The sequence below is a fragment of the Salvia splendens genome, chromosome 14, assembly GCF_004379255.2.
Source record: "Salvia splendens isolate huo1 chromosome 14, SspV2, whole genome shotgun sequence".
Classification (NCBI taxonomy): Eukaryota; Viridiplantae; Streptophyta; class Magnoliopsida; order Lamiales; family Lamiaceae; genus Salvia; species Salvia splendens.
Window position 1 is genome coordinate 6349643 of NC_056045.1, and position 143352 is coordinate 6492994.

Consider the following 143352-nt stretch of genomic DNA (forward strand, 5'->3'; position numbering starts at 1 on the left):
ACCCCTTCGGGTAGCTTGCCTTTCACCCACGTGCTGTTCTTCATCAGAGCTTTCATTTCAGTAATCATGGCCTCTTTCCAGTGTTTATGTTTCATTGCCTCTTCGGCTGACCGCGGAATTTCTTCCTCCTCATACAGTGCAGCCGCAAACGCTCTAGCCATTTTTGTCAGATTCCCTTGCACGAAGTTCGCCACCCCATACCGGCTTTTCTTTCCTATTTTCTCCGGCGAGTATCTCTTTGGCGGTATTCCCCTTGTACTCCGAGGTGGAAGTACATATTGTCCAGTATCTTCGTCGATCCCATTTTCCTCCTCGAGAGGTCCTGTCTTAATTCTGTCACTGGGAATAGGTAGAGATAAAGTAGGTTCTGAGTCGGAAATTACCTCGGATATCGTCGGAGGGGAGACTTGAGTTAGTGGTTGATATGACTCTTGTGGTGAGACTTGCTCGGCGGTAGTGACACCTGGTTCTGTTAGATCCTCAATCGAAGAGCTTGGCAATGACACAACCCAACTTAGATAGTCGATGGTACTACCTGGATCACTCTCCCCCTGACTACTAAGGTGGGTTTGGTAAAAGAACTCAGTTTCCAGAAAGTTACAGTTCATAGTGGTGACAATCTTTTTGGTGTGAGGATCGAAACAACGATATCCCTTTTGATTTTGCCCATACCCGACAAATACACATATGGTAGCGCACGGTGAAAATTTGGTCCTTTCATGTTTCGGGATATGTATATAAACGGTACAGCCAAAGACTTTTGGTGGGAGGTTTAGGTGCTCGGGGATTTTTGCTAACTTAGATAAGGTGTCGAGAGGGGTTTTCATGCGAATGATTTTTGTAGGGAGTCGGTTCAGGAGGATGATAGAAGTGGCAACTGCTTCGGGCCAAAAGAATTTTGGGACTTCGGATTCAATCATTAAGGCTCGGGTCATTTCTAGGATGGTTCTGTTTTTTCGTTCGGCTACCCCATTTTGTTCGGGAGTATAGGGACAAGAGGTCTGGTGGATAACACCCTTTTCCTTGCATAATTGGGTCATGGCTGTGTTCACAAATTCCCTCCCATTATCGGATCTAAGGATTTTAATAGTGGTGTGGTATTGTGTTTGGATAAGTTTCAGAAAGGAGACAAATCTATCAAATACTTCAGATTTATGTTTCAAGAAATAAACCCACGTCATTCTAGTGCAATCATCGACAAATATCACAAAATATCTAAAACCATTTCCACCCAAAAACGGAGCAGGACCCCACACATCAGAATGGACTAAAGAAAACATGGAATTCATTCGAGTATTTGAAGGTTTAAAAGAATGTCTATGGCTCTTGGCTAAAACACAAGTTGCACAAGAGAAATCAACAGGAATGGTAAGGTTTGGATAAAGAAGTTTGAAGTAACTAGGAGAAGGATGTCCTAGTCTTCGGTGCCAAAGCCAAGTTTCTTGTTTCGTGGATCCGTGAGCCAGCATCGCACTACCAAGTTGAGCTATCTCATCCACGTAATAGAGCCCTTGCTTCTCAGTGCCACGCCCAAGAATCCTCCTCGTCTGAATATCCTGCAGAATACAAAAATCAGGGTGCATGAGGAGTGTGCAGTTTAATTCCTTGGTGACATGACTAATAGACATTAGTCTTTGAGACAAGGTAGGAACATATAGACAGTTAGTGAGACGAAGAGTGGGGGATATCTCAATAGTTCCGGATCCTGCAACTGTAATTAGTTCCCCATTGGCAGTTCTAATATAGGACTTATCGACTTCCCAACTTAGATTAATAAAATCATTTTTTTCTGGAGTCATCGTGTCAGTTGCCCCACAATCAAAAATCCAACTCTTAGTACGTGTATCAGTCCTATTATCAACATGAAATGCAGCGGAAATATCATGTAAGGGTGCAAAGGGGTTTTTTGATACATAATCACATGTAATAGGGTTCTTTCGAATTTTCAGGGAGTAAGTGGGGTCAACTTTGTATTTCGGAAAGTCTGGGGGGCGGTGTTTAATAGGATGGGGTCCCATTTCTAATTTTGTAAACTTGTGGGGATATGTACATAAAAAAAGAGAGTCATTAGGGTTTGGCTTAAAGCCAAACCCTTTACCTCCTTTCGTCGTCGCGCCGCTCCCCGCCCATTCAGCGAGATTCCCGGTGCCTCGCACGCCGCCGCCGCCGGTCTGGCCCTCTTGGCGATTTCCTGTGCCGCCACCGTTTGTTTCCCTCTGATTTCCGACCTCCATCGGTCGGTGTTGTCCCTCACCGCTTACTCCAGCGGCGAATTTCGCCTGTGGCGGCAGCGCTTTTTGCCGTTCCTCCCACCACTCCGGATATCCTAGCCGCTTGAAACAGGTTTCCCATGTGTGTTTTTGTTTTCCACAGTGGGAACACCATAACTTGGAGGTGTCGGGGCAGAAATTCCCTTGTCGGCCGGTGGCTGTGGTGGCTGCGGGTCGCTGTGGTGGTCCGTTCCATTCCGTGCGGTGTGATGGCCCACTCCGGTGCGGTGGTCGGCTGCTCTGTGTGGCCAATCCGTGGCCAATTTCCCCAAATGACGAATCGGTTTTCTCGCCGTCGGCATCTACGGTGGGTATGCCGGATTTTGGTGGCATGATCCGGCGTCGAGCCGCCTCCGTCTTTACCCACCCGTAGGCTGCCTCTACTGATGGGTATGGCTCTTCTTTAAGGATCTCTCGCCTTATTGGATCGTATTCTTGATTCAACCCCATCAACCGCTTCTCGTTTAAGTGTATTCTGTACTGGTCGATTCCCTTGTCACAGCATGTCACTGGCTGTTTCTGGCAGCGGTCAATGTTAATCCACAATCCGTGGATCCTCCGGTAATGGGTCTCTAAATCCAAGTCTCCTTGTTTGATTGCAATTACTTTTTCTTCCAAATCGTAAATAAGATACTTATTTGCCTTACTTTCGTATGTCACGGCGAGGTTCTCCCACAACGCCTTTGATGTTTGGTGGTGCGCAAAATCGGAGATGATGTCGTTTTCGATGTTATCTACGATCCACGAGAACACGATGAGATCGTTTTCTTCCCAATCCTCAAACCCCATACTCCCGGGGCTTGGAGGTTCGTTCCGGATGTAAGGATAGGCTCCCCTGCCGCCTATCTTTACCTTCATCAACCGTGACCACAACGGGTAGTTTTTCCCATTGAGTTTAAACGCTACGGTGATACTCTTACTATTTCTCAAGCTCTTGACTTCATCTGGGTTGATTTTTTCGTCCTCTGTATCTGACATCTTGGACTGTAGGGTTTGATTTCTGGATTTGATCTTGGTTGAAAAGGGTCGGGATTTGGTATTTGGCTATGATGAAAAAAAAATTTCTGAGCCTAGGATCGATTTTTCTGCTCTGGTGCCATGTAGAAATCAATATGATCGTTTATTCAATATGTTCTGTTAATGTACAAGGACAATATGCCTTTATATAGGCTACATAATCATAATACAAGGTAACCCTAATTTACATTCATTGCATACTGTATCTATGGTAACTTATGATTGTGTATCAATTATATAATGATTTCCTTGATTCCCTTATTTCTTTCCTACAGTCTTGTATGTCTAGTTTAATATATTCATGAAACTCGCAGTTTCTATAACTAATTAAATTCATTCCATAGCACTAGAACCAGTGACGCCAAAAGAAGAATTAAATCTCCCTAAACTTAAATTTCAGAAAGAAAAAAAAAAGACTGCGGTATATTCATATTTAACAATATTCTATACTCTTAAGGACTACTAATTTATAACCCTAAATGGGATAACATAATTTTATACAACGGGGTTCTCTCTTATCATCTTATCAAAAACAATTATTTGAGCTGCCCAAGTTAGGATCGAAGAAAATTAATATTTTAAAGAGTGTGTTAATTTATGGACTACTATAACTCCATCGAATTGACTAAACATTTCCCTTTCATGCTTCTATCTAGAAGCAATTACTATTATTGTGTTTGATTGTGTAATTTAATCCCTGCTAAACCCGACAACTTCTTATTTATTTTCTTTGTAAATATACAAGTATCTAGTTTAGTAAATATTGCACCCGATATAATTGGCATAGTGTGTGTCATGTTGTCTAGAAAATCAACATAGCATGGATTGAAAACGAAATCACATGTCAACGGAATATTTTCATTGGAAATAATTGGCGTAACACCACCTTATCTATAAATTAAAACAACCATGATTTAGTATAAATAGTTGGAAAAATAAAAATGAAATCACATGCAAGGGAGACATGGGCACATGCCAATAGTTTGCTTTAGCATTGGCAACTTTGCCCCACTTTTCACTTCTCTCTCTTTGCTAATAATTTCACATGTCTTCACGAGAGAGAGAAAGAGACCGTTCACTATTTATCAACTATTATCTCGGTTTATACGTCCGGGTTTAATGCGTATAGGATTCCTTATTCACCAAGGTATTTATATACTACTATTAGAATTTAAAGAATAATGATATACATATCTAAGTAGAAAATACTACCACCGTCTTAATGGATAATAAGTACTCCCTCTGTTCCAGTGGAGACGTTTTTTTCGACGCGCGATTAAGAAAATTTGTGTTAAGTGAGTTAAGTAAAAGAAGAATAAAATAAAAAATGAAAAAGGTAGAGAGATAAAGAGAGAATAAAGTAAGAGAAAGTAAAGTAAGAAAAAAGAAATGTATAGACTTTTGTTAGAAAAAAAAATGACTCCATTATAATGGAACATACCAAAATGGCAAAATGACCTACTACTGTGAAATAGAGGGAGTAGTACCTAATATAGATGTTTGGATCTAAAGAATGAGCACGAATATCAACTCGTTTCATAAAAATATCAATCAGGGTTAAATGGGACATTGTGTTGACAATATCATCTTTGACATAAAAGTCTGAAATTTTAATGGTCTAAAAATGATAATAGTAGTTATTATTGGATTATATTTTTTTAAGTATTAGTTAAAATAAAATCTGGTTATTGTCCAAGTTACAACCCAAGTTTGCTTTAAATTTCTGTGACATTCGCTATACAATAGATGTAACAATGCGTTTTCTATAAAAAGGCATCCTTATTATAAGTATTATGAACCAATATATATAGTCCATCAATCTTGATTAAAGAATTCGTGCGCAATAATGCTTCGTGTAAGATACTACTATTAGTTTTTCGTTACATGCTATTTTATGCTAGTTTTAAGATAATATTTAGTCATATAATACAATGATCGTAGATCATAGAAGGATGAAATAGTGCATATTAGTTTGTAGCCACTATAGTAGGACAAGTCTTAATTTGGACCGTCTTATATAATTATTGGGGATTGAATTAAGTGAATTGACTATTAATCAATATAATCATTTTATTTTTTATCTCGTATATATGTATGAAATTAATTACACGGGAAAATGTAATATTCACCAACGGGTTTAACTAGAGGAACAAGAGCAATATAAAATTTAATTCATTCGTTCGATGTATTATTGACCAAATTATTTTATATGTTAAGTGACTTGCATAAGCAATTATAATGTAGATGCATTCCAACGGTAACCTGCATGCACAGCTAATATACCCAACAATTGGCACATTAATCTCCCAAACAATTAACTTCTCATCACACTCTCATTTTTTTTCATTCAATCATTAAAGATAGAAATGGTAGATTTATTCACTTTCTTGACATACAATTTTTATAAATTACTAACTTTTAGGTTTCTCTATATTACAAACAAAACACCTCGAAATTTGGAAATGATTATTGGTGAGGGTTTAGTGGAAGAAACGACCTTCTCAATGAGCCAGATAACCATGAACCAAGAAGCCACCTACAACATCTTGTACTCACACTTTCCTTCACTTACCATACAGATGATGGTGTTCACAGGCTTTGGTTGTTTTGGTTTTCGATACATTTTGAGTCACTCATCAGGGTACTCTTTTTCCCCTTGGGGAGTTTTATACCATGGGGTTTTAACGAGGCCCGCCCACTCTGGGTTTCGATGGGTGATTTGAACTGTGTTCGATCTTGTTGGGCCCCTGCCTTTTGCTTCTTGCTTCTTGGTTTTTTACCATGTTACTTTGTACTAGCCGACTTGTGGCTTTTCACTTGTACTTTCCTAGGGTATGCCCGAGTGTATGCTGAAAACGTTTGGTTCAGTTATATTTAATTTATTTATTCATTAAAAAAATACAAAACAAAACAAAACCTAAGTGTTGGCTAAATTTGTCCAAAATTTGATGGCATCATATTTATTAAAATGTTGATGGCTCATTTATTTTTCAATATGCATATAGGCAGACGGACAGCTAAACAAAGGTTCAATTTAATGTATAAAATGCTAGTAATAATTTGGAACAGGGTGGTGCAACCACTCAAGTCTCAAGAAAGAATGATCGCTTTTACATTTTAGGGTTTAGACACGAGTTTAGGGTTTAGAATAATATACTCCCTCCTCCGTCCCTAAAGAAGATGAACTTTGGGTTTGACACGGGTTTTAATGCATTATTGATAAAGTAATAGAGAGATATAAGTGAAAGTTTTTTTTAAGTATTGTTAGTGGAGAATGGGTCCCACCTCATTAGAGAGAAGAGAGTTTTCAAAATTGAAAGTTCATACTCTTTGGGACGGACGAAAAAAAATAGTGCATACTATTTAGAGCATGCGCAGCGGTGGCGTCCGTCGCCACCGCCGTCCGCGCTGCTGGCACGGACGCCATCCGCCGCCGCTGCGCTCGCGCCGCTGGCACGGCGCTGCTCGATGTATCGAGCACGTCCGTGCCAGCGGACGCACACGTGGCGCGCTCCCATTCGTCAACGGCATAGCCGTTGTGTTTAAACATTTTTTTATTTTTTTTAAAAATCGGTATTTAATTATAAATAATGCTAAAAAATAAAAAAATATATTTTCCAAATCCCAAAAATATGGCCGTTTTTTTCCCGTTTTTTCTGAATTTTTTTTATTTTTTTATTTTTTTTCCCAAAATCATCTATAAATACACACATTCATCACTCATTTATCACATCAATTCATCTCTCATTCATCTCTCATTCATAATTCTTATACAAACTATCAACACATTCAACCTTCACTCAAAACATCAAATGGATTTCACTCATCTCATGGCGGAAGCGGAGCGCGAAGAACAAGAATACTACGAACAACATCGTGCCGCTTACGAACGTGCTCTATTCTTCACCACTCTTCAATGATGTGATGAATGGTGTAGCACCGGCGATCGACTTCACCATCAACGGAAATACATACCGCATGGGTTACTATCTCGCCGATGGTATCTACCCAAGGTGGTCGACGTTCGTGAAGACGCTCCACAACCCGCACGACCCGAGACGGGTTCTTTTTGCGCAGGGTCAAGAGTCAGCGCAGAAGGACGTCGAAAGAGCCTTCGGGGTCCTTCAAGCTCGATTCAACATTGTGAAGGCCCCGGCTCGGCTGTGGTACGTGAATAATATCGCTGACATCATGTTCACGTGTATTATATTACACAACATGATTATAGCCGACGAAGGGCCGAGGGCGGCTAGCTTCTACGACGAGGACGAAGCCGGAAGCTCAACAGCGAGGTCTCCCCTACGCCGAGGCGAGCATACGACGGTTGGCCAGAGGATCGAGACAAGACACACAATGCGCGATACTCGAATCCACAATCAACTACAAGAAGACCTAATCAACCACATGTGGGCGAAATTCGGCAACGAGTAGTGGTTTTTTTAATTTTTAGGATTTTAATTATGTAATTTTTAATTTTTAGGATTTTAATTATGTAATGTTTAATTTTATTTGTCATTTGTAATATTTATTGTGGTTTTTAAATGAATTTTAATATTATGGAAATGTTATTGTTTAATTGAATTTTAAATTAATTGTGCTCGTCCTTGCGGAAGAGCACAGTTGTGGGTGTTGTGCTCTTGCCAGAGAGCAGGCATGAATAGTACCGCCCGGGCCCACAACCGTGCCGCTGGCAAGAGCACGGTTGTGGATGCTCTTAAAAAATATATAGTAATAATTATAATAATAATAATAATAATAATAATAATAATAATAATAATAATAATAATAATAATAATAATAATAATAATAATAATAAAATGTTTCCATAATTACTACTCCATATCTAGGTATCGACCTGTTTAGAAAATGTTTGATTCATCAGACATTCTAACAGTATATAATTTCTAAAATGATAGTACTATTATTATATTTAGAAATAGGAGGATAAAAAGAATCATATGTGATCGAGGTGTCAAGGAAATGGAATTTGAGTAGTACTTTATTTGGTGGAGAATCTAATTATAGTGGTATCATATGGGGCTCCATATATTTCTCTCAATGATTAATGCCATTTTTGCATCTTAGCAATCACATGCAGATTGCAGAATGGAGCAATATCTGACCCGCTTAATGATTTGGCTACTCCAATCTTTTAAATAATAAAATTAAACTGTTTAAGTGGTATTTTCGGCTATTATGTAAAATAAAAAATCTTTTTTATCTTAATAAATTTTTAAATCCAAAAGCCATTTAACTTTTGTATATATTGGTAGGGCTAATCTTAACAAAAACAATTAATAGTAGCTCTTAAAAACAAAAACTATGAATCAATAATTGATAGTACTAATTAATTAGAGATCACCAAAAACCACTCTCCCTTCCTAAAAAATACTCCTAAAAACTTCCATCACTAATGAATTAAGCAAATGAATAACGACGACGTGTTTATTTGAGTTTGATACTAAAAACTACTCCTACAAATCATTATGGAGTATATACATAAATGATGAAAAGAAGAATAATATTGAGATAATGTTGTGTTATTGTTGCTTAAACTCCAATATAAAAAGCCTGCCACTATATAATTTATTATGTTTTCATTTTCGAGGAATACTGCCACAGCAGTTTAAGGATGTTATGTAAATGTAAATAAAATAAATCAGAAAACATGAATTGACCGTAAATGTTCTTGTACTTATCTAATTTCTTAATTAATTGTAGCTGGCTTAGCCAAAAAAGTAATAACACCGGAGACTTATACCTATATTTGCCTAATGATGAGTGATTAATTGTTTTCTTATAAGGAAGAAAATGTATCATTGAAGTGATAATTTCTTAAACGAGATAAAATGGACCATTAGGCAGATAAGTGCATTACACCACGTAACACTGATTAAATATTGACCAATATTAAGAAACTTTTAATGCCAAATATGTAGTTGATTTCGTGGTTAATAATGATTGAGCAAAAATTAGTGATCCTCAAATAATTTTAAATTGAGCATAACTTTTGATGCCAGATTTAATATCAAGATCATAGGATGTTCCTTGACGCGGAACATATAGGAATTCACTTGTCACGGCCCTATTCCAAAATAATATAATCATTTAATTTTGTTTTTAGGATTTCCAAACTAAAATCAAATGGTTGCAACACCAAATTACAAGGGAGAAATAATTGTACTCGTTCTGTATCTCATCATCGGTACTACTATAATTCAGCATGAGTTTTAAGAAATATAAAGGTAAATAAGTAAAAAAAAAAAGGTAAATTTGTTAAATTATAGTACATGATAAATTTGTTACTCTATTTTACAAGATAAATTTCGGTAACCATAATTGTGATGGTTATGGACGATTCCGAAAATTATTTTGAAAAGTAGTGAGATAAATAGACTGAAAAAAAGAGCGAAGAAAAATAGGATGAATGACATTATATAGTCTATTCAAATCTAATTTAATTATGTTTGAGCTTTTAGAAGGTGTTGCTAACTATTACCTCTATCTATTTAAATGAGATAACCTATAAATTGCGTCGAATTATCAAGTGAAAAATTTAAAGTAATTATTCTAAAAATAATTTCACTCATAGGGATGATTTTCATGTTGAAGTCATAATTATAGACATCGAGTCCGGATATTTTTTCATTAAAAATAGTTTCAACTTTAATTTCCAAATCAACAATTTTCATTTAATTTCCATATTATAAATTGCATTTTTCATACAATGATTATTGATTAACAGTCACCAAAATTCATCCAATCATATTAAATAAATTGAGAAAAAGATTGTTCAACTTTGGAGAAAGAAAACAAAACTCCATAAAATTCTTTTTTCAAGTGAGAAGGGCTGTTGCAGGGAGCACGTCCTTCTAAAATATTGTTATTCCAATTTTGCCCCTGTATATTTAATGAAATTCCCATATCACCCTTGATTTTCTGTATTAGTAATTGCAGTTTGTTCAGAATCTGGTGCTGTCTTTAATTTCTTCACTATTTTCCTTTACTCTCTCTGCGGTGCGCACAGCCTGCTCTTGATTTAATGCATCTGTTATCCACCACACTATAATTGCTCACAAAAAAATTTAATTTGGGAAACTGAGTTGTCTGGATAACAATTTAAATTTCGACATACTACTATACTTTTTAACTCGATGAACAAATATTAGTTTCACCACGACAGTAATAAACAATTGTTATATATCTACTCTTTAAATTTATACTCCATAGGATAACTACTCCTTCAATTTCAAACTATTTCCACACAAAAAAAAAACTACTCCATGAATTATCATATTTATGAATAGATCAAATATTTAGATATATCCAAAACTATCAATCATTTTTATCAATTCTATATTGAACTATCGATCTCGAGCAATTGATGCTCACACAATGAGAAATGTTATTTTGAACCCTATTTTTAAGTGAGACAAATTTTGCGGGACTGACAAAAATGGTAAAATAGAAACTTTGTGGGATAGAGCGAGTAACTAACTGAAATTCATAACTTTTTTTACATTGTTACCTATATAAAAAAATATACGAAATTCATAACTTTTTTTTTGACATTGTTACCTGTATAAAAAATATACTAACTACTACTACTTAAAAGCGACTTCTGCTTAAAATTTAAATAAAAGGGCATCCACCTTCACCAATTCGCAACCTTAACAAGAAATATAATAATTGTGATGACATTACTACAAACTTCACAAGCAACAGTTAGGGGGAAATGATTGTAGTCGCGATCAAGTGGTCAATCTATGTAATAAATATTCAATTTATGTATTACCTACCTATAACAATTTGATGAAAACAGGGCAGTTGATGACTTGATACTATAAAACATTACATTTATTTAGGATAGGAAACATGGTAATGAAAGCTTATTGGTGAATGGCTGGTCCTTACTCGTAAGTAGCGTTTACTAAAGAAGGTGAATCAAGTTGTTGAGTTGCATTACTTAATTAAGTCTTTAATGACAAGAGACTAACAAAACAGCTGCACTTCGTTATGATCGATGGAATGCTATGAACAAGCGCAGGGTGTTTCCGTCATTTTGACGAGTTGGAAATCCGATGTCTATTCTATTTCTGTCCAACCTCTCGAATGCATCACCTCTAATCCTCTATTATGTGATTCTTCTAAAAAATACGATTATAGAAAAGATAAATGTTCCATTAAGACATCTCCAAATAAATAGAGAGGTAAAGAGAAATAACTACCATATTTACCTTTTCTGTATAAAATTTTATTCTTCAAGAGTAGGGGTATTTGAGAAGGTATTATACCTTATTTCATTTTGAGAAAGTATCTTTACCTCTTGTTGGAACAAAAGGTAAAAAATTAGTTATTTTTATATGTCTTTTTCATTTACCTTCTTCTCTTGGAATCCATTACTTTTTTAAAATGTATAATCACCTTTTTAAGAAGGTAAATGAGAAATATACCTTCTTAAAGAGCATCTCCGACAAGGAAAGGTAAATGAAAGAGGTATATCATCTATTTATCTTCTCAAAAGTGAATTATACAATTCCAAAAAGTAACACATTCTAAAGGAAAAAAATATATAGAAAGGTAAATCATTTAAAAAAAATTAAAATAATAGTACAAAATGCATTAAAAAACATAAAGTGTAATACCTTCTCAAATACCTTCTCCCTTGGAGAATGGTTTTGCATGAAAAAAAGGTAAATATAGTAGTTATAAGATTTTACCTCTTCATTGATGGAGAGGTAAAGATACATCTTTAAAATGGGAAAATGTATAATACCTTCTCAAATACATCTCCCATTGGAGAATGATTTTTTCATGAATAAAAGGTAAATGTGATAGTTATATGTATTTATCTCTCCCATTGGAGATGCTCTTAGTAGTACTATACATCTTACTCCCTCAATCTCTCAAATTTTGTCAAATTTTGACCGAACACAAATTTTAAGAAAGATAATAAAAAATTAGTAAAAAAAGTTAGTGGTGAGTGAATATTATTTTTATATATTATTTTTATAATAGAATGTGAGTTGTAATGAATTAGTGGAATATGAGGTCCACTAACAAAAATGATAAAAAGTTAAATGTGACAAATTTTATGGACGGATGGAAATAGAAAAATGTAACAAAATCTAAGGATGGAGGGAGTATGATTTTTACAAAAAAAATTACATCTATTACTCCCTCTATCCACTAATATGAGTCTCGTTTTTCTATTTTGGTATGTCTATTAATAGTAGTCTTAGTTCATTTTATTTAAAACTAACATATGCAAGTAAGACTCATATACCACAAACTTTTTTCATCCACTCCTATTAAAATCTATGACAAAAAGAAATGAGACTATTATTCGCGGATAGTTCGTCACATTCTAATATACTATATAGTTTTAGAAATCAGCTGAAAATACGATAAAGATTGAATTTTTCCATAATTATCTCAAGATAGAAATTTTTAGTAAAATTATACTACTACTAGCCAAAAACATTTCATTCATTGAATAAAATGATGCTGTCTAATAATAATAATAAAAAAAATCATATTTTCGTTGGATTAATCATTAGGCCATCCACAACGCTGTTCCTATACCGTCTCTTAAACCGTCTCTTAACTACTATTTGAGCACTATTTGAGGGCCCCACTGTCCTTTTTTCCTCCATCTCTTAACTAAGAGACGGAGGCTGCAACGCTCCGTCTCTTAACCGTCTCTATACCGTCTCTTAATTACTATTCATTCAATTTAATTTATAATTTTTTTTAAAACCCAATTCAATTTAAACAAACACACTTTATTAAAATTAAAACAAAATTAAAAAACACACAAAATAAAAAAACACACAAAATAAAAAAACACACAAAATAAAAAAACACACAAAATAAAAAAAAATTAATCGGAAGGGCTAATCATCCTCCGGAGGCGGTCGAGGTTGAGGGGGAGTCGGAAGGCCAAGTTGTGCTGCCATATGCACAATTCCGTTCCACCAGGCCGCGTATTGGGAGTGCGAGAAGCGGGAAGTGTCCGCCATTGTGGCGGTCATGTACGCCACCATAAGTGTGTCTGAGCCTCCTCGCGAGCCCGATCCTGAGGCCGGCTGGCTTGATTCGCCTCGGCCCTTCCTTGCTCTAGCCGCTTTCGCCGCCTTCGTCCCTTGCGGCCGACGGCGCCTACTCGCGGATCCTCCTGCATCGCCGACCGTACCCGCAAACTCCTGGGATTCAGCATCATGTTGGCTGATGCCTTCAGCAGCGTCACCACCAGACGCACCAGCACTAGACGAGTATTGACCACTCGCCGTATGCTTCGTGCGCTTCGAGTTTGAGCCCGAGCTGGAGCGGAAACCGCCGGCCCATCGTTCCTCGTCCTTGACGGCGCGCCAAACATCAACAAATCTGAATTGATGTCCCTCGTCCTGGTAGTAGGCGCGCAAAGCGGACGTCAAAATGTCGGTGGCCGTGGCGCCGCTTTGGTAGCGCGCCTCTTCCGCCGAGTAGATGCCGCAGAATTTTTTGACCTGTCGGTCGACTCGGTCAAAGTGACAGCGGATCATTTTAACTGTGCGCTTGCGGGAGCGGTTCGGCTTTATTTGGTGGTAGACCTCGACAACCTTTTCCCAGAAACACTTCCGGGTTTGTTGATTCCCGACGATGGGATCGTACGAGACCGTGATCCAGGCGTTGTACACCGCCATCGTTTCGAGGTTGTTGTACGGATGTCGGCCAAGATCCTCTTCCTCTTCTTCCTCCTCGTCCTCGCCCGTCTGGGGTTGTACACTGCCTCGGCCACCTCCACCGCCTCGGCCACCTCCACCGCCTCGGCCTACTCCCGGCGTGGGATCAACTGGAAAATCCTCCCGGATCTGGGATAATCCCTGCGAAAACCGCGGGACGTTGGGACGAACATATGCATCAAGGTCAAAATTGGGTGGTTGGTACCCCCCCGGCGTCGCCGAACCCTGGGTCCCCGGCGTTGACGAACCTCCACCGCCCAATGTGTTGATCATGTTCTCCCAATCGCCGAATGAGTTGAGATCCCACCCGCCGGAGCCGGAGCCGCCATAGTTGCCCTCGCCGTCGCCGGACATCTTGAGTTGGGTTATGAAAATTTCAGCGAAAATTTGAGAGAAAATTTAGATGATATGAAGAATAGATGTGTAGTTGTGTGTAAATGAGGATGGGTTTAGGAGTATTTATAGAGTAAAAAATTTAATAAAAAACAAAAAAAATATAAAAAAAAAACAAAAAAACGGTAATAATACCGTTACAAAATTTTTTTTATTTATTTAAATTCGATTTTTTAAAAAAAAAAAATATTTATTGCGTCAGCACGTGACGACGCCCACTCGCGGGCCGGCGAGTGGGCGTCACGCACGACGCCGGGCTGCGCCACGTCGCCGAGGCGCGTGGCGAGCCAGCTCGTCTCCTGGCTCGGCGAGACGAGTCGCGCGACGAGACGCGCGACGAGACGGGACGAGATGGAGGCTGCAACGCGTCTCGCCGGGGTCTCGTCTCGCTGAGACGAGACGCGAGACGCCGGCGAGTCCCGTTGTGGATGGTCTTACTATTTAGTTGAATTAATATATTCTGTTCAGACTACTAGTACATTATTTGGCCCGAATAAAAATTGCTAAATCCATAATTATTCAGCCTTGATTAAAAAAAAAAAACGAATTCCCAGCAAATCCTTCCAAGTTCCACCCATCATTCATCCCGTTTTCTCACTTCATCTCAAGACCAAATACAGAAACCCCCATTTCTCAATCTCTCTCTCTCTCCAGAGAGGTTTAAGAGAGAGGAAAACTGATGAGACTGCACCCCGCAGCTGTAAACCAATCGACACAGCAAGAAGAAGAGAAACAAAGCGTAGTAGTTCCATGCTAAAATGAAACTTCTGCACAGTGCCAGAAACAGCAATCCATACAAAAAATCCTGCTACATGTTGTTCAAATATGCCATCTGGCTCTCCATCTCCCTCTACTTCCTCTCCTCCTTCCTCATCACCCGCCACACCACCACCATTTCCACCACCACCATCTCCCGTTCCAAACCCTCCCGCGCTCTCATGGCCGAAAACCCCCATCTCGATTCCTCCGCCCGCGCCAAATTCAATGGGATGAAAATCTATGTCTACGATTTGCCGCCGCAATTCAACAGCGACTGGCTGAAGAACGAGCGATGCAGCCGGCATCTCTTCGCCTCGGAGGTAGCCATTCACCGGGCTGTGTTGAGCAGCGAGGTGAGGACGTTCGACCCCTGGCAGGCGGACTTATTCTTCGTCCCTGTTTACGTCTCATGCAATTTCAGCGAGGTCAACGGCTTCCCCGCCATCGGCCATGCCCGCGCTCTCATCGCCTCTGCAATTCAACACCTCTCCTCCGACCTCCCCTTCTGGAACCACTCGCGAGGCTCCGACCACGTCTTCGTCGCCTCTCATGATTTCGGCTCCTGCTTCCACTCTATGGTACTTACCTATTACCATTTACACCTTCCTAATTCTGTATATTTATCTCGATTGTTACTGATTTTGATTGATTTCATTTGTAGGAGGATATGGCGGTTTCGGAGGGCATACCGGAGGTTCTGAGAAATTCGATTATTTTACAAACGTTTGGCGTCAAAGGTAAGCATCCATGCCAAGAGGTCGAGAACGTGGTGGTTCCGCCCTACATCTCGCCGGAGAGCGTGGCCAACACTCTAGAAGCGTCGCCGGTGACCGGCCGCCGCGACATTTTCGCGTTTTTCAGGGGTAAAATGGAGGTCCACCCCAAAAATGTCAGCGGTCGCTACTACAGCAAGTAAAATCCTTCACTCAATTAAATTATTTTTTTCATTTTTTTGCTTGGTGTTTGCCTCCGAAATGACGTAAATCCCCCTTCTCCGGCAGGCGCGTGCGTACCACGATTCTGCGTAAGTACGGCAACGACCGTAGATTCTACCTCCGGCGGCATAGGTTCGCTGGATATCAATCGGAGATCGCGCGGTCGAAGTTTTGCCTGTGCCCGCTCGGGTGGGCCCCGTGGAGCCCGAGGCTGGTGGAGTCCGTCGCGCTTGGCTGTGTGCCGGTGATCATAGCGGACGGGATCCGGCTGCCGTTCCCTTCCGCCGTGCCGTGGGCGGAGATCAGCCTCACGGTGGCGGAGGCTGACGTGGGCAAGCTCGGTGGCATCCTCGCGCACGTGGCGGCGACCAACCTTACTGCTATACAGCGGAACCTGTGGGACCCGCGGGCGAGGAAGGCGTTGCTGTTTGATGACACTGTATCGGAAGGCGACGCCACGTGGCAGGTACTGATTGCGTTATCCGGAAAGCTGGATAGGTCCCACAGGAGGTCGAGGGTTAGCACCGAATGAGGAGCTGCCGCGTGGCGGTTCTCTAGGGAACAACTTCTCACTTTTTTTTTGGTGATGCGTTGGCGGGAATTTTTTTCCGTACCGGGTGGGCCCCGGTGTGCGCTGGGCGATGGTTGTACATCTGAGGTCGTTTTTCTTCGGAATGGTGGTACTTCGCGCTGAGAGTGGTGTACATTTGATAATATGTGCTCAATTATTTGATAGAGGGGTGGGTTGATTATGGAGGGAGATGGGATCACATGGTCCGGTTTGGTGTACAAAATATGGTGACTTAATTTAGAGTCCTTATTCGTTTGTTCTTTTTGGAATGTGGGAGAATTGAATTATTTATAGTGCAATTTTCGTGTGCTTTCATTTATTGGGTCGTAAATGTAGGGTATATAGTGAAATGTAGTATTTCAAATTAGCAGCATAATCATTTCAGTTATATTTTGAATTAGACAAGGGATAGAATTGGTTGTCATTTATGGCTTGTGATAGTTCAAAGTGTGAATTGGAATGAGTTGGATAAATTTGGAATTAAATGGGGATGTGGGTTTGGGGTAAGTAAGTTAAATAGGTGGAAAGTTTTGGAATAGAGTGGGAACATGATTTGGAGAAATGAAGCGAGTTGGTGATGGGAGTAAATAGTCATGAATAACATTGAGAGGTGTCAGAGGTGTTTGTATAGAAAAAGTAGAGTCACGGGGAGGATAATACAGTAATACATAAACGACAGTGCTCAGAGTGCCCTATGCTATGCTATGCATTTTCAAGATGCTTTTCAATATAATAACTATTCACGTCTGTCCATACGAGAAAATCAACCGTTGGAATCTGAGTTTTTTATTTAAAAATCTATACTAGTTGTCTATTTAACTAAGAGTAAACTACACCTAATGGCCCTAACTTTTTACTATGTAACGGCAGAGGCCCCTAACTTTTAAAAATCCCATTAGAGGATCTAACAAAATATGTAATCACAAAACGTGTATATTTTGCCATTTTTCGGACGAAAATGCCCAAATGGGCTGAAGACCAGTTTAGAACTTTTACGTACTACACCTGCTCCCTATGCCTGCACATAGTCTGCATGTGCAGGGGCGGTCTTGTCAAACAGTATAGTCGTCATAATTCCATTCTCCTATTTTCTTTCTCCTTTCCCTCCCTATCCGTTTCATTTTCGTCTTTCATATTTCCCTCTCTAACATAATAGGCGATTATATTTTGTTCGGCATCTGGTTCGGCATCTGGAAATTACGGGTTTTCATCTGGATTTCGCTGAATTTAAGGTATCCACAAGGGTTTAAGCGATTTCAGCTGGAATTTTATTTTGCAATTGGTGGTTGATTTTTTTGTTGTAGGGTTAACATCTGAAAAACTAATTTGCAATTCTTGGTCGAATTTAATGGTTGTAGGGTTACAGTCGGGGCATGTGGAAAATTTTGCTGTTCTTGGTTGAAGTTTACAGTTGGGCGGAAATTTTAGTTTTTGTGCTATGTGCCATCTTTTCGACGAAATTGAATTCTGGCCGTGTTGAATTCTTGCATTGCTGATTTGAATTTTATATTGTCAAATTGAATTCAGGTCGTGTTGCAATGTCTTCTTCTTCTTCTTCTTCTTCTTCTTCTTCTCAATCTTTCGTCTCAAGCTTCAATTGGAATTGGCCTCGTCCCGAAATTGTGAAATGTAATCACGATCTTGAGGCTGAGCTTGTGACATCTAGGACGGCTGCTAACCCGGGTAGACGTTACTATCGCTGCCCAATATGGAAGGTTAAAACCATGTATTTTGGTCCTTTTTCCATTAATTTTCTTGGCATAAAGATTAATGAGGAAGTATTATGCAGGAAGATGATTGCAAGTTTTTTCGATGGGTTGATGCGAGTCTATCCACAAGTCAAGACAGTTACTTTCAGAGAGTGAAACTTGAGCGAGACCAATTCGAATTTGAAGTTCGAGCCAAATCGGTACTTGAAGGTGTTCTGCAGGAGAAATTGTGCATGAAAACTGAGGAGGTTGAAACCTTGAAGTTACAACTGGGCATGAAAACTGAAGAGTGTGACGATTTGGCGCTAACAATTGGTAAAACGGCAAAAACTCTCCGACGGTTAAATATCACTATCTTGTTCTTATGTATTGTAATTTTTCTACTGTTATAACATAGCTATGTCGTGTTCACTCCGTCGTTATCTTCTGCTGTGGATTGATTACGCTTTGCAAAGCTTTGTTTTAATCTGTGCTTGAAATTACGAATGAGGTTACTCAACTATGACTGAAATCACGACTGAGGTTAGTAAAATATGACCGAAATCACAAATGTCTGATGATGATTGTTTTCTTTATGCCTGAAATCACGAATGAAGTTACCCAACTATGATTGAAATCACAATCACATTCTATGTAAAAAATGGATACAAACCGACAAAGTACTCTTATCAAATACCACCAAAATATGTCATGATATCATTTCTACCAAAATACTAGAGTAATTTGTTACAAACTAGTCTGTAACATACATAACATACATATCATATCATGACTGCCACCAAAATATACAAACTCGTAGTTACCATACACATCATATCAACACTGCCACTGTAAATTGTTCACCCATCCCAAACAAACACAAAGTTTTAAGATTAAGTAAAGCCCGTCAATCCTGAGAGCATGTGTGCGCGTGATCGCGTTGCATATTCATCACAACGTAATCATGACCGTTGTGTATTTCGTGCTTCCTCAAGTATACATACCACTCACACCCTTGCCCTTTACAAATGGCTCAAAGCTTGTCGCCGTCATTTCTTTTCACGTGCACCCGCCTTCTGGTCATTATTGCGTACTGTCTCAACACGTCATAGAAGAAATCCCTATGCTTAAAAACATCACCCGGCTTCCACACCGAAAGCTCATTACTCTCGAGCTTGAACGGGGTAAACTTTATGCCGCTCTTCTTCAAACCCTCCAAACCCTCCAAATCCTCGAGGTCATCAACATCTTGTAACTCGTCCACAGCTTCTTCCTCTAAAAGTGGGTTGTCTGTCATGTTCCTCTTGTCCACATAAGGCGAATACTTCCTCCGCCGTTTATCCCCTGACCCCGGCTGGGCTTCGCCTTCACCCGGCTGGTCTTCACGTCCACCTGGCTGGGCTTCGCCTTGACCCGGCTGGTTTTCGCCTTCAACTGGCTGGGCTTCGCCTTGACCCGGCTGGTCTGCATTCTCTGGCTCCTGTCTCGCCTGTTGTTGGAAAATGGATTCGTAATATGAGGTGAAAAGCTGCTCATCTCGGCACATGTGTGCCAACGAGATAAAATGGTCCATCTCATCATCTTCATCATCAGTCGGCGGCCCCTCGTTATGTAGATGACAGCCGTCCGGAACGTACTCAAACGATGGAATGTATACCTCCTCTTGAGGTTCTACTCCCGGAACATCATGTACTTTCGGAATACCTTGTACCTCGGGTCCAGCTTGCACTTCCGGTCCAACATGCACTTCAGGCCCATCATGCAGTTCCTGTCCAGCTTGTTCCACATCACGTTCAAGTCCGGGCATTAGCAATTCATCCGGAATCTCCTCTATAATGGGAACTTCCGCCTGCAGTTGACGTTGCGGTTCGGCTGAAAAATCCAGGGTCGGGTTGTACACACTATCGTCAACATGCTGAACATCTTCACTATGAATAGATTGCCCCATCTGATTTAACATAAAATCACAAATGAACACCATATATACAAGCATAAATCACAACTATATTACAAAAGGTGTGCACTAACCTCTGCCACGCTATCAGGGTCTACAATTGCTTCATCTTCATGCAGGAGAATCTGACCAAAAGATGAATCACATATGAATACCAAACATAAACAATAAATCACAAACATATTCCACAGTGGTGTACTAACCTCTGCATGGTCTATAACTGCTTCAACCTCAACCTCATGTTGTTTAACGTGTTCACCTTTGCTACCTTCATCTCCATCTTCTACCTCAATCTCATCTCCATCTTCGCATTCATGGACATCTCCTTGTCCAATAACTCCATCAACTGCATCATTCTCTTCAACCTCCACCACAACAGCTTCTGCTTGGCCTGCACTACATGATGCAAATGCATCCATCAAATTCTTACTTGCTGCATCCTCTTCCCTCTTCCATTCGCGACGTTTGTCTTCTAAGCTTTTGGTCAAATACACTTCAAACTCGATATCTCTGGGGTACCACTCAAGCATCAATAATGGTGCCGATGGTTTCCTCTGCTCCTCGTGCTGATGTTTCTTCCTTTTCGGTTTACTCTTACTCTTCGGCACAATTGGGTCCGGTTCGTCAAGCTTTTCAATGACCATAATGGTTTTTTTACAAGCGTTCACAAATTTTAGAAGCTCCTCCGCTTCTTCCCTTCGCTTCTTGAGCAAGGCGGCCGCCTCTGTCAGCTCCACGAGATAAATGTGAACAAGCTTTGTGCTAGTAGCCGCGACTTCGAGAAAAGGGGCCAGATGTGGATCGTCCGTAATGGGCAGCAATGGACCTCCTATGTCCACGCCCATACAACCATAACTGTACATTGGATGAACGTAATAGAACTCACAGATGGTTTTCCTATTGTACCCCAACCGCAACACCATTGCGGAAAGATCTAAGAGCTCGAATTGGCGAATCCAGCAATAGTCGAAGAATGTTAATTGCCCCCCAACATACTTCTTCTGTCCATTGATTTCGAAGATTGACCCTCCGTGATGAAAAGCGACGGAAAACATCCCGACATGGTCCCCTGTTAGGGGGTTTGTATAGAATTAGAAAACTTCCAAATTTAAACCAAACAATTTCACATATAAAGTCCTAATTTCCCAAACGTGACGACATCAAAACAATTTCACAAAACAACCAATTTTCGGATTGCTTGGAATTTTTAATTTGAACTTACTATATTCGTCTTCCGGAACAAAGAAATCCAGTCGAGGATCGCGAATGCTCCACGTTTCTGGGTCTACGTCGATTATCTCCGATCGACCCCTTCTACCGTATCCAGGTGATGCCGGAGGTGATGGTGACGCAGAAGATGGCGTTGGCGGCTTCTTTTTGCCCCTTGAACTACGGCTGGAACTTCGTCTCCGTTTTGGAGGCATTGATGAAAATGGCGTGAAAGGCAGCGGCGTTTTCCGAGAATTAGTAGAAAATTGTGGTGAGATACGGTTATGCAAACGAAAATGATGCAGTTAAAGTGGATTGGAGGGAAAAATGAAAGAGAAACTACCGCCTAATTGTTTTGGCGAAATGGCTACAAAATTGGAAATTACAATGCAGGTCCGAGGGTTTGAAAATAATAGGGGACAAGAACCATGCTTTGCAGTCACATCAAATCTTTTCGCAGGTCTCATCAACAGTCCATGCAACAGTGGCGGCCATACAAAAGGCCGGTTTTGCCCTTCCAAGCCCTGAGGATATTATGGTCCGAAAATACATGATTTGTGATTACATATTTTGTTAGATCCCTCTGGTGGGATTTTTAAAAGTTAGGGGCCTCTGCCGTTACACAGCGAAAAGTTAGGGCCATTTGGTGCAGTTCACTCTTTAACTAAAATCCTTGAATCTTAGTTGTGAAGCGGTGCTGCATACATTGCCCATTCAACCGTTTAACAGAGTAATCTTTATTTTTCTATTGATAGCAGAATAACCCAACCTAACCCATCATTCATTGCAGCAAGATATGCCCCTCCGTTGCCAACTGCGCTACGCCCCTGCAGGCATAATCTTCTTTCATTGTTTTATAGTGTTGTGGATAACCAGCAATCACTTGCATATTGACTATTGAGTAAATAATACACTTGACTTAGGGCGCGTTCAAGTTACGCGAAATGATATCAGCCCAAATCTAATCTGTTCCTAATTGGGTACTGTTCCACCAGGGTTTTTGAAAAAGGTTCATGGTGTTCAAGGTTGAAGAAATGGAAACAGATATAGGCTATGTAATTTTCATTTATTTTTATTAACAATGTGTAATTCCTAATAAGCCCATCGTCATTTTCGCATCCCGCCATGAAATTATTTTTGCGCGCTTCAATCCAAAATTGGGGATAAATATTGGAAGATGCTACTGTGTGCAACCTGAGGAAGGAAAACAAAATCAATGGATTCGGGTAACGAGCACGGGAAAGGTATGAACGATTCTGTCCGATGTTCAAGCTTTATGTATTTCCAATTGTTCATCAGTTCATGTTCATCCCCGGCTGATAATGTTTTTTACGCTTTATCCAACTGTGCATCGTCGGCCATCGAAAATGTGATGTTCTAATTATTTGCGTATGCAATGCTGAGTCTGTGGCGCCAATGACGGCCCTATGCTATATTGTTTGCAATTTTGTGCTGACTATGGCGAGTTCCATCTTTCATTCATTAATTTTTTGAAGTGATAATTTAAATATTCTTCAACTTAAATTCTGTCATCGTTATCCGGCGTCTTGAATGTAGGTACCCCCAACACAGTAAAACGTCCATGGGGTGGTAGCTCCAGCATCAGGTCCGATAGCGATGGTATGTACACCCTTTGTGTCTGTTAACGCCAAGTCTGTTTTCATGCTGATTTTACATGAGTTAGTTAATGGGATTGTGGGTTTTTCTCTGCAAGTTATGTCTGAGTCGCCAAGGAACAAGTTTCGCAAGGAGGATAGATCGAGACGAATGTGGACTCCAAAGGAGGAAGACATACTAGCAGCGACATTGCTTGAGCTGACTGCAACTGGTTGGAAATCGGACAACGGTTTCAGAGCGGGGTACTTAAGTAAGATAGAGGACAGTCTCCGTGCCGAGTTCCCTAACACTGACTTGAAAGGCAACCCGCATATCAACTAAAAAATGGGGTCATGGAAGAAGAGCTATGGCCTGCTCCGCTCCATACTTAGTCGCACTGGGGTAGGGTGGAACCATCACGGTGATCACAAGTTTGATTGTAGTGATGAGCAATGGGAACGGATAGTACAGGTATTATGCTATCAATATGTTTCACTTTTATTGTAAACACAAACTTAGCATTTGGTGGAAAATGCAGGCAGACAAAGAGACCAAATATATGCGGAACAAATCGTGGCCATTGTGGGAGATGTGGAAGACTATATTTGGTAAGGACCGTGCTTCAGGGAGTGCTGCTGAAGAGATAGGCGCAGCTGCGAAAAGTCTCCGTGCTCAAGTATCTGGAATCAGTCAGGTTAATGAAAACGACTACCTCCCCACCTTTGAAGATTTCATCCCCGAACCGTTTACACCGTTGTCCAACAACAATGAGGTGCTTGATGACAGCTCCGACTACAGTGGGAAACAAACGGCAAATAACAAAACTATCCATCGAAAGAACAAAAAGCCGTCACCCGACTCCGATCTTATGGAGTTCCTTGGCAACCTCCATGAGAGAACAGATGCGCGTCTTGAGATGATTTCTAAATGCATCGGATATGAGTTCGACATGGGCCAAGCACGACAGGAAGTCTTTGACAAGCTCAGCACCGTTGAAGGTCTTACCCTGCCCCAACGATACCGTCTGTGCAATATTCTGGGTGACAAACCTCAACGGCTTGAAGTTTTCATTGGCATGCCGGCCAGTGCGCGGCTTGGATATCTCTTATGCCTTATCGAGGAACAGCATGCTGAAGTCTGATTACAGCACATTTGTCAACGCTGTAGGCACCACAACTGTCTTTTTTGCTACGTATGTGACCTTATGTAGGTTGAGCACATACATCTTATCTTTTGGCAACTACATCACATGCTTTTTTGTTATATGTGGCAACTGGAACACTTTGCATTTTGGTGTTGAACTACATAACGGATCTTATATGCAGTCTTATTTATTTAATCTTGGCATCATTTCATTGCTGAGGACTACTATAATTTACAAACGGATACAAGATTAGTTGGAAAATTGCAATGGTTAGACTTCATACTAGACATTACAAAAGCACTATAACCACTACAATGCCATCATTTATACCCTACTTGCCGAGCAACACCACCCAGTTTGACATATTACAAAATACAGAATTTCCATATATGTTAGACAATCCAAAATACTAGAACGTAATCACAAAATATGCCCCCATGCTTTGAAGCCGATCATGGTATGACTTCACCCAAACATTAGCTTGTTAGAGGTCAGGGCAGGTTAAGTCTATATATGGGGATACAAGTTCATCGGGGAGTTAGAGCCACACGAACTTACGCGAGGGGACTTCGCGTTTGAAGGGCCGACCCCTTCATTGGGAAACAGTTTGGGAGGTTGATACAGAATCCGCCCCTTCTCTTCCCGAGTTCGCATCATCCCGTCTGATGTTAAGTCGATGAAAAATACCTTGGGGTCGGTACTGGACTCGCGATCCTTGGCCACTGTATCAGCCTCGAACAACTTCCGGCGGACCTTTGGACCCGGGAACACGGCTGGAGAGTTAACCTCTTCTTCTCCGCCGACGAAAGCGTTGACAACGATTTCATCTTCGTGTAGCTCGACGGTGTTGTCGGAGATAATCACCACATCCTTTTCTCCCTCCACCTTTACATCGTGGAACCCAAAAACACATGCGAGGCGTGCCCATATGGGTTCTTCCTGATAGAAATAGGAACCCGCAAATGAGTTCATCTGCATGTTATAGCACATGTTAAAGTGTTAGTAATTAGTGTTTATTTTCAACCTGTAACAACCAGAACGAATACAATACCTTCAAAATATTATCCCATGACTCTTGGGGTGCCACTACCGCTTTTGTTTCGGGGTTCTAGTACGCACCTCGGAGGTGGATGACTGCTTTGAACGTGTATTACCGCTTCCGCAGCATGGCTATGCGATCCTTAAGCTCAAGCGCGAAGAAAATGACACCTGCTTTGTTCTTGATCCAATCTGATGCATTAAGTAGGAACCATGCAGGGTATTCTGTGGTCGATACATTGCGCTCTGCCTTCAGCATGATGAGGCAGTCCACCAACGCATCGTCGCATGCCGGGCACCATTTCCCTTTATAGAAGAACTCTGTTTGTGGAGGTATAGCCATTGTGGTGTTTGCTATGTGTTTGATTGTAGTGAAGTGGCGTCCACCGAAAGCTGAAAAGGCTTGTTGATTAAGTAGGAGGGGATGCATTAAATTAGATTGACACTTATCTACCAATTCTTGAAAATTGCAATATCCCACCTTCCATTGAATGCACACTCGATCCACACAATGTATGCGTACGTGTGCATATGGTAGTCATTGTCTAGTAAAAGCGTTCAGAGCTCAAAGCGAATTATATGAGGAAGAGCATACAAAATAACGTAGTCAACGTAATGCAAAATTAATCTAATTCACTATTGGAGAGGATTTGTTGGCCATGGTTTTAAGAAACTGTAGAAAAATATTTGCAATATACTCGGTTGGGAAACAGCCTTGATTTGAGACATTTGTGAATGGAAATTTCGAAGTCCAACGGCCCGCCAATGTATATCATTGTAATCGTCTGGGAAAGAGCTTCGAATGAGTATCTTAAACGGCTCTTAATGATTCCCGTATAAGAATCTATTGCCGTTTTAAGCACAATACGTTGTCCAGAAATTCACACCCGGTCGGGTGGAATTATTACCATATAACTTCAACAAAATTAATTGCTTCACCTATAAAGTCAACAACATTAATTGCGTCACCTACAAAGCCTACAACATAAATTGATTCACATATATTAGTTGAGACTCCTATAATTCACGTATATGTGAGATACGATACACGCTAGATTGCTAATAGGTACGCTCACCCTGTACACTTGCAGGTATTATTTGGGTAAAATAAAGTAGGGCCATCTATAAAGACACCAAAATTCTATATCCTATACACATGTTGCTCGAATATTATTTGCAAATTTGTCTTGTAAGTAACCTTGGTGAGTTCTCATAACACACAAGTAGAATACACCCCCCACCATCACACAAACCGATGAAGCCATGCATGCCAATAACCAAAGGCGTCGGCCACACATTCAATTACAATCATAAATCATAAATGTTCTTCACCTTCAATTGACCATCTCTTTAAAGCATATGGTTGTTTTCTTCACTTGTATATCAACCCTTGAACACAACTAAGCTAAATTGAATTCACACAAGGGTCGAAAATGGCAGTTGCAGGCGCTTCCTCGGTACCGCATGTAGCTCCGAAATACCTAAGTCTCCCTGCCTTCATGAAGGTGTTCCATCGTGTTTGATGCAAGGATGATATGGTAGGTGGCTTGCTATTTTGCTTTATTACAAAATCACATTGATAGCGTGATAAAATCAGCGTCAAATTGTAACTTGCAGAGGCTTCCAGACGAATTCGTGGGGCTGTACGGCCATGACCTTCCGTTCGACTGCAGGCTTGTTTGGCCGAATGGAAGCAGATATATGGTGCGAATCCTGAAGCTTGACACTGGCTTCTACTTCTCAACCGGATGGAGAGATTTTGTGCGTGCTACCGGCGTCGGACACGGCGATCATCTCACCTTCACTTTGGTGGATGTAGGAATTTTCAATGTCAAGCGGTTTGATAGGGCAACGCACTGTCCCCCTCAGGGAGACGTGGACGGTAATCACCCTTCACATCAGTTTTGTTAGTCATTCGGGTCTTATACACAATCTCATTTTTTTTTGTTTGTTGAAGACGACGATGTGGAAGGTAGCTACGCCCCGGACATGGATACGTCGGACGAGTACGTGCCATCAGAGACTGAAACTGACACAACTATGGATGAAGAATACGTGGACGATAGCAGGGCACTCAATATCGATGGTTACCCAACATTCGAGTTCACTCTCAATTCGACAACCATCAATCAGAGACTTGAGATCCCATACAGCTTTTGGCAACGTCATATCCCGATGGGGGCAATACAAGCCGGCGTGTATCTCGTAACCGAACGGGGGATGTGGTTCTGTACACTCCAACACAACTCGAGGAAGATATGGGCGAAGCATGACTGGGCTCGCTTCAAGCACGATCACAACCTGGTTGTAGGGGTGCGTTGCACTTTCAAGCTCGTGTATTCCTTTGGTGTCCAATTTCAAGTTGTGTTTGACCGTCCTTAAAATCGTTGGTAGAGCTGAAGTTATCAACATCTTGTTCAAGTACGCTCCCTAGTATCGTTGTGTAGGTTGTAATGAATGGTGTCTACGCTCATGTGACCATGGCAAATTTTCATGTAACTTGCTACACTGCTTGGTCAAGAGCCGGTGAATGTTGAATGTTTGTTACTTAAGTAATGAATCAATCGCGTGTTTAGCTACAAAGTCAGCCAAAAGCAACAGAAAACGGTGGAATCTGTTGTGTCCATTTGCACCGGCGCTTTTAGATCACCTTTCAAATCAGATTCTTTGGTTATTTCAGTATATTCTTTTAAACATAGTAAAAAATGATAATGATGGACATGTGTATATTAAGTACTAATTATACTAACTGGGCGTTCGGAACATAATTCAACATTTACAATACAAAACACATCAACGCCGCTTTTATGTTTGGGAATTGAGCTTCCGCTGAAAGTGCCAAATAACCTAGTTTAAGACAATCTTCCCAATCAAAATTCCGACCATTACCAACAAGAGTCCGGTGCACACAATCAAGACATTGCTCTTCCACTCCAACATTCGAAGGGTGTTGTAGTAAGGAGCACATATCACGGATGGGGACGTTGCTTCAGAGGTTGTATCTGTTCCACGTACAGCTCGAGTGCGTTTACCTAATTCAGGCTGGATATTGCAGCTGCGGAACGAAGGTTCGCCAACCACTTGGTCCAACCATTTAAAAGACCCAGGATGCCTGCCGACGACTGGACATTTCAGGTAGTAGCGGCCTGCGTTGGTCGCCGACGGCCCGGCACGCTTAAGTGTCATGTTCCTACTCCTGCAAACGCATTCTGGTGTTGCTTCTTTTGTATGCATATTGCTGAAAATCAAACCAAAAGATAACACATATGTACATCATCGATTAGAGATTAATGACAGGAGGAATCAAAGAGCAACATACACATATCATAAAACAGTAGCACAGTCTTATAAAGCGGAGTACAATATGGTCAATTAACATAGGAAAGTGTAATCTCAGTTCAAAGATACTTATATCCAAATAGAAGGATCATTCATCTGTTATTCCACATGTTGCGTGCTATACTGTCTCTGAACTGAGTCCAATCGGAAGACGGCTCAACACAGCCAACATAATCCTCACCAATGTTATCTTCCTCGGCGTTCGTTAAGTTCATGTTTGTGTCTAACGCAATTTCCACAGGATCCACCTCCATTTCACGTCGAATGAAATTATGGAGTAAGAAACATGCCATGATTAAACGGATTTGCGTTTTAACAGGGTAAAAGTAAGCGCTCTTTAGAATGCACCACCGCATTTTCAATACTCCAAATGCGCGTTCAATCACATTTCGCGCTTTGGTATGTCGCATGTTGAATAATTCCTTCAGATTTTGGGGAGCTTCAGCCTCTGGACCCCACTCCTTGAGATGATAGCGTGTTGCCTTGAATGGTGTGAGGAACCCATTGCAATTTGCATAAGCATTATCGCAAAGGTAATAGCAACCTATTTGGGGTAAGGTGGGACCCAATTAATGCTACGGATATGATAAAAACAGCTGAATATATAAACCATTGTTGTAAGTTATATGCTAACCTTGCGGTACTTTAAGGCCTCCAGCATGTGAAACTGCATCCTTGAGGACGCGGGAGTCTCCCGCAGACCCTTCCCAGCCAGGGAGCAAGTACACAAACTGCATTTGACGATCACATACAACTAGAACATTAGTTGCTATCTGGCCTTTCCTCGATCTATTACGTGGTTTGTCATCGGTAGGTACTAAGACACTTATATGGGTGCCGTCCAGCGCGCCGAGACAACACTGGAGTTAAACAGATGAAATGATACACTGTATTATTTGGTAAGACAACAAAAACCATATAATCAAAGTTTATAGTAAAACGGAATATACATTTGTGATCGTATTACCTTAAACCACTTCCAACGAGGGTCGGTGCAGTCATCCGGAACGGGTGCCGGCTTCGCTAGGAGCACCGGGTAAAGGCTAAGTACAGCAGCAAGTACCTTGTGTACATAATACGATACAGTTCCACCTAAACGCCAAAAAGTATTCCCGACAACTCGATTCTTCTGATGGTGTGCCAACACAGATACAAAAATTGCCGTTTGCTCTTCGATACCAAGGCATTTACCTACTGTCGACCCTCCCATCTCAGAAAGGAGACGACACAACCTACCAAACGTGTTACGGTCCATGCGTAAATTTGATACGCAGGCAGAATTTGTGACGTCTAGTAACCGGTCTAAGTACTTCAACTGTGCAGAGATTTTGTTGAGCACGCTATGTCGCCGAGCGTGCTCAACAACCTTACGCCGCTGACGTCGACAACGGGCACGGATGTAGCGACATAACAATGTGGTGGTTTCTTCACGATAAAGGAGCATAATGTCCTCGAGCAACAAACATAGATGAGCTGTTTTGGCTGAGTAAAGACTCATCTTTTTGGGTGTGATTATTGGCCTTAACTACCTAACAATCGATGAGCAAGTAGGCGGATGATCAACTCAGCGCACACAGTTGAATTACACCAAAAAATAACATACGCGCTGGGGTTGTGTGCATACAAACTTAACAGACTATAAATTCTGAAACAAACAAAGTCCAAATCGATATTATCCCAAAATAAGACCGATGCGGGAGCAATGTCCTTGCCAAAACCAATTGAATAGGGAACATAAACAGTCAACGAATTTTGGTGGCGTAATTGTGGCTTACCTAGGGAATATCTGGACAAGATCGGAAGCACGGTGTCGACCCCTACACTCTGATGTTGAAAATTTTCCTGCTTCTTGATAATTGTCCAAAAAAAAACCAACATTCATCAGTCTGTGTAAATTGCGACGAAACAACCGATTAAGGGCACACCTGGATTGAATGGGGACCTGTTGGAGTCGAACAGTGCACTAGTCCACCAGATTAGCCAAATGGTAATGCGCGCGTTCAAGTGATTTAGATCTAGGGGTCGTCCGAAATTTGTTGAATGGGGGTGAAGGAGAAGCTGAAATCAGTGTGTCATCAAAATTGCAGGGTCAAAATGGTAAATTCAACTTCTAATCTGGAACCGAAATCCGATCCAGATTTCATAAAGTACCTCCTTTACCTGAAATGGATTCAATGTATACCAAGAATGAACAGTGCGGGCCCGGAAAATACCAACGGGCTTCAATAGACAAACCCATGAAACTTGAACACCCTCCAAGTCCAAGATTTCAGCTCAATTCAGCACATTACTGGGTACTTGAACACGCCCTTAGTGTGAAATATATGATTGTGAGACAGTTTTAGCTCAATAATCATTACAATTTATATATTTTAATTGTTTCTTTTATTCGGTTGAAGTTGTCACAGGAATTATATTAATAAACTGATTCTGTTTATTCACCGCAAATATTTCGAAAGTTGTATCATCCGCATTGTGCTGTATATCATCTTCAGTTATAAAATGTGCTTTTTAACACCGCAAAATTGCAACCAATACAAACTCGATTTATTAAATTTAAATAATGCTATATTAATGAGTTATCAGGCTAAAATTATGACAAATTCACAATCATATCATATTAAATCAAGGTAATTTTATAACTCCAAATGAGATTGAAATTGAATTCTGCTTAAAATTACATCTAATTTTCAAACACTATGAGATTCTATTCTCAAATGTGTCAATTTTCTTCTAGTTCCAAATGACACCCACTAACTAATACAACTTTCCATGCTATGGTTAATGAAGTTTATGAGTTAATATAATAATATTGATGATAAACATGAAATCTCAAATTTGAAAGTGTATAATGGTAAAAAAACCGTATTTAAAACAAGTATAAGTCGGTGTGATGATCTTTTTAAAGATCAATATTTTACGCTCAATTAAATTGATCATTATTTAAAACAGATAATGTGAAATTAAATCCCTTCCGATCATACATTTCTACTACTAATCTACTTATATAACATATTCTACGTCGACTTTTAACAGGCCATATACCAATTTGGTTTAGGTATGAATGTAGGCTGTTGTCACTTATAGCAATATTAAAATTTGAATTGGTCTAAGGCCATCCACAATGGGGCGGACGATAGCGCGTCCGATGCATCGGGCGCGCTATCGTCCGCCGCTGTGGCTCCGCGGACAACGGACGATGCGTCGTCCTCACCCGACGCTTAGTCCGCGAACGAAGAGCGGACGATAGGGCATCGCCCGCGTCATCGTCCGCCCACTGTGGGAGCCGCGGACGATGACGCGGACGATGACGCGGACGATGCAATGCGTTTTTGTTTTTGTTTTTTTTTTTAAATTTGACATTTGTCTATTTAAACCTCGATTGTCATTCCATTTTTCATACGAACATTTCTCGCATCAGTTCTCTCATCTATCAAATCTCTCCAAATCTCACAAGCTCAAATGAACCACGACGACGACCGGAGTTCCTCGGAGGACGGTAGTCTGACCTTGACTCGAGCCTTAAATGCAGTCGTGCACGACGCAATGGCGGAATGCTTAGCCATAATTCAACGCGAGGAGGCGGCGGCAGCGGCGGCGGAGCAGATCCACAGGCCTATTCGACGTCGGAAGTCCGTCCGACGCGATCACGCCGCAGCTCACGAACATCTATTTGCAGACTATTTTGTCGAGCAACCACGGTGGGGCCCGACTGTTTTCCGCCGTCGGTTTAGAATGTCTCGTTACCTTTTTCTCAGCATTGTCCAGACGTTGCAGTCACGCGATGAATACTTCCGGTATCGGGAAGATGGCATCGGCAGACCCGGGCTTACGCCATTGCAAAAGTGCACAGTTGCACTCCGGCAGTTGGCCTACGACACTAGCGCTGACATGTTCGACGAGTACCTCTACGTAGGGGATACAACAGGCCGCGAGTGCCTGAAGAGATTTTGTAGGGGAGTTGTCGAGGCCTACAGCGACACATATTTGCGAAAGCCGACGGTTGTAGATTGCCTGGGCCTAATGAGAATGCACGAGACGGCGCACGACTTTCCTGGGATGCTAGGGAGCATCGACTGTAAGCACTGGGAGTGGAAGAATTGTCCGGTGGCGTGGAGAGGCCAATTTACTAGTGGATACAAGGGCAGCCACCTGACGATGATCCTCGAAGTCGTCGCTGACTATCGGCTCTGGATCTGGCATGCTTACTTTGGTGTAGCCGGGTCGAACAACGACATCAACGTCCTCAACTCATCCACCCTCTTCACCGAGCAATGCAACGGCAATTGCCCGACCATCGAGTTCACTGCCAACAGGCGCCAATACCACATGGGGTACTACTTGGCCGATGGCCTATACCCACGATGGCCTGTTTTTCTGAAGACGATCAGCTGCCCAATTGGTGATAAGAGAGTTTTCTTTGCGCAAAAGCAGGAGGAGACGCGCAAGGATGTGGAGCGGGCATTTTGTGTGCTCCAATCACGGTGGGCAATAGTGAAAGGGCCGGGGCCTCTCTGGTTCAAGGAAATCCTCGCCGATGTCGTTTATGCATGCATAATCTTGCACAACATGATAGTCGAACATGAAGGTGAGAGCATCACCGATTGGACCGATGACGAAATTGTATCCAGATCCTCCAGCACGGCGACCGCGCCCCCCGCTCGAGGACAATTAGGTTCTATCTAGACATGCCTCAATACGCAACCAACACGACCATGCGCAGCTCATGAACAACATGATTGAAGAAGTGTGGGCCCGTAACCACCGTCGCTGAGTTTGCGTATTTTTTTATAATCCGTATTGTAATGTAATAATTTTGTAAATGAAATGAAGGTTTTTCCTAATTTTTGTAGTTATTTAAATATTCAAATAGAAGAAAATGCTTAGGGCGCGCCTTAGGGCGCCCCACTGCAGGTGAAAGGGCAGGATGATAAAATGCTGACGTGGTGGTGCATAGGGCGGACTTTAGAGCCCGCCTTAGGGCGCCCCATTGTGGATGGCCTAAGTCGTTTTCCAATGTGGACAAACTATTCTACTTTTTTCAACGGCCTAAGGCCACTAGCAATGGGGCACCCTAAGGCGCGCCCTATGGCACGCCACGTCATCAGTTTTATCCTCCTACCCCCACCTGCAATGTGGCGCCCTAAGGCGCGCCCTATGGTGCGCCCTATGAATTTTCATTTTATTTAAATATTTAAATAACAACAAAAATTGGGAAAAAACTTCATTTCATTTATAGAAATTAATACATTACAATACGAATTAAAAAAATACGCAAACTCAACGACGGCGGTTACGGGCCCACATTTCTTTAATCATGTCGTTCATGAGCTGAACATGGTCTTGTTGGTTGCGCATTGATGCCTGTCTAGCTAGAACCTCATTGAAGCCCGACAGTAATCCTCCAGCGGGGGGCTCGATCGCCGTGCTGGATGAGCTAGATGCACCGTCATCATCGTTCCAGTCGGTGATGCTCCCACCCTCACGCTCGGCCATCATGTTGTGCATGATTATGCACGCATACATGACATCGGCGATGACTTCCTTGAACCAGAGACGAGACGACCCCTTCGCAATTGCCCACCGTGCTTGGAGCACACCAAATGCCCGCTCGACATCTTTCCGCGCTGACTCCTGCTTTTGCTCAAATAAAGCCCCCTTCTCACCAATTGGGCAGCTGATCGTCATCATAAAAACAGACCACCGTGGGTATATGCCATCGGCCAAGTAGTACCCCATGTGGTATTGGCGGCTGTTGGCAGTGAACTCGATGGCCGGGCCATTGCCATTGCATTGCTCGGTGAAGAGGGTAGATGAGTTGAGGACGTTAATGTCATTGTACGACCCGGATACGCCGAAGTAAGCATGCCAGATCCAGAGCCGATGGTCAGCGATGGCTTCGAGGATCATCGTCGGGTGGCTGCCCTTGTATCCACTTGTGAATTGGCCTCTCCACGCCGTCGGACAATTCTTCCACTGCCAGTGCATACAGTCGATGCTCCCTAGCATCCCAGGAAAGCCGTGCGCCATCTCCTGCATCTTCATCAGGCCCTGGCAATCAACGGCAGTCGGCTTGCGCAAATATGTGTCGTCGTAGGCCTCCACAACTCCCCTACAAAATCTCTTCAGACACTCCCGGCCTGTTATCTCCCCGACGTGGAGGTACTCGTCGAAAATGTCCGCCGCGGTGCCGTAGGCCAACTGACGGAGTGCAGCCGTGCACTTTTGCAACGGTGTAAGGCCGGGTCTGCCGACGCGGTCTTCCCGATACGTGAAGTATTCATCACGTGATGACAACGTCCGGACAATGCTGAGAAAAAGGTAACGCGGCATTCTAAACCGACGGCGGAAAACATTCTGTCCCCACCGTGGTTGATCAACAAAATAGTCTGCAATCAGACGTTCGTGAGCTGTCGCGTGGTCATGTCGGACAGACCTCCGACGTTGAATAGGCCTGTAGATCTGCTGCGCTGCCGTCGCCGCCGCCGCTGCATCGCGCTGCAGTTGGGCTAAGCATTCCGCCATGGCCTCTTCAACGGCTGCATCTAAGGCTTCCGAGGTGGCCGAGGTCGAACTACCCGACTCCGAGGAGCTAGAACTAGTGGCATCATCGTCGTGGTTCATTTTTGTATTTGAGAGAGGTAGAAATGTGACAGATGAGCGAAATGAAAGAGGTGCGATGTTCGTACGAACAAGTGAATGAGAAACGAGGTTAAAACGGGGCGCCCGATGGCGCGGCGATGGCCTATCGTCCGCGCCATCGTCCGCCGATCCCACAATGGAGCGGACGATGGTGCGGACGATAGGCCATCGTCCACGACGTAGGGCGCGCCCTATGCATCGGCCGCGGACTTAGGGTGCGGACGATGGCGGCCACCCGTAGTGTGGGTATCGTCCGCGCCCGAGGACGATGGACGACATCGGGCGTGCCATTGCAGGTGGCCTAAGAGCATCCACAATGCACGCCGCCCGCGTTCCGTGTTTCATGTCGGAAGAACGAAACGGGCGTGTGACGCGTTGCCGACATGCGTTCCGTGCCCATGCCGTGTCGTGTGCCGTCGTCGCGAGACGCGGCACAGCCTGCGTCGCCACGCGCTTCGGCGACGTGGCGCGCTCCTGCGTCGTGTGTGATGCCCACTCGTCTGCCCGCGAGTGGGCGTCGTCATTTATGACGCAATAAATCTTTTTTTTAATTCAAATTTATAAAAAAAATTTAAAATGTGTAAACGGTAATATTACCATTTTATATCCATTTTTTTCTTTTTTTCTTTTTTATTTTTTACTCTATAAATACTCCTAATTCATCCTCATTTCACACACAACTACACATCTATTCTTCCTAAAATCAACTTCATTTCCTCTCCAATTTTCATCTAACATCTCATCAAAAAATGTCCTGTGACGGCAACTCCGGCGGTGGCGGCTCCGGCGGGTGGGATCTCAGCACGTTTACCGATTGGGATACCATATACAACACACTTGGTGGTTTCGGTTCGTCGACGCCGGGTGGATACCAACCACCCACTTTCGACGTGGATGCATACGCTCGACCCTCCGCCCCGCGGTATTCACAAGGATTATCCCATATTCGGGAGGATTTCCCCGTTGAACCCACTCTGGGAGGAGGCCGAGGCGGGCGAGGAGGAGGAAGCGGAGGAGGAGGAGGAGGAGGAAAAAGAAGAAGAGGAGGATCTAGGCCGGCATCCGTACAACAACAACGAAACGATGGCAGTGTACAACGCCTGGATCACCATCTCGTACGATCCCATCGTCGGGAATCAATAAGCCCACAAGCGCTTCTGGGAAAAGGTCACCGAGATCTACCACCAGATTAAGCCGAAAGGCTCCCGGAAGCGCACATATACAATGCTCCGCTCTCACTTTGGCCGAGTCGACAAACAGGTAAAAAAATTCAGCGGCATCTACTCGACCGAAGCGGCGCACTACCAAAGCGGAGCTTCGGGAGCCGACATTCTGAGGGCGGCTTTGCGCGTCTACAACCCGGACACCGGCAAACAATTCAGATTTGTTGATGTTTGGCAGGCTGTCAAGGATGAGGAACGGTGGGCCGGCGGTGTCCGCTCCAGCTCGGGTTCAACCTCGAAGCGCACGAAGCACACGACGAGTGACCAATACTCGTCTGGTGACACCGGTGAGGGCAGCGGCGGACAAGAGGGTGCACCGCAGGAGTTTGCGGGTACGGCCGGCGATGACGGGGGATCCAGCCGTGCGCGCCGTCGGCCGCAAGGGACGAAGGCGGTGAAGGCGGTGAAGGCGGCTAGAGCGAGGAAGGGCCGAGGCGAATCAAGCCAGGCGGGCTCGGGGGGATGCTCGAACTCCCTTATGGCGGTGTACATGACCGCCACAATGGCGGACACTTCCCGCTTCTCGCCCTCCCAATACGCGGCCTGGTGGAACGGAATTGTGCATATGACAGCACAACTTGGCCTTCCGACTCCCCCTCCACCTCGACCGCCTTCGGGGGATGATTCGCCGGCGGAGTAGTTTTTTTATTTTCTTTAAATTTGTATTTTAAATTATGCAACGTTTAATTTTTTAGGATTTTAATTGTGTGTTTTTTATTTTTTAGAATTTTAAGTTGTAATTTTTTTATGTTGTGTGTTTTTTAATGAAGTGTGATTGTTTTAATTGAATTGGGTTGGAAATAAAATAAAAAATGAAATTGAATGAATAGTAATTTAAGGAATGGTTAAGAAACGGATAAGGAACGAAGGGTTGCAGGTTCCGTTCCTTAGTTAAGGAATGGAGTTAAAAAGTACGTTGGGGCCCGCAAATAGTAGTTTAAGGAACGGTGGGGGAACAGCGTGGATGGTCTAAGTCGTTTTCCAATGTGGACAAACTATTCTATTTTTTTTCTATATTGAAACTTCTCTGTACTAAATACCTTTTCCATTACATCAAAGTTAATGAATATGACTATTCAAACGTGTGTTTCGTTTTGAGATGTATAGATCTTAATTCTCAATAAATATCTTGCAATTTTCTCCTTGATCTTCACCGTCTTTGGTCCACGCAACTTAAATAAATTTCTAATTTGTGAATTCAGTACCAGTCAGTAGGAAGAATACATACATTGCAATTATAATTGTGGTCCTTTTTATTCAAATTGTATCGAATTTAGATTTTTGCCACAAGTTCAAAGCTTGAATTATAAAAAAAATAGTAACTTTGCAACCTAATGCTATTGCAGTAATGCTACATTATAACTATCATGACAAAGAAAGTCATATACTCAATACTTCACCTTCCGTCTCTAAATTTATTTTACAGGTCAATAGCCGAATGGAAGTAAGAGACCTTTCTATGGAAGATGGAAGATTGGTTTGGAGGAAAATTGCTCCGTCACGAGCGCAATTGCATACGTGGTTTTTGCTCCATGAAAGAATCAATACAATGGAAAGATTATTCAGGTATGGAGCACAAGGGATTGGTGATGACAGGTGTGCGCTATGCAAGGATGAAAGTGAAACCATCAATCATCTTTTTTTAAATGCAGATTCTCCAGCAGCTTGTGGTACTATTGTTGTCATCAATGAAACTTTTCTTATTGTCTCTCAAACCAAGCAAAGGCAAGTCTTCTATCTTGGAATGGGGCGCCTTTTGTAAAGTTTGACAGGAAGATTTGGATGTCACTGTTCTATATCATTATATGGTCCATTTGGAATGTCCAGAATAAGGTGGTCTTTCAAGGCTTGAATCTGAACTGTGATTTTGAAAAAAGGAAACTTTTCTAGTAGCTAGCTGGTGGACTCGAGGTTGGTGCCATGATTTTCCCTTCTCTCCAGAATAGCTCTCGAAAAATTAAATGATTTGAGGAGATGGTCAGACAAAAGATATTACCCATAGCTCAAACAAACTAGGGAATGGTCTTCAGGTTTGACAGCTTTATCCTTGAGTGAGTTGTCTGGTTCTGTGCTGGTGTTGGTCTGTTTTGTCACTTCTGTAGCTTTGTTGTTGGGACTTTTCGTGGGCAGCCTTGTCTTTGTTTTTGGTTTTGGTTGGTGTGTCGCTCTAGCGGATTGACTTTTGTTTTTTCATGTTCTCTGTAACAAATTCTGGCTCGCCTCCTTTCAGGCTTGAGCATTTTTATTTATCAAAAAAAATGCTAGCTGATAAACATAAACCCCACAAATTTTATTTTTAAATGATTTTCTATATATTTTTCTATGGCATTAGCACAAGGGGGTGAACATTCGATTTCCAATTTAATTTTTAGCCTAAATTATATCGAATGATCAAAATTTTTAGAAATGTATGACCAAACCGAATAATCCACAAATTGAATCCAAAAATGCCAAAATCCAAACAAACAAACAAAAAAAATAGTCAGCCTAAAAGCCAAAACTGAATAAATTATCCAAAAAACCTAAAATCTGGAAATAAAAAAATCAATATTCTAGTACTTAGAGAAAAATATGTAACATATCAAGCAACCTATCTAAACAGTTACATATTTTAAAATTTGATTACCATGTATCATTATTTTAAAATACCTATATTAATTCATTCTTATTATATTATGAATTTTTAAGTTTTCACAATTGTCTCATCCATAATCAAGACAACATAAAGCTATTAATAATCCTAATTCTATTGTAATATTGTGAAAAATCACCCGAGAAAATTTATTTGTTTGTTTTAGGTATATAATACAGTACAAATATTAAATTACCAAATTTTTTTTTTATTTTTATATACCCTAACTGAATCGGACCGAACCAAAATTAATTTTAGCTATTTTGCTCAAATTATAAGTTAAATTTGAATACCTAATTTTATGCTTCATAATTGTAGCTGTCAATAGAAATTAGAACTTGGCTTTATTACTACTACTTATTTAGGGCAAACACTACTTTTGTAGAACCACAGCTACTTTGAAAAGGTTAATGCAGAAAAAGAAAAAATATTTACTCCATTAGAGCATCTGCAACGGTGGACGAATGACGTCCGTCCGTCCGTGCCAGCGGCACGGAAGAGCTCGTCCGCCGCTGCGCTCGCGCTGCTGGCACGGCGCTGCTCGATGCATCGAGCACGTCCGTGCCAGCGAGCAGGTGACGTGGCGTGCTGCGATTGGGCAACGGCTATGCCGTTGCCTTTGATTTTTTTTATTTTTAAAAAATCAGTTTTTAATTAAAAAAGCTGATTAAAAATAAAAAAAAAAATATTTTTTCACTTCCCAAAAAAATATATCCATTTTTTACCGTTTTCTACCACTTTTTATTTTTATTTTTATTTTTTCCCCCCCAAAAATACACATTTTCATCTATAAATACCCCCACTTTCACACCCAAAAATTCACACCACATTCTCTCATTTCCATTCTCATCTACATTCTCTCATCTCCATTTCTTCCACACATACAACATAACAATGTCCGGCCAAGGCGATCACCCTCTGGGCTCCCACGGTTGGAACCCCGATTGGTTCGGTTCACAACCGTTTCCTAGTCCAGAAACGGAATATTCGGCCCCTCCTCAAACCCAAAGTTCGGGCGTTCCGGGTGGCTACCGGCCATACCCAATTGACGACCAAGATGCCCCCGAAGGGCGATACGGGTGGACTCCTAAACCTAGAGCGAGGTTGACCGCCCCCTCCCAAACTCCGACTCCTCCTACTCGCGGTGTCCGCACACCGTACTCGCCGGCGGAGATGGAGCAATTGTTCAAGGCGTATTTGTCAATCTCCAAAGATCCGGAGGTTGGCACGAACCAATCCGGCGATCACTTTTGGTGGCGCATCTGTCGCCGGTACAATGAAAATCGGTCGGAGGGAACAATCGAGCGCAACGAGAGTATGGTGAATAATGCCATCTACCGAGCCAACGAAGAAATTAACAAGTTTCAGGGGTATTACCTCCAGGAAGAGCGGTCGGCGGGGAGCGGCCGAAGCGAGGTCGACATCATCAGTTTCGCCATGTCGACCTACCAACCCATGAACTACAAGGCGTTCAAGTACCTCAACATTTGGCAGGAGACGCGGTCACATCCAAAGTATAGGGGAGACGTAACATCCTCCTCTAGCGGCTCCTCCAAACGGTCAAGGTCGGTATCCCTATCCGACTCCGTCTCCGAAGACGTGGTTAGCCAACTCGCCGGAGCTAACTTGGGTAGCCCCGACGCCGGCCCGAGCGGTTCCCAACGCCGACCGCAAGGAAGGAAGAAGGCGGCCGCCAACCGCCGTCGCGCCGCGACTCCATCCGGCGATGCTCCCGACCCCGCTCCCTTTCTCGTCCATATGCGCCACCTCCACCCCCACCAACTCGTTGTGGACCCTTTTGGCCCAACTCAATATGTCCGATAGGTCAACTATGACCCCCTCGCAACTTCGATCGCACGGGGCCATGATATTGGGCCTCCAAAATCAATTGGGGGTAGTGCCGCCGGAAGAGTAGTCTTCCACAGGGATATTTTTAGCTTTAATTATTTAATTTTTAATTTTTAGTATTTTAATTATGTAATTTTTAATTTTTAGGATTTTAATTATGTAATTTTTATTTTTTAGGATTTTAATTATGTCTTTTTTATTTTATTTGAAATATTATTTCAGTTTTTTTAATGAATTTTAATGTTATGGAAATGATTTTATTTAAAATGAATTGGGTTCGTCCTTGCGAAAGAGCACAACTGTGGGTGTTGTGCTCTTGCCTAAGAGCAGACAGGAATAGTGGCGCCGGGCCCACAACCGTGCTCGTTGGCAAGAGCATGGTTGTGGGTGCTCTTAGTCCATATTAAGAAAAAACTATTCTCTTATTCATAAAAAACTATTCTCTTTCCTATTTTATTCTATCATTATTTAATATATTTAACACATTTTCCTAATATCTTAGAGGGAATGAATACTTTGGTAATTTAAAAGGGGCGATGATCTCGAGTATGTTGATGAACAAAGTATAATATATTGCTTGTGTATTGGCCTTGTAAATTTGTTAATGCCAAAAGCCTCAACTTCGAGTGTATCTTGATGTAGCTTTTAAAGTTCTTTTCATTCATTAATGAAAAAAATTAAAGAGTATTACGACGTAGTTTAGTAACAAGAGTGATGCATATCATTTTTTTCTAGAGTGAACTTTAAATTAGGTCCTTGGTATTTTTATTTATTAATAAAAAATATAATTCTTCTCGTTTTCTCAATTTCTATTTCCCCCTAGTAAGTAGAGTAGTATGACATTGTTTAGTAACCAAATTCGCATGACATTATAATACAACATCCGTCCGTCATTAGAAGTCTTATTTCTTGACGACATGAGTTTTAAGAAATACTCAAGAAAATGGGTGAAAAAAGTTAGAAAAATATATGTCCTACTTGTATATGTATTAGTTTTAAATGAAATACGAGTCGAACGAGTTAGTGGAATGTGAGACTCTATTACTATTTATAGTAAAAAATGAACCGAGACTCCTATTTGTACATAGACTAAAATGGAAAAACGAGACTCGTATTTACGGATAGAGGGAGTAACTAATAAGAGTGATATGAATATTGACATTGTTTAGTAACCAAATTCCTCTAAAGTGAACTTCAAATTATTGAACGATCCAATGGGTCTGTTAGATAATATGATACTCCTATAAGGGTATCCACTATAAGCCGGACACTTCCAATAGCCCCGTCACTTTTTTTGTCCACAACCCCCCGTTTATTTGTCCGCGCCCACAAAAAAAGTGTCCGCAGCTATAAGCCGGACACTTCCAATAGCCCCGCCACTTTTTTAGCCACTTTTCATTTTATTTCATTTTTCGTTTATTTTAAATCAATTGTAATCAAAATTATCGGAATGTAAATAATTAGAAACCGAGGTAATACTGAAATGTAAAAAAAGTATTGGGACCAAATATTCGTTGTATTATGGAACCGGGAAAATTAAACAACGAACATTTAAAAAAAATACAAATAAAAACACCGCCACCGTCTACTCGGTGGCGGAATCGGATTCATCCTCCTCTTCTCCGCCGCCTCCCCCGGTGCCGCTCGCCCCCCCCCCCCCCCCCCGCATCCTCAGACAACCCAGCTGATTCTGGATCCGACACATGAGCTTGTAGTATATACCCTTGGTGATCGGGTCGGTTGCAGTCTCGTAGAAACGGCAGTTGTCTTGCATTTGTTTCATCAACTGCACATCTAGGTTCGCCCTCAAGGCCTCGTGGGAACCAGTGGCCATGGATGGCGGTATAGGGGCGGGTTGTGAGATGCGCGATCCAGACGCGGCCGATGAGAGGCGGGAGGCACCTGCAGCCCCTCTAGCGCTTCGGATAGAGGCTTGTTGGCCCAGAGGGCGTGGGCGCCTAGAGTGTGTAGCGGAGGGCTCTTCGGTTTGCTCGTCGTTGAGGTCGATTGATTGCGAGCCGCTGCCGCTGCTGTAGTCCCGACTATGTTGTGTCTAGTACGCTTCGCCCTAGGAGCTCCTGCCCGCTCTTGCTCACAGATGGCCTAGAATTTCGGACAGTGCTCGAGAATGAGATACTCTTCCCACATGTTGAACTTCGGCCAGCCTTCCGTGTTGAATTGGGTCATAGACAACGCCTTCACGTTAGTTTCGCTTCTGCCACTCTCAGCACTGAGCAGGTTGTTCTCGTATATGCCCACGAACCTCTTGGTGGCTCTCAGAATCCTAGACCACTTTTTGCGGAGCTGTTCCCCGTCACGCGGTTTGGCGCCTCGAGGTTTGAACTCGTTGTATGCCAACAGGACGCGCTTCCAAAAGATCCCCTCGGTCTGATCGGTGCCCACTATGGGGTCCGATATGACTGCATCCCACGCCCTCGCCACAGCAATGGACTCCGCTTTGGTGTAGTGCGTGGCCCGTCCACCGACGGCTGCCGGCGCCGCTGCCTCGCTGCCACCGCCGCTGCCAGAGCCGCCACCGCCACTGCTGGTGCCGCTGCCACAGCGCCTCTTTCGCCGCCCCCACCGCCACTGCTTCCACCCACCTCACCGGACCCGCTGACTCTCGTCGGAACGGGCGTATCCACGCGTGTTGCCGGCGTATCCGGTACGCCCGGACTGAGCAGACCCATCATCGTGTCAAGTGCGTCTCGATCTGCAACGGTGAAAGGAGATTTGCTGGATTGGAAAGGGGTCTCCGGCTGCGGATGGTTAAGCGCGTCCAGGTTGGGACGGTAATCTCCAAACGCCGAGCGGCTCAAATTCTTCTGAAAAGGTTGGGGCGTGGGACTCGACCCCCACGGAGGGGAAGTTTGACTCCAACCCCACGGCTGGGAAGGATAGCCGTCATATCCCGATTCGTCAGTGTCGGGTGATTCGTCGTCTCTACCGTGCATTTTTAGAGAGTGAAAACGTAGAGAGTGAATTAATGGAGAGAGTTTGAAATGAGTGTAAAATGGGTGGTGGAGGAGTGATATTTATAATACAATTTTCGAAAAAAAAAATTTCCGAGCGGCGGCGGGTGCGCCTCTAGGCGCGGAGAGGCGTGCCCGGCGCGTCCTCGCACTCTTCTCGCCGGAGGGCCTTCCGCCCCAGAAATGGCGTTCGCCTCGGGGCGGACGCTGCCTGCACTATAGGCCGGCGGGGCGGGGCGGCCGGCGCCCTGCCCCTATAGTGGAGGCCCTAAAACTCTCATAATGATATACTAGTAGTTTGGTTACATTATATATGCGCCTAATGGCTTAGAATGGAAAGTGGGCTAGTACTGTTTTGGAGAAAACAATAGTCTCGTGTGTCCTTAGCTAGTGGGGTATTTAAGAAACGAATATGTAGCTTAAAAAAGCCCAGTTTACGACACGAATATCTATTAAATAAAATTCTATTTATTATTTAGAATGTCGTTGTGAACATGCCCTACATAATCCTCTATTTCCCTAAGTCAGACGAATGTATTGTCATAAATATTGTTGTCGCAACTTGTACATGTGCATTCATAATATCATTTCCCTATTTACATTTATAATAGGTCAAAAATATTGTACATATATCCAAGATGTAATTTAGAGGGTCTTAATTTATTTCATTAATTAATTTAACTTGTCTAATTAAATATGCTTTTTTTTCTCTAGTGTTGGTGAACGGTGATTGTTATCGAGTTAAATATAAAAAGTTCAACGTTGTTTTTTACACATTTTTATCACAGAATCTTTTCTAAATATATACTCCTATATCCAAAGAAACCTAAAAATGCAATAGTTTAATAATGATTATCACCATTTATCACATAATAATAAATATATTTGAATCCAACAAGACTACAATATTGGTCTGATGACTCCAAATTAAAACACACTTAGTAACAAACAATTACACATAATTAAGATACATGAAGTAGTAGTACATTTAGACTTATAAGCATTCTGGTGTAAGTTTGTGGTCCCTTTTGGGATCCCTACAATAGTCATACACCTTGTAATTATGGTTGACAAAGGCAAGTGCCGCCCTTTGCTGGCTGCTCAGCCCATCCGAGCCCCCCGGAGAGCCAGAAATGGGGCGGCACTCTCCACCACGACCGCCTTCGCAGCCGTCGATTTTGAAGTTGTTGTACTTGGCAATGAAGGGTTGATAAGTGTAATCAGCCTTGTATCTTCCATTGTCGGTTGCCCAAGAAGAGGCATCCCAAATAGATCCATGGAGCCACATCGGCCTCAATGGAAATGTCTCATCACTTTTTCTAGGGTACCTTCTTATTGGCACATCATCCACATAAAATCTACAATTATATGTAAACATCAATTTTGGCATTTTAGACACGTTACAAAAAGCCAATGGTTATATTATTTGTCATAATTAATTTCATCCCACCATATGGGATAATGTTTCATTCATTTTGTACAAATTATATTGAAATACAATAGTAGTACTAATTATCATTTGCAAAAGTCATGATCAAAATTTGTTAGGTATTGTCGCATTATGCAAATAATTAAAAGGTGCAGAAAGTAACAATGTAGAAGGTGAAATAAAAATTTTGAAATTTGCGATGCAAGATTATTTACCCAACTCCACACTCACATGATTTGTGATGGATTCCATAATATGGCATAGTTGTGAAAATCCTTGGTGGGGTCGAACCAAAGATGGAATTTAATCTCTCTTCCAATAATTGTGCCATCCCCACTCCCTCTTATGTATACATTTGTCTGTAACACATAGGGCTCATTCTCTGGGGTTCCAAGAAATTCTATGTCAATCTCATCATGGTTACCTGGGTGCTCTTCGTTGTTTGACATCTGCCACATAATCAACGCGTTACTTAGATTCGATATATTTCATTGTGTGCAGCATGTGTTAGACTATAACACAATTAGGAACTTCAGTCATGTATAGTGAATGAGAGTGTGTGATCTTACATAGAGAGAGGTGATCACTCCAGCTGTATAACCCGGTTGGAGCTTAATGGCAGCTCCAAAATAGCACGAAGAGTAAGACTTAACCGATTTGAACCCGCTTCCTACAACCAAGAGACTACATTACTAGCCCGATCAATGAATATTAGAAGACTACACGTAAAATAATATTTTATTACATTATCATTAAGATATTATTACATGGCAACTAGATGGTATACTGCAACACTTGCCATGTGTACTTATCATGAGAAATTCTATAGAATATGTATATGTCTACAGAATTTTTCATGATAAGGTATTGAAGTACATATACATATTCTACAGAATTTCCCATGATAAGGTATCAAAGTACATATGCCAAACGTTGCAGTACACATAGAACAAGTATGATACAATGCAAAACACGAGAAGTGAGTGTACCTGAAGTTCGGTGGCGAAAACTCGGTTGAAGCCTATGGAGCCAACTCTTGAGCTAGGGTAGTAGCCGGGTGAAGGTGGAGCTTGAGCATTGCTGCTAAATGGGAAGATTGAAAAGATGAAGATGATGATAGAAATCAGGAGAGCCATATGTTTGGGAGGAGACACTGTAGATTGAAGTGATGAGTGAGCTTATTTTGTTTAGGGAAAATAGAGTGCTATAAATAGCAATATTGAATATGGAGAGAGCCCCACAATAGAGAAATTGGAGTTATGGGTTTGCAAAGGAGACAAAAGTTAAGAAACACCTGTGACACTTGTATTATACAAGAAATGTTGTGTCCCTATGTACCATCGATTTTTCAATCATTATATGAGTAATTGTATCTTTTCTAATATTTTAAATTTTATGATTTTTCTCGATTTTAAATTGCTTTTTTTTTATCACCATTGCTATTTTAGATAGATGTATCGACTCAATTATTATTGAATGAGGCTTTTTATTTATTTATAAATGGATACATGTGTGATAAAGTAGGGATAATAAGTGGTGGCGGGCGTTGAAATATCACGATAGATTATATTCTTGTGACTTTACAGAAACTTGGGAGTATTCATGAATATTGTATAATAATTTAACACAAGGTTAGGACATCGCACCTTTGTCGCACTCTTCGACTAGAATGTGTATGTCTTTATTTCATTTGGATTTATAAATATTACTACTACATGAATTTGTCTCTCTGCATATATGTGAATTGAATTTTCGATGAATATCTTTGGGAATCACCCATTCTCTTTATTTTATAAACTGAAAATTTTAAGTCACGTCATAGTGAAAACGCATCTAACTTAGATTTCTATATAAAAACGCATTTATATGCTTTTGAAACTGTTAGAAAACACAATTAAAATATGCAAAAAAAAAGGATACGACAATAGGGGGAGCATTAGGGCGTATCTTTAATTAAAATGCTAACGTATATCCAATCAAGTGTTGCCACGTGGTACGAAAAATACAATATTATATATAGAAAAATGCAATATACATTTGTCAAGCTGTAAATGCATTTTCGTAGATTGCATTTTAGTTATAGGAAAATTGCATTTTATATTGTTGAGTTTTGCATGTTAACATAAATTGTCTACCATGCAAAATAAATTATATACAAATACAATCCGTCTATATATAAAATGCAAATAAACAGCCTATATCTAAAAGGCAAAACTCAACAATAAAAAATGCAATGTACATATAACAAAGATGGAATCTGCCGAAATTCATCTATAGCTTCTACAAATGTGTATTGCATTTTTCTGTATACAATATTGCATTTTTCGTGTCACGTGGTAACATATGATTGAATGGATATTAACACTTTAAAATTGATTAGCATATTAGTATATCCCTACGACAATATATTGAATTGGATTGGCTTCTTCTAGGCACAATCTTTTTATAGAGTTTAATAAAAATTATACAAAGAAACATTATGGAGTATGGAGCATCAATTTTTTTTTCTATGCATAGTCGGAAGCCCCTTCAATAGATTTGTTTGTTAATATTGTTGATATTCATACTCTATCACTCCTCCATTAATGGTCTATTTATGTCATTTTTATTTATTTCTCATTAATAGTCTAATTACATTTTTTTTATTTTAAATAGTAAGTAGACCTCATCACATTTGATTAATTCTTTTCATTCAATTTTATTACTCCATAAAACTAATACTCCTATATAAAAGTGGAATTCATATTCCACTAATTTTTTGAACTCACTTTCATTTACATTTGTTAAAACTCATATTGAAATCAAAGTTGATAATTATTAGAAGACAGAAGAAATATGAATTATTGGATAATAAAATTTGTAAAAGTCCACATCATCATAAAATACTTATGTAATTATAATTATTAGGAGTATCTCGTAAATTAAACTTAAAATTCAAGGAAGGAGGTCCATCCAGAAAGCTTAATGATTCACTGTATATTGCATAAAACACACCAACTTCTATCCATTAAATTGTGGATACAACATGAAGATCTATTTGGTGAACTACTTTTTAACCTTTTCGAATATATTTCAAATAAAGTCTCGATTATGTCAAATAAATGTATTACTAGTTGTGATTGTGAGATCATTTAAAATATGTATCTCTTCTTAAAAGAGAAATAATATTTATAAAAATATAAAGTAAAGAAATTTCATATTTTATGATTGGGCATATAGTTAGAGTAAGTATTCCAATTTTCAACAATGTTCATAAAAGCATATTCTTATCCTTATTGCCTTCATTCTTCAATCAGTTTGTCATCAAACGCAGAGTGAAAGGGAAGTAAACATAAAGCAAAACGCTGCGTAATCGCAAGCCAGGTGAAATCAGAATCTGATTTTCTATCAGAATTCAATTGATCTCCAATAAAGAACAAGCAGAAACGGGGAAGAAGGAAAATAAATAGAAGAAAAAAAAATGGAAAAAGTGATGAATATATTGAAGCCGAAGCCAAATCCACAGCAATTGCTCAGAGATTGGCAGCGACGCCTCCGCCAAGAGTGCCGCAATATTGAACGCCAAATCCGAGGTCCTTATTTCTATGTTTGCATTTAATCGCGAGGGTTTTGTTTGGTTTTCAAGGAAAAAATTGAAGTGTTTGAAGATTTTGGGGTAATTTTTATCGGTGGGTTTTGGTTAGATATACAGAGGGAAGAGAAGAATGTGCAGAAAGCGATCAAAGAGGCTGCTAAGCGGAATGACATGGGTTCAGCTAAGGTGTTTTTTTCCCTTTTTCTTTTTATCTGTTGTGAATTTCTAACTCTAATGGATAATTCGACTTATGATTGTAATGTGATTTGGAATTTGGGGAGATCGATTGAGGATTTCCTCTTTCTTTCTCTCTAACTTTTTTAGGTTTTCTTTTTCCCACTAATCTCATTGGGGAATTAGGTCATACTATGTTTTTAAAGGTTTTGAATCTTCGTTTGGTGTTCATCATTCGTTTTGAACTATGGATTGCCTATATTGTGAGGGAATACTTCAGCTGAATCAGTAAATTATGTAAATGGTCATTGATGGATTATTTAAGCTTACTTATAGCTATGTGATGATTTTCTCACGAGTGATGTTTTCGCTGATTACTTCTCAAGCAGGCGCTTGCAAAAGAACTTGTGAGATCTCGGAAAACTGTGAATCGTCTTTATGAGAACAAGGCTCAGTTGAATTCGATATCAATGCATCTCGGTGAAAGTGTTGGTATGTGCCTGTGCTCTTCACTTATTTCTTGCTTTTGTTTTGTTTGGAGTTCATTTTGATCCTTTCCGATAAAGTGATAGGCAAAACATAAGTTATAACAGTTCTTGTAAATCCTGTATTTGAGACTATCAAATGCTTGAATAGGTTTTCATTTTGGGCCCTGCATTTTTCTCCTTGATAGTCAGTGCTGATCTGCTGCAATTTAATGCTTTGCTGTTTTTTTTATTTGTGACGTGTTCCATATTTATTGTTTGGGTAGGGACGATGATAGTTTTTGAGAAAACACACATGCATTTGTTCAGATTGTCATAGTACATCAGTGCATGTATGCTGGAATGTTTGCATTTAGCCTACAAAAGAAATGCGGCATATATTTTTATATTTGGACGCAAGTTGGGCTACTCACAGTTTAACTTCTTGAGTCTTAAAGTTAAAAAAACTCATATGTCAGATCATAAGTGGATATAAGCTCGTTATTGGGTTCTTGCAGAGGCATACCCATAAACAATATAAATTGGTTGTCAACCATCATATAGTGGTGCTTCGAGTTTCTTTGCCTTCTAATTTTGGTACCTCAGATATGGCTGGCTGCTCTCCTTTTATTTCTTCCTGCTCTGATGCTCTCTTAAACTCAAAATTGCTAGTTTCTATGCCATGTGATAAATGGAATCTAAACTTACAATTTCTAGTTAATGCATCTCTTGCATTATAAAGGAGGAGGATGGGTAAGAAGGAAATCCCTCTGTTGTCAGTGAAGTTTCTGTTTTTCTCAAAGGGTTTTATGTTTTTGTTCTTTTAGCCAGGGGGCATTTTTCCTTACTATCTTTCCTTGATTTTTCACTTTTGATTCTCAGCTGTCGCTCGAACTGTGGGACATTTGTCCAAAAGTGCTGAAGTGATGAAGATGGTCAATAATCTGATGAAGGCTCCACAAATGGCTGTGACAATGCAAGAATTTAGTAAAGAAATGACCAAGGTAATTTTGCTTTGTCTGCTGTCCATTGTCACGTACAAGTCGGGCTGATATTCTGATCTAGGTTTGGCTTTCTTATAGTAATATTGGTTGTTAGCGAAGTCGTTGAGGCTGTGAAAATTAGAAACACTAGGAAGAAAAAGAGGTAGATTTTATGCATCTCTATGTCTTCAAGTCGGTAGAGTTGAGGGATCACAAAATTTGTCAGCCAAAACAGTGAGAAATCTAGCCAAAGATGGATGTTTTAAAATCGAAGAATAAAATGTATGAATCCACCAAAAGGTGTGCCTCTCACCTGAGTTTTGTCTATACAAGATAATACTACTACTAACTAATGACTTCCTGCCTTATCCAAGCATAACCTAATACCTAAGGGCCACAAAACATCCCATAATCCAATACATCATATTGGCCCTTTAATTTAAAAAGCAATGTTCTAAATAAAATCTTCCCTACCATTATGCTAAAACAGTCATGGAATGCTGGCTGATCCTATTCTGTGCATTCTTAACTCTTGACTTTTTGTTGTTTCTAAAGTCACATGTGGGCTAGGCCATGAAACTTTCTGAAGCTGACTACAATCACTTAATTATTGCTAGATTTTCAAAATAATACGACTTCTTAAGCCTTGTTTGTGGAATTTCCGTGGTGTATGTGATGATTTTTGCTAGTTTAGTCTTGATTTAGGCATTCACATAATCTGGTCTCGTATCAGTGGTAGTATGAGGAGGAGGAGGATGACATTATCTAGCCTTGACGAATCATCAAGTATATTGAGGTTCTGTGTCTTTGCAGGCTGGTGTGATAGAGGAGATGGTCAATGAGGCCGTTGATGACGCACTGGATTCCGAGGACATTGAAGAGGAGACCGAGGAAGAAATCGACAAGGTTCTAACAGCCATTGCCGGAGAGACTGCCGCACAACTTCCTGAAGCCGTTAGAAAGCAGAAACTAAAGCAACCTGCCACGAGCGAGGACGTAGAGGTATCTTATCAAATAATTTCTTTATTGCATCTCCATCTTGTGAATATTTTCGTCGTATGTTCTTTCCTATGATATGAAACTACTGGAGGACGTAGAGGTATGTTTTAAAAGATTTTGTTTCTTGCATATGAAACTACAGGAAAATGTCGATGACGAGGAAGAGATGGAAGAGATACGAGCTCGCCTTGCCAGAGTTCGTTCCTAGGTCCTGACCTCACTCAAATCTTGCCATTCGATAAAATCACACTTATTATATTATGTGCAAAATTATGATTCTTGATATCATATATGTATGAGAGAGAAATATCCTTGCGTCTTCTACGAGAAGATCAAATTTCATCTTTGCACACATTGTCCTTTCTACATGTCTCTTTTCTTGTCAATTCAATTCTTGAATGGAGCCTGTGGGCTCCGTTTCTAATTTTTAATTTACCAAATTATTTTTTATAAAATACGTAGTAATTTATCTCACAGAAAATGTCTTAATTTTCAAAACTAGATTCATACCCAAGATACTATTGTTTATGGTTTGGGTCCTCAATCTCATGGTTTTAAGTGAGTGATTGCAACATTTATATACGAGTTGAGTTGAGTTGAGTTGGTTAAAATCATTGGTTAAAATCATTCCTAACTAATTAACTCTACAAATTTAAGCCTAATAATAGTACAAGAGACTGTTGATTAGGACGCATATATAAAAGATTATTCAAGTTAAAACACTGGGAATTGTAATAATGCATTCGATACAAAAATAGCTAAGTTCAATATAGTACTCCGCACTGCGGTAGAGATTCTCCAATCTACATTAAATTAAACAACATTAGGGTTTAATTCCAAAACCATAGTATTCGACGCATGGTCACGCATGTACCATGAATTTGGTGCTCTCTCTATGTACAGTTTAAAGGGAGATAAATCTATAACACTAGTACAAGAAAGATGAGCAGATCCAGATAACCACTCACAACAACGGTATGCAACAGGATATGCAATGCGAGGGGGATGTATTCGAGCAGCCATCTCAGTGCCGGAAAGTCCTCACCACTTGCTCAATCCGTCTTCGACATAGTGGACAGTTCGTCAGGTGCAAAGAACATGTCATACAACAGCACATATGGCCACACCTGCAAACAATCGACCTTAGATTTTTATGGTGATGGATTCTCGGTGTGAAAAGGGTTAATGACAAGAACGTACGGGACAAAAACGGAATTGTATTCTTGCTCCAAACATATCACACATAAATCTGGCATGAGTCTGTCTTTATTGGTGTTTTCTGATCCACTCTCAGCCTTGCCATTTAAATCTGCTGCCGTCATACAAGGAACATGCAGAAGATATGTTGATACGTAATGAAACCGTGAATAAAAGGGATGCCAGACAAGGATTCAGCAGTTACCTCCTTCCTCTTGCCCAGCAGCCTTCTTAGCTGCAGCAGCAAGAACCCTGCAGGGGATTGTCGTCTTAGAAACTTTAAAAAACTCAAACAAGAAAGACCCATACCAATTACCTCTTTCGCATTTCCCAATGACGTCTTCTCTCCATGATAAATTGGAATGCATGCTTAGCAACAAGATAAACCCCGAACAATGAGAGACCCAATGATGCAAACTTGTACAATCTGAAAGAAAAAAACAATATTCGAATATAAGTGTTGGGGTGCAAACTCATCTCACGTTGGTGAATAAGAAAATTTGCAATCAATATGCAAGTTTCATCAACTCCATTAAAATGATGCCTTTTGGGAAGTGGCCCAAAACGGATAATATCATACTAATGTTAAGTTCGGGTATGCATCACCAAACACTCACATTAAGCTGAACTAAAGTAAAATAGAAGTTACAACACCACTAAGCTTCAACAATTTGGTTCCAGGTGAGTATGTCCACAGAAGTTAGAATGAGATAACTAAACCTTGACCATTTCCCAAGATTCGCAATCAGTTGATCAATAGTTTTGTCAGAGACATAAAAAGGGCCTTTATGTGGTCGCTGGATTCGAACCGACCCAATATCATCCTTAACAGCCTGACGATGGAAGAAAAGAGAGCACTTAGTGACATAAAACATCTTTAAAAAGAAAGACATTTTTGAGCAATTTAGACAACTATTCCCAACAATCCTAACTACTGTCCTAGTTGAAAAGCCTCCAATACATATTTTTTATATATGTTCTCAGATTTCATCATTTCTGGTCTCAGAAGTAGAAGTTGCCAGTCCATTTCATCCAAAAGAGTTAAAGAATAAATAAATAGAAGCAGTGCATATACCTCGCCGACAATTGTCAAGGGCGTGCCAGTAGGCAGGACACGTTCAATTCTCTTGACTCCAAGCATCTAAGCAAATAATACATCACTAGAGAGTTCAAAACTGTGTTTTTGCAATTGCAACAAGTATATGTATAAAGAACAATCTGAACCTTTAGGCCCTGAAGATAATCCAATGTTCCACGCACTAGTGATCGTCCAGACTCTTCAAACACTTCACTTCCTACTGTAAGCACCAAACCTGTGGCACCACGTCCTCCAACAACGTGGACACGACTTGTACCATCATCCTAGCACGTAAAATAGTATACCCGTCGTCACAAAACTCTACCCCCAAGTTTTAAAGCAACACATACAGATTTCAAGCGGTTTAGAAAATTCTGCATATTACAAGAAAGACCTATGGGTTTGTATTTATAAAAGTGAGCCCAGAGATAAGGGGGCCAAAGCTTACAAGATACCAGGGAACTTCTTTACACATGGACAACATCAAAGCTGAATCTTGTATCCAAGATCCGGCATCATTGTGTTTCAGAAAATGCTGCTCTGCCTGGAACATCAAAGGATATTTTCTCAGTAATGATTTTATGATCTTAAAGCTAGAATTAAATTCATGGTAACTTAGTCCATGTACCGTCTGTTCGACAATTACACCCCGTAAACCACTGTACTCGCAATTAATAGGTGTCTCCGAGCCAACTCTCCCTGACACAGAGACAACCAGCGGCAGCACTTTGCTTGCCGCATCCAATAATTGAGCTGAAAAATGAAGCAGTTGATAAATTTTCAATGACAGCATAATATCATACATTGTGTCCCAGCTTCTTGTGTTAATCACTCTATCGGTTACTTAGCCAAAAAAGATCCATGGTAAGCAAGAACTTAATGAACTAAAATTCTAATCTTTGCCACCACGATTCAATGATTCATGATCAAGTGAAACTAAAAGGCGCAATTTTGCCACCAGAAAACAAAATGAATAATAAGCAGATTACATATACAGTCAGTCATATTAAAGAAAATAAACAAAAAAAATGCTTCAAAAATTAACTAACCCAAGTCCTTCAACTGATTCACTCGAGTGACAGACTTCAGAACATCAGCATCTCTAAACACACCAAAACAAAAACAAAAAAAAATGGTACAATCAAACAATGTTTCTCCAAGGAAAGAAAATCGACAAATGTTCCTCGAAAAGAATTAAAAAAATAAAAAATAAAAACAATCAAATCAAGCAACCTTCCACTGCTCCTCCCCAGAAGATATAGCGCCGCAGCACTCAGGCAACACGTAATTCCCCCAACCGGAATCATCTCCGACAAAACTAAATAACTAATCTTACAAAAAAAATAACTAATCTTACAAAAAAATTCAATCCGAAATGTACTGATCGACGTAAAATCTTCGGCTTGTCCTCGACCAAATTCCCAAACATCTACAGCCCTCAATCAAACTGGAAATTTGGCGATTGACATATACAGATAAAAAGTAGAAATAGAATTGAAATAAAAAGGATGAAGAAATCGATTTGAAAGTAGAACTGAATATACGGAACAAAAGACAGGGCACTGTAGTTTGATTGAAGATGAAAAGCTATAGTTTGATTGAAGATGATGAAGAATAGAGAAAAGTGGTTGCATAAGAGACGTGGTGCTTGCAGACAGCACAGAATCAGATCCCGACACCAAATTCCAGACCGAAGCAATCCAACAAAATCGCTATGCGACTTTCTTATACACGTAAAAGTCGTGTTTTGTGATCAAGATATGCAATATATCCAAAGATGGATAATAGAACATGAATACATGATAAAGTTATCTAATTAGACCTGGACTTGGGCCAATGGTGTTTGGAGTTGGGCTTTCAATGACCAAAAGCCCATAAATGATAAATAGGAACAGCATCCATACGATGTCGTTTTGGGCGAACCCGGAAAAGCACTAGCTAATTTCTAAAACCCTGACATCCAAAAACCTTTGTTCTTCTTCATCTTCCTCAAAGTCTTACCTCTTTCTCTCTCATCTCTCTACATCGCTGCTTCACTCAGCTACTGCAGCAAATGGCCTCGGTGGCGGTCAGGAACTTAAATTCGAAGCGACTGTTCACGCTCTCTCCTCAAATTTACTCATCATGCTGCCGAGGATCCGCCCTCGCCGCGCCGTTCCCCGTTTCCGAATCGCCGATAGGTTCTCATCAGATGCTCAATCCGTGGTGGAGATCCATGGCCACCTTTACCCGAACGTAATTATGTTTTACCTTCTATTTGCATATGTTTCCCCCTTTTCTGCTATTAGCATTTCGGTGTGATGTGAAGGAACATTTCATATTCAAATAACTTGTGGTTGTTATAGAATTTTATCCTGGTGATGTAATCTAAGGATGGAGATTTGATTATGAGCATCTGATCTGTATTGGGAGTAGAAGGCTGGATATTGAGATCGTAAAATTTTTGTTCATTTGATTGTTGATGGCAGAAAACCTCATGTAAATGTGGGAACCATTGGGCATGTTGACCATGGAAAGACCACCTTAACTGCGGCTATTACCAAGGTAGTGTGTGAAAAGGATAGGGGAATATAACCTTTAATCGTGTTCAATAGTAATTAAAAAAAACTCAGATAGCTTGTGTAGTTCTCATGTCTGTTGAAATTCATTTGCTTTATGTGTATAAAGGTCTTAGCAGAAGAAGGGAAGGCGAAAGCTATTGCCTTCGATGAAATTGATAAAGCCCCTGAAGAGAAGAAGAGAGGGATTACAATTGCTACGGTGGGCTCTTATTTGCTGTTTAATGTTTGCTTTTCTGCTGACGTTCAGTTACAAGTGTAACTCTATTCACTTAATGTGTATGTTATTGTTGCAGGCCCATGTCGAGTATGAGACTGTAAAGAGGCATTATGCTCATGTAGATTGCCCAGGGCATGCTGATTATGTTAAAGTGAGATATAAAAAACTAACTTATGCTGTTATTTGAAAATTTTTGTTATTTATCTTTTCTGGTTATTTGGCCATCTTTAACTTGTATGTATATGCTCTCTGGAGATAATGCTTGGATTATAGCTATTTTATCTATAAGCTTTTAGAGAAACGTCCTTAGGTATGCGTACAAGCTACACTTTTTCCATGGAGATTTGGCTTTGTTTGCTTCCTTGATTTTCTCCCCCCCCCCCCCCAAAAAAAAGGAAAATATTGTGATGAAGAAACTATTTACTTGCTACGAAAATTGTGGAGATTCTTGTTGTACTCATTGAGTAATTTAGTTTGAGCTTTATCTCAGGTGCTTGACTAATGGTTTGTGTTACGTAGTCTGTGACTTGCTATTAGAAAAGATTTTAGAAACGAACATATCCAGTATAATGCGCTCAGGGGTTTCCTTATATCAATTTTAAACCTATTTGAACCATCCCTCTTTTATTGGATATCTAATGATGAAAAGGTCTATTTTAGTTGTGTTAGCACAATCAAGTGATAACTCGCATGATGTCTAATTGTTATGAGCATTATAATTGACTATAGGAGATGCAACAGTTATTGAATGATGTCCTTTTTGTGCTCCAACGTTCGTGAATTATTTAGGTTTGTGGTTAGTGGGCTTATTATATTAGCTTGTTGCAAAAAATCATTTTCTTTATTTTCACCCATATAAAAGTTGAAAATGTAAATAGATTCTTTATGTGATGTGACTTTGACATTTAAATTCATAAAAAAATATTTTTGACTAAAGTAAATGCTAGTAAAATGTAGACAAAGCAATTGTATGGAAATCACAAATAGCTCCCAAAGGTATGCTGCTTGTGAAATTTGGATTATTAATGAAATTGAAAATGTTTTAAGTGCTAAACCCAATAATTAGTAGTGTTTGTCTATGCAAGGGCAAACTTGAAATGAATTTCTGGGTAATTGTTTTGTATCGTCTGTCTTAATCATGTTATTTTTGGTGCTCATCATTCTCTAAAAATAATCAGAATATGATTACTGGAGCTGCTCAAATGGATGGTGGTATTCTTGTTGTATCTGCACCAGATGGACCAATGCCACAAACTAAAGAACACATTCTGCTTGCTCGCCAGGTTTGATTTTGAACATGAAATGCAAAAATAAACCTTACTATTTGCTGCTTGTTTTGTAATTTCAAACTTTACACTACTGCAGGTTGGTGTGCCATCGCTTGTATGCTTCCTGAATAAGGTTGATGCCGTTGATGACCCAGAACTGCTGGAACTTGTGGAAATGGAACTACGTGGTAAGTCAGAATTCAGAAAATGAATTATTGTATTCTTTTGTAAAGATACTCCCTCCGTTCTCTCATAGTTGAGGCGGTATTTTTTTGCACGGAGTTTAAGAAAGGGATGTTTGTGTGTTAATTAGAGAGATAAAAAAGTAAGAGAATAAAGTAGAAAGTGAATAAAGTGGGGATAATAAAGTAAGAGAGTAAAGTAAGAGTGAGAAAAGTGTTACCATATATGGAAATGATTCAACTATGAGGGAACTTCCCAAAATGGAAAAATGACTCAACTATGAGGGAACGGAGGGAGTACTATTTTTTGACATTACCTAATAATATTCGCAGAATTGCTTAGCTTTTACAAGTTCCCCGGGGATGACATTCCCATTGTCCGAGGATCAGCTTTGTCTGCGTTGGAGGGTAAAAATGAAGAAATTGGGAAAAAGGCTATTTTAAAGTTAATGGATGCTGTAGATTCGTACATCCCTGATCCTGTACGCCAACTTGATAAATCTTTCTTGATGCCAGTTGAAGATGTTTTTACCATTCAGGTACTAAGCATTCTTCAACCTTTCTATGCCAAACCATTTCTAATCAAAATTTCCTATAATGTTTTATTAGATGCATTTATAATCGATTAATTAAACATGTGGTGGGTCATTGTTGAAAACTTAAAATGTTGTCTTATTAGATAATCATGAGATCTTGTTAACTTTAAAGTGCAAAGTTTTCTTTAAAAAACTGCTACTTCCTTTGAACCTTTTGTAATCTTTGATATTTTCACCTTGGCATATCAAAGGGGCGTGGAACTGTTGCAACTGGCCGTGTGGAACAGGGTGTAATCAAACCTGGGGAGGAAGTGGAAATTTTAGGGCTGTCTCAGGTGAGCAATCAGATTTGTGTGGATGCTCCCTCTTTCTCTCTGTCCTAATTACTTGTCATACTAACTACACCAGACTGCTGAAACTTTGTTCCTGAAATTTTTGCTTCTTGATGTCCTGTCTTTTTTTTTTCTTTCTAACTACTTAAATATTACTCCCTCCGTCTCATAATAGGAGTCACATTTGGTATGGGTACGGGTTTTAAGAAATGTAAAGGATAGTGGGTTAGAAAAGTTAGTGGAATATGGGGCCACTTTTTTATATTAGTTTTATAATAAAATGTAAGGGAAGTGAGTTAATGGAACGTGAGACCTACTTACCATTTATGGTAAAAGTGAAATGTGACTCTTATTGTGGGATGAACCAAAATGGCAAAATGTGACCGTTATTGTGGGACGGAGAGAGTATTACATACTACTCTTAATTGGGATTTTTTCAATCTTATTATACTAATGTCGTTTTCTCACTACATCTAAATTCATGATCTTCTTTATTTTTTGTCAAAATAGTTGTGTTGTCAACACGATAATACTGAAATGTCAACATAATATTAAATTAATATTTTAATACATTATGTTGACATTGATATTTAAATGTCAACACAGTTTATTAAAATGTCAACACAAATATGTGTTGACTGTGTTGACATTTTTAATACACTACGTTGATGGGTTAGCAATTTAAGAAAAGTTAGCATTTTAACACACCCCACTGGATCATTATGACAAACCTCTCTTTGCTATAGAACAAACTTAAAACTACAGTAACTGGTGTGGAGATGTTCAAGAAGACTTTGGATTATGGCCAGGTAAGGATTACCGTTGTTTGCTTTTGGCCTTGTATTGCTATGTGGCATGTGTTGACAAAATTTACCTTTTGCTAGGCTGGTGACAATGTAGGTCTGCTTCTACGAGGCTTGAAACGTGATGATGTCCAAAGAGGGATGGTTAGTACCACTCATGGGAAATTGTGTTTGTCATACATTACTTTCACTTCAAACTTCACCATTTCATTTTTTCCAACACTAAGGCACTTGAATATAAGGGTGTGGACGTTTAGTTCAGAGTTCCCAATCTTGGATTTTGTTTGGTGAATTGATAGATAGTTTAATACTAGAAATTGTTAAAATTTTGGATTCACCTAATCTGCTTATATAACATTGGCTTTTATATATATGACCGCCTACCATGCTCATTAAAATAAACTTGACCATGACCCACACTAGTGCTCTGTCTTATGCTAATGTCCTTCATTTAACCCAAATTGTAGTTCACCATTCCACTGTGGGAGTACTGGGCCCATTGTACTTTATTATCCATGTATCAGATATCTTAGCACCCATGACCCAACTGAGATAGAACCCAAGTCGATATTTGCATAGCCATAAACTAGACACATCCCATCTTTCGTGCATACTAAAGTTGATACTAATACTTAATCGCCTTTGAACACATTAATAACTCCTGCCTATGGTAACCCGCTATATCTTTGATTCATATATTTTGTGGATCTTTTGTTTAGGTAATTGCAAAACCAAATACCATTAAAACGTACACAAGATTCGAGGCAGAGATTTATGTCCTCACAAAAGAGGAAGGAGGTCGCCACACTGCTTTCTTCTCAAATTACAAACCTCAATTCTACTTGAGAACAGCTGATGTCACTGGTACAGTCGAGTTGCCCGAAAATGTAAAGATGGTTATGCCTGGGGACAATGTAACTGCTGTCTTTGAGCTTATCTACCCAGTTCCTCTCGAAGCAGGTATGATATTGTATTATCATCCATGTTTTACGAAACCATTGATATTTATTTCCTGTAGCAGTTGCTCCTATCCCGAATTTGTTTGAATTTCGTTTACCTTTGGCCCAATATGATCTTGTTCATCGGTTCATCATATCCTTTTGTTGATGTGATGGCAGGACAAAGATTCGCCCTGAGGGAAGGTGGCCGAACTGTTGGTGCCGGAGTTGTTTCAAAAGTTATGAGCTGATACAGTTTATAAGCGTCAGGACGTTTTAATTTACGCTGCAATTTTTTTCTTTGCAAGCTGCTGCGTTGAGCACATATTGTTGTATTGACTCGCTTTGTCCATAAAGTTTCAATCGTGTATTTTTCTAAAATATCACCTGTAACATTAATAAATAATTTTGCTCTGCGTTGTTAACTTACTAACTGATTTGCTTTGCCCGATTATTACAAAAATAAACAGTGAAATGTGTATGGCATCTTCCTCGTCGAGTTTTGATTATGCGATCATTCGTGCTGAGGAATAGTAGCTGGAATCGACAACGGGTACTGGTCAGGGTTTCGTTCCATTCGTGGTTGAACTGTAACGGGCCTGCTTAACTATATAGGCTGTTAGCCTGTTACGGTCTTTGCCAGATAGCAAAAGATTTTAGGAGTTATTGTGTATTAGGGTGCGTTATAATGCTAACTTTTATTAAATTGCTAACTTGTTAATTTATCAACGTAGTGTATTAAAAATGTCAACACGATCACATTAAAACGTCAACACATATTTGTGTTGACATTTAAATATTAAAGTCAATACAATGTATAAAAATATCAGTGTGAGAGAAAATATTTTTTTATATATTAATTGTGATAGTTAGAATTTTTTTCAAAATATAAAATGCGGCTTTTTTTGTGATAAATTAAAATAAGTAGTATGTTCTATCATGCCAATGCTAACGTTTGAAAATTTACATCATGTATAGTAACTTTTACATAGAAGAATATAGAAATCAAGTACTCCTCCGTTTTATATTAGTGGCGTCATTTTATCATTTTATTACGTTTCATTATAATATAGTTATTTCTCTTTTTAACTAAAGTTTAACACATTTATTCTCAATTACTTTACGTTCTCTTACTTTATTCTATATTTATCCCTCTATCTTTTTCATTTCCTACTTTATTCTCTCACCGAACACAATTTTTTTTAAATCACGTGTCGAAAAGAAACATCTCCACTCTCGCAGAGTGAAGGGAGTAGTATATAAAATTGCATAATAAGAAATGACCACTATTACCCCCTTTTTAGATGAAAATAAGTGTGGTCCTCAAAATTCATTCACACCCGTCAGTGGTTTTGAAACCGCAAATATTACGATTTGTGACCATTAATTGTTTTTGAGTAAGATGCATTCATCTTTGGACCAAAATTTATACATTTAAGAATGCTGTGTAGTAGAATGTTGTCATCCAATTAGCTCCCACTTGAGCTTATGATGATTGAAATCTATGCAGCAGAAGCTACATACCTCCTTTCTCTGAAGCAGGGCTACACTGCCTTGAGAGCGACAACGGCCACCAACGCGATCGCCCTGAAGTAGATGTCTTTCAAGTTCCTGTCCAAAACACTCACCATCTCTTCTTCTCTGCCATCACCTTTGCCAGAGGTTTTGCTGATAGAGACAACCGTATCCCTCAGCCTGTTGACGGCCCAAGATAGCCAGACGAGACCTAAGCCCAACCCGGTGCTCAAAATCTTGGACGCACACAAGGGCAGCCGGTTGCAGGCCACTCTGCAGAGAACGGATAAGACGACAGCAATACCTGTCCCGGCAATGCTGGCTGAGAACTGGGTAAGAAGTCGAGACAGCTGGGGACCGGATTTCTTCAACGAGAGGATTGAGTTTCCACCAGGCTGCTTCCTGTCCATTATTATGGATAGAAGACTTTCGCAAGCATGAAGGGAGCTGTTGCTGTAGGCATCCCTCGTCGTCTTCTTCTTCCGTGGTGTCTTTTCCTTCACTTTGTCATGGCTGCAAAAGTCGAGCTTACATGAGCAACGAGCAATTTTGCATATCAGTCATCAATGAGCCGAACAAGAAGCATGCTCGTCATGACCTATCTTATATATCATTTCTTGAAAAGCAAAACTACCAAAATATTGCTTCGAAACGAGATAGTAAATCATTGCGACTTGCTAGCATCTGTTTGTATACGATGTCGTGTAAGTCATTAAATTATTCGCATTAGTGAAACAAAATTTATTGAATCAGTAGAGCAACATTGATGCTTAAAGATCTCGACTAATTGAATGCAAGCGCGTTATTACCTCTTGGGAGACCTAACTTTCTCAGTTGCGACTTTTGATGCTTTAGTACCAGCACTTGCTTTTCTTCGCCTGTTCAAGAAGAAACACTCGTGAGATTCACAAAAAATTTAACTGCACGGGACAATATCTTACGAAAATAAACAATAACAATGTTTGAATCCTGAGAGGCGACAGTCTTAGTCGAAAGACAGCAAGTCTCGGACTGAATACCTTTCAAAATAAGGGACCAGCATCGTCTGTCTACTGGACTTATTCGTGTTCTTGAGTGAATGAATGTCGGAGATGATCGCAAGCATATCAGCCATTTCAGTGCTGGTATAGCTTCTATCATCAACAAAGTCCAACGACGGTTCCTTGAAATAAAGTTCCTTAGTTGGGTATACAAGATTCTGCATAGGTTGGCCTTCGTATCTAAGCAGAGGCAGATCCGCAATAGGTGACTGAGATCCCGTTAAATCATAGAGCATCGGCAAATCCAGCAACGGATCTTCATCTTCAATCGATCCACACGTAAACAGCTTCAACATCTTCTCTTGCCTTGCACATCGTTCGACAATCCCAAAGCCAAAAAGCACAGAATCAAGACTGGTGTCTGTCTTAAAAAAAAACAAAGAGCAAATCAGTATTATATTTATTTCAACACCATCAAAAACCAAGTCTAAATTATACTATCATTCTTGTATATTCATACGATGCAGTTGCAAACACATTTAAGATATACGAACCATGAAAATCAACGACCGCAGGCCTCCTACACGTCAAGTCAAATCTGAACGAGTGGTTGGAATCCAAGAATCCACTAGGGGATCTCCACTCCTCCTTTTGCAGCCTACTTAGACTGAACGAAAGGGGATCAACAAGGTCTTGTCTTGATCCGTTATAAGGGATAAAATGATGAAATTCCTGCAACATACAGTACACCACAAGTCATAAGCAAGCACTCGACACCTGAAAAAGGAATCGATGAAACACAAGCAAATGAGGACAACCAGATGCCAAGACATAAACGAACATAGCTAGAAGAAGAACCTAAACATCCCTAAGGGCAGAGACATAGTCACATACATACCCAAAAAACACAATATAATATCAGTATTTTTGCTCATTATGTGCAACACACACACTTCGAAGCAAGAAAGCAATTGAGGCTTAATACACATCATGATTAAGCTAAAAACATATAAAAATTACTCCATGCAAGGCAAAGGAACACCAAAATTAACAAAAAAAACAATCATCACGATCAAAATCCAATCTTTAAACACAGTAAGAAAAGAAAAGGGATATAGAGATAAAATCCTCACATCAGAAGCCCTGCTGAAAGAAAGTTCTTGATGGAAAGCAGCCCCAAATCCGTGAGGAGGGTAGCAGCCATGCGAAGCCATCAAACACAGCTCCACCATATCTCTATCTCTCTCTCTCTCTCTCTCTCTCAAGAAAACGGATAATCAAGATTGGTGTAACATGTTATAAGGGTGTCATCTTGTTTTTGGCTTATCCTCCGCTGCACCTCTAATTTCGCCCTGATTTTTATTCCGACACCGAGGCCCTCTTTAGATTTGGAGCTGCTGATCACACGAAATTAGATTTTGCGATTTTGTGTGATTAATTGCAGTTTGTGGTGTGAGCTTGCTTTGGGATTCCGAATTCGGACAAAGCTCTGTCGTAGTCTTCAATTCATGTTTGGATTCTTCCGCCCCCAGCCGTAAATCTTCCTAACTAATTTGATTTTATTGCACATAAATAAAAATTGTTTTATTATTTGGACCGGTCAATTCTCAATTGTACAAAATCAATATAAGAAGGATGTATATTTTGAAATATAGTTAAATTCAGCAAGAGCTATAAATTTTGAAGGAAGTTAAAAGTGAATAAGTTTTTGAAGTGGACGGCAATGAAACCGGTTTTAGTTGGTAAGATGTTTTTTCTCTATTAAATAGATCGAGAATTTGAATTAGCACGAGATAAACGAAGAACTATTATTGATATCTGTTAAAAGACTATATGGTTTCTGGAATGATATTCATTATATTAGGTTGATCTTTGAAGAAGAATTTCACGTCTCTTTATAGGCTAGGAGACCATCCAACATATGTATGATAAGCTCTAATCATGCTAGCCTAATATTCTATACAAGGTATTAAAATAAAATACTAATTACAATATCAATCCTTGTTTGCAGGATATCAATTCTTGATTTGTGGGAATCTTCCTTCCAATACTCCCCCTCAAGTTAAGTAACGGGGTTGCCGATGCTTAACTTGTCCAATACTTGTCAGAAAGATTGAGAATTCACTGTCTTTGTCAAGATGCCTGTCAATTGATCTTCTGACTTGACATAGTGTAATAGCCGCTCTTTTAAAAGCCCTAGTATCTGTTATGTTTATTGTCGAACTAGAGATTTGTCGCTCTCTTGTCTCGTTGTTTTAAATGGAACTCGTTGCCCTTATTTAAAACTTAATGTTGCTAGTTCGCAAAACCAAAAGTTAAAGAAATAATCGAATGAACTAAAACAATTTAATGAATGTTTAGGAAATAAAATAGACATAGTGAAAGGAAAACGATGATTTGTATCCCGAACTAAAAGTGCTCAAAAACAAGATACATTAATCTATATGATCGTTTCACATGTGACTTATGAACGGAAAGGGAAAAAAATGTGGAATACTATTCTTCATGAATGGGCCAAAGGACTAGGAAGCTAAAAATCTTATGCACAACTTTGGGCCTCTTTTTCTCCCGAGCCCAACTCGCACCACCGCGGCCCAGGACAGCAGGCCCACGTCGCGGACAGCAGCGGGACAGCCAAGTTCTTCCCCTACCTGCAAGACAAAACAAATTTAAATGACTAGAGAACAAGAGAAATAAAGAGACTTCTCTAGGAGAGAAGAAACAACACCTCCTTTCCAATAAGGGACTAAGAGCATCTCCAGTGGTTCTGGACATGCAATAGTCCTCTCATAGCCTTGCCACTGCCACATCATCGGCACTAAAATCCTCTTGCCACATCATCTGGACATGCAACTGGACAAGCAACTGGACATGCAATAGCCCAGCCACATCACTCAATTATGAAAAACAAACAATTAACAATCGGACAAAATACGGAATTAAATATACGACACATATACGCGAAAATATACTATTTTCATTTAAATTAAAAAGTACATTTAAAAAAATTACATAATTTTTAAAAAAATTAAAAATCTGAAGCCGGTATGACGCCGATCCGGGGCCTACAATGGCTCCGTGCGGATCGGCGTGAGAATCAGCGTCAGCCCAAGAATCGGCGTGGGCACGCCGATTTCGCCGACGCCGGCTGCAATGGTTCGGCGTCAGCACCAGCGTCCGTGAAAAATCGGCGTACCGGTGCCGACGCCGCCATTGGAGATGCTCTAAGGAGTTGCCAAAGAAGGCAAGTCAAACTTGCCACCTCTCCTCACAACAGCCCCTGCATACCACCGATTCACAACCTACACAATCAACCAAAAGGAGTAAATGAGAAATCCTTTAAATTCCAAGCTAAAATAGAAAGGGAGATATGCTGCATATAGAAAACAAAATGGGAAATCAATCCCTTTTAATTCATCAAGGTACACCTAAGTCCTCCTATAAAGACCCCCCTCCATACCACCTTCGGACCCCCTCCCACACACCCCAAATATCCAGCAAAGTTAGAGAAAGTTAGAAGGCTTGGAGTATAACCGTAAGTGACAGCAAGAGCAGTTCCTACTCCCCATAGGTAACACCATCTTCTCCCCTCTTCACAAATACTTTATGCAAGAGCAGCAAGCTCACCTTTTCCCCCAACTTTTCAACAAGGAATCAGGAAGTAAGTAAGAGAGTTCCAAGCTCTAGGCAGCAAGAGTTTTTTTTCGAATTCATCCCCTCATCAGGTAAAACCTTCCACCATATCTTTCAATTCTACATGAACACATAGGAGCATAGTAGCCACTGCACAACACAATCATACAGTAGCACCAAAAACTTAGAAGTCTCAAATAGCATGCTAAGTCCTAAATGATATCAGTAATCACACTTTTTCCCCCTTTTCATGTTCCTGCTGTAAAAAAAGAGGACTTAAATCACAATCTGCCCAAGCATGCCCATTTACTCTTTTCTGAAACGAAATAGTAGGCCTTTTCAATTTGGGGATTTATGTTTGGGAGATGTTTTGAGAATGAGGGAGGCGGCGGGAATGGGAGTATTACAGGATTGGGCCTCTCCAAATTAATTTAAGTTTGGGCCTCCCAATTAACTTTTGGACTAGGAAGTAATTTGAAGAGTGGGCTGTCCTCATAAGAAATTCATTTATGGGGTTGGGTCACTTTTATTTTTTTTTAGTTTGTGTTGGGCCAGGAAAGTTAGTTAAAGGTTTGGACCACAAATTGAATTATAACTTGGGCCTACAGTGCCTAATTAATTCATGAACTCTTCTTTGTTGCCCGATCAAATAATTGGGGCTCCGCTAATTATTTTCGCGATGATAAATTTACTCCCCGGACTTTAGCTAATGCTCGAATATTTTGTAAACCTCCAAATAAATTAAATCGCTCGATTAAATTAATGCTAAAAGACTCTCCCATGAAAAAAGAAAAAAAAGGATAAAAGGGATCACGCAAATAGGAATGCATTCACGTTTATGTCTTCTTAACCCCTTTAAGTCTAATTAAGTGTTATTATTAACTCTAAAGGGGCGTCTTCGCGCGTCGTTTAAGACCAAATCAAGGAAAACCTTCGGCTAAGGAAATATCTTTTGAGGTGGGCATTCTTTTCAAAACGTGATTTTAGTACGAATGTGTGAATCTTTCCTAAATATGTTTGTCATGCCATGTTTTGGTTTTCACAATTACCTATCTGCTTGGCTATGCCAATCATGTTAAATTAAATTCGGGTTCCAGTAGGGCCGCAAACCCTACTCTGACTAGTGTACACATATGGGGATCGTGAGCTAGCTTTTGAGTTGGCCGGTCTAGTGACCTTCGTGGAATGTGGCCACATTCCCGGTTCACATACGTTCAGATATAATATCTATGTTTATGTGATTGTGCAATCAATTTTATGAAATTAAAGGAAATTTAGTGACTCGGGCCTTTTAAATAAAAAAACTCATGTTCACTCAACTGTGGCTGACAAATTTAAATGCAACTTATATTTTGGCACCATGTCCAGTGAGTATATTAAGTACTCAGCCCTGCATGTTTCTTTTCTAACGTGCAGGTTGAGCGTGTACGAGGAGGCAAAGGTGTTGGGTAATGGTTTTTTTAATAAGTAGCAATAGGTAGTCCAAAGTAGTGTATCTTCACACATGCTACTTTGTCTTAGACTCTTCCGCTGCAATAGGACTATGTACTAGGAGTTCTGAACCCGATTATTATACTATGATTTCATTTTTATTGTCTACCACCTTCGCCTTCGGAATTAATGCTTTGAGTTTGACTTATTCCTTATGTTTATCCCTTTATTTTAAGCTTATTTAGTCACGTTATAACTGCGCTCACTAACACTAGGGAAATGTGGTCGTGACACATAGGGTAACTCCACGATTTTTGCCTCAAGTGTATCCTTTATGAAATGTCAATCGACCTCCACATGCTTGGTCCGATCATGTTGCACAGGGTTCTCCGAGATGCTGATAGCTGCTTTATTATCACTCAAAAGTCGACACGGTTGAGGTGATTTGAGATCCAGCTCTGTTATGAGTCTCTTAAGCCACAATACTTCTGTCAGTCCACTCTTTATCCCTCGAAATTCTGCTTCAGCATTTGAAAGTGCTACCACTTTCTGCTTCTTACTTCTCCACGTTACAAGATTGCCTCCTACAAAAGTAAAGTATCATGCTGTGGACTATTCTCAAGACTGTCTCCCAATGATCTTCTTGAGATGCATGCATGAACTGACTTACTACTCTCACGGCATAGGCAAGATCTGGCCTAGTATGAGATAGATAAATCAGTTTTCCTACTAATCGTTGGTATCTTCCTCGATCGGCACGTTTAGCTCCTTCGCGGATTTGCAATCCGTGATTCTGAACCATCGGAGTGTCTGCTGGTGTGCAATCTATCATCCCAGTTTCTGCAAGTATGTCAAGTACGTACTTCCTTTAGTTAATAAAAATCCCCTGCTTTGATCTCAGTATTTCTATCCCCAAGAAGTACTTCAGTGACCCCAGATCTTTTATTTCAAATTCCTTGAACAGATTCTGTCTCAATCGGCTGATCTCCTCCTCGTCATCCCCAGTATTGATCATATCATCTACATAAATAATAAGACATGTTATTTTACCATTCCTTTTCTTGAGAAAGAGAGTGTAATCTGAATTGCTTTGACGATACTCATATTTCTTCATCACTTTAGTGAACCTCCCAAACCAGGCTCTGGGAGATTGTTTCAGACCGTATAATGTCTTCTTCAGTTTACATACATCTCCATTCTGAAAGTCTCCAGTAAATCCAGGTAGAGGCTCCATATAAACGGGCTTAGTCAATTCTCCATGTAAGAATGCATTTGTTACATCAAATTGATGCAATGGTCAGTCCCTATTAGCAGAAATTGAGAATAGTACCTTTATTGTATTGATCTTGGCGACGGGTGAAAAATTTCAGCATAGTCGACGCCATAAGTTTGGGTATACCCTTTTGCTACCAATCTGGCCTTGTAACGATCAATCGATCCATCGGGTCTCCTCTTGATGGTGAACACCCATCTACATCCCACTGTTGTAGCTCTTTTGGGCAGTTTGCTGACTTCCCAAGTTTTATTCTTCAAGAGGGCATCCATCTCGACTAACATTGCATCTCTCCAGTGTTTGACTTTCCAAGCTTCCTCAGCAGTGTATGGAATTTCCTCCTCCTCATAGAGGGTAGCCTCAAAAGCTTTTGCCATCTTGGTCAAGTTCCCCTTCACGAAATTGGCTACTGCATATTGACTTTTCTTTCCGATCTTCTCTGGGGAGTATCGTTTCGGCAGAACTCCTTGGGTGCTCCTAAAAGGAAGGAAATATCGACATGTACTTTCATCTATTGCAGTAGTCTCTGTGACAACAGGATCAGTAGAAATAATAACTTATGTGGGTCATCAGGAATTACCTCGGATGCCGGTTGAGGAGGAATACTTAGGGGCGGTTGAGGCGACTCTGCTGCGGAAGTGACATGCTCGGCGGTAGTGCTAATCGGTTTTGTTGAGTCCTCATTGGGGAAATTTGGCCGAGACACAAACCAACTTATATAGTCCTCAGTTTGGCCTAATTCACTCTTCCCCTGACTACTAAGGTGGGTGTGGTAGTAGAATTCAGTTTCCAAAAAATTGCAGTTCATTGTGGTTGTTATTTTTTTGGTGATCGGGTCATAGCATCTATATCCTTTTTGGTTTAGCCCGCACCCCACAAAGACACATTTGGTAGCGCAAGGTGAAAGTTTAGATCGTTCATGTTTCGGAATATGGACATACACAGTACATCCAAAGACCTTGGGTTGAAGGTTGAGATGGTTAGGGATTTTGGTGAATTTGGATAAGGTATCGAGAGGGGTGTTTTTGTTTAGGATTTTTGTAGGTAGTCTGTTTATAAGATAGATGGAGGTAGCAATAGCTTCTGGCCAGAATGAGATTGGACCTTTGGATTCAATTATCAGGGCTCGGGTCATTTCGAGGATGGTCCTATTTTTTCTTTCGGCCACCCCGTTTTGTTCAGGTGTATATGGGCAAGTGGTTTGATGAAGAAGGCATTTTTCTGTAAAAAAGTCTGTCATTTTTTGGTTCACAAATTCTCTTCCATTATCAGATCGTAAGGTTTTTATGGTGGTTTGGTATTGGGTTTGGACTAGGGTGAAGAAAATTATAAACTTATCAAATACCTCCAATTTATGTTTCAAAAAATATACCCATGTCATTCTAGAGAAATCGTCTACAAATATCACAAAATATCTAAAGCCATTCACACCCACAACAGGTGCAGGACCCCACACATCAGCATGAACAAGGGAAAAACAGAATCCATACAAGTATTTTTAGATTTAAACGATTGTCTGTGGCTCTTGGCCAAAACACAAGTCTCACAAGAAAAATCATTCAGGATAGAAAGTTTAGGAAACAATAAATTGAAATAACCGGGGAAGGGTGTCCTAGTCGTTGGTGCCAGAGCCAAATTTCCCATTTTGTGGAATCGTGAGCCAACATCACACTGTCTTGTTGAGCTATCTAATCCACGTAGTAGAGTCTTTGGTTCTCAGTGCCACGCCCAAGTATCCTCCTCGTCCGAATATCCTACAGAATACAAAAGTCGGGATGCATCAGCAGAGTGCAATTCAATTCTTTTGTCACATGACTTATAGACATCAATCTCTGGGATAACGTGGGAACATAAAGACAATCTCAATGTTGGGGATATTTCAATAGTTCCAGCCCCGGTCACAGTAATAAGTTCCCCACTTGCAGTCTGAATGTAGGTCTTAGTAATATCACTAAAACTAACAAAATCATCTTTATTGGGTGTCATGGTATCTGTAGCTCCACAGTAAAAAATTCATCCTTTCTTGTCATTTTCATAACCCTTTACGGCGCTGTCGGCGGCGCGTCGGATCTGCCTTGATAAGATCCGACGGCGTGGGCCTCCAGCGGCTGCTGCAGCGGCTTACCGTCGCCGAGGATGGCTCTAGACGGCGCTGCAGGTGATGGCTCAACAAGGCGGCGGCGCTGGAGGCGCGTCGAATCTGCTTCGGTGGATCTGGCGTCGTGGGCCTCCGACGTCGTTGCAGCGGCCCCTCGCGGCGGTTCCAGGCGGTGGCGTTCCGCGACTCCATACGCCGGTCAACGGTGGAGCAGCTCCCGGCATCCAGAGGCGGCGGCAAGGGGCTGCGGCGGCGGCCCCAGCAGTTGACGGCGCCCGAAACCCTAGCTAGGGTTTGGGCCGCGGTTTTCGTCGTCTCGTTGTTTCGTTTTTCGTGTTTTCGTTTCGTTTCTTGATGCACAAGTAATTTATAATTTTGGTTTGAAATCCTAAACATAGAATAATTATATAACTTGTGGTAAATTAGAATGAATAATTTATTTAATCAAGATTCTAATTTAAAGAGATTATGTTGCCTTCTTTAAAAATTGTCAATTGGAATAAGTAGGTCAATAATTGATTTAATTTGTTAATTAGTTGATTTTGATGGAGTCTTTCCATCCAGATAATATCATGATAATTAACATAAGGAAATTCAATATTTGATTGATCTAATTTTTTTGGCATTTCCATAAAAGGATGGAATTTTAAAGAATATTCTATCAATGTGCTTTCATGTTTTATTTTAAGGTTTAATTGAAATTGTCTTTATTTTAATTGGTGTGTTCTGAAATTATTTCCTAGAAATATACCTAAGGAAAAGACATAAGTTTTTCAATTGTTTGAAACCTCACATTTCAAAAATTACATATTTAATAATTGGATGGATTTTAATTGGAATCCAATTCCTAGTTTAAAATTTGAATTTATTCTTTAATTTGATGTAAGGTGAATTTTGTTTCATCTAGATAACGTCAATTTAATTAAAGAAATGAGAAATTCATTTAACATTGACATACTACTAAAATCCTATATTTTAAAGCTTGAAATGATTAATTGGATTTTAATTTGAATTCAATTCCTAGTTTAAAATTTGAATTTTATCTTTAATTTTGACGAAGGTGAATTTGTTTCATCTAGACAACATCAAATTGAAAGGCAGAAATTCATAGAGTATTAATTTTGCTATTAAAATCCTTAATTATTTGTTTAAGTTGAAATTTTTTGTTTAATCTTTAATGAATGTGAATTTTATTTCATTTAGAGAACATCATTATAACATATGAAGCGACAATTACAACATGTTTGTATATGGCCTCCATAAAATTGATCTAAGTACGAAGTAGTGACCGGCCTGTCTTTAAGGAAAGAACATTACTAGTTTGTATGTTTAGATTTCTCTAGATAAAGGTTATTAAAATCGTAAAATTAGTTTTTCAGTAATATCGCCACTGGTCTTTACCGGAGCAATATTGCTGCGAAATTATAAGGACTTGTATTTTAATAATGCTTAGAGGGAGCTATAGGAGGAGGTGCTTGTCCGGTTCGACCTTTCTTTAGAGAAGTTCACGCACAAGTGATGAACCCTTAGTGCTTAAATTTATGGTTAAAACGCTTTAGCAATATATTAGTCAGCCATGCCATTCTTATGGTCTCTGGACTATCTGTCGATATTGTGGCCAGTAAAACTAATGAATTTCTTGCATGAATATGACACGGCTTCCTCATTGAAGAACGTTTGTGCTTGATTTTTGTGGATGTAAAATGGATGAATTGATTTGTGGTTATTTGCAATTCCATGAAATTTTATATGTTTATATTATTGGTGTTTATTCTCAGCTTGAACGAAAGATGATTACTACTTTGGATATTATCATGCGATACTTAATTCGAGGAAACATGATTCTGAATTATATAAGGGATGGAAAAATAGACTTCATGTTGACCTCTTGGTCAATTACTTGAAGTTGGTTCTCAATGAGGACTGTCCTCCTACATTCCATCTACAAGATGAGGACAAGGAATTGCACGCTCGGTGGCATACCGCGGATTGTCATCTCAAGGGGTTTCTGTTGGCCACTATTGGCAATGCCCTTGAGAGGTTTGACGAACCCAATAGACCATTGATCAACAAACCTAAGTGGTTTGAAGAAGTGTCCTCCAAGGCAAGAGCTGGACTTGCTGTGAAGTATTTGAGGAATGAGGTACTGAAAGATGGCCAAGACGTGGGCAATTACGTCCTAGTCAAGCATGGCTATTTTGATGAACTTCTCTTATCGGGGGGGAGGCAAATTGGCCCAGAAACCCGACAGATAATGATCCTTGATGGGCTTCTAGATAGCTTTAATGAAGTCAGAGATGAAATTTTGTTTAGCGACAAAACGATTTCAATTCTTGAGCTTTATAACAAGCTTGTAAGTGCTCAAGCAAAGATGAGAAAAAATGGGTGGTCTTTGAGATGACCATGTTCAAGTCAGAAGAAATTTATTTTTGCTTTATTTACAACTGTTGAATTTAGGTTTTGATATTTATATATTGTTTGTTTTTTATATCATATGGGATTGTTGATGTGAATTATATTCCTAGATTATCAATTGTCGTTTTTGATTATCAATATCGTTTTATAATGCTTGCATTATTAGAAAAATGAATTTTGATTATCCGATTAATTATGACATCAAATAAAACGAGGTTTAATATCAAAATATTTACTTGTGGTTATACTTGTTAATTCAATTATTAAGAAGTTTCACTTCTAGTTGTGTTGATTATTAAGTTTCTTTAATTATTAAGTTTTTGAACCATTAATTTGTCAATGAATCAATAGAACATTTATGTTCGAAATGGATTCAAAGCAAAATAAAATGATCTTACGATCGCGTTTGTTCAAATAAAGATATAAGAAAAATAATCACAATAATTGATTAAAAGACAAGTGAATTAATTCAACTAGTCACAAGATAAATATTTGATATAAATACTAGAAATTCTTGTATAGTAAATATAGTGTGCACATTAAATTTATTTTAATGTTCCAAGCCAAGAGTTAACTATTTGAACAGTTGATGTTTTATTTATTTTGTTGTGAAAATGATAATTAAAATAGTGGGAGCTTTTCTTAAGGAACGATTAAATTCTAAGGCCATGCTTGGTTGCTAGGATTCTATCTGGGAAAGTAATATGATTCCTTAAATTTTAAATTCATGTGTTTGTTTCCGTTTTTAATCAAACTGAGAAAGTAATCAAAATCATGAAACAAGGAAAGTTAGTACAACTTTCCAGGATTCTGAATCCTAACTTTTCTTAGGTATTCTTTTTCCCAGTTTTAGGATTCTTACATATTTAATGCAATATAGTACAGTTTATTATTATTATTATTATTATTATTATTGTTATTATTATTATTATTATTATTATTATTATTATTATTATTATTATTATTATTATCATCATCATCATCATCATTATTATTGTTATTATTTATTACAATATTTTAAAAATAATTTAAAAGTATAAACCATACTTAATTTCAGGATAATAAATAACTATAATTCAAATTATCATAATTATAACTATATTATTAATATTTATTTTTATTTTCATTATTATAATAATAATAATTTATTAAATAATTAAATATAATTATGATTATATAATAATATAATAATTATTAATTTATAAATTAGTAATTAACAATAAAATTGTAGTAAAATTTTAAATTATAAAATTTATTCAATTAAAAATTAAGTAAATATAATGATGATGATAATAATAATAATAATAATAATAATAATAATAATAATAATAATAATAATAATAATAATAATAATAATCTTATTTATTATTATGTTATTATATATTGTGATGTATAATCCATATTTAAACTATCCATCGTAATAATAAATAAAATAATATAATTATTATCATTTGTAATTAATAATTTATTAAATAATATGTATTATTATTTTTTATAAATAAAAATGATAAGTATATTTTTAGTTTAGTGTTTAAATCAAATATATACTTTCAAATCTGGATATTTTCCAAACACGGGAAAGTAAAGTTATTAGAAAACATATTCCCGGGATTCATTTTCCATGAATCATTTTCCTTGCCAACTTTACTTTCTCGCCAACCAAACATTGCCTAAGTGTTTAATAATAGCTTTATAACTCATTTTATTAAACTAGGATGAATTTAACTCCAGACACTGTTTAAATTGTTTTAATAGCTTAAAGAATATTGAGACTTCTATTTTTCTACTTTTAAAAGTGGGAGCTAAATTTTGTCTCATAGAATATTCATAAATGGAATTAAGGTAATGTTCGATAAAGTTGAAAGGGCTCACACCCTATAATGAAAGGAGTGGTAATTTGCACAACTTTCAAAACTCTAATAACATTAAAAGGCATTTTCAAGTTAACTATTAAAAATTAGAAATACTTTTGGATTTCCAAAGAAAGTATTTTTAGAGGTCACAACAATGGTTAGATAATGAACTCTTGAAATTTATGACTATAAAACAAAGGATGCAATCATTCAGTTTTATTTTGTCATAAGGACTAATTTCCAATTAGTCATTGTGGTGAGAAAATGATGGTCATACATACATTTACATCATAAATTATATAACAAGGATAATACCAAGTTAAATTGGGATTATAAAATTAAAATTTTTGAAATCATATCGACATGATTAAAACTTTATATATTGCTAATAAGTATTCTACTTTTAATTAATAGAAATTCAGAAGGATCAAGAATATTGGATTTTGATAGAGGAATATGTATAAGTGCACTTGAGAAAGGCACATAAAATTATTCCTCTGGATCAAAGGACCTAGAAATATCTTGAACAAATAAACGTGATCCTAAGCAAGAATTAAGGATATGAATTACAAGTATATTTTCGTTTTTATGTACTCTAGTAACTATATTGGTAGATTCTTTTATAAGAATTATAGTTTGAGTACATAGTGGCCAAATCATGCTTTGAGTATAAGTGAGAGAAAATGTGTGTGAATGTGTAGAATAAAGCCAATAAAGCAGTTGGTATACTCGAAAGCATTCTTTGAGTATAAGTGGGAGATTGTTGGGGTTTGTATACTAAAAGATGCTTCGAGCGTACATGCCTTTGTACAGTCAGCTTGTGCATGTATACGAGAAACGCCACGTCTACTTGTTTACCTAATTATGAGAATAAATAATATAATATAATGGTTTATTTATTGAGATATAATAAACAAGTCTAAGGCTTCTTGCTAAGAAGGTCAAAGTAGGGAAATTCGATGAATCCTCATGAGTTTTCCAGTAGGGGACTTGGCCAGATCTAGTAAGAAGAAAAACGTATTCACAACCTAGATAGGCTTTGACTACCTATTGGTATGGTTGTGGTGTTTGTGATAATTCTCTCTTACCTAAGAAGAGATTAGTAACACCGGTGTGGTAAAGCATTGAAAGGATCTAATACGAAATGTATTCTTTATTGCTATCTACTGAAAGAATATATTTCAGAAATTTTAGTATTTTCTAGTCTATGAAGTTAATATCAATATTGTTTATTTAATCAAACGCCACTTTGACTTATCAAGAGAGTTTGTACGTAACTCAAACATGATATCTTGGGTGGTAGTAATTGAATAATATGAAGGTATTGGAATATTATTTCATAGAATTCGCGTGCCCAGTGTGGTATGATTAAATCCCCAAGAGGTGTTTGAAAAATGAAGTTATTATTCAGAAATCTGCGCAATTGGAATTTTATTCCACGAATAATAATTAAAGTTTCAAACTAGAAAAACTCTTTGGAGGATTAATTTAATTCAAGTCACGTAGCAGACAAAAGAATTAAATTGATAGATTAAGATAATCTTAAACGCGGAAAATATTATAATATAAATTGGACCCAAGTTATTTGTAATTTGGTGATTTAGATGAGAGTGCAATATTATTCTTTAGTGGAACAAAATAATATTTCATTGATAATATATTAAATCATGGGTCATTTGATTTAATTAGATATTTATCTAATAGGTGAGCCCAACATCTATTTCATTCTGTGGATCTCCATCCTAGCCCAATAAGTCCAAGCTTATAAATAGTGAAGAGATGGGAAACCCTAGCATGCACACCACAACACTACACAACTCACTCCCTCCTAACCCTAGCCGCCATCGCCGGCGCCTCCCTCTCCCTCTTGCCTCGGTTTTCATGCCCTAGCACGCGGGAAAATTAGGGTTTTATTTTTTGTTCTTATTCTATCCTAATTCATAGGATTATATCAAGACAATCTCGTGTTTGTGTTGGTCTTGCCTAGATCTCATATTACTTTTATTTGATTCTTCGAGATCCGCCCTCACGGATGAATAATCAAGGACGTGGGAATAGTATGGAAGATTCGTTGTCGATAAATCAAGGATCTCCGGGTGGTGTAGCTAGCAACGTCAATCATATGATGGATCAAGAGGTAACAATCATATATTCGTCAAATTGCATGTCTACATGTTTATTTGATGTGTTCATCTATGGATCTAGAATAATTGCATGAAGTTGGAATCGAAGCATAATCACCTAAATAGATTTGTAAGGACCTGTTTGTTTTCCGTGTCTTCCGCTGCGGTAGTTCCAACAAGAGTAGCCTCCCCTACTCCCGACTGCGACCTTCATCAGTCGTGACCACAACGGGTAATTCCTTCCGTTGAGTTTGAATGCAACTGTTACATTCTTACTCGATCGTATCTTGCTATATGATGATTCTATGGTTGGTTTTTCGTCATCCATTTTGGGTTGGTTTTCTCACTTGATTTTGGTACTTTTGGTTGAGATTGGTAGGGCGATGATGATGCTTTGTAACGACCCGCTTAGCCGATATTATTAGAAACAATATTATTAGCTTGATTACTTAAATAAGTAACTTTTATGCGATTAAATCCAAGCTACGATAGATTGTCGTTGTTTATTTTGACGATAGGAAAGTAAGTAGAAAACGTAAATATATATTACACTTATATTTATATAATAAATTTAAATAAATAAATAATTGAGATCTCACAATTTAAAATTTTAATGTCCAATACATCCAATAAAAGTCCAACAAAAATTTAAATTAATACATCTTTCGTTCTAAAGAAAATCGGGTACATCAATAAGAGTAGCTCCGAACTGGAATTGGATTTTCCTGCACCAAATCAAACAAATAAACAAATAAAATTTTCTTTCCAAATGAATAATCTAATGCAATAAATCTGATGCAAATCATTTAAGATAGATTTTCTGGCATATCATTTATTATAGCATTAAATGTCAGCAAAGAATGCATTAAATGTTCTACAAAAGGAGAATGATTAAGGGGAAGAATGTTGGCAACTTGCTGCCAACAAACTTGCTGCCAACGTCTCATGCAGTAGTTTTTTTTATATCCACATGTATAACAATCATTTTCTTCACCCCTCATCACTATCAAACCCCAACTTCTTCCACATAGCAACAACTTACAACAACTTTAAGGAGATATCAGACATAACCGTGTGGGTTCCAGATTCAGCCATACCAAACACTTTCTACTTTCTAAGATTAAAGGTAATCTGTAACTTTTTAACTTTTAATACAAATACATACATCCATGAAACATAGGACTTTTAATGATGCACTAGACAACACCAAAAGCATGTGACTCTTATAACAATTATACGTGGATCTCTGAAATAAATATAGGAACTTATCTTGAACCAATCTGTAAATCTGTCGCGAGGAACTTCCGGCAACGAGCTTGGCACTCCGTCGCCAACGATGGCAGCCACGATCCAAAATCACGTCTGCTTTTTTTTTCATTCCTTGAATCTGGAAATTTTGGAATGTGATTAACAAGTTTATTTTCTAAAGAATGTATTAAAAATATAATCTTTAAAAAAAAAACAACAAAAAAAGAAGAAAAATGAAAGAGAAGAGGGTGAAGGGTCGAACTTCCGATACCCTCACCTGACGAGATCACCAGCGACGGCGACTGGAGTTTCTCGGCGACGGCGGCTGATCAGCAACGGCGACGGCGGCTGGGGGGACCCGCATCGACGGCGATCCGCAGCGGCGATAGTGGCGCGACGGCGAAGAGGGGAGAGAAGAAAGAGAGATGAGGAGGAAGGGAGCACCGATCTACTGTTGTCCGGAGACGACCGGACTGCCGGAGGAGGGCGGCGAAGCCGCTACCTCTGCGTGCCGGCGGTGAGAGGAAGGAAGAGAGAAGATAGAAGAAGGGAGAGAAGAGAGGGAGAGAGGGCTGCCGCCGGAGCGGCGAAGCTGGCGGGGCAGCGGATCGGCGGCGTCGAGAGGGAGGAAAGGAAGAGGCGGTGCATTTTGTGCAATTGGGGAAGAAGGGGGAGCATTGTGATTTAGAAAGAGAGACGATAAGTTGAAGGGTGTACATGATTGAATTGGGCTTATTCATTGGGCTTATCCCTTTTTAGATGTTGGGCCTTTTAATTAATTAGAAATTGGTTCTTTATTTTGGTAAAGGGAGAGTGGGCTTTGTTATGGGAATTATAGTAGGCTAAAATAATTTGAAAAGAGCCCAAATTTAAATTTCAATTAGTAGGAATCTAATAATAATAATAATAATAATAATAATAATAATAATAATAATAATAGTAGTAGGGTTAAACCATGAGATTTTCTTTCTAATTTAATTAGATTAGTTTAAAACTAAATTAGTATTTTTTTTTCTATTGTGTCGTTTCAAAAGGTTATCTCCGCAAGTAAGGTCGGAGTAAGAGATTCAAGTAAGGAAAGTAAGCGATCAAGGTGAGCTTTCTTATACTAAAATACAAATCGAATTCTATGAAAACTCGAACACATGTTCGAGATTTATAAAGATGTTGTCTTGCCATAAATGTTTTGTGTATGATGCCTATCTGTTTGGCTAAGACCAAGTGACTTATGAATGATGATATATGTGAATCGATTCGATTTTGAGTCCTGGTAGGGTGGTGTCCCTACTGGGATCCTCTGACCGTGAACGGCAGAGAAGGTGACCGAGGAAGGTGGCCACCTTCCCGGCACATGGAATCTTCTGACATGATGGGCAGAGAAGGTGACCGGGCGAGAACACCATCTCGACGGCACAATGTGAGCAGATATGGCTAAGTACAGGAAAAAGGGCCCAATATGAATATTTTAGTAAGCTCGGGTCTTTTCAATAAAACCCCGAGTGTTACTGTGACGATGGCTTGACAATATTTTTCAATCGTATTTTTTTTATTATTATTTTCGGCAATGTGTTCACTGAGTACTTTTGTACCCAGCCCTGCATATATTTCTAAATGTGCAGGTTGAGTCGTGGAAAGGGGGAGGGACAAGTGCTGTAGAAAGCCAGCTAGTAACTAACTATGAATAAAACTCTCAGAGGTTCATGTCTCCACACATGGACCACGTTCTTTTGTTTCCGCTATGCCGGTTAAAAGGAAATGCCTATTTTACTTTTGACTCTGATAAACAGGAGTTGTATAAACAGTCACTCGATTCTATATAATCGAGTGTATTTCGTTATAAGTATTTTCCCTGTTTGACTTTATTTTTGTGTGTCTCGTTCTGCTTTGGCTTTAATTTTCCCTAAATTCTATCCCCGCTTCTTATAATCCCTCCTCAGTCACGGTTCCCCGGGTTATGCTATCCTTAGTTAACTACGGTCGTGACAGAGTGGTATCAGAGCCGTCTTTCATGCTCTGAACCCGAGAGTCTTTTTCAATAATCTTTGGTCTAGCATTGTTCCGCTAGGCTTTTTCGTCTAACAAAAGAAACTTCCAGCACCTACCCCCCAACACGCTCAACCAAAACAACGGTAAATGATTATATTTTGAAAGCAAGTGCGTTTTTCTATTTTCTGAACTGTGTATTGAGTATTTTATACATAGCCTCGTCAGATCAGCAATCTTAAATTTGCCAACACTTTCCTGAGCTAGGCAACAATACCAAAAACGTTATAACGAGCAATTCCGAACGATAGTAAACATGTATGATGTGACGTAGAAGTGACTTTTAGGACTGCTTATAGTACCCAAATATAACATAGTTGGATACGACTCGTAGGAATGACCGAGCATCCGCATCATATCACGTTTACTTCTTTATGTTTTATATGCATATTTACGTATCACGATACGAGGGGGGGAGGTTGACCGATGTAGGTTCTTTTGTAGATGGTTTATCCTACAGTCGAGGACATTCTCCTTGAGTACGTCACATTCGTGATACTCGTAGGAGAGGATCTTGGGATAGCTCTAGCACAGTTTAGGTGGCTCTGGGAGAGAGCGCACCCCTTTGGAGTGACTCACTATGACGGGATCCAGCGACTTATCAGGCTTCTACCCTCGGATTGGGTAGGCTTTGCCATCGACCGATCCCGTGATTATATATTTTCTATAGCCCCTTTCTTCGACTCTCTTGGTGATTTTCCCGAGTTCATCGGGGAGATTCACTCGTGTTTTATCCTACACGGCCAGGCACCGAGGGGGCCATATATGCGGCCGGGCGATCTAGCCCCGGTAGGTGACCTAGGAGTCCCGCAGCCAGCAGACCTTCAGCCTGAGCCGATCATCCCGCAGCCAGCAGATCCGCAGCCCGATCTGATTCTCCCACCTCTGCCATCTCCATCGAGGCGTCGGGCTCGCGGAGAGTTTGAGGTTGGACCATCTCGTCCCCCTTTGGGAGATGAGGAGGATCTCTACCTAGTCAGCTTTGACCCCACACCGAGCCTAGAGAGAGTAGGGTCGGCAAACACCGAGGCGAGAGAGTTACGAGCTGCAGCAGCCGGGAGGCGTATGAGGGGCAAGGCCCCCGCCACTCTTTCAGACGAGGATGAGTCAGTTGAGCAGAAGATCATAGTAGGCACCAGTCGCCTGCAGCCACTGCCCATTCCCTCAGAGGCATCTCCCGACGCACTGCCAGGAGCGACGATTCGTACTATTCCGAGTCGCCACGAGCCTATATCACTGGAGCGTGGACCCGTCGCATGGGCTATACGCCATTGGGGAGCTGTGACCCGTGGACCACATCCTCCGGGTAGCACTATTGAGTTAGCTATTCTCCTTGATGAGAGTTCGGACGAGGAGGAGCCAGAGGAAGGCGAGGAGGACCCAGGGACCGGTGCGAGTGCCACTGAGACACCAGCCTGATCGTTGACTAGATAGGAATGTCAGCTTTGTATATATGTGTATTCCAGAAACGGATCCGTTATGAGACCGTTCTGGTTTATGTTTTGACTAGCTATAGTATTTTGACATCACGGAAACATTCATGCGAGTGTTCCGTGGCTTGACATATTTTTGACTAACATCTGTTTAGTAACAGATATGATATTTTTTTGCGACAACAAGAATGGTTGTACGAAAGTCCTCAGTGGAGGCAATTTTTCCCTGTACATAAACTTTTATATGTATATATATGTTTTACTTTCTGTATTTAGCTGAATCTGATAATGATTGTTTGAATAAATTGAAGTTCTCTACTCTTCTAATCTTTAAAATCTTTCCAATAATAGTAACTTATAAGAAAATGTTTTAACAATAGAAAATGCCGCCAATGATAGCCGGGCGACCCCGAGTAAGAGGAAGAGGACGTGGTAGAGGGCCGCACCCCGAGCCTGAGAGACAGCGCGTAAACCCTCTGCCACCATCTCCACCTCGATCACCTTCACCTCCACCTGCCCCGACAGTGGATAGAACTGTCGTTAACACCTTTCTGAAAAAGAAGCCGCCAACATTTGACGGAAAAGGTGACCCCACTGAAGCGGAATCGTGGATACGTGCGCTCGAGCGCCTGTTTGACTTACTGCAATGCACAGACGATGAGCGTTTGATTTGTGCCTCACTCCAACTGACTGGGTCAGCAGATTATTGGTGGGAGGCCCGCAAAAAGATAATGACCCCACAGCAGCTAGAGGACCTAACTTGGGATCAGTTCAAGACAGGAATCTACGACAAATACATCCCCAAGAGCTATAAAAAGCAGAAAGAAACAGAGTTCTACAACTTGAAACAGGGACGAATGTCAGTGACAGAATATGATCGCACTTTCTTTGACCTGTCCAGGTACGGAGCTGATCAAGTGGATACGGATGAAAAAGATGTCCGAGAAATTTTGCACTGGCTTGAGGCACGAAATAAGAGTAGCATTGGCTAGCCGTGGCGGACTACCATATTCCGAAGCTCTAAAACTGGCCTTAGACATCGAAGCTGCATTGCTTAAAGAAAGACCTGCACCCAACCCTACAAATATGTCACTGCAGACCTCGTCCCAAGCCCCAAGGGACAAAAGGAAGTGGGAAGGGAATCAGAATCAGTGGGGACAAAAGAAGCCATGGCATGGACCATCCCACCCACAAAATTTTGCAAGACAACCTACCTTTAACCCTCCAGAAAACTTTCATCCAAGAAAACCCCTTTGCCCCAAATGTAACAAGCCCCACATCAGAATTTGCGGGGCCAGAGGGATGACTTGTTACACTTGTGGAAGAAATGGCCACATCGCCAAGTACTGTCGAAGTGGACCCCCGGGAAGGAGTGCACCAACTAACCAGCCAACACAACGCCAACACCTGCGAGCTATACCGGCAGACACCCAGAACCACCAGGCCCCGCATCCACAACGACCGAGCCTCTCAACACAAGCCAGGGCATATGCATTAGGACGAAACCAGCAAAGCAACAACCATGGGAATCTGGCAGGTATGGGCACCCTACTGAACGTACCTATTGTCCTATTGTTTGATACTGGTGCTTCGCACTCCTTCATATCAACTTCGTGTGTAAGCACTTTAGAACTCACACCAGAACCAGCCGAACCTAGAGTAACGGTGTCCTCGTCTGTAGGAGGAATTCTAGAAATCACACAAAAATGCTCGAATCTAGAAATCATGCTCGGAGAACGTACGGTTATTGCTAATAACTTGGGGGTCATGAAAATGGAAGATGTTGATATTATACTAGGGATGGAATGGTTAACCAAGAACCATGCCACCATCAAGTGCAACGAAAGACAGATTTCCTTTCAAACTCCAGGAGAAGGGCGAGTTGAATTCCATGGAATCACGATGAACAAGCGCAAATCCACAATTTCGGCCCTACAGGCAGCTGCACTTGTTAGAAAGGGATGTCCCGCCTACCTCGTCTACTTAAGTGAAGAACAGAATGAAGAAAAGAAGATTGAGGATGTGGAGATTGTATGTGAATTTCCAGACGTGTTTCCTGACACGCTGCCCGGGTTACCCCCAGACAGACAACTGGAATTCACCATCGATTTAGAACCAGGAGCCGCGCCAATCTCAAAAGCGCCTTACCGAATGGCCCCAAAGGAACTGGGAGAGCTCAAATTACAACTACAAGAACTGTTAAACCTGGGTTTCATCAGACCCAGTGTGTCGCCATGGGGAGCTCCTGTGCTTTTCGTCAAAAAGAAGGATGGAACCTTGAGGATGTGCATAGATTACCGAGAACTGAACAAGGTGACACTCAAGAATAAATACCCATTGCCAAGGATAGATGATTTATTTGACCAGCTTAAGGGGACCAGTATATTTTCTAAGATTGACTTAAGGTCCGGATACCATCAACTGAAGATCCGGTCTGAAGACGTACCCAAGACAGCTTTTCGCACCAGGTACGGTCACTACGAGTTTGTAGTAATGCCTTTTGGATTGACCAATGCCCCTGCGGTGTTCATGGATTTGATGAATCGCATTTTCCACCCATATCTCGACAAATTCGTCCTGGTCTTCATAGACGACGTCCTCATCTACTCGAGGAATAGATCGGAACACGCTGAGCATCTAAGAACTATCCTCGAAACGTTGAGGACCGAGAGACTCTATGCTAAATTCAGCAAGTGCGAGTTTTGGCTCAATGAGGTTAATTTTCTTGGACACATAGTAACGGCAGAAAGAATTCGGGTAGATCCAGTGAAGGTAGAGGCCGTACAAAACTGGAAATCACCAACCAACCCGAACGAAATTCGGAGTTTTCTAGGACTGGCTGGCTACTACAGAAGATTCATCGAAGGGTTCTCAAAGATTGCCAGGCCAATGACGCAACAACTCAAAAAGGGCATCAAGTTTGTGTGGACCCCTGAATGCGAAGCTAGCTTCCAACTGCTAAAAGAGAAATTAACCACCGCCCCCGTGTTAGCCGTGCCAGAACCAGGAACAAATTACGTGGTCTACACAGATGCTTCGAAAAATGGACTCGGGTGCATTCTAATGCAGAACGGGAAGGTGATAGCGTATGCGTCGAGACAACTCCGACCCCACGAACTGAATTACCCCACCCACGATCTGGAATTAGCAGCTGTAGTGCATGCACTGAAAATTTGGAGACACCACCTATATGGGATTAAATGTGAGATTTTCACTGACCATAAGAGTCTGAAGTACTTTTTCGAACAAAGGGATCTAAACATGCGGCAGAGAAGATGGCTCGAGCTGGTGAAGGATTACGATTGTAGCATAAACTACCATCCTGGCAAAGCAAATGTGGTAGCTGACGCACTGAGTCAAAAGTCTCAACAACTAGCTTGTTTGGCCACCCGGGAGGAAGCACTAATACGGGAATTCACCAAGATGAGAATAGAAATAGTACAAGCACCGGAAACAGTGGAAGCAAAAATCGCAACTTTAGTGCTGCAGCCCGACCTGAGAAAACGAATAGTTGACGCCCAAAGACACGACGAAGCTTTGGAGAAAATACGAATGAAAGTGCGAACCGGTGAGCAAAGCAATTATAGGGAAGAGGCGGACAATGCCCTCACTTTTGAAGGAAGACTGTGTGTACCAGCCAATCCGGACCTAAGAGACGAAATATTGATCGAGGCACACGACACTCCGTATACCGCCCATTCGGGAAGCACAAAAATGTACCAGGATCTAAAAAGAAAATTTTGGTGGGACGGCATGAAAAGAAGCATCGCAACGTTTGTCGAGAGATGTTTAACTTGCCAACGAGTCAAGGCATTGCACCAACGACCTTACGGGAAATTACAACCCTTGGAAATTCCCAAGTGGAAATGGGAACACATCGCCATGGATTTCGTGACAGGCCTGCCCAGATCCAAGCGTGGAAATACTGCCATTTGGGTAATTGTTGATCGACTCACGAAAAGTGCTCATTTTATCCCTATACCAATCACGTATGGATCTGAGAAACTAGCACAGTTATACGTACGGGAAATCGTGCGTCTGCATGGAGTGCTTGTGTCCATTACGTCAGACCGAGACTCGAAGTTCACGTCCAGATTCTGGCAAAGCATGCAAAGGGAAATGGGTACGAGACTAAATTTCAGCACCGCATTCCACCCCCAGACCGACGGACAATCCGAGAGGACAATTCAAACCTTGGAAGATATGTTGAGAGCCGTCGTACTTGATAGAGGAGAAAAATGGGAATCCATCTTGCACTTGATAGAGTTTGCCTATAATAATAGTTATCAAGCCACCATCAACATGGCACCTTATGAGGCACTATATGGGAGAAAATGTCGATCTCCACTCTATTGGGATGAAGTAGGCGAGAGAAATGTTTTAGGCCCAGAGTCCGTGGCAGAGATGATTGAAATTGTGAGACAAATCCGGAGTCGGATCAAGGAAGCGTAAGACAGGCAAAAATCCTACGCCGATGAGCGTCGAACGGGATTAAAATTTAACATCGGGGAGAAAGTCTTTTTGAAAGTATCTCCTTCCAAAGGAATAACCCGATTTGGACTCAGAGGAAAGCTGAAACCACGATTTATTGGACCCTATGAAATTCTGGAAGAAGTGGGCCCGGTAGCATATCGTTTAGCATTACCACCCAATTTTTGGAATGTGCACAATGTGTTCCACGTCTCCCAACTTCGGAAGTACGTGTTCGACCCGAAACATGTGATCCGTCACGAAGAAATCGCTTTAGAACCTGACCTGAGCTACGAAGAAAAGCCAATAGAAATACTAGACCGGAAGGTGCAACAGCTTCGGAACAAGTCGATTACTACAGTGAAGATTTTGTGGAAAAACCACGGACATTAAGAAGCAACATGGGAGCTAGAAGAGAAAATGAAGGAGAAATATCCCGATCTTTTTGTTTAAACACATCCAAAATTTCGGGACGAAATTTCTTTTAAAATGGGTAGTATGTAACGACCCGCTTAGCCGATATTATTAGAAACAATATTATTAGCTTGATTACTTAAATAAGTAACTTTTATGCGATTAAATCCAAGCTACGATAGATTGTCGTTGTTTATTTTGACGATAGGAAAGTAAGTAGAAAACGTAAATATATATTACACTTATATTTATATAATAAATTTAAATAAATAAATAAATGAGATCTCACAATTTAAAATTTTAATGTCCAATACATCCAATAAAAGTCCAACAAAAATTTAAATTAATACATCTTTCGTTCTAAAGAAAATCGGGTACATCAATAAGAGTAGCTCCGAACTGGAATTGGATTTTCCTGCACCAAATCAAACAAATAAACAAATAAAATTTTCTTTCCAAATGAATAATCTAATGCAATAAATCTGATGCAGATCATTTAAGATAGATTTTCTGGCATATCATTTATTATAGCATTAAATGTCAGCAGAGAATGCATTAAATGTTCTACAAAAGGAGAATGATTAAGGGGAAGAATGTTGGCAACTTGCTGCCAACGTCTCATGCAGTAGTTTTTTTTATATCCACATGTATAACAATCATTTTCTTCACCCCTCATCACTATCAAACCCCAACTTCTTCCACATAGCAACAACTTACAACAACTTTAAGGAGATATCAGACATAACCGTGTGGGTTCCAGATTCAGCCATACCAAACACTTTCTACTTTCTAAGATTAAAGGTAATCTGTAACTTTTTAACTTTTAATACAAATACATACATCCATGAAACATAGGACTTTTAATGATGCACTAGACAACACCAAAAGCATGTGACTCTTATAACAATTATACGTGGATCTCTGAAATAAATATAGGAACTTATCTTGAACCAATCTGTAAATTTGTCGCGAGGAACTTCCGGCAACGAGCTTGGCACTCTGTCGCCAACGATGGCAGCCACGCTCCAAAATCACGTCTACTTTTTTTTCATTCCTTGAATCTGGAAATTTTGGAATGTGATTAACAAGTTTATTTTCTAAAGAATGTATTAAAAATATAATCTTTAAAAAAAACAACAAAAAAAGAAGAAAAATGAAAGAGAAGAGGGTGAAGGGTCGAACTTCCGATACCCTCACCTGACGAGATCACCAGCGACGACGACTGGAGTTTCTCGGCGACGGCGGCTGATCAGTAGCGGCGACGGCGGCTAGGGGGACCCGCATCGACGGCGATCCGCAGCGGCGATAGTGGCGCGACGGCGAAGAGGGGAGAGAAGAAAGAGAGATGAGGAGGAAGGGAGCACCGATCTACTGTTGTCCGGAGACGACCGAACTGCCGGAGGAGGGCGGCGAAGCCGCTGCCTCTGCGTGCCGGCGGTGAGAGGAAGGAAGAGAGAAGATAGAAGAAGGGAGAGAAGAGAGGGAGAGAGGGCTGCCGCCGGAGCGGCGAAGCTGGCGGGGCGGCGGATCGGCGGCGTCGAGAGGGAGGAAAGGAAGAGGCGGTGCATTTTGTGCAATTGGGGAAGAAGGGGGTGCATTGTGATTTAGAAAGAGAGACGATAAGTTGAAGGGTGTACATGATTGAATTGGGCTTATTCATTGGGCTTATCCCTTTTTAGATGTTGGGCCTTTTAATTAATTAGAAATTGGTTCTTTATTTTGGTAAAGGGAGAGTGGGCTTTGTTATGGGAATTATAGTAGGCTAAAATAATTTTAAAAGAGCCCAAATTTAAATTTCAATTAGTAAGAATCTAATAATAATAATAATAATAATAATAATACTAATAATAATAGTAGTAGTAGTAGGGTTAAACCATGAGATTTTCTTTCTAATTTAATTAGATTAGTTTAAAACTAAATTAGTATTTTTTTTCTATTGTGTCGTTTCAAAAGGTTATCTCCGCAAGCAAGGTCGGAGTAAGAGATTCAAGTAAGGAAAGTAAGCGATCAAGGTGAGCTTTCTTATACTAAAATACAAATCGAATTCTATGAAAACTCGAACACATGTTCGAGATTTATAAAGATGTTGTCTTGCCATAAATGTTTTGTGTATGATGCCTATCTGTTTGGCTAAGACCAAGTGACTTATGAATGATGATATATGTGAATCGATTCGATTTTGAGTCCTGGTAGGGTGGTGTCCCTACTGGGAACCTCTGACCGTGAACGGCAGAGAAGGTGACCGAGGAAGGTGACCACCTTCCCGGCACATGGAATCCTCTGACATGATGGGCAGAGAAGGTGACCGGGCGAGAACACCATCTCGACGGCACAATGTGAGCAGATATAGCTAAGTACAGGAAAAAGGGCCCAATATGAATATTTTAGTAAGCTCGGGTCTTTTCAATAAAACCCCGAGTGTTACTGTGACGATGGCTTGACAATATTTTTCAATCGTATTTTTTTATTATTATTTTCGGCAATGTGTTCACTGAGTACTTTTGTACTCAGCCCTGCATATATTTCTAAATGTGCAGGTTGAGTCGTGGAAAGGGGGAGGGACAAGTGCTGTAGAAAGCCAGCTAGTAACTAACTATGAATAAAACTCTCGGAGGTTCATGTCTCCACACATGGACCGCGTTCTTTTGTTTCCGCTATGCCGGTTAAAAGAAATGCCTATTTTACTTTTGACTATGATAAACAGGAGTTGTATAAACAGTCACTCGATTCTATATAATCGAGTGTATTTCGTTATAAGTATTTTCCCTGTTTGACTTTATTTTTGTGTGTCTCGTTCTGCTTTGGCTTTAATTTCCCCTAAATTCTATCCCCGCTTCTTATAATCCCTCCTCAGTCACGGTTCACCGGGTTATGCTATCCTTAGTTAACTGCGGTCGTGACATGTTTTGAGCCTAATTTTTTTCCTGCTCTGAAGCCATGTTAAAAGACTATATGGTTTCTGGAATGGTATTCATATATGGTAAGAATTACACGTCTCTTTATAGGTTGATCTTTGGAGAAGAATTACACGCCTCTTTATAGGCTAGGAGACCATCCAACATATATGGTAAGCTCTAATCATGCTAACCTAATATTCTATACAAGGTATTAAAATAAAATACTAATTACAATATCAATCCTTGATTGCAGGAGATCAATTCTTGATTTATGGGAATCTTCCTTCCAACAATATCTTTTAAAAAATAAGCGTGGCTCATTTCCAATCTAGCATAAAGTTAGTTTCTTATTTGCATATCGAGCTAGTCTTGACTCACATGCCAAATATAGAATTGTTATGCAATTAGCATCTTACTTATCAATAAATCACCCTCCCTAATTGTATTCGATGGTGTAAATAAATTTTTATTTCAGTGTGTAATCCATTTCCACTCGTGAGTTGCTTAAGTTTGTTAGATTGGGTAAGACCATTGGTATTATTTGGATAATCTCAGTATGCTTGATTAAAAAACTCTTAACAAACAGTATTACTCCCTCGGTCTCTAAAATTTTGTCACACTTCTTTTCGACCCTCATTTTGTAAAAATTAATAAGTAGTTAGAATGGAGAGAATGTAAAGTAAGATCCAATGTAAAGTAAGATAGAGAATTATTTAGTTAAGACTTTTATCTACATTATTATCCATCTTACGTTACTCTTCCTCTATTTTAATTATTTATTATTGTTTTTACAAAGGGAGTGCAGAAAAGAAGTGTGACAAAATTTCAGGGACGAAGGAGTATTATTTATATAGAAAATCATTTGCTAATAGATCTAATAAAATACACAATGTGTTGTTGTGGTGACCTTTGAAAGTAAAAAGACTTTTGAATTATGGATAACAAATTGTGGTAGGTGACCATACTCACTCGGTCGTAAGTTATAGTTTATTTAAATTAATAATTAATCAATTAAAATCTTATGGTCACCTTATAATATTAGGCAGTGGTTAGTTTGGTAGATCATGAATTGAAATCTTTTATTCAGCAATTGATACAGCAGCCCATTTCTGGAAAGTTTGAACATTGAATAATTAACAAGATTCATTGACCTACTTGCAACTAACAGCCTCCATTGTCAAGTTGTTTTTTTTGGTTTGTCAAGTTTTTTTCGTGTTCATATTTGAACACACAAAATATTTTTCTTATTCATATTTGAACAAACAAACTAAATAGTGTAACTGAATATTAATCTCATTTTGTCATATTAGGATGTCTACAAAAAAAATAGTCACATTCAAAAATGGGAACTTTCTCTTATAGTAGTACTTCACTTACTTTTTTTTCTCTTTCAAAGCCCCTCCTACTTTATCTATTTTTTCTTTCATCTCTCTTACTTCTTTACTATTCTCATTAAAACATGTGTAGTCAACAAATGAGATTATTTTTTATGCATACAGGGATTATAATTTATGAGTAATGATAAACGTACATAAATTGATTGTATGTAGACAATTAAACTTTTTCAAGATTTACATTGACAATCAATTTAATTAATACAAAATAAATCAAATACTATCATTCTTTAACAATTTAGGGAAAAAACAAAAATTTTAAATTAATACTTATTAACATAATTAAGAAAAAGAATTTTTTTTAAATATTGTATAATTATTTCAAGTCAAACTTGAAATAATGTGAAAAATTGTCAAAAATTATCTGCTCCCCTCCGTCCCACAATAATTATTTCCTCTTTTATTGCTATATGGAGTAATAACATAACTAATAACAAACTTAATTTGTAATTTAATGAAATTATATTTAAAATTTAAAGATATTATTTACATGTATAATTTATGTACATTTATCTCATAATTTATATATAAGCACATGATATATTATGGTGCATTCAAATGTTATATATATTCATTTAAGTTAGAATTTAATAAGTAAGTACTTAGTACTCAATTTTAGTTGAAAATTTTAAAAATAGAGTGCACTGCAAAAATAATATCAGAACAATAAATTAATTTCACCAATACATAAATTAAGAATTTATTGATATCATTAATCTCATTAATTTTCAATCAATCAACAAATCACCAATTAAAAACATGTTGTATTTTTGCTAATTGTTGATGTATTTTTAATAATAAACACAAAATAAAAATATGAACAAAAAGATTAAATATAAGTAAAACGAGCACTCAATTTTAAAAGCCCACTTTAAATTATAAAATAAACAAAGTGTTGCTACTACTATTATTTGGAGCCCTAATGCGACGCATTTTTTCTCTCTTCCCTATTTATCGTCTTCTTCACTTCTCTATTCATCTTCTATTTATCATGCATGATCTATTGAAAATTTTTATATTTCCTCAAAAAAGAAGAAAAAAACTTTCTTTTTCTAACTTTAAAAATATTTGTATCCTTATATAAAATACATCCTAATTCATTATATAGTCATATTACCTTTTGAAACACTCCAAGCGCAATAATATACTATAAGTTTCTTCTAATGATTTTCAAATATAAATATATATGTAAACAAAAGAAGTAAATGTGGGTTATTTATAAAATAAAATTGTATTGCTACGGTAAGAAAATATGTGTGATTGAGAGATCTCTATTAAAATATAATGTTAATCAAATATTTCCTTAAGCTATTAAAAGAGAAGATTTTTTACCTTACAAAGTTTAAATCAAATAATGCGACCTAACTATCGATTTTCATTTCAAAAGTGAAAGATTTATATACCAAAACTGAATAAAAAAACTTTCTTATATATATAATGAATAACATCCTTTCACTAATCAATCATATTCATCTTATCACCTAGAGCTTCATTGTTATTGTAAAGCAAGTAATAGTTAATTAATATGGCTAATGCTAAGTTCATGTTGTTTTTATTCTTGATCTTCGTCGTTTTTACAGGTTTTTATTTTGCAGTGAGTCTCTTTTTCTTAAACTGACCACTTAACATGTTCAATACTTTTAGATAATATTATTTTAATTTGTCTCCATGGTAATAAATAATTATGACCACTTCAATTATTATCTCGATAAAAATAATATTAGTAATAATAAAAATAAATCATAGAAAAGTTTCAGTTTCGTTATATATTGTGTACATATGTATTCTTGTAAATTATAAAATTGACACTATTTTTTAATTATTGTGCAAAAAATACAATACTAAGCCAACAATAAAAATAAGCATATAATACAAAATGGGAGTCTTTGTGATTGTTAATTGTGAAATTTGTTTGAGGTGTTTTTGTGATTTGCAAAATTAAACCACCCTTCTCCCATATTTGTCATTGCCATTTATTAATTAATTTTCTTTACATTTATTTATGAAATGACATGCTATTAGTCAGAGGTTAATACAACTAGTATTTCACACATGCGATTCACAGAATATTTATTCTGTATTTCCTTTAAGAATGATTTTCAATATCAAATTATTATGTCTCAAGCATAATATTAGAAAATATATTTACGGAAATTAGCTTATAAATGGTGATTAAAATCTATTGGATATCTAATGCAAACATACATCATCAACATATAATTAAGAACATATATAGTTCAATAGTGAAACACTATTACAAAAAATACTTAAAAAATAAAAATAAAATTGCGCATTAAGATAACAAAACATTAATACGGAGTATATAAGTTTCGAAAGACTTTTTTATCCAAGCATCATAACTTCATTATCATGAATACAACGAACTTTGTCCATAAGCTAAATTGAAATATACTAATTAATAGAATGAATATAATGATGGAAAATTATATGCATATATAGAAAGTGAGTTATGGCAGCAAATATATACTCCTATTAAACCGTATCCCCTTTCTTCATCCTTCCCTTTGATTCAATGTAGCTCAATGATGAAAACCAAGTGTTTCCAAATCTATCAATGCCTCCAACTGCTCCTTTTATTTTTTTTGTTTGTTCAAAATAAATAACTTAATGAATAAGATGATGTGAAAAATAATGAAATTGGGGTGATAACCTTTTCCTTTTAATTTAAAATTTATAGATGGGAATGAGATAATTCGATTGACTGAAAAAGTAGGGATTGCCAAAATTGATTATACATTAAATTTGAAAAAATTATGACATTTTGAGAAGAACATTGAGTCCTTGATTTTGCAATGTTCGTAGTGAGAGGCAGGGATAGAGAATGAGGAGAAACGATATTAAAGAAGAAGAGAGAAAATTGACGATGGCGTTGCCACGTTACTAATTGCTCACCAAGCTCACCCGAAGTGACGCCTAGCACATCAAAATCCTCTCTACTACATATATTATGCTTATGACATATAGATATTACTTAGTTCTTTTACAATTTAAACTAATAATTTGATATCACAAACATTTTTAAATGAAATACAATGTGTTGTGCATAGCCCAACTGTGACAGTATAGTTAATCACCTGACTTTTTTAACAATCTATTTGGCTGTGAACGTATCAAATGCTTTGTTTTCTCTAGTCACATAATCTGACCTGATCCTACAATTAGATGGACTATTATTTTGAATTTTGAAGTAACAATAATACTCCCTTGCTCCTCATTAAATGTCCCATATTTTCTTATTTGGACAGTCCTCAATAAACGTTTCATTTTATTTTTACCATTTTTTGTAGTAAACCCTACATTCAAATTACTCATTCTTAGTTACATTTTATTATAAAACTAATGCATTATATAATAGTAAAACACACATAGCACTAACTTTTCATATCCACTTTTATTTACTAATAATGTCAAACAATTTTTTATAACCTGCACCGAATGAATATGAGACAATTAATGGAGACCGGAGAGATTAATATAGTACTCCCTCCATCCGTGAAAATCACTGAAATGTTATCTAGTTTTGCTATTTCGATCTGTCCGTGAAATATTGTCCAATTTTATTTTTCTCCATTTTTGGTAAATAGACCATACTTTTCTCTAACGCATTACATTCACTTTATATTATTATAAAACTATTATATAAACGTGGGCCCTATGTTCAATAATTTTTATACTAATTTTTTCTTTATATTTCTTAAAACTCGCATAATTAAAATATGGACTATATTTTGTGGACTAAGAGCATCCGCAATGGGCGGACGATGGCACGCCCGATGGCGCGCATCGTCCGCGCCATGCATCGTCCGCACCCATTGCGGGTGCGTGCCATAGGGCGCGGACGATAGTCGCGCCCTATACTTCGGTCGCGGAGGATAGCGCGGACGATGGCCATCGTCCGCGCCATCGTCTGCCCCATTGCGGCTGTCGCGGACGATGGCCGCGGAAGATGGTCATCGTCCGCGCCATCGTCCGCCCCATTGTGGAGGTCGCGGACGATCGACTCGGACGATGGCACACGGTTTTGATTTTCTATTTAAATCTCGTTTCTCATTCAGTTGTGCATACGAACATATCGACTATCTCTTTACATATTCTCTCTCTACATCCAACCAAAATGAATCTCGGCGACGACACCAATAGTTCTAGTTCGTCTGAATCCGGTGGTTCGCTTGACGAAGCATTAGATGCAGCCGTTGAAGAGGCCATGGCGGCATGCTATGCGCAAATGCAGCGCGAGAAGGAAACGGCGGCCGCGGCGGCGGCTGAGCAAGTCCATTAGCCTATTCGACATAGGTCGTATGTCCGACGCGACCACCAGGAAGCTCACAGACGTCTGGTTGAAGACTATTTTGCCGATCAACCGCGATGGGGCCCGACTGTTTTCCGCCGCCGGTTTAGAATGTCGAGGTACCTTTTCTCAGCATTGTTCGTACATTGTCTTCACGTGATGAATACTTCACGTTTCGGGAGGACGCCATCGGGAAACCCGGCCTTACACCATTGCAAAAGTGCACGACTACTATTCGTCAGTTGGCATACGGCACCACGGCGGACCTTTTTGACGAGTACCTCCACTGTGGGGAGACTACAGGCCGCGAGTGTCTGAAGAGCTTTTGTCGGGGGATAGTAGAGGCCTATGGTGACACATATTTGCGCAAGCCGACAACCACTGATTGCCAGGGTCTGATGCAGATGCACGAGAGGGCGCACGGGTTTCCCGGGATGCTCGGGAGCATCGACTGTATGCACTGGGAGTGGAAGAATTGTCCGACGGCGTGGAGAGGCCAATTCACAAGTGGATACAAGGGCAGCCACCCGACGATGATCCTCGAAGCCGTCGCTGACCATCGGCTCTGGATCTGGCATGCTTACTTCGGCGTAGCCGGGTCGAACAACGACATCAACGTCCTCAACTCGTCCACCCTCTTCACCGACCAATGTAACGGCAACGGCCCGGCCATCGAGTTCACTGCCAACAGACGCCAATACCATATGGGGTACTACTTGGCCGATGGCATCTACCCACGGTGGCCAGTTTTCCTAAAGACGGTCAACTGCCCAATTGGTGAGAAGAGGGTTTTATTTGCGCAAAAGCAGGAGGCGGCGCGGAAGGATGTCGAGCGGGCATTTGGGGTGCTCCAATCACGGTGGGCAATTGTGAAAGTGCCGGCTCGTTTCTAGTACAAGGAAGTCATCGCCGATGTCATATATGGGTGCATAATCATGCACAACATGATAGTCGAGAGTGAAGGCGGAAGCATCACCGACTGGAATGAAGACGACCGTGCATCTAGCTCTTCCGGCACATCGACCGACACACCCGATAGAGGGTTACCGTTAGGCTTCGAAGAGGTTCTATCTAGACTGACCTCAATGCTCAACCAATAGGAGCATGCACAGCTCATGAGTGGCATGATTGAAGAAGTGTGGGCTCGTAACCGCCGTCGCTGAGTTTGCGTTTTTTTTTAATTAGCATTGTAATGTATTAATTTTTATTAAATGAAATGAAGTTTATGAAATTCGTATTTTAATGTATTATTTTTTTTAAATTCGTATGGATTTTGTAAATATTAAAAAAATGATGACATGACGCGCTATAGGGCGTGCCTTAGGGCGCCCCACTGCAGATGGGAATGTAGGAGAATAAAACTGCTGACGTGGCGCGCCATAGGGCGCCCCATTGCTAATGCCCTAACACAGTAGGACAACATAAATGCTGATAGAAAAAAGTAATGCAATTATTTGAGATTTGAGTCCAATGAGACATCGCCAAGTATATGACAGAGACTATCAAAAAGCAGTTTTTAGGTGCCACTCCTCTTCTATTTATAGTGGTGGTCGATTTTCTTTTTCTTCTTTACCACTCTCTCCCTCTCTATAAAACCTTCCTCTCTTTCTCTCTCTAGAATAGTTCCGGCCTTCCTCGTCGGCTCCATTCCGGAACCTACAAATCGAGGAATTTCTCGCGTCAATTCCAATTCAAACACAAGAAGAAACCCGAGAATTCCTCGCGATCTCCCCGCCCCTTGAAAACCCTAGAATTCATTTTCTCTAGTCCACTTCCAGTCCAAATTCGCCCCAATTCACCTAGATCCGACCCCAATTCCCCTCTCCGTCGCAACAGAATCTCTCCGACCAAAATCCTAATTGAAGTATCAATTAATTGGTGTAGAAACCCCATCACGATTGCGAGAGTGGGATAATGGGCAGGTTCAACAAGGACACAGCGGAGCCCTCATCATCGCTGGCGGAGACAACGTCGACCTCGAAGACGGAGACGGTTAATGGCTCACACGATTTTAAGATCACGGGGTATTCGCTGTCGAAGGGAATTGGGATTGGGAAGTACATAGCGTCGGATACGTTTACGGTTGGCGGGTATTCGTGGGCAGTTTATTTCTATCCTGATGGAAAGAGCGCCGAGGATAATGCTGATTACGTTTCGCTATTCATCGCGTTAGCTAGCGAGGGCACCGATGTTAGGGCACTCTTTGAGCTGACTCTCTTGGATCAAAGTGGAAGGGAGAGGCACAAAGTCCATAGCCATTTTGGTAGGGCGTTGGAGACGGGACCGTATACTCTTAGATACAGAGGGAGCATGTGGTGGGTTTTCATTATTCTATTAGTGAGTTATTGTTGTTAACTTTTTTTCTTGCTTATGAAATTTAATTGAATGCCAAGTGTAATTGTATCCCATTTTCTTGCGCGTTAATATTGGGGGATATTTATACAGGAAAAGTGAGATGGACTAGTTGGACAAGTATGCTAGCTATCTTCAGTAAGATTACTGTCTGCTTTTGTGTGTGGTGTATATTATGTGTAGTGCATATGTTTTGTCCATGCTTATTGTGTGTGGTTTTCCTGTGTCGCCTTCGAAAATTTTGTATATTTGTTGACAATTCATGAAGAGTTCAATATTTGTTGATTGTGATATAGAACATGTATTCAAGTAAATGTGAGCTGACAAAGTAATGTTTTGTAAAAAGGAGAGGATATTAAATATTTTAAAGCTCAAATTTGGTTGCAGGGGTTACAAAAGGTTTTACAAAAGAACTGCTCTTGAAGCATCCGATTACCTGAAAAATGATTGCCTTCACGTGCATTGCTGTGTTGGTGTTGTTACGTCGCACACAAAAGGACCTAAGATATACTCGATTCCAGTTTCCCCATCAAATATTGGCCTGCATTTCGGGCAGCTGCTAGAAAGTGGAAAAGGGACTGATGTAAATTTTGAAGTTGATGGAGAAGCTTTTTCTGCTCACAAGGTGATTCTTGCTGCTCGATCACCTGTCTTCAGAGCTCAATTATATGGTCCAATGAAGGATCAAAATACGGAGTGTATAAAGATTAAAGATGTGGAGGCACCTATATTTAAGGTATTCTGCATATTAATCATTAGTTGTACCTTGAGTTACAAATCTTAATTATTAGTTCTACTTTCTCTAAATATATTGCTTCTATGTTAAATTTTGACCCATTGCAAATCAAGAAATCATTTGCTCCGGTGGAGCTTCTTCAATTTAATTGGTTAAACAGAGAGCTAATTATTACTTTAGAGAGTGCTTGGCAGAGCTGAGCTTATAAGCTCTTTACAATAGCTCATGAGATGCTCTAGAGTTCAAGCATCGCTCCCCAGATAAATAGTAAAATCACACATTTTTCCTACCACAATTAATCCAGTTCTTAGGTTCTTATATGGTTTATTCGGATAATCTTTACACTGAACCATGACTTAGTCATTGCAGTGACCACTTCCTGGTGCCAGTACTTGTATCATGGAAATGGCGTAAACCTCTCGACTTTAACGTGCATATTGAAGTTGATATACAAGGCTAGTGCCCTAGCTATGCTTGATATGTTGCTCACTTTCTATACAAGTAAAAGCGAAGTTGATACATTTATCTATGAAAGGAATTTGGTAAATTTTTTCTTGAGTGATGCATCGGGCATAGTGGCATGTATGAGAAGCATGAGAGAGATGCCTCTTTAGGGGTCCTTATCTTGTTCTCTTTTAATACTTGATTGTGAATGAAGAACTTATCACCTGTTCCTTCCTTCTTAGTTATGTTTACTCTTTAAATTCATTATATATTGGCAAAATTTTGGGTTACATTTTCTCTGCAAATTTTTAGTATTGCTGTGTTTTATTGACAATTACTATATTTTATTTTCCTACCTTGCAGGCCCTGCTTCATTGGATGTACTGGGATGCACTTCCTGATTTTGAAGAGCTAACTGGGTTAAACTCAAAAGGGGCCTCGACCATGATGTTTCAGCATATGCTTGCTGCTGCTGATCGGTATGGTTTAGAGAGGTTGAGGTTGCTCTGTGAGGCTAACCTTTGTGAGGATGTTGCTATCAACACTGTTGCAACAACATTAGCACTTGCGGAACAACACCACTGTTTCCAGCTGAAATCAGTCTGTCTCAAATTTGTCGCTCTTCCTGAAAATCTTAGAGGTAAATATTGAAATGTATTTTAGTTCCAGAAAATAACATGAAATTGCACAGATCTGGATGCACGAGGGATCGAGTTACTTTGGCGCAAATATATAGTATCTCAAAATAGTGTATCTGGAGTGATACTGGCTGAACAATATATCTTTCTACATTTGTATGTTGACCAATAGCAAACAACCTGAAATCTGATGCACCTTGAGGTTCTCTCATAATTGTGTGGTTGTTTGAGTTCTTAAGATTGCTGAGTGCATAGTACTGCATATCCAAGAATTTTTTGGTTATATCGGTCTTTATATCACCATTGCAGAATAATTATGATAGCTTTGCTTTCAGAACCATTTCGCATGGTTAGGTTGCCGTATGGTCCTAAAATTTATCGCTTTGATTGTTGGGGTTTTATCACTCTTTCTTTGTATGCTATGATAATTGTTTATTGTTTATAACAATTCTTCCTTTTCTCCTAAAGCAAGGTAGTCTTAAAATCCTAACTGATGTGGAATGGCCTCTGATAAAGATGATCTCTTTTTTGCAGCGGTCATGCAGACAGATGGTTTTGATTACCTTAAAGAAAGCTGTCCACACGTGATCACCGAGTTATTGGAGTATGTTGCCAGGATCAATGAACACTCTATTGCTGTTGGCAGAGTAGGGATCGAAGGTATTCTAGACGGAGGTGATGTCAATGGCAGACGCGTCAAACCAAGAATGTAAGAAGTTGCAATTGCCTAGTGATTTCCAATAGCTGAGTAAGAAAATACATTAGATCCTTCTTTAGGGTTTACTAGAAATATATTTTCGGCTGCTGGTCGCGTTCAATACAGGTGTAAATGATCTGCTTCCCTTCACTGTAATCTGAGATGGATCTCTCTAGACTCTAGAGCATGAACTCAACGCCCTCTGCCATAAAATTGTGAGATGTGTATGGTTCGCGTTACTAAACTAAGAACATACTTCTGTAATTGATATTTTCCCCAAACTGTTGCATGTATGTGGGCGTGGGTGCGTATATTTTGGCACTAAAACTGGTGTCTAAGGTGTTGAGCTAAGTTTTATTTTACACCAAATTTGGTTTGAGAACATAGATTGGGATGGATAAAACTTGACCAAATCACTAAATTTGAAGCTAATTCTACAACAATTTGTGTTATGACTTGGAGAGTGTGGCTTAGTAACTCAAAACTAATGCGATAATTTCGTTCTGTATTTAACGTGTTCTGGCTTATGATGCTACTATTATTTATTGTTATACTTATTTTTAGTCAATATTCAACTTTGCTTAATGGTCTTATGACAGTAGTCAGTCTCCATTTATTTTCTTGTGAAATTCTAGAGTTAAGTAGTAGTGTAGTACTACTATGAACTTAGTTACTTATGCATTAGAGCATCCCCATTCGTGCTCTTTGGCAAGAGCACGGATGTGGGCCCGGATCTACTTTTATTACTTTTTCACTCTCTGTTCTTAGACAAGAGCACAACACACACATCCATGCTCTTCCACAAGGACATGCTTAAGGGTCTCACAATTCTATTATTCAATTTAAATAAAAACATTTTCACAATATTAAAATGCATTAAAAATACTGAAATACTATTACAAATTACAAAAAAAATTAAAAATTACATAATTAAATTCATAAAATTATAAAATCCACTACTCGTGGCCGAATTTCGCCCAAATGTGTTTGATTAGGTCTTCTTGTAGCTCAGTGTGGGTTCGGGTATCGCGCATTGTGTTTCTTATTTCGATCCTCTCGCCCACCGTCGTATGCACACCTTGGCGTGGGGGAGACCTCGAGGTTGAGCTTCCGGCTTCATCCTCGTCGTAAAAGTTAGCCGCTCTCTTGGAGCTGAACCCTAGGCACCCAAACAAGCCTTGCCGGTACGGCAGAAACGTCTTCTTCTCCATCTCCTCCGCCTGCGCTCTATTCGCCGTGTAATGCAGCTCGTGTGCCGACGGCCTCCGCCACACGCCATTCGCAGGTTTCCCCACCGCCGGAGCCTTCGCTTCTCTCTTCGTCTCAACTCTACCTTTCACGCCATTTCTATATCATGTTGTGCAAGATAATACACGTGTACATGATGTCGGCAATATTCTTAACGTACCACAGCCGAGACGGGGCCTTCACAATGTTGAATCGGCCTTGAAGGACCCCAAAAGCTCTTTCGACGTCTTTCCGAGCAGACTCTTGACGCTGCGCAAAAAGAATCCGTCTCGGGTCTTGCGGATTGCTGAACGTCTTCACGAAAGTCGACCACCTTAGGTAGATACAATCGGCGAAATAGTAACCCATATGGTATGCATTTCCGTTGACGGTGAAGTCGATCGCCGGTGCTACACCATTCAAAACATCATTGAAGAGGGGTGAAGAATAGAGCACGTTCAAGTCGTCGTTAAATCCGGCAATACCGAAATATGCATGTCAAATCCATAGGCGGTAGTCGGCGACCGCTTCAAGGATAAGTGTTGGGCCGCCGCCTTTGTGGCTGCTTAAGTGTTGCCCCCTCCAAGCAGTCGGGCAATTCTTCCACTTCCAATGCATGCAGTCAATGCTGCCAAGCATACCGAGAAAACCGTGGACTGTTTCGTGAAGACGAAGCAACCGTTGACAATCATCGGTGGTGGGTGCCCGAAGGAATTCCTCACCGAAAGTAGAACAAACGTCGTCGCAAAAAATTTTAAGGCATAGGATTCCAGTTGACTCACCGACATGCAAATACTCGTCGAAGAGGTCAGTTGTTTGCCCAGTAGCAAGTGGTCGGATGGCACAAGTACACTTCTGCAAAGCCGAGAGACTTTGCCGATCGGTTGCGTCTCTACTTGATTGAAAGTATTCCGGAAACCGCGGCTGGTTGGAAAAATAGTCGGCAACGAGCCTTTCGTTGGCTCCCTCCCAGTCACGAGGGATGTAGCGGTGAATTGATCTAGTTGGTCGAGGAGGATGGGCGGGGGTAGTGGCAGCGACATAGACTTCATAGGCGGCACGATATTGTTCATAGTAGTCTTGGTCTTCGCGCTCTGCTTCCGCCATGATATCGGTGAAATCCATTTGAGAGGGTTTATGTAATACCCCGACTTTTCTACCCTTTTTATTTGTTCTCGTAGTGACATCGTTTGTGCACATGAAATTTTTTTGCCTTTGTTTTGATAGAAGGATATATCATTTGGGGCCTATAATAATTATTCTTTTTCTACCCCCAATTTATTTAATTTTCCAAGCCCAATTCATTTTATTTGAAACTACACTTTGAAGCCAAATTAGAGATGAAAACTGCCACAGATTATTACTCTCAATAATCTGTTACCGCAAATCTTGTTCATTATCTGCACTACCAGAAAAAAAGGAACCAAATCAGTTTTACTTTCAACGTGAGACCATCTATATACCTTCGGTCTTCTTCACATTTCATCAGATTCAATCAATTCCAGGAAAATAAATCAGAAAGTTAGAAATTAGAGAAAGAGAGATGACATGCGCTGTGTTTTAAGAGAGATTGGATGGAGGGAGAAGATATGACGACGGAGTGGTCCACGGGCTCGGCGACGGCGGATAACAGCCGGTGAATACGGAGCCGAAGGCTGTCCGGTTCAGCAACAGCTGCCGAGACTCACGGCGGCGCGGCGATGCGAGAGAACAGAGAGGGAGCGCGGTTTCAACACAAGCTACACACACTCAATTCAATGAATTCCAAATCTGAGAGTGCAGAGAATCAAAATTGAGAGAGAAATAGGAGACGAGAGCGGCGGCAGTGGTGACGGCCGCGCGGAGGAGAAGCGACGGCGGAGCGGAACGACACCGATGGCACTTCTCGGCTGCTCGACAAATTCCGAACAGCAGCAGCAGCGCATGGTGACGGTGCCTGCGTCGTTGGCCTGGACGTGAAGCAACGGCGGACAGCAACTGATCCTCGGCGGCGATCGATTAAAGGCCGTGCTGGTCCATGGCAGTCCAGCGAGGAAATTCCAGCGGCGGCTATGGAAAGACAACGGAGAGGCAACATGCCCCTGAAATGAACAGCAAGAGCGATGGACGGAGCTTAATAGAGACGGCAGTGGCGTGAATTAAAAGAGAGGAAAAATAAATAGAGAGAGAGCAAGAGATGGCAGATTTGAGAAAGAGACGAGAGAATTGGTTGAGGAGAAAAGAAGAATGCATTGTTGCTGATTTAATCTTTTAAAATGAGTTGCTCTCATTTTTGGATGAGTTTAGCTATTTGAAAAGTTTGGTTAAGAAGAGTTAGATTTGAAAAGAAGAAAGAGTTGGTGGATGAGAGTGCTTTTGGAGCCCGAATGGCTAGAGACAACGCCAACTACAACCGTGTCAGCAAGCAGCGCTGCGTCATGACCGAGCAGCAAGGGGCAGCGGCATCCCGGTGGGAGTGAGAATTGTTGGAAATATTGCAGCCTTTACACGGGCAAACTCTTGCTAATACAAAAGAACAACAAACTAGAAAGTAAATAAAACAAAGTAAATACAATAAAAGAACAAGATGCAAACTATGGTCTTCTTCAAGTCGAGTCGAGGTATCCCTCTCTCCGCAAGACGAAATACGCCCGGCTAGTGCTCACGGATTGGCGCAACGTCCCCAAAGATGAAACGACTTTCCTCCTACCGAGTTTAAACATCTCAAACTCGTAGGCACCGGCGAACTTGAATTGGAGGCGAGAACCGAGCAATGCAATGCTCCTAATGTGCACACTAGAATGCTTGAGCTAGAGAGAAGAGAGAATGATTTGTTCGTGTCTTCTCTTCTCCTAAATCCCATCTATTTATAGGTGAGGAAAGACCAAGTGAAAAGTCTCACCATCAAGGCACCTCATAAAGTTACATGGAAGTGAAAGGCCAAAAGCCTAGCCTTTTCAAATTTCACACGTTTTTCCTACAATCCCCCACATTGGTTAGAGCGCTGCAAGCTCAAACCAACATGATACAGACCAAACAGGAGAACTCATCCCAAAAGACTAGCCTGTTATGAGAGAGAGCCCATTTAGTGTATATACCCCACATCAGTTGTTCTCACAACCGATGTGGGAATTGAGTCCGTAACATTCGACCCTCCTTTAAGGGCCAACGTCCTCGTTGGTCACGGCCACATTGGTCACGGCTGGTTCTTTGCCAGGCCACCACTCCGAGTTCTCGTTGGTCACGGCCACGTTGGTCACGGCGGATTCTTTGCCCGGCCACCACTCCGTGGGTCACCACTCCGAGCGGTCCCAAACGCACTCATTGGTCACAGCGAGTTCGTTGCCCGACCACCACTCCGAGCCGTTTAGGCTCTCAATGAAAGCACCAATTGATGCAGATAATGCAGAGAGACGCCCAACTATTCGGTGTATGTTTGATCCAGGAGGATTCCTTCGACGCTCATCGTTGCTTCATGGTTAGGACAAGGTGGATTTCAACCGTAGGGGAGTTGATACGATGATGATTATTATTATTATTATTATTTAGTTAGTTAGTTAATTATAGATTTTCATATCTTTTCCATATCTTTTGTCTTGCTCATTAAGTTAGTATCCACTATTATAAATATTGGACATTGTTATTCATATTATTCATTCAAGAAATATCAATTATCCTTCTATTTTATTTTCTCTTATTCTCTTTCCTTTCAAAGTGCAAAACGCACAAAACCCTAATTTTGACGCTGGATTGATCCACGGGCAAAAGCTCTCGCGACGTTCGACGTAAAATCTACGAGTTAAGGAACTTCATCCTTAACACAACACCAGACACATATGCATGTATGCAGACTCTTTTGCTCAGTTCTCGAGAAACGATACTGCATTTGGAGAGGTAACTTGTGATTTTGAACCTTCCATAGTCAACACTATCAGACATACCGGCGGGCTAGTGGACGCGATGCCTTGAACTATTCATCCTTGGTCTATACCTAGTCAATAGCAACAACACAATATTGTCTCAACTCCATCAGTTCTCACGTTTGTGTCTGTTTCGGCCGTGGGACACCTCTTTGGAATTCATAAGTGACTCACACACACGAAGCGGCCTCACTTCTCACTTACATAGATGATTCTTTCATGAGTATCCTGCCATACTGCATCTCCTTGAGATTTCAAGAATCATTAAAAGTCAAAAGACTTAACCTCTCACCACGTGCAGGTTACAACACTCAATGTTTTCTAAAGAATGGGTGAAGATTAAAATCTTCTGAGTGTTACAGCTAGATTTATATAGCTTCGTTTTCCCGTTGAACCAATCCCATGGGATCTCCAATCGTATGGTTGGGTTACCACTATACTCATCTTTTAAGATGTGGTTTTCAGTCCCATTCATTTTAGCAATTTAAGCATTTGATCACGGTTTAAACCTTTTGTTAACGGATCCGCTAAGTTATCCACCGACTTTACATAGTCAACTGAGATAATGCCACTTGTGATCAACTGCCTTACGGTATTATGTCGCCGACGAATATGTCGAGACTTACCATTATAAAAGCCACTTTGTGCTCTACCTATAGCTGCTTTGCTATCACAGTGTATCAATACGGCGGGCACTGGCTTCTTCCAACATGGAATACATTCTAGGAAATTTCTGAGTCACTCAGCTTCTTCCCCTGCTTTATCCAATACGATAAACTCAGATTCCATGGTGGAACGAGCAATACACGTCTGTTTCGTTGATTTCCACGAGACAGGACCACCCCCCACAGTGACCACATACCCACTTGTCGAAAATGAGTCTTTTGAATCAAAGATCCAATTTGCATCACATTACCCTTCAAGTACTTAGGGATATCTTGTGTAATGCAACCCAAAGTTAATAGTATACTTCAAGTATCTCAAAACTCTACACAGAGCTTTCCAATGCTCGTTGCTAGGATTGCTCGTAAATCGGCTCAACTTGTTTACAGGACAAGCAAGATCAGGTCGAGTACAGTTTGTGATAAACATCAAACTTCAATGACCTTTGCATACTCTTCTTGAGCAATCGAATCACTCATATTCTTACTCAGATGGACATTGAGCTCCAAAGGAGTCTTTGCTGGCTTACAATCAAACGAGTTGAATTTCTTAAGCATTTTCTCGACATAATGAGATTTAGGGAGAAACTTACGTCAAGATATCTCCGTGTACTTGAAGGGTACTGTGAAGAGAGAAAATACTTCAAGAAAATGCGTGAAGTATAAGAGTTGAGAAAACTCAAGATATCCCAAAATCCCAAAATGCTTGAGAAAATAAAACAAGGCCCAAACGTCTCTCTTTGCCCAAGTATCTCACCTTACGTGATATCTTGTGTAAGGGCGTATTTCGTCTTGCGATTCTTGGAAATATTGCAGCCTTTATATGGGCAAACTCTTGCTATTACAAAAGAACAACAAAGTAGAAGGTAAATAAAACAAAGTACATACAATAAAAGAACAAGATGCAAACTATGGTCTTCTTCAAGTTGAGTCGAGGTATCCCTCTCTCCGCAAGACGAGATATGCCCCGGCTAGTGCTCACGGATTGACGCAACGTCCCCAAAGATGAAACGAGTTTCCTCCTACCGAGTTGAAGCACCTCAAACTCGTAGGCACCGACGAACTTGAATTGGAGGCGAGAACCGAGCAATGCAATGCTCCTAATGTGCACACTAGAATGCTTGAGCTAGAGAGAAGAGAGAATGATTTGTTCGTGTCTTCTCTTCTCCTAAATCCCATCTATTTATAGGTGAGGAAAGACCAAGTGAAAAGTCTCACCATTAAGGCACCTCATAAAGTTACATGGAAGTGAAAGGCCAAAAGCCTAGCCTTTTCAAATTTCACACGTTTTTCCTACAGGGATGACCGCGTTGGCAATGGCAGCGGGGTAGCAGGGGCTGACCGTGACGGCGACGGGTTTACGGAGGCGACTAAATTGAGGTGACTCTGAGAGAAAGAGTTGGACTTCAAATCCCATTTTGGGATTTCACGTAAGGTGAGAAAGAGAGATGTTTAGGCCTTGTTTTATCTAATACTTGGGCAAAGTTTTTTTTTTATTTTTATTTAAAGTTTTGGGCCCTTTTGTTTTAATTAAGGAGATGGATTGGAGTTCAAATGATTTAAATTGAAGATTCGGGCCGGAGTACATTAAATCAATGGGTGACTTCACACATGCTTTTCGAGAATGGAATGAAACACAAGTTAAAGGCTTTAAACGAACAAGGTGAGCTTTCTTTTTAAATAAGGACTATGTCCTAAGTATATTTATTTTTGCGAAATATGTTTGTCATGCCATATTTTTGTGTTGCTATGGGACCTATCTGAAGTGGCTTTTGCCATGTACGGTTAATCGAATTCGGGTCTGACTAGGGAGTGAGTCTCTACTCAGGCTAGTGTACACCCCGTAGATCGTGCGCTATCTCTTTGAGTTGGCCGGTCTAGTGGCTTGGAATGTGGTCACATTCCTTGTCATGTATATTCAGATATGGTATGGTAATGTTGATGATGTTGAGGTTGATGGTGATGATGATGTTGGTGAAATGTTTTAGTGACTCGAGTCCTTTCATAGTTAAAACCCTGAGGTCACTCGTTAATGGCATGATAAATATTTTTTGAAAATATTTTCAGCATGAGTCCACTGAGTGCATCAAGTACTCCGTCCTACATGTGTTTTCCCTATGTGCAGATTGAGCGGTGACGAGCGCGGTGGGCGTTGAGCATGAAAGTGAAGAAGATAGTAAATAAAAATTTCTGAATATATTATTTCTTCATACATAATAGTATTCTACTCTCGAATGCTTCCACTGAATATTGTTTCTTTTTTCCAAGTATTGTCGAGATAATATTTGTTTCGAGTTGCTGATTGTTGAAATGATACTCTGATTTTATTTGAGCTATTCTAACTCATTTTGAACTATGGTCGAGTTGTGTTGTTTTTCCCCTTTCTTCCTTGCTTCTTTAATCCTCCCCTAGTCGCGATCAACCGTGTTTTCTATCCTTAGAAAATGCGGGCGTGACATTTGAGTGAGAGGGGAAGATGTAGATGAGTTGTATGAAAAAATATGAATGAGAGATGATTTGATGTGAAAAATGGATGATGAATGTGTGTATTTATAGATGATTTTGGGAATAAAGAAATTATTAAAAAATAAAAAAAATCAGAAAAACGGTAATAAAACAACCATATTTTTGGAAATCTAAAAATATATTTTTTTAATTTTTGGTATTATTTTTGATTTTTTAAAAAAAAAATTGAATTTCCAACGGATAATCCGTTGGCCAATTGAAACGCGCCACGTAGCCTGCTCAGCGGCATTGACGTGCTTGATACATCAAGCAGCTCCGTGCCAGCGGCGGGAGTGCAGCAGCGGCGACAGCGGTGCCGCGCCAACGGCACGGACGCTGTCCATCCCAGCTAGCAACGCTGCGGATGCTCTTAGAATTAGTCTCAGTTTATTCAGATATTTTTACTTTTTTAATGAAATTCTTTTTCATGCGTTTTGAAGACATTGGGTGTTTGATTTTTAAAAGGAAATATATTAATCGCAAATTGAACTGCATCAAACTGGATCAATATAATTTATTTGGTATGGTAACTCGTACCAAACCAAATAACTGGATGTCTATAATTAAAATCAGTACTTGAACTCACTTATTAGGCATTTAGGTTGAATGATGGTAACACAGTATCGTCAAAATCATCCAAATTAATCATAGACTGCAAATAAGAGTTTTTAAAGGACATTTGGGCAATCATATAAATCATTTGGGATCCTATATGCAAATAAGAGAAAGCCATTAATTTGCAAACCCGTTTACATATCAAGCAGCTCTTCGTCTTCGATCTCCCTGAAGCGGAAAACCGATTTCCCCCACCAAAATGGTTTATTTCTTCTCCTTCTGCTTCCGCTTTTCTTATTATTTTTAAATTATGGATTTAACCTATTTTAATGGTTTTTTCTCTCTTCAATTTTGCAGTTGTTCTTCTCGTACTTCAAGGATTTGGTGGGTAGGGAAGTGACGGTGGAATTGAAGAACGATTTAGCGATTAGAGGGACTCTACATTCGGTTGATCAATATCTCAACATTAAGCTGGAGAATACTAGGGTTGTTGATCAGGACAAGTACCCCCATATGGTAGTATTCTCTCTCTTGCTCACTCCCTTCATGTTCTACGATTTAGGGTTAAGTGAAAGTTCTCACTTTTTGTTATTTGGATTTTCGTTATATGCTTTCTGGATTTTCTTGTGTGTGTGGTTCTTTATTAGGGTTTTAGGATACTTTCTGCTTCTGATATCCCGATCTATATTATTTCAATTTGAATCCCCAAATTTAAGCTTTGAGTAATGGTTTTATGTATATGTATAAGTACCATGTTGGGACGGCAAGATTTGGGAATTTGAATACTTCCCACTTTGGTTTACTGAATTAGCAACGCTGAAGTTTCTTTTAATTTTTCACTTTGCAATCAGGAATCATATGAGTTAGGCTTGTCGGGTTATGAGCTGAAAATCAGGGCCATGTGCTTCGATTGTTTGTGTCTTGAGTTGTAATAATAGTTAATTGTTTTGCATAGGCGGCTTGTGCCATGGAACTTCTAAGTTTTGATTGAGAATGAAGCTAGATTACAGTTTGTGTATGTACAAACTTTCTTTGAAAGTTTTTATTAAAAACTTCACTCTAATATATTTGTAGATTACTCTTTCTTATTTTATGATAGAACTAGTTTGAATATCAGTTCCAAAAGCCTAGTCAAATTTCCATCTTTCCAAGTGTTTGTATAAGTCTTGTACAACAGATGGCCTTCCTTGGGTGTGTCTGTTTAATTGCATCCGTAAACTTCCTTTGCTACGTAAGATTCTAACATCTGTGGTCTTGCTCCGTGCAATGTAATGTCTATCTCTGATCTATTGATTTCTCTTTGTAAATTTTGTTTTCTCGAGATACTGATACTAATTGAATATTTTCATACCAAAAACCTCTTCTTGTGGTGCTATTTTTTAACCCTCATATATTTGATTCCCCACGCTACTGTCCATTCATGTAATCCCATGTTTTGTATCCGTACTATCTTGTGCCCCTGCTAAAAAAACGGACTTTTTTACAGCTTTCAGTGCGAAACTGCTTCATTCGAGGATCTGTGGTCCGATATGTCCAATTGCCACCCGAGGGAGTTGATGTTGAGCTTCTGCATGATGCCACTAGAAGAGAAGCACGCGGGGGCTAACTCTCGGTGACCCAAGCCTTGTTGTTATGAGCTCGAAGCAGTGGATTCTTCGTCTCAAGTTTGGGAGAGTTTTTACTCCTGCATTACTCGGATATACTGTAGTATTTCTTTTCAAATTCTGGCATATGCTATTTGGATGTACACATTTATTAATTGTGTAGCTGACACTGATTAATCTTAATATGAAATCTAAATGCTATATGGCCCTCACTTACGATTTTATATATGCATTTTTAGGATTTAAGAACAACGAAATGGATGAATGGAACTGAATATTGCATGCTTAATAATTTTAGTTCCAATTCTATACATGTAGAAGTATACATATATAAGTAGGGTAGTGATAAAATGTAAACTCTAAATATTATATAAATTCTAAATTTTGATTTGGACAGTTAGAAAATGTCAATAGATAACAAAATAATATAACAAAAATTAGAAAAAGATAACAAAATAATTGAAAAAAATGCCAACCAGTACACAGTCATATTAATTGATTTCCTATAAAGTAAACGAACAAGTCTGTAACCACCATATAAAAATGCACCGGCCAATATATGAGTACTAGTATTTACACCCTAGTTATGTACGGGACATAAGAGTTTCACGTAATGAATTCAAAATATAATAAATATATAGAAAATAAGAATTCAAAAAAGCAATGTGAAGATTTAAAAAAATAGAAATGTACTTATCTTGTCTTACTCTAAATGAAGAATTTACTATTCCCTAATGAATGCAACAATTATGCAATTCTAATTTATAATCTAAGTGGAGTAAAAATAATAAAATTAATGACAAAAAGAAGATGTGTGACTAATGATCAAAGAATATGAATTAATTAGAATAAGATATAACATAAAGAAAATATGTGTGAGTAAAGATGTTTATTGACAGTGTTATGCACGTCATTAGTCCAAATAAAAGGTAAATTAATATATAAATTTAATAGCTTAATTTTGAAAATTTTTGAAAAACATATATGGAATATTAAACATACCCACATTAAATATATGAATAATATAAATCATAAAAATTTAAAACTTCTTTGAGAAGTCAAGTTAGAAAATTCGTACTGCCCAATAATCACATTTTCGTTGACTATTTATTTCTTATGTTTAATTTCAGAACATAACATAACTTGATATACATGACCAAAGACTAAATTAATTTTTTATACTGGAAAGAAATAAATTTCTTACCTCCCGCCACATATACGTATAAAAAGTAAATTATCACTTAAAACAACGATAATATTTTATGCATCTTGTTTGTTTTGAATAATGTGACAATTTACACTACTCTTTATGTTAAGAAGTACAAACTTTGTAAGTTAGATTTAATTTTAATTATATATAATTTCATCTTATTCCGTAGTTTAATCTATAAACTTAGTAGTATTTTTTAATTAATTAGAGGCAAATTAATATATAAGAATTAAAAACTTTAATTGAGTCAATATAGGATGGAAATTGTTAACATTATATATTTGTTCGTTTAGCTCGTGAATTAATTCAGAAAATGTATTGCAATAAAGGATTAAATCTCAATTTTAACTTAAATAATTGGAAGACAAACTAAACTCTCTAGCACAATTCCAATTTAAACCCAAATATAAGGCTAATTAATATATAAATTTATTAACTTAATTATAAAAAAATTAATGATAGTGCACTATTTAATGTGTTTTAGCGTTTTATTGGACCATTATTTGTCCAATTGTTTTTACCTTCAAAAAATATTTTTAGATAAAAGACACTTTATCATTATATTTTGTATCCAAAAAGGGTATCAAATTCTTTTCATCAAACTTGCACTTTAGATTAGGATAGATATATATCAATAAAATATTAAATATGGACCATAACTAGTAATTAATTAGTTTTATATGGTTTATTATTTTGTTAGCATGAATGTCTACATTTAAAAATAGAATTAAAAATAGGGGCCCATAAACTAAACCTTGTTCCAATACGCCCTCTGTGGTTTCAGTTCAAAATTGCTGTCACACAGTGAAGCTATAGCCGGAGTGTTTCTTCCTCCCATGCCCTAATTTCCTGCTGCTCCGGTGCTACAGTTCAGCAATTCCCAATTAGTGATCACATGGCAGCGGCCGCGGGAGACGACGAGGAGACGGCGAAGCAGAGGCTCTGGGACGGTGTGCTGGAGCTGACCAAGGCCGCGCAGGTGAGTGGCACCGATCCCCTCATGTGGACTATGCAGCTTTCCGCCACCCTCACCTCCGCCGGAGTTTCCATGCCATCCGTCGAGCTCGCTGACCTTCTCGTTTCTCATATTTGCTGGTCCAATAACCATCCAATTGCCTGGAAGTTCCTCGAGAAAGCGCTCACTATTCGTATCGTTCCGCCCATGCTCGTCCTTGCGCTTCTTTCCACTAGGTCACTTTCATCACATGCCTGTCTTTTTCTAAATTATGATATACATCTATTTTGGCATGATTTCTGATTTCTCTTCTAGGTCAATTTAAGCTAGATTGTTAAGTTTTACAGCTTAATTCTGCGACATCTTACAGTATTAGTACTCTAATTGAACCGCAAAAGTATTACTAGTATATAGCAAAAGATATGTGGAGGAAGCTGAGACTGCTGACCAATGTGTTCCATGGCATGTTCATTTATTCATGTCTTGTAATGTTGTGCAGGGTAATACCGAGTCGAAGGAGGTACCCAGTGGCATACAGATTGTATATGGAGCTTCTTAAGAGATATGCATTCTCATTGTTGTCTCTGATCAATGGTCGTAACTATCACAAGTATGATATTATTCCGTTATTCTGCGAGCCTGGGTTTCAGTTTCTCTAACATTTATGCTATAGTATCAAAGTAATAGATAATGTTCATTTTGATCTCTTAGATTTCTTATCCTCTGCCAACATCTGTGGATATCAGATAATGTTCCCAAAAGATTTGTATGTGCTAAATTTTTTTTGTTGTGTTTAACCTGAAGGTTAGCTTAGGTTTCCCATAATGCTATTGGGTAATATTGATTACTAGAGCTGTTTCGTATTTACTTGGGACATCTTTGGGGATGTTCAATATAAGGAATTTGGCTTCTGGATCAGGTGAAAACTTTTATCAGTGCACATCCATTAGCAGCACGCTTGTCATAGAAATTGTCTGTTCTCTGAACACCATTTAATCTAAGAACAATCTGTTGTGATTAGCTTATCCTGAAGCGTGTTCAGCTGATGGAACTAGAAAATAGGATGAGAACTTTTATATTTTACTCCATTAGGTATTGTATGTCCTATCATCTTTGACGTAAGTTTGTGCTTTATGCATGTCCATCTTCAATGAATGTGAGAATGTGAGCACGAGACTATAGGCTTATGCTCAGACAAATGTTTTATTTATTGAACCCCTTAAAGTATTTACTACTATGATTTAGAGATAAAATTATCATGAGAGATTTGTTCACTTGTATAAATTTCCCATATTATCTGCTATGTTTTCTTTTCCTCGATTATATTTTTGTAAACGCTAATGATGTGCACACTGGACTTGGGTTTTTGTAACTTTTCCTTTCACTTCTTTTTTTCTCTTTCTGGAAAGCCAAAATCCATCTATCCTAAAGCTGAAAAGTTCAAGCTGGTTGTCCCAGATGTGTGCCTGATAATTCTTAACTGATATTGATTGAAATAATTAACCGTATCGGCGTATCCATATGGTTTCAAATTTAACGTGTATAGAAGAGTCGGCATATGACAAACTAAGCTAGAATTTTTAGACTAAGATCAAAACCAGAAACTGGTGTTGTTTGACGATAATTTATGCCATTCTAGTAATTTTCTTAACATGAAGAATTTTTGGATTCCAGTAATGAACTTCACAAATTGCCACTAATGAGGTGTTGATCCACATGCAATTGGACAAAGGTTGGGCAGTCTATCCTGCTGTTGCTCCAGTCACAAAATCTGTATTACTGTTGTGGTGTGTTGGCCTAGTGGTAGAGTGGTTAATAATAACACCTGAAGCCAAAGGTCTCGGGTTAGAGTCTATCATGGCGCGGCGTTTAAATTTCTGTTCATTTAACAGTAATAAAAAAATAACTTATAAAAAGGTTTAACTAGTTTTAGGATGAATGGATTTTGGTTTTTCCAGAAAAATAACTTGTAATAGGGTCTCGTTACACTTAAATCAACCTCTGATATCTGTGAGATGCAATAGCACGATAGAGCTCTATAGTTGAAGCTACGAATATCTGGTTATTTAGCTGGTTATGACTAGACAATTTAACTCTATACCTACATTCAATTAATATTTTTTTCTGGAGAAAATTCTGATCTTATAGCAAGCAGGCTAGGGTTTGTGAGATCCTTCTAATTTTGTTGAATTTCTCGATCTTTTGGCCTCGGACTAGGTCCAGTTTATGTTACTCCAATTGATTACTAGAACTATTGAATTGCAGGATAATGGAATCTATCAATGATGTTCTCCAGTTTTACCAAATATTTGGTGTTCAATTCTCTGAACCTGGGATTCTTGTTGTTATATTTGTATTCTCTGTTGTATGGGAGCTACTTGATGCTTCCCTCGATGACGAAGGTCTGTTAGAATTCACAGCTGAAAAGAAATCGAGGTGGCCAGTTAGGAGTCAAGACATGGACATAGACTATCTAGATAACTTTGATGGGAAAAGAATGGAACACCAGGAAGCATTGAGTAAGATAAATAGTATTATGGCTGTTGAATTGCTTGGGGAGTTTTTCCGTGATAAAACAACTTCTAGGATTCTCTACTTGGCCCGTCGAAATATGTAAGTTTCCTTTTTTTGGCTTTCATAGTAAAATCGTGTCATGCCTTCGGCACTGAGTTCTAAGTATATGGCGGAACAGTGAATACTTTTCCCTTAATGTTATATTGCCTGGAAAACTTTAGCTGTTGGACTTCTTTCCTTTGGGATTGTATGCAGGATCTGAAACATTAACCGTCTTTTTCTTTTAGGCCAGTGCATTGGGAATGCTTCATTGATCATTTAAGACTGCTGGCTGCCAAGTCTGGTTCTTTAAGAAACTCAAAAAATATATCCCCAGAGGCACTCTTGCAGTTGACATCTGCTGCACGCCAAGTTCTGTCTCCTAAATGCAAAACAAACTCACAAAAACAACTTCATGCAGTGACAGCTATTTCTCCTATGTCGTCTGCCAGCCAGTGTCTTGCTACAGTTCGTTCAGAACTTTGGCTTCCCATAGATCTTTATTTAGAAGATACAATGGATGGATCACAAGTCAGAGCTACCAGTGCTGTTGAAGCTCTTACTGGTACATATACATGCAATCACAAGTTTTCAAGGTAAGTCCCTCTTTATATAAAATTCTGAGCACAGAATTGGTTCGGCAGGTTTGGTGAAGGGTCTGCAGGCTTTAAATGAGACCACTTGGCAAGAGGCATTTCTTGGTTTGTGGACTGCAGCTTTACGTCTTGTCCAGAGGGTGAGTGCTAATTTAAAATACATGAAATACATACCTTTCTTAGTATAATCTTAAATAAAGACAAGATTGCTCTTTTGTTTCTCTTCCCGAGCATTAATTAAAAGTTTTAAAACACACCCGATAATACGGGCTCATTAATCATTTGTAAAAACGATAGACTATTTCTGTGCTTCCTGCTGTGCTGTCAAGACTGGTCATTTCACTGGATATGGATGAATATTAAAGTATTAGAGTAATTCCCTTGATCAAAGGAAAACACAATGTTATCAACTTATCATTATGTGTTAGTATATGGTTTTCATCTCACTTACTAAGGGTTTTCGTTAGTTCATTTGATGCATTCGTATAAATTTGATGATTTTCCTTCAACCGGAAAGGAAAATAATAACTATGTGAACTAGTGAATTGAAGTTGTTTTGCCTAAATTCTCTGCATGAAGCTGCTGTTAGTATTCACCTCGTAAATTGCATGTTGGTGGATGTTTCCATTGTTGATTAGTTTGGTAAAATTGTTATGAGGAATCTCTACATTTGTAAGATATTAAACTATGTGTTCACCACTGTACTTTCCTCTGTATCTTCACAGGAGAGGAATTCAAGTGAGGGCCCTGTTCCTCGCATTGATACTTGTTTATGCATGTTATTGTCCATTGCAATACTTGCAGTTGTTAATATTATAGAAGAGGATGAGATCATGTTGAATGGTGAAGCTGAACAATGCTCTGTCAGTCAGAGAAAAAATATTGAACAGGTGGGAAAACGCCATCAAGACTTAATTTCAAGCCTTCAGCAGTTGGATGACTTTGAAGGATTGTTGACTGCACCACCACCTGTTAGTTCTTTGGCCAATCAAGCTGCTGCAAAAGCAATGTTCTTCCTTTCAGGCATGTCTGTTGGCAGTGGCCACCTTAGTGGCATGAGCTTGAATGACATACCCTTGAATTGCAGTGAGTATCTCTTATAGCAACTGCTTCTAGTTTTTAATGCGTAATTATTTTAGTATTTTATTTTATTTTTTGTTACTTGTACATCATTATGAACATCAGGAATTTTACATTCACTAAATTACCATTTGTAGAAGTTTATCTCTGGATTCATCTTTATCTGAGATTGTTTTAGTTGATTTCTGATTTTGAGCTACAATTGGATCTGAATAGGACTCTACCCAACACAGTTTTTTGAATTAAGTACTATTACAAATAAACACTATTTTTTGTGATATGAAATGGTGAATTTTTTTCATCATTAGTTCTTCCTTCTGTCTACTGGTCAAAGATTGGGCCTCATTTACCTTATTTCTCTTTTCATTTTTATATGCCCATATCTATCTATCTATGTCTGTTAGTTCTTTACCCTGGTTCTATAGTTTCCTCTTTCTGGTGGACGGTCTTGGTAGCGCACTGCAGTGATGTACTTCTGTATCTTTCCTGCTTTTCTTGTTCCTGTTTATTGTTGAAAGTGACCCCTCTGATCCTTTTTTTTTATCACATGCAGCTGGTAATCTCAGGCATCTTATTGTTGAAGCTTGCATTGCTAGAAATGTGTTGGACACATCAGCGTATATGTGGCCTGGATATGTAAAAGGTCGCTGCAGCCCAATTCCTCGAAACATTTCTGGGCAAGTGCCTGGTTGGTCATCTTTCATGAAAGGGTCACCTTTAACTCCTCCAATGATCAGTGCGTTAGTGTCAACTCCAGCAACTAGGTAGGCATTACTTATAATTTTGAAAATTTTAGTTTTCTTTCACAACTCTTGTATGTGCTATTTCAGATGCCAAGCGCCCAAGGTCTGAAATTATAATCTCTTTATCAGTTTTGCTGCTAATGTTGCTGCCAATTACTTCATGGCTTGTTTCACTAGGGCAATTGGATCTCTAGGACCAGATTTGGGATTTAAACTTGTCCCTCATTATGCTATTGCCTTTTTCATGTTCCTGCTGAACTGGGAAAGACAAGAATCATTTTGAAACAAAGGACTTCAACCCACACATTCTCTGTGTTTTCTTGTACCTTCAGAACAATTTTCTAAGTAAGTTTAACAAGACAATAGATTTTAAAATTTGATGTATCAAATTACTACCCATTCGTCATGGTGCTGTGACTGTTATCATCTGTTTAACTGAATATCCTAATTTGGATTATTAACTGACTTATATATTAGCCAATAATAGTAAGATGCAATGATGCATGGATAAGATTGTACTTTAATGCTTAAACCCATGTCATATTTTTCCTTCTATATATTCTGTTAGTAAGAAAACTGAGTTTGAGCTTGTGCATCGAATCGATATAAGCTTAGCAGAGTTAGAGCGGCTGTATGAGATTGCTGTCAGTGGCACAGATGATGAGAAGATCTCGGCTGCCACAATATTCTGTGGGGCTTCTCTTACTCGTGGTTGGAGCATACAGGTAATAGATTTTCAATTTGCTATAGAAAAGAAGTACTGCTGATTAAAATGTTTCTTCAATATTTTCCTCCTCGAAATTTACGTTCGTTGATTGCTAATTCTATAAATCCTGAAAATAGAAGAGATATCAAATGAATCATTTGAGCCAGAGTGACTTTTTCCCCTTTTCTTTCTCTCTCTCCTCTGAAAATAAGCAGTGTGCATATGCTTACAGGAACATACAGGCCTTCTAATCACAAGATTGCTCTCGCCTGCTTTCCCTACAGATTTCTCTGGAAGTGAAAGCCATTTGATTGGCTCTGCTCCATTTTTGAATGTTATTCTGGTCGGAGTTTCATCTATTGACTGTGTTCAGATCTTTTCCTCGCATGGCTTGGTAGGTCCATCTATATTAAATCTAGTCTTTAATTTCATTCGACTAAAGTTCAAAATTGGTTAACTTTTTGACGGAACCGTTAAATATGGACCAAAACATATTATTTGGGACCAGAAGTTATCACACTTAATGTGTTGGACTGGAAAGTTTTTTCGGACAAATGTAGAGGACCAATTTGGGAATTTAGTCATTTCATTTTCTTGAAGTTGAATACCATGATAAAAAGGATAATATGCAACGTTTAATTTGATATCCATGATGTGAAGGCCATTATCAATGAACCTGGGAAGCCATATATCCATTCCCTGTCCAGGTCTCTAATCAATCTATTCAAAAAATTCCGAGTCTTAAAAAATCAGTGAACAAGAGTGAGTAGAATAAAGCAATAAGGTTTTGTTGAAGCCAATTCTCATTTCTCAATGTATTTGTGTCCTAAAAAATTTCAAAAATGCTCTAACTTTGTACAAAGTTTTTTTGTTCAGGTTCCTCAACTTGCTGCTGCATTGATGCCAATTTGTGAGGTCTTCGGTTCCTATGCACCAACTATGTCATGGAGTCTTAACACCGGGGAGGAAATTTCTTCTCATGTTGTATTTTCAAATGCATTTACTTTGCTGCTGAAGTTGTGGAGATTTGATCAGCCACCTATGGAACATATAAAGGGGGACGTTACTCCAGTAGGATCTCATTTAACCCCGGACTACCTCCTATTGGTGCATAATTCCCAGTTGGCTTCGTATGAAGATTCACCGAAAAATCAAAATAAAACAAATAAACCATCAAGATTATCATACACATCTCCGAAAGGACCCATATTCATGGATTCTTTTCCAAAATTGAAGCGATGGTACAGAAAACACCAGGAATGTATTGTTTCTATTCTTTCTGGTCTAAAACCGGGAAATCCTGTTCACGGGATTGTGGAGGCTCTCCTAAACATGATGTTCAGAAAAATTAACAGAGGTCAAACCCTGGCTTCTACAACTTCTGGAAGCAGCGCTTCATCTGCATCTGGACCTGACGATTACTCTCTCCGTCTTAAGCTGCCTGCTTGGGATATTCTTGAGGCAGTTCCTTTTGTCCTTGATGCTGCCCTTACAGCATGTGCCCATGGGAGACTATCGCCTCGTGAATATACCACTGGTTTGTCAAAATGTTTACTATTAAATGTACTTGGTATTTTGGGATGGTAGACTTGTCGCATGTAACACTTTGTTAATATACAAATACTTCATCCTGCTTTGTGAAATCCATTTTGCACTGCACACAAGAGAAAGTATCCATTTTACCCAGTTTCATTGGACCTGCAAACAAAATCCCCCAAGAATGCACACATTTGTTTTCTGATTGATATGCATGAAACTGTTATCTGATTGAAGCGAATGAGGTTTTGGCTACCTCTTATAATCGTCAACTATAGTCTTACCAATCTGATGGTTTAATATCTTAGATTGGAATATATAAGTCCAGTTGGATGGTTTACTATCTTAGATTGGAATATATGAGTATTTGTCTGTAACATTCAGTTTTAGATTCTCAAAGCTCATATATCAAAATAGATTATGAATGAATGTGTTTTGAAAAAGCATTGCTCCTGTTGCATCTGTATATCTATTTTCTATTATTAGTTGCAGGCTGTCACACTTCAGTTCCTTCCATCTTGCATCAATCTTACAGAGTGACACCATTGTTTTTCATCTCAGGGCTCAAAGATCTTGCTGATTTTCTTCCTGCATCTTTGGCCACTATTGTAAGTTACTTTTCAGCAGAAGTGACTCGGGGTCTTTGGAAGCCCGCTTGTATGAATGGAACTGATTGGCCAAGCCCTGCCGCAAATTTAGCCATGGTTGAGCAACTGATACATAAAATCTTGGCTGCCACTGGTGTCGATGTCCCAGATCTTTCTGACGGTATGTCTTTTTAGTGCTGGCCTTATATTTTATCTAATAATAACACAAGTAAACTCATTACATTTGCCTTTCTCTAGAATTCATAGTATTTCTTATTGCTTAATTAGATTCAAATTAGGAGTACGTATTTATGATAAGAGTAATTCAAATAATATAGAAAGATTTTATTGGAGAAACTGACATGTCTTCTGGGAAAAACATTGCAGCTTTCTAATTGCAACATTACGCTAACAAGTATCATTGTTGCAGGGGGAAGCTCTATGCTCACACTTCCGTTACCCTTGGCAGCTATGGTTAGCCTCACAATAACATATAAACTTGACAGGGGTTCTGAGCGTCTTCTAAATCTGATTGGTCCAGCCTTAAGTAGTCTTGGCATAAGTTGCCCATGGCCATGTATGCCAATAATATCTTCTCTATGGATTCAAAAAATAAAACGGTGGAGCGACTTTCTTGTTTTCTCCGCATCTCAAACCGTGTTCCACCACAATCATGATGCCATAGTTCAACTCCTCAGAGTCTGTTTTGCGGCAGCCCTTGGTTCAAACTCTTCCTCCGTTGCAAGCAAAGGTGGCGTGGGTGCTCTTCTGGGTCATGGCTTCGGTTCCAACTTCTCTGGAGGCCTTTCTGCTGTTGCCCCCGGAATACTCTACTTGAGAGTTCACCGAGCTGTCAGAAATATCATGTTTATGATTGAAGAAATCGTCTCTCTCCTAATGAACACTGTCAAAGATATCGCGAACAGCGGGTTACCACCAGAGAAAATGGAGAAGCTGAAGAAGACGAAGTTCGGCATGAAGTACGGCCAAGTCTCACTCTCTGCTGCAATGAGTCAGGTGAAGCTTGCAGCTTCATTGGGGGCTTCCTTAGTTTGTCTCACCGGTGGATTAAGCTCAGTGCAGGCGGTATTCAACGAGATTCTACCCTCTTGGTTCCTTTCCCTTCATGGATCCTATCCCAACCGACAGGATTCAGGAGGTATGGGCGCGATGCTTGCTGGGTATGCCCTCGCCTACTTCACTGTATATTCCGGGATGTTTGCGTGGGGGGCTGATTCAGCATCAGTTGCATCCAAACGACGGCCCAAGGTTCTCCAGAAATACTTGGAGTTTGTTGCGAGTGCTATTGACGGGAAAATATCACTCGGGTGTAACAAGGCCACATGGAGGGCATACGTAACGAGGTATCTGAGTCTGATGGTGAGCTGCACGCCCGCGTGGATGCTCGAAGTGGACGTGGAGGTTATCAAGAGAGTGAGTAAAGGGCTGAAGCAGTGGAATGAAGAGGAACTGGCTTTGGCTCTTCTTGGAATAAGTGGGATTGGTGCAATGGGTGCTGCTGCAGAAATGATAGTAGAAACTGGTCTGAATTTTTGTAGATGAGAGTAGTGAGAAGAATGTATAGAAGAAGAAGACTTTGTCTTTGAAGAGAGATGATATTTATGTATGCTTGGTGGTAGTTGAATTCAAACTCGTAAATTATTGAATTCCTTTCATAATATCCAGCCTTTTAACATCATTAGCTCATAGTATCAAATTTCTGTTTTGATAAATTTCTCCTGTCCTGCTTTTGTCATTTTGATCGTCAGCTTTTCTATACTTCAATAAATATTTTTCGTTCTAATGAAGTAGTAGACCTCATTCTCAATAAATAATACTTCCTCCGTCCCAACTAAGTTGAGTCATTTCCTTTTTTGACAAAAAACAAACATCTAATCACTTTTACTTTATTCAACTATCTACTTTACTCTCTCTTTATCTTTCCTACTTTATTCTTCTCTCCTACTTTTCAACACAATTTCTTAATCTTCGTGTCCAAAAGTTTTGACTCAACTTAGTTGGGACGAATGAGGTATTATTCTAATTCTTTTTTATTTTTATTTTGAGTGAATTGCATGAAACGTCCCTAACTTTTGCATTTGTTACACCGATGACCCCTAACAAAAAAAAATAGCACCACGGGGGTCTAACAAAACATACAATCACAAAGTAGATATTTTCGGAAGATAACACCCTCAGGCCAATAAAGAGCATTCTCGTCTAATTGCTCCTGCATGCTCTACCACCGCCTCTGCATGCTCTGCAACATGCACTGTGGCTGACACCCTACTAATGATATAACACAAAATGTCATGTCTTCTCTCCTCTCTCCCTCGAAAAAATGCAGACGGTTCACCTCATACACGCCACCTATTTGATGCACTTGCATTGTAATTTTATCAAAATTAACACACTTCTCTTTCTCGTTCAAGTTTCACTCTTTGAAAGTAACTGTCTTGACCTGGGGAGAGACCCGCATCAACCCATCGAAAAAACTTGCAATCATCTTCCTATAGAATACTTTGTCATTAAACTTCCTGCTAAAAAAATCATATAAAAACAAAACATAATACATGATTTTAACCTTCCATATTGGGCAGCGATAGTAACGTCTACCCGGGTTAGCAGCCGTCCTAGATATCACAAGCTCAGCCTCAAGATCATGATTACAGTTCACAATTTCGAGACAAGGCCAATTCCAATTAAAGATTGACCCGAAAGATTGAGAAGAAGAAGACATTGCAACAGAATCTGAATTGAATTCAAAATTACACAATCAAATCAACATTGCAAGTTCGACGAAACATAGCACAGTACATTGAGTTTCCAGACTTGCCAACATTCAAAATCAGCATTGCAATTTGGACGAAACATAACACAGTAAACCTAAAACCTAAAACCTAGCACACACATTCACACATGCACTGATATTGCACTTAGATTAGGTTTTTGGTGGAGGTCCTCTCACAGGGCCACCGCCTTGCATATCAGCTTCATTATTCCATGTTTGGTATACTGGTTTATCTGGACGGAGAGGAATAGCTGTAAGCACCGCGGCATTTATTTTCGGTCTTCACATGTTATTTGGCCGTGATGGTGTTTGAGGGGAAAAAAAACCTAAAACCATAAATCGAGTTCACAGACTTGCCGAGATTCAAACCAGAATTGCAAAATTAATATAAATCATATGCTAAAAAAAAACAATAACAAATTCCTATTTCTCTCTTAATTGAAATCCCCAAAAATTTGCATACCGCGGTAACCCTAAAACCATATATCGAGTTGCCCGACTTGCCTAAATTCAAACCAGAATTGCAAAATTAATATGAATCATATGATAAAAAACAATAACAAATTACTATTTCTCTCTCAAATGAAATCTCCCAAATTTTGCATAGCACGGTAACCCTAAAACCATAAATCGAGTTGGCTAGGATGAACCCTAAACCCCTAATTCGCGTTGCCAATCGAGTAGCCTAAAGGGGAAATCTCATACGTTACATGATACAAAAAATCAACAGAAGCACACTAACTCGAGTTAGGGATGGCGATGCGTGGGGTTGAGAAGACAACAGAAGAGGAATGAAATTAATAGAGAGGGATAGATAATATAGTGGCAGGTACTCATCATAAAAGTGGAAACAAAATCCTGTATGATTTGACAAATCCCTTACAGGTAGTATAGTAGTGACCGAGTAGGTATGCAGGTAGTGCAGGTTTGGGGGGGGGGGGTCATGAGACAAAATTACCCTTCAAGCCATTTGGGTATTTTCGTCCGAAAAATGACTAAAAATACATGGTTTGTGATTGTATGTTTTGTTAGACTCATGGGGTGCTAATTTTTTTAGTTATGGGTCATTTGTGTAATAAATATAAAAGTTAGGGACATTTCATGTAGTTTTTTTCCCTCAAACACCATCACGGCGAGGGGTTAAGGCGGACCCCCAACCTGTATATATCAAAAATCACCAAAAGAACATACATCATCCAAGCCCAAAAGTGACTCGGTCCGCATGAGAGATACAAATCACAAGAGCTAACAAAGCTACTATGGTATCCCCACAGACCGGGTACTAACCATCTAAGTAACGAGAAAACAAACATAACAAAGCTATACACCAAAATAACAACAAGGATGATGGCCAAAAGCTGGCCAACTCCAAAGGAAAACAAAAAACCCTAAATCAAAACCACGAACCATGTGATGTAGTCATCCATCTCGATATCTGAATCTGAAGTTCGGATAGCCCAACTGGTCCATCCTGACGAGCGACTTCAAATACCGAGGCGCTGAATCCGCATCAAAGAAGGTGATGGCAGGGGTCTGGACCCCCTACCTGCCAAAAAATCAGCTGACCGGTTGCCCTCTCGATAGATGTGAGAGAACATAAACTGCGTCTGTGCGAGCAAAGTGCGAATGCGAGCCATGTGATGTCTCACATCCGCTGCTCCTCCGCGTCCTGAAGTGAACACCGCGACCACTGCTGCCGCATCCATCTCGACCCAAACATGCAATGAGAACTGCATAGCCAAAAGCAGCCCGTGAAGAAGAGCTAAGAGCTCCGCCTCGAAGGCCGACCCAGCTACGAGGGGCGTGCAAAAGGCCCCCAGGAGGGAACCGTCTGAACCACGAACCACTCCCCCACCGCCTGCCTGTCCCGTCGAGCTAGTAAAGGCCCCGTCGGTGTTCAGCTTCACCCAAGGATCATCGGGTGGATGCCAAAGCACTTGCAGGGACCTCAGAACTCGCCGGCAAGGAGGAATCGAAGGCATGAAGTCGACAGGCGGAGAGCAACCGTGCCAATGAGTGGGTAGCAGCACGCCCGCCGCCACCAACGTCCGCAAATGCCGAACAACCTGCCAAATAACATGGGAAGAACGAAAAGAAACGCCGCGGTGCTTGCACCTATTCCTCTCCGTCCAAATAAACCAGTATATCAAACAAGGAATAATGAAGCTGATGTTCAAGGCGACGGCCCTGTGAGAGAAAAGTATATTTTATTTTTATTTTTCTCTTACTTTACTATTTTTATTAAATGGAAGAAGTATATTTTAGGAGAAAACCGACAAGTAGCTTGCTTGATGATGCTTGATGAACGTCGACCATGAAGACATCGTAAATTTGTCCACGGGCATCACGATAAGTCCTCTGTCCTACAGTCCTACTACACAGTATTACTTTCACCATTTGGATGCTCTCATAATTCGAACCAATCAATCGATTACCATTAAATATTTAATGTTAAAGTATTAATTTTCAAATAATTCGAGTATGCACCTAGGCATCTGAATTCATGATATGTTAACCAATTGTTATCGACCAAAAGTGCAAGATTGGTCTTCTAGTATGACGTGGTGTGACATCTATTATTATATCCACAAATGATGACTATTCAGCGTCATGTACATTGAGCATCTCCAAACCTCTTAACGTCTACGCAACTAATTACTCTCTCGTCTTACTCAAAATATCCACATTCTTAAGTAACACATAATTTTAGAAATGATTGTTAGATGGAGTTAATAAAGAGAAAAAAATAGTTAAATATTTTAATAAAGAAGTATTTCCAAATATAGAAAGTGGACATCTGAAGTGTGATAAACTAAAAATAAAAGATAGACATCTCGGCCAGATGGAGTAATTACTCCTCTAGTCTTCAAAAGATGGAATATGTGGTACTCCAATTGACTAATTCTTGAACCTACATTGCCTAAATCTCTGTTTGGAGAATCAGTACTTCGTAGCAATTGATGTTTCATTGTTTCATATGAGTACTTTATAATTCTGTAAAATAAAAAAAATGCAGAATGTAATATTTGTAAATAAATATATTAATTTTATTTTTCTAATAGTGTACTATATACTCTCTCCATTCTATTAAATACTATGAAATATTTAGTTTTCAGTACAGTACGAGATTTTATGTAATGTTGTTTTATGAGTAAAATAAAAAAGAAGAAAAAGTGTTATTTTTATTTATATAAATATTTTACTTTTAATGGAACCACTATAAAAAATGTTTATTTATAATGGGAGAGATAGAGTATAAAAAAAGAAGTATCGAGTAATTCATAATGACAACTCACTTTTTATGGTTCACAAATCTCAACAAATGCTTCTGTATAACAAATTAACAACTAGTAATATACTCCAGTTCACTTTAATTGGGAAGAAAATTATTGCAGCTTTTCATTTCGGGAAAGTGCCACTTATATATTCTGTAGTTTTTTTAATTCAATACTTTCAAGAAATCTACATATATAATAATAATAATAAAAAACATGAGAATAGTAAATCGTAAACCGATAAAATAATAAACACGGTAAACGAAGGTACAAAATTTGTGAGACAGAAGGAAAAAAAAAACTCCCCCTTCCAAAATGATGCCTGTTCTAACTAATGGGAATTAGAAAAATTCCAGCTCATAACTTTTACTACTAATACAAAGTGCATCTGATTTGACATCAACCAATTACTACACTGATTCCAATGCACATTAATTAAACTAATCCAATTGCTAAAATCGCGATTCCGACTTAATCCACATTCTACTAATCCCAATTCAATATCAAATCGCATCAATTAGTTACCGTTGTTAGCGTAGTTACGGTTGTGGCCATCATCGTCTTCCTCGCCGCTGCAGAAACCTTCTTCTTCTTCATCGCCGCCGCCGCCACCGTCGTCGGAGGACAAGTGCACCAGCCAGCACACGCCGTGGAGGTGCCCGTTCAGGCACACGAAATACTCCACCGCGCCGTCGCCGGATCCGAGCTTCCTAGCGGCTGATTTCTGCGGGATCATCCTCGCCGCCGTCATGCTCCACACCCTAGCCGCGCAGTACGGGCACCTCATCCCTTCCTCGAACCCGATCCGCTTCCTAATTAGGCATTCCCGCGTCCTCGACTTGAAAAAAGCCCTAAATACCCCTCGGTAAACCCCGACGTCGTCGTTCCGCCTCCCCTCCTCCTCTGCCGCATGCTCGCACGGATCGCTCACGTACAGCACGTCTCCCCTGCAGCTCTTCGCCAGAAAGCTCATCCCCGACGTCTTCGAGAATCGCGATTCCTCGGCGAAGTGCCCCGGCGAGGGGCGACTCAGGCGGAAATGCCGAGTCGACTCGCATCCGCCGCAGAAGAAGAGGAGCTTCGCCAGCGCCGGCCATCCCCCGATGATCCGGCTGTTGGTCGCCCCCTCCGTGAGCGTCGCGATCATCCGCGGCGCGCGGTAGATGCAGAGTTCGCGCCACAGGAGGCGCTTCGCCAGCGCGCGGAGCTTCCAGCTCACCGCCGCGACTCGGCAGAGCGTGCGGATGTCCCACTTCATGTGCTCGAACACCAGAAACAGAACTCGCTCGTTGACCAGGCCCGAGCTAGCCGACTCACTGAGTCTAGGCACCTGACTCGCTCTTCCCCACTCCCCCATTCGCTAAAACAGATTTCCGGCGGTTGAAACTTGAAACGGGTTTTATAACGGGCTGGGACACGTGGAGGGCGAGACAAAATCAGCTGCGGAAGAGCCAGCACGTGGTGTGTTCCCACTGGAGAGAAATACACGCGGGCGAATATCATTGGGGGGCGTACGGGAAGGTGCGGCACATGGGAAAAGTCCACCTTGTGGGAGGGGAGCGAGTGCCACGTAGCGGGTTTAGATATATCCTTTTCGTGGCTCGAAAATATCTTTAAAAGGTATACGTGGCGGATTAGGGGGCTAAATATCTGGGTTTTATGTATAATTCGAGGTGTACGCGTGGGAGTAGTGGTTGTACACCACGTAACAACATTTTTTGACTATTTGCTGACTCGTTTTTGGGATTTGGATTTAAATAAATTCTTCCGTGTGTTGTCGGGATTTCATACAGATACATTTTTCATTTAGATAATGATTATGCTTGTACTACTAATACAGGTGTTAGCCACACAGAGCAACATATTTATTTTATTATAAGTGGTTCTGATTTGGTAGAATAGTGTATAATTGTTTGTTAGCGTCTCTGTCAAGTATATGCATTTTTTATTTTTTACAAAGAATTACAATGGTTCGTTGAAGCAATTTTATGTCGGATTGTGTTAAATAAGTTTATTAGAAAAAGTGGTTAATTGAAGCAATTTTTTTGGCTATCAACAAATTAGAGATGAGTTATGTTAAATCTTTGACACTTGAGGAATTCTTTTGGCAATATTTATGGTTAAAAAACTCCATAAATATTTAAGAAATGCAATTCTCACCAACTTTGCAAAAAGATTTTCAATTTCCTCAACATGCCTTGACCAGTTGACCATGACCATCCCATCCCATCTGGTAAAAGGTAGAACCAACGTCACAAAATAATTATTATTAATCGTTGTCCAAAACATATTATATAATAAAAATTTGGAAAAAGAAAACATAAAAATGCGTGCCTGAGTGGTTAATGATTTACTTTCCCGTTTAGGAGAAGACACCAGTGGGATGTGGACAACGTGGTCCATGTTTGGTTTGCACATGAACAGAATCTTTAACTTTTAATATTAATATTTTTAAAAAATTTAGGTGGCTCGTCTTCGTAATCAATTTAGTTTTGGGTAGCCAATACCTTTTTGTACTGCACCAAAAGCAAAATGTACAATTCGAATTTCGACACTTGTTTCACGAGAGGTAGCAAAACAAGAATCCTGGATATACGAGAGTTAGATACTACTCCCTCCGTTTCAACTACTACTCCCTCCGTTTCACCATAGTTGAGGCGAAACTTTTCTGTACGGAGTTTAAGAAAGGTATGTTGAGTGTGTTGAATAAATAAATAAAATAAGTAAGAGAGAGAAAAATGTGGAGAGAATAAAGTAGAAAGTAAATAAAGTAGAGAGAAAAAAAGTAAGAGAGAGTAAAGTAAAAGAGAGAAAATAATTACTATATATGGAAATGACTCAACTATGAAGAAACTTCCCGAAATGAAAAAATAACTCAACTATGAAGAAACAGAGGGAGTACTAGTACTCGCTCTATTTCAATATACTCCCTCACACCCACAATAATTATCACTCTTTTCTATTTAATTATATCCCACAATAATTGTCATACTTCATTTTTATCATAAATGGTAAGTAGATCTCACGTTCCACTAAATCAATTCACTCACATTTTATTATAAAACCAATATTAAAAAGTGGGTCTCACATTTCACTAACTTTTTCAACGAACTTTTCTTTACATTTCCTAAAACTCGTGTCCACAATAAGAGATTTTTTTAAATGTGAGATTTTTTATGGATAAATTAAAAAGAAGAAATATGACATGTACCTTAGGGCAAAGAGCTATAATTTCTTAGTTTATTTATGCACAAGAATTTTGGTTACATATTTTGCAAGGTTAAACACTATATGAATTGACTGAATTCATTTCAGAGTCACATGCTTGGGTATTGCGCTTGCAAGTTTAGTAAATACGGTATGAATTTGTTTCAAATCTACGAGCGACAAGCTTTGAAACTGCGCAGAAGTTCGGTAAGCCTGATATGAGTTCCAGCAACTCATATTATACTTACCAAACCTATGCATGCAGTGCCAAGACTGGTTGTGAATGTCTTTTAAGTTTCCTATGAATTCAATCATTCCATACCATGCTCACCAAAGTAGTGAATAGCCTCCTTGAGAGCGGTCATTCCATTGTTTGTTTGGTTACTTTAGAATTCCATAATAATGACTACGGTAGCATTTGTTGCTTAGCCACTTTTGTAGAAATATATTCCTGGTTTAATATTGGCTATGGATGAAGCTTTGTAGATGTTTGTTCATGGTGAATGTTGCCAATAGTTCCAATCAGTTAAGGTTGTTGCTTCCAATGAAGATCTATCTATTTAAGAGCATCTGCAACGATGAGCACAAGCTCTCCGTCCGTCCTTGCCGCTGGCACGGACGTGCCCTTAGCTAAGAGCACGTCCGTGCCAACGAGCATGGTGACGTGGCGTGTTTCTATTGGCCGTTGACATTTTCTTTTTTTCTTTTTTTTAATCGAAAATAATACCAAAAATTAAAAAGAAAAATCGGATTCCCAAAAATATAGCCGTTTTATTACCGTTTTTTGAATTTTTTTGAACGAGATTCGGTCACTTATGAATTTAATTATTTAATCCCAAAACCATCTATAAATACACACATTCATCATCCATTTGGACGAGATTCGGTCACTTATGAATTTAATTATTTAATTTTTAATTTTTAGGATTTTAATTACGTACTTTTTATATTTTAAGATTTTAATTATGTAATTATTATTTTATTTGTAATTTGTAATATTATTCCGGATATTTTTAATGCATTTTAATTTTGTGGAAATATTTTTATTCAAATTGAATAATAGATTGGTGGTGCCCTTGTGCTCGTCCTTGCGGAAGAGCACGGCTGTGGGTGTTATGCTCTTGCCTAAGAGCAGGTAGAAAAAGTGGGGCGGGACCCACAACCGTGCTCGTTGGCAAGAGCACGGTTGTGGATGCTCTAAGCACTCTTTCTTTTCAGTCCCATAAAAGCTTTTTATGGAAGGAATTTCATCTAATAAAATGGTATATAGATGAGTGTGTATATTCATAGTTTTCCATCCAAAAATTAACAATTGACAAAAATCATTTAGATTGATACATCATCAATTTTATTTTGGTCTTGTGTTGTAATATGGCAAATAAATTAATTAGTTGTTGTCTTTAAGATATGACGTGAAGTTCCAGATTATTTCTGATCTGCTTTGTCTTTTTTTCTTTAGCAATACAAGCATTCTGCCTCCTAGTGTTTGCATGCCTCATATGCTTAAGGATGTTGATGGTGTCCATTTTTCTCCGAAATATATGATGATTTTATGATTTTAGCAAAACAATATTTTGTTAAGTTAGTTTTGGGTCATAATCATATGAATCGGTTCATATTTTGCTAAAAAGGTATGAAATTAATAAATTTGAATGGTGCTAGGGTTTTATTCTCAATGTGAATTGTGATGATTCTAAATCTAGATTTCAATCTATATCAACAGTGAGGGTGGCAAATCATCAGGGGTATTGAAGCTCATTATCTAATCTTCAAAATTCTTATGATATCCAACCATGAAATTGCATGTAGGTGGTGAAGTTAGCCTCCAATCGTCCACGTCCGAGATGTATGGACACGAGAATTTCAAAATTATTTCGAGTGTAACGTAAAAAAAATCTATAAATAATCATATTTAATAATAGACCTCATAAGGGACGTCACATATTTTAATGTGTAATTAGTAAAGTATGTATAAGAAAAAGAGAAAAAAAAACTATTTAAATAGTGGTGCTTAAAAGTAAGACTAGTACCATCTAATAGTGCTGAGATAAATTTAGTAGGGATGTCAATGAAACCCAGATCCCGCGGGCCGACCCGAATAACCCGATAAAAATGCAGGGTTAGGGTTGCAATTTCGCAGCCCGAATTTAAAATCGAGCCATTCTGGTTGGCCTGTTTGGGTTGTCGGGTTAGGCGGGCTGACCCGGTCGGGTTACGGGTCAGCCCGTCGGGTTGAAGGCTTCTGGACATCGCGCTGTCTTTGTAATGGGCATAACTTTCTTTACAAAGTTCCGATTGAGGCGGGCAAGATACTCACACGAAGCTCTTTCGAATACGAAAAGATTGATATGTATTAGGGGCTTATCGAACTTCAAAATCGCGAGAAACATTGACTCGAACAAGGCTGCTGCACATTCACATATTTGTGTACATTTTTCTAATCCATTTTCTATCAATTCTCAACAAACATGTAAACATACCAAAATATAGAAATATAATCAAAATCATGCAAGACAACTCTCTAAAACCATGCAAAATCCAAATACGTCAACCAACTATATAAGATCACGAAAAAAATCATTATGTGGTTCATGGATTCATAAATACTCGTATATAAAAGCTTTCTTTTAGTATATTTCCAATATAATAATGCAAAGTGTTTTGGCGCCGCTTCTTCATTGAATTATGCGTACTTTGATGATTTTTAAAACAAAGATAAATTAGTATTTGACTTATTTACAGTTGTAATAAATTAAATTTTACTAATCATAATTCAGGAAAACTTTAGAGTTACTCCAATTAACTAGCATCTTGATAATTTACTCTTCAACAATTCAAAATATTTTTGTTACATCTACGCTCAACTTCTCACGTTATGAAAATTTTATTCAGTTTTCTAAGAATTGATTTATGTTTAAATTTTGAAACAAAGTGTTGATTTATGTTTTAAATACATAAGCATAAATATACTATTGATAGATATTTTGTAAATAATTACGTAAATATATAATGAATAAGTTATTTTAATTTGAAAAACTTAATCTTTTTCCAAAAATATTAAAGAAAATTAAATATACGTATTTTATTGTAGGGTAACTAATTAAAAATAAATATGTATATAATTAAAGAAAATTAAAAACACGTATTTTTTTCAAAAATATTTAAAGAAAATATAAATACGCATTGGCCGAATTAACCCGATGGGTTAGCCTGAAACTCGAAGGGTTAGGGTTGGACTTTTATAACTCGAATAGCCCTCATCCGAATGGCCCGACAACCGGAATGGGTTGGCCCGATTGACATCCCTAAAATTTAGTGGTATCCCTAGTGATAGTACTAAGTTGTAAATAGATGATGTACTAATGTGTGCAAAATATAAGTGGACTAATTTTGTTGAACAAATCAAAATAGAAAATTAAGACTATTTTTATAAGACGAAAAGAATATTTAATTAAGCATTACAATTTAATTTTTTATATAGTATTTAAATGTTTAATTATTAGTGAGGCGTCAACTTAGCCTCCAAAATTTGTCGCAGACATGCAATTGGAATGGATGATGAACTTTAAAACCTAATGTTTAATTTCGTTGTCATTCGCCGTTGTATCAATCTAAATTTCGGTTGCAATAATTGTGATTCACATCATGAAACTCTAGTATTTGCCACAATTTGACAGCTCTTCAATTTTGGCAAAAAAATGTGGATCAATTTATAATGTTTATGACCGGCCCAAAACTAGAAAACATAGTATTTAAAAAAATACATTAATTATTTTTGTAGGATTAAAATAGGCGTCAGTCTTAATTTTAAATATTTAATGAATAATGTTTTACTTATAAATCATAAATTATGACCCATATTTAACCAAAATTAGACTCAAAATCATGACTCATGGAGTATTATTTTAGGCTTCAGTCTAAAACTATCAAACATAATATTAAAGATCAAAATCATGACTCATATTTTAACCAAAATTAGACTTTTAATCATTTATCAATCGAAAACTAACATTTCCTTTCCTTTTCGGACAAAATGTGAAACTCATATACTATGGTAATGAGTTGTTTATGCCCTTTTACTTTGTCCGACCACTAATTATAGATAGAACTTTCAACTAAGCCTGGCCCGCCTAATTTTTAGATTCTGGGCTGAGCCAGACCACCTAAAAAGTAAGGCTGGCCCAACTAATCAATGTGGTTACGGTACAACCATACAACTACAATTAAAATTACAATTTGATTCTACTTAGTCATACTTATTTCCTTTTATGTATTGCAATCTATAATTAGTATTTATAGGGTTATGTTAAAATGCATAACTAAGACACATTATATCACATTCTATTAGGGGTGTGTTAAAATGCAAATTTTTCTTAAATTGCTAACTTGCTAACTCATCAGCGCAGTATATTAAAAATCTCAACACGATCATATTACAATGTCAACACATATTTGTGTTGACATTTTAATAAACTGTGTTGACATTAATTTCAATGTCAACATGATGTATTAAAATATCAACTTAAGTTTATGTTGATATTTTAATATCATCGTATTGATATTTTAATACATTGCATTGATGAGTTAACAAGTTAGCAACGGATCACACCTCATTAATTTATTATATTTTAAAATGAGTAGATAAGATTATAGTATTTGAATATCAATAAATAGTAGACAAACTTTTAATCAAGGATAAAATCATCAATTTGTTAGAAACTAGTAAATTTAGTGATTCTCGTGATATCAACATAGTATATTAAAAATATTAATGATATGGGCATGTGAATACAATTACACCAAAATATCAACATGGTTGTATTGATATTGTACATATTTTTATATTAATATATTTTAAAAGATTTGTTGATATTAAACTGCTTATTGAAATACATACAAAAAATTCAAATAAATAAGAACTTATTTTATCACCAGAGCATCATCCTAACATATGCAATTGAGATCTCGCTAGTATCCTTATAAAATTGCATTCAATTTGATACTACTCCCTCCGTCCCGGCTAAAATGACTCATTTGAAAATCGGCACGGGATTTTAGGAGTTGTGGTTAATGCGTTTAATTGAAGAGATAAAAAAATTAGTATAAGTATTAAATAGAGAGGGAAAGAGAGTAGAATATTTAATTGGGAAGAGAAAAAGTTGTTGAATGTATTAATTGGAGAGAGAAAGTAGACAAAAATAGAAATGTGTCATCTTATTTGGAACAAACTAAAAAGGAAAGTGTGTCATCTTAAATAGGACGAAGGGAGTATATTTTTAGAGAAAAATAGTTTAAGTTGATAAAGTTATGCAAATTGAAAGTTTTATTATGATTATTAGGAGAAAGAAAGAATATGATTTAATTATGATATAGTATAAAGGTTGACACTACTTTATTCAATATACTCCCTCTGTTCCCAAAGAATATGCACTCTGGGGTCGGCACAGGTTTTAATGTAAAATTGGCGAAGTAAAATAGAGGTAGAGAGAAAAAGTAAATAAAGTATTATTAGTGGAGAATGAGTCCCAACTCATTAGAGTGAAAAAACTTTTTAAAATTAGAAAGTGCATATTCTTGTGGGACGGACTAAAAATGAATAAGTGCATATTTTTGAGGGACGAATGAAGTATTTAATGATTTTAAAATTTAACATATAATTCACTTAATATTATTTTAATTATTAAATTTTCAAATTTAATGACTAAAACTTAATTTTAGTTATTATTTGAGATTTAATTATTGTTGAATTGTATATTGTGGTATTACATTGAATGAAGGCTACAGAGATTCATTTGGTGTAGAGATTGATCGATGAGTATACAAAGAAGAGAATATACATCAAAGAATAGTACATGCTGTAAAGATATGTACTATTCTTATGTGAATATTCTTTTGGTGTGATTTATTTTTCTTTCTAACAATTATTTCTATTTTCTTGCATGCATCCTCGTATCTATCATAGAAGATAAGATTCGAAGACACCATTTTCCGGCCAAGTTTATACATTTATACTAATAGTTTGTAAAATTAATTATAAGGTTTAGCGAATAATAACATTACTATTTCCCTTAATTGTTGTTTAATAGATTAGTTAGTACAGTACTTGAAAGATAGTACCAATAAACATACACAACTGTGAATGAAGCCCTTTTCAAATATAGAATAAAAAAGAGCTGTAAGATTTATGAATGATAAGCCTAATTCACTCAGTTCATGTGATCACTCAAACTACTCCGTCCCTTTCACCTTATCATCCCAAAAATTCGAACTTTAAATTGCATTTAGACATCCATCAGCTGTTGAGAGACAGAGAGAGATGGGCTCTTCTTCTTCAGTCCCAGAAAAATCCACACACGAATTCACTGTCAAGGTTCAATTTTTAATCCTCTTCTTTTTTGGGTTTTGTTAAAGAATCCACTTTTTTGCTTCTGATTCCAATTTTGATTGTTTTGAGCAGAACAGCAAAGGTAATGATATCAACTTGAGTAGCTATAAAGGGAAAGTCTTGCTCGTTGTTAATGTTGCTTCCAAATGGTGAGAAGTCTTCTCTTAATTTGGAAGAAAAATTCAATCTTCTGTATGGATTTTGTTCTTAATATTTTAGTACTATTTGAGTATGTTGTGGTAATTATCTAGTATTTGATTGGCTGAAACAGTGGGTTCACGAATTCGAATTATACCCAATTGACTGAGCTTCACTCGAAATACAAGGATAAAGGTCTGTTAATTTCTTATTTGCTCTGTTTTTCAGGTGGTAATGTACCATATTTATTCCTCTATGAACCAACATAGCATATTTGTTTATCTATGTTTTGGGTTTGAGATTTTGCTTGGAGATAGATTGCCTGTTTATAATGATACTGCATCTCAGGTTTCGAGATATTGGCATTCCCGTGCAACCAGTTCTTGTATCAAGAACCCGGAACAAGCCAAGATGCAGAACAATTTGCTTGCTCCAGATTCAAAGCTGAGTATCCCATTTTCCAGAAGGTAACTTGATTTCGTTTGGCTATGGTTATGCCATATTGGGATTTTCCCTGTCTTTGTGATTCAAGTGTTTAGGAAGGTAGTGATCACGGACAAATGTAGGATATCACTTTGTCAAAATTGGAAAATTCAGAATGAAAAACACATAAACCAGTCTTTTATTCGAAGAATCGTTTTTGTTAAATATCTAGGCACGATTTCGGAATTTAAAAGATACTATAACTTTATTATGGTATAGTTCAGTTCGGAATAATGGCTATAAAGTGAATATCTTTCTCGGATCCTAGTATTCACATCCGAAATTAGAAGAAAATATAAGGTGGTTGAGATCTCAGTTGAGTAGATTAGTAGAGTAATTCAAAAAAATAAAGGGAAAATAAACAATTAGGAAACAGTTACTTACCTCCACAAGAGTGGTTTATATACCAATCCTGTTAGCAGTTGTTAAGGGTTTGACCTGATAAAGCATCATCTGTTTTTCTGTTTCTGATCCGGTATAAATATTTCTGCATCTACTTAAGCTTGTGTTTATTGTGCTAGAAACTTGTTGTATGGAGATTAAACAATATGAATATGTAAAGCTTTTACCAACATAAGCCTTTGTGGCTAATATTATCGAAAACAATGTGCTAATGTTGTCTTAAATGCTTTTGGAATATCATTTGTTTATAACTGTTGTATCACCAGTTTGATTCTACTGATGAATGATGTTCTTACTGTCACGCCCGCATTTTCTAAGGATAGAAAACACGGTTGATCGCGACTAGGGGAGGATTAAAGAAGCGGGGAAGAAAGGGGAAAAACAACACAACTCGACCATAGCTCGAAACAAATGGGAATGGCTCGAATAAAATCAGAGTATCTCAACACTCAACAACTCCAAATGAAAATATCTCAACAATACACGAACTCAAAAGGAACAATATTTAGCGGAAGCATTTCGAGAGTAGAATAATGCTATGTATGAAGACACAACATATTCTAGACATTTGATAGACATTCTTCACTTTTATGCTCAACACCCACCGCGCTCGTCACCGCTCAACCTGCACATAGGGAAAACACATGCAGGGCTGAGTACTTGATGCACTCAGTGGACTAATGCCGAAAACATTTTCAATAAAAATATTTATCATGCCATTAACGAGTGACCTCGGGGTTTTAACTTTGAAAGGGCCCGAGTCACTAAAACATTTCACCAACATCATCATCAACATCAACCTCAACATCATCAACATCAACATCAACATACCATATCTGAACATACATGACAAGGAATGTGGCCACATTCCAAGCCACTAGACCGGCCAACTCAGAGAGATAGCGCACGATCTACGGGGTGTACACTAGCCTGAGTAGGGACTCACTCCCTGGTCAGACCCGAATTCGATTAACCATACATGGCAAAAGCCACTTCAGATAGGTCCCATAGCAACACAAAAATATGGCATGAGAAACATATTTCACAAAAATAAATATGCTTAGGACATAGTCCTTATTTAAAAAGAAAGCCCACCTCGTTCTCTTAAATCCTCAACTCGTCTTTCTGCCGTTTTGTTTTCAAATAGCTTGCCAAAGAAATCACCCTTTTTATGGAAGAACATAATATGCAAAAATTAGACTTTAGAGAACAAAACATTTAATTAAAATAATGCATGTATCCTTGTGATATTAAATCTTACCCTTCGACATTACTTAGAAATTTCTGAAATCCTCATACGTTAATCATAAGGTCAGCCGACTCGATCACCACAATGTGATTCTTTAATTCAATATGTGAAGCTCCTAGCTACTGGCCCAAATTTCATACACTATCTCATTTATTTCTTTGGCCCAATTCCTAATATTTTAAAGTTGGCCCAACAAGAAAATAAAAGGAGCTAAAATTCCCAAATGCTTTCTTCTCCAAAACTCACGCTCATCTCTCTCCCCTCAATTTCTGCCCATTTGAAATTTCCAATTCAGAGTCCAATCCCCATCTTCTCTCAATTCACAATCAGTTTAAATCCCCAAAATCATCTCCTCTGTTCTCTCACGCGATTTGCATCGCTGCAACTCTTTATCTCCATCAAATTATCTCTCAATTTCGACAGCAAACTCTCACTCTCTTCCAAGTTCACGCTCACCGCCACCAATGTCGCGACGCAGCAGGAGCTGCTGCAGCTCGCCCTCCGAGTCCGATGCCGGCGTCGCTGAACCGCTGCACGACAGTTGTCCTTCGCCCATGTTCCCAAATCTCTCTCTCTCGCTCGTATCTCTCTCCTCTCCCGAATCGTGACGCCATCGCTGGGGTCGCCAGCCACCGCCGCCTCTCTACTTTCATTGCTGCTCTCTCTCAAATTCGTCGACATCTCCGACCCAAAATTGAAAAAGAACTCGCTTCCCTCCTTCATCTCTCCATCGATCTCGCTGCTGCGTTCCCTCTTTTCTCAACGAAATTTTAGCGCTGCCCGAGTCGCACCCCCGTCATCATCGTCGCGAAACTCCGGCGCCGCTGTCACCGCCTGCCTGCAGCACGTCGGCAAAACACAGCACCACCGCCGCTGTATCGAAGACGCGGTTCTAAACCACCGTTACTCTCCATCTTTTCCGTCTCAAATTCTGTCACAGCGCCGTCATGCTTGCTCCGCCGCTGCTGCCCTCTCGTTTCTCCTTCAAGCTTTTGTTGGATAGAACAATTTGAAATTTCAGGAAGTTTATTGAAGAACTCATGATTTTCGCTATGCTTCTTTTCTCAGATTTTGAGTTAATGGGGAAGATTGTGATTTGAAAAGTGGAAGACGTGTGAGTATTAACATCTGCGTTGAGAGAAACTAATTCCGTTGGAGGTTGAGATTTTTATGGTAATGGAGATGCGGTGAAGTAGGGTACAACGTGGAGTTGGAGTTGGAGTTGGAGTGGAAGAAGTTTGAATAAAGCTTGGGCTGCAGATTAAAGAAAGAATTTATTTGGGCTTCTCAAATAATTTTAATTTAAAAGAACAATTAGACCAAATTAAAGGATAATTCTTTTGGCCCAAAATAAAATATTCATCCCTCAACTACGAAGCAAAGGCGAAAAATTTCTAGGTTTACAAACAAAGTCCTTTCAAGAACAAGTAGAAAGGTAGAAAAAGTTGTATTACACTTACTATCTCATATAAAGAATTATAAATTTTTATTGATGAGAAAGTGACGAATAACAGGTTGGAATTTAAGCGAATAATTCAAGATGTCATATACTTGTGCATCCCGCTTGTCACTGAACCAAGTGGTCCTATAGTGTAAGCCATTGGCACATTATTTCACTCGGCATGAAAACATGAAATCCCAAGTCCGAACCGGTACACTTCAATTTAAAACATTTGTTTTTGCTTTGTTATAATGGGAGGTTAGTAAGCATGCGTAGAATTGCAACAAATGGATAAGTCATAATTGGTATTGTTGAAATTAGAATCGCAAAAATGGATTGAAATATTTTTCTGTAAACCCTACAAGTTAAAAGTTTGTGGTTAAAATAAAAGATCACAAATATGCTGGTTAAATATGGTAGTTAGTCGGTCTATATATGTTGCTCGAGTAGTAGCTTTCACATGTTAGGTAATCCGGTCCAAATTTTGCTCAAATTAATTCTGCCACGACTCACTAACCTTTATTGTGGATCCATAAATTATCTCTTCTTTTTTTTTTTTTTCCCTTCTGGGCCATGGCTGATCATGACAAAATAGTATTTCCTGCTTCCTTGTTTGTCTATTGCATTGTGATGACATTTTTAGGTGAAATGGTCTTCTGCTTGGGGGAGTTGAAGCTGTTTGTGGATAATGTTACGACGTTCCCTAGTTTTGTCATATTTAACTGTTTGATGCTCACTGTCAGGTGAAAGTGAATGGGCCGGCCTAATGCAGCACCCAAATCAAATGGAACTTCACTAAGTTTCTAGTTGACAAAGATGGGATTGCAATCAAGCGTTCCATTGGCAATCGAGGTCGCCTCTCAATCTCCCCCTCTCTGTCTGGCTCTCATTGTTATTCACATTTCACATTTATGGTTGCAGGGTGATGTAAAGAAAGCCTTAGGAGAAAGTTGAAAGAGGAAGTGCTAACTCAAAGATGCAGCAAACTAGGTAGATATGTATTTATCAACTTTTAATCTCTATTGTATTTGATCAACTTTATGTACCAATAAACCAATTTCTAGTGTTTTTTTATCTGTTCACTACTTTTGGTTTATGTTGTAACATCTTCATCTCTACCAGCATTTGTAACATGAAAAAAATGATAGTAGAACATATAGGTGTCTTCACTTAATAATGCTATAATATAACTAATACTAGCTTCGTCATCCAAGCCCCTTGGCCTAGCGGTAAAGGGTGCTGGATACCGCGTCCATTCTGGAGGTCTCGAGTTTGAACCCTGGGTGGCGTAATTTGTCTTTCCTCCTTGTTATAGGAGTTGATTTGTAATTTCCTCCTTCATATATATGAAAATATATGAAGTTAATTTTTTGAAAAAAAAAAAATAATAATACTAGCTTCGTCCACAAAAAAAACAGTCTTAGCAGTTGACGACACGCGTTTTAATGCAAAATTGGTGTAAAGAGGTTGAAGTTATTAGTGAAAAATGAGACTCACTCCGTTAAAGAGGAAATTTACTCTAAATAGATAGAGACTAAATTTAAACTTAATAGGTACATAAAGGACATATTCTACTACGTGTAGGCTGTATAGATGTGATTTGACGATTTAAAAAGTCGTCGAATTCACCATAGAATTTAGGTAGTTTCAACCTAAAAAAGGAGGTAAAATATGTATCTATATGATTGAGGTTTGTATTACTAGTATTTTTGTAAAATACATTTTCCAGCAGTGATATATAAAGCTAAAAAAGATGTAATAATTAAAAAGAAAGAAAGAAAAAGATTTAGATCCACCGACAAGTTTCTTATATGTTAGAAAGCTAAGCATTTGAAATATGCGTGAACCAAAAATGGCGAAGCATAGCAAAATTGAATGATTAAATGTGAGACCATCAGCAGTGGGGTGCCATAAGGCGCGCCACGTCAGCATTTTTATCCTCCTCCTTCTCCACCTGCAGTGGGGCGCCCTAAGGCGCGCCCTATGACGCGCCACATCATCATTTTATTGTTTTGTTTAATTAATTTAACTGTTTTCAAATAACACGTAACGAGTAAAAAAAACGACTAAATAACAAGCGGCGAAGTTTTAATAATAAAAAAAATTACACCATTCAACTAAAAAAAGAAAAAACGAAACCGCGTGCCATCGTCTGCGGCCTTCACAATGGGGCGGACGATGTCGTGGACGATGGTCATCGTCCGCGACGTTCGCAATGGAGCGGACGATGGCGCGGACGATGGCCATCGTCCGCGGTTTAAGTCGCGCCCGAAGCATAGGCCGCGACTATTGTCCGCAGCCTATGCCACACACCCACAGTGGGGGCGGACGATGAATGGCGCGGATGATGCGCGCCATCGGGCGTGCCATCGTCCGCCCATTGCGGATGGCCTGATTGTTTAGCAAAGGAGATTATTTGAGAGTGGAAATAGAGATGAGAGAAAATGCTTCACTTTAAGTTAGCACATAGAGTGGGCC

At 39.1% G+C, this 143352-nt stretch overlaps 11 protein-coding genes and 2 long non-coding RNA genes across 16 annotated transcripts; 8 read left to right on the top strand and 5 right to left on the bottom strand.

Annotated features, from left to right (window-relative positions):
• Positions 1-14954: 14954 nt before the first annotated feature.
• LOC121763315 (probable glucuronoxylan glucuronosyltransferase IRX7) lies at positions 14955-17033 on the top strand. Its single transcript, XM_042159311.1, has 3 exons — positions 14955-15741; positions 15825-16075; positions 16165-17033. The coding sequence occupies exons 1-3, from the start codon at positions 15163-15165 to the stop codon at positions 16628-16630; spliced, it is 1296 nt and encodes a 431-aa protein (XP_042015245.1). The 5' UTR covers positions 14955-15162; the 3' UTR covers positions 16631-17033.
• A 9698-nt stretch (positions 17034-26731) lies between these two features.
• LOC121764084 lies at positions 26732-27680 on the top strand. The gene is made up of 3 exons (XM_042160164.1): positions 26732-26803; positions 26916-27180; positions 27256-27680. Exons 1-3 carry the CDS (start codon positions 26732-26734, stop codon positions 27678-27680), a joined length of 762 nt encoding a protein of 253 aa, XP_042016098.1.
• A 1392-nt stretch (positions 27681-29072) lies between these two features.
• Positions 29073-29661, bottom strand: LOC121765042. Its single transcript, XR_006042709.1, has 3 exons — positions 29605-29661; positions 29272-29497; positions 29073-29181 (listed from the first exon to the last, which is right to left on the bottom strand). It is a non-coding gene; the product is annotated as an uncharacterized LOC121765042 (long non-coding RNA).
• Positions 29662-44803: 15142 nt separating this feature from the next.
• On the bottom strand, positions 44804-46588 carry LOC121763918 (probable xyloglucan endotransglucosylase/hydrolase protein 32). Its single transcript, XM_042160009.1, has 4 exons — positions 46356-46588; positions 45953-46067; positions 45615-45832; positions 44804-45312 (listed from the first exon to the last, which is right to left on the bottom strand). The coding sequence occupies exons 1-4, from the start codon at positions 46517-46519 to the stop codon at positions 44949-44951; spliced, it is 861 nt and encodes a 286-aa protein (XP_042015943.1). The 5' UTR covers positions 46520-46588; the 3' UTR covers positions 44804-44948.
• Positions 46589-48628: 2040 nt separating this feature from the next.
• On the top strand, positions 48629-51927 carry LOC121766023 (vacuolar protein sorting-associated protein 24 homolog 1-like). Its single transcript, XM_042162352.1, has 6 exons — positions 48629-48955; positions 49067-49143; positions 49521-49623; positions 50478-50599; positions 51392-51580; positions 51720-51927. Exons 1-6 carry the CDS (start codon positions 48844-48846, stop codon positions 51783-51785), a joined length of 669 nt encoding a protein of 222 aa, XP_042018286.1. The 5' UTR covers positions 48629-48843; the 3' UTR covers positions 51786-51927.
• Positions 51928-52291: 364 nt separating this feature from the next.
• LOC121765462 (E3 ubiquitin-protein ligase SP1-like) lies at positions 52292-55564 on the bottom strand. 2 transcript variants are annotated; one of them, XM_042161640.1, is made up of 11 exons: positions 55086-55564; positions 54902-54954; positions 54481-54605; positions 54301-54396; positions 53999-54136; positions 53850-53915; positions 53495-53607; positions 53091-53201; positions 52980-53026; positions 52778-52886; positions 52292-52704 (listed from the first exon to the last, which is right to left on the bottom strand). In XM_042161640.1, the coding sequence occupies exons 1-11, from the start codon at positions 55157-55159 to the stop codon at positions 52602-52604; spliced, it is 1035 nt and encodes a 344-aa protein (XP_042017574.1). In that variant the 5' UTR covers positions 55160-55564; the 3' UTR covers positions 52292-52601. The 2 variants fall into 2 exon arrangements, with proteins under 2 accessions (XP_042017574.1, XP_042017571.1); XM_042161637.1 differs by having other exon boundaries at positions 52778-52889.
• A 240-nt stretch (positions 55565-55804) lies between these two features.
• LOC121763860 (elongation factor Tu, mitochondrial-like) lies at positions 55805-61122 on the top strand. Its single transcript, XM_042159949.1, has 12 exons — positions 55805-56087; positions 56321-56396; positions 56520-56612; positions 56707-56781; positions 57809-57913; positions 57996-58086; positions 58414-58619; positions 58868-58951; positions 59695-59757; positions 59833-59895; positions 60471-60711; positions 60870-61122. The coding sequence occupies exons 1-12, from the start codon at positions 55906-55908 to the stop codon at positions 60938-60940; spliced, it is 1350 nt and encodes a 449-aa protein (XP_042015883.1). The 5' UTR covers positions 55805-55905; the 3' UTR covers positions 60941-61122.
• An 864-nt stretch (positions 61123-61986) lies between these two features.
• LOC121766073 lies at positions 61987-64705 on the bottom strand. Its single transcript, XM_042162407.1, has 5 exons — positions 64318-64705; positions 63739-63916; positions 63224-63605; positions 63014-63082; positions 61987-62717 (listed from the first exon to the last, which is right to left on the bottom strand). Exons 1-5 carry the CDS (start codon positions 64414-64416, stop codon positions 62234-62236), a joined length of 1212 nt encoding a protein of 403 aa, XP_042018341.1. The 5' UTR covers positions 64417-64705; the 3' UTR covers positions 61987-62233.
• Positions 64706-66671: 1966 nt separating this feature from the next.
• On the top strand, positions 66672-68351 carry LOC121765138. The gene is made up of 4 exons (XR_006042737.1): positions 66672-66755; positions 66843-66909; positions 67708-67774; positions 68234-68351. It is a non-coding gene; the product is annotated as an uncharacterized LOC121765138 (long non-coding RNA).
• Positions 68352-97782: 29431 nt separating this feature from the next.
• Positions 97783-101366, top strand: LOC121765380 (BTB/POZ and MATH domain-containing protein 2-like). Its single transcript, XM_042161513.1, has 4 exons — positions 97783-98533; positions 98958-99306; positions 100114-100390; positions 100923-101366. The coding sequence occupies exons 1-4, from the start codon at positions 98133-98135 to the stop codon at positions 101099-101101; spliced, it is 1206 nt and encodes a 401-aa protein (XP_042017447.1). The 5' UTR covers positions 97783-98132; the 3' UTR covers positions 101102-101366.
• Positions 101367-113501: 12135 nt separating this feature from the next.
• LOC121763854 (mediator of RNA polymerase II transcription subunit 33B-like) lies at positions 113502-123182 on the top strand. 2 transcript variants are annotated; one of them, XM_042159943.1, is made up of 12 exons: positions 113502-113938; positions 114202-114312; positions 115968-116315; positions 116504-116820; positions 116900-116991; positions 117577-117937; positions 118485-118695; positions 119285-119399; positions 119613-119774; positions 120257-120917; positions 121478-121684; positions 121934-123182. In XM_042159943.1, the coding sequence occupies exons 1-12, from the start codon at positions 113643-113645 to the stop codon at positions 123064-123066; spliced, it is 4014 nt and encodes a 1337-aa protein (XP_042015877.1). In that variant the 5' UTR covers positions 113502-113642; the 3' UTR covers positions 123067-123182. The 2 variants fall into 2 exon arrangements, with proteins under 2 accessions (XP_042015877.1, XP_042015878.1); XM_042159944.1 differs by lacking the exon at positions 115968-116315.
• A 4610-nt stretch (positions 123183-127792) lies between these two features.
• LOC121763877 (EID1-like F-box protein 3) lies at positions 127793-129391 on the bottom strand. Its single transcript, XM_042159973.1, has one exon. It carries the CDS (start codon positions 128924-128926, stop codon positions 128087-128089), a length of 840 nt encoding a protein of 279 aa, XP_042015907.1. The 5' UTR covers positions 128927-129391; the 3' UTR covers positions 127793-128086.
• A 7535-nt stretch (positions 129392-136926) lies between these two features.
• On the top strand, positions 136927-141929 carry LOC121765030 (probable glutathione peroxidase 4). 2 transcript variants are annotated; one of them, XM_042161069.1, is made up of 6 exons: positions 136927-137146; positions 137234-137310; positions 137433-137494; positions 137648-137766; positions 141618-141726; positions 141796-141929. In XM_042161069.1, the coding sequence occupies exons 1-5, from the start codon at positions 137093-137095 to the stop codon at positions 141639-141641; spliced, it is 336 nt and encodes a 111-aa protein (XP_042017003.1). In that variant the 5' UTR covers positions 136927-137092; the 3' UTR covers positions 141642-141726; positions 141796-141929. The 2 variants fall into 2 exon arrangements, with proteins under 2 accessions (XP_042017003.1, XP_042017004.1); XM_042161070.1 differs by lacking the exons at positions 141618-141726; positions 141796-141929 and adding an exon at positions 138503-138558.
• The last annotated feature ends 1423 nt before the right edge of the window (positions 141930-143352 follow it).

Coding starts and splice junctions, on each gene's coding strand:
- LOC121763860 (XM_042159949.1), top strand. CDS start 55,906: ATGGCCTCGGTGGCGGTCAGGAACTTAAATTCGAAGCGACTGTTCACG. Junction 59,758..59,832: donor AGACTTTGGATTATGGCCAG/GTAAGGATTACC, acceptor ACCTTTTGCTAG/GCTGGTGACAATGTAGGTCT. Junction 60,712..60,869: donor CCCAGTTCCTCTCGAAGCAG/GTATGATATTGT, acceptor ATGTGATGGCAG/GACAAAGATTCGCCCTGAGG.
- LOC121766023 (XM_042162352.1), top strand. CDS start 48,844: ATGGAAAAAGTGATGAATATATTGAAGCCGAAGCCAAATCCACAGCAA. Junction 48,956..49,066: donor TATTGAACGCCAAATCCGAG/GTCCTTATTTCT, acceptor GGTTTTGGTTAG/ATATACAGAGGGAAGAGAAG. Junction 49,624..50,477: donor GCATCTCGGTGAAAGTGTTG/GTATGTGCCTGT, acceptor TTTGATTCTCAG/CTGTCGCTCGAACTGTGGGA.
- LOC121766073 (XM_042162407.1), bottom strand. CDS start 64,416: ATGGTGGAGCTGTGTTTGATGGCTTCGCATGGCTGCTACCCTCCTCAC. Junction 63,917..64,317: donor CTTTCAGCAGGGCTTCTGAT/GTGAGGATTTTA, acceptor TGTATGTTGCAG/GAATTTCATCATTTTATCCC. Junction 63,083..63,223: donor CTGGTCCCTTATTTTGAAAG/GTATTCAGTCCG, acceptor CTTCTTGAACAG/GCGAAGAAAAGCAAGTGCTG.
- LOC121765380 (XM_042161513.1), top strand. CDS start 98,133: ATGGGCAGGTTCAACAAGGACACAGCGGAGCCCTCATCATCGCTGGCG. Junction 99,307..100,113: donor TGGAGGCACCTATATTTAAG/GTATTCTGCATA, acceptor CCTACCTTGCAG/GCCCTGCTTCATTGGATGTA. Junction 100,391..100,922: donor TCTTCCTGAAAATCTTAGAG/GTAAATATTGAA, acceptor TCTTTTTTGCAG/CGGTCATGCAGACAGATGGT.
- LOC121763315 (XM_042159311.1), top strand. CDS start 15,163: ATGAAACTTCTGCACAGTGCCAGAAACAGCAATCCATACAAAAAATCC. Junction 15,742..15,824: donor GCTCCTGCTTCCACTCTATG/GTACTTACCTAT, acceptor TTTCATTTGTAG/GAGGATATGGCGGTTTCGGA. Junction 16,076..16,164: donor AGCGGTCGCTACTACAGCAA/GTAAAATCCTTC, acceptor CTTCTCCGGCAG/GCGCGTGCGTACCACGATTC.
- LOC121763877 (XM_042159973.1), bottom strand. CDS start 128,926: ATGGGGGAGTGGGGAAGAGCGAGTCAGGTGCCTAGACTCAGTGAGTCG.
- LOC121765462 (XM_042161637.1), bottom strand. CDS start 55,159: ATGATTCCGGTTGGGGGAATTACGTGTTGCCTGAGTGCTGCGGCGCTA. Junction 54,955..55,085: donor CTGGGGAGGAGCAGTGGAAG/GTTGCTTGATTT, acceptor TGGTGTGTTTAG/AGATGCTGATGTTCTGAAGT. Junction 52,890..52,979: donor TGCTGGGCAAGAGGAAGGAG/GTAACTGCTGAA, acceptor GTATGACGGCAG/CAGATTTAAATGGCAAGGCT.
- LOC121764084 (XM_042160164.1), top strand. CDS start 26,732: ATGGCAGTTGCAGGCGCTTCCTCGGTACCGCATGTAGCTCCGAAATAC. Junction 26,804..26,915: donor GTCTCCCTGCCTTCATGAAG/GTGTTCCATCGT, acceptor TGTAACTTGCAG/AGGCTTCCAGACGAATTCGT. Junction 27,181..27,255: donor CCCTCAGGGAGACGTGGACG/GTAATCACCCTT, acceptor TGTTTGTTGAAG/ACGACGATGTGGAAGGTAGC.
- LOC121763918 (XM_042160009.1), bottom strand. CDS start 46,519: ATGGCTCTCCTGATTTCTATCATCATCTTCATCTTTTCAATCTTCCCA. Junction 46,068..46,355: donor CAGGTACACTCACTTCTCGT/GTTTTGCATTGT, acceptor CTAGTAATGTAG/TCTCTTGGTTGTAGGAAGCG. Junction 45,833..45,952: donor GAGTGATCACCTCTCTCTAT/GTAAGATCACAC, acceptor ATTATGTGGCAG/ATGTCAAACAACGAAGAGCA.
- LOC121765030 (XM_042161069.1), top strand. CDS start 137,093: ATGGGCTCTTCTTCTTCAGTCCCAGAAAAATCCACACACGAATTCACT. Junction 137,147..137,233: donor CACACGAATTCACTGTCAAG/GTTCAATTTTTA, acceptor TGTTTTGAGCAG/AACAGCAAAGGTAATGATAT. Junction 137,311..137,432: donor GTTAATGTTGCTTCCAAATG/GTGAGAAGTCTT, acceptor TGGCTGAAACAG/TGGGTTCACGAATTCGAATT.
- LOC121763854 (XM_042159943.1), top strand. CDS start 113,643: ATGGCAGCGGCCGCGGGAGACGACGAGGAGACGGCGAAGCAGAGGCTC. Junction 113,939..114,201: donor CTTGCGCTTCTTTCCACTAG/GTCACTTTCATC, acceptor AATGTTGTGCAG/GGTAATACCGAGTCGAAGGA. Junction 117,938..118,484: donor TGACATACCCTTGAATTGCA/GTGAGTATCTCT, acceptor TATCACATGCAG/CTGGTAATCTCAGGCATCTT.